This window comes from Quercus lobata, chromosome 10 (assembly GCF_001633185.2).
Source record: "Quercus lobata isolate SW786 chromosome 10, ValleyOak3.0 Primary Assembly, whole genome shotgun sequence".
NCBI lineage: Eukaryota > Viridiplantae > Streptophyta > Magnoliopsida > Fagales > Fagaceae > Quercus > Quercus lobata.
The window spans coordinates 44,960,882-45,105,060 of record NC_044913.1 but is presented as its reverse complement, the minus strand read 5'-3'; the positions used below and the strand labels follow the sequence as shown (position 1 = coordinate 45,105,060).

The 144,179-nt window shown below is 36.3% G+C and overlaps 2 protein-coding genes, 3 long non-coding RNA genes and 3 pseudogenes across 10 annotated transcripts in view; 1 reads left to right on the top strand and 7 right to left on the bottom strand.

Annotated features, from left to right (window-relative positions):
* The window catches only part of LOC115963649 (putative receptor-like protein kinase At4g00960), a 3,951-nt gene extending 553 nt beyond the window's left edge, over positions 1–3,398 (bottom strand). Inside the window, exons 1-6 of one of the 2 annotated variants that reach the window (XM_031082740.1) lie at positions 2,576–3,398; positions 2,195–2,320; positions 1,598–1,725; positions 1,199–1,409; positions 835–1,072; positions 290–440 (exon numbers count right to left, since the gene is read on the bottom strand). In XM_031082740.1, the coding sequence (XP_030938600.1) occupies positions 290–440; positions 835–1,072; positions 1,199–1,409; positions 1,598–1,725; positions 2,195–2,320; positions 2,576–3,398 (1,677 nt within the window). Of the gene's footprint in view, positions 1–289; positions 441–834; positions 1,073–1,198; positions 1,410–1,597; positions 1,726–2,194; positions 2,326–2,575 lie in introns of both variants that reach the window. The other variant, XM_031082741.1, reaches the window with a different exon arrangement.
* Positions 3,399–8,847: 5,449 nt separating this feature from the next.
* LOC115964827 lies at positions 8,848–9,624 on the top strand. The gene is made up of 2 exons (XM_031084069.1): positions 8,848–9,162; positions 9,364–9,624. Exons 1-2 carry the CDS (start codon positions 8,848–8,850, stop codon positions 9,622–9,624), a joined length of 576 nt encoding a protein of 191 aa, XP_030939929.1.
* Positions 9,625–25,967: 16,343 nt separating this feature from the next.
* LOC115963651 lies at positions 25,968–50,097 on the bottom strand (annotated as a pseudogene).
* Positions 50,098–55,662: 5,565 nt separating this feature from the next.
* On the bottom strand, positions 55,663–56,828 carry LOC115963657. The gene is made up of 3 exons (XR_004085868.1): positions 56,725–56,828; positions 56,627–56,635; positions 55,663–56,489 (listed from the first exon to the last, which is right to left on the bottom strand). It is a non-coding gene; the product is annotated as an uncharacterized LOC115963657 (long non-coding RNA).
* Positions 56,829–67,747: 10,919 nt separating this feature from the next.
* LOC115963655 lies at positions 67,748–73,898 on the bottom strand. 5 transcript variants are annotated; one of them, XR_004085866.1, is made up of 7 exons: positions 73,491–73,898; positions 72,925–72,963; positions 71,905–72,003; positions 70,803–70,916; positions 68,408–68,759; positions 67,926–68,298; positions 67,748–67,787 (listed from the first exon to the last, which is right to left on the bottom strand). It is a non-coding gene; the product is annotated as an uncharacterized LOC115963655 (long non-coding RNA). The 5 variants fall into 5 exon arrangements; XR_004085865.1 differs by having other exon boundaries at positions 72,925–72,959; XR_004085862.1 differs by lacking the exon at positions 72,925–72,963.
* A 3,387-nt stretch (positions 73,899–77,285) lies between these two features.
* On the bottom strand, positions 77,286–87,707 carry LOC115964826 (annotated as a pseudogene).
* A 20,176-nt stretch (positions 87,708–107,883) lies between these two features.
* Positions 107,884–117,176, bottom strand: LOC115963650 (annotated as a pseudogene).
* Positions 117,177–128,180: 11,004 nt separating this feature from the next.
* On the bottom strand, positions 128,181–130,080 carry LOC115963656. The gene is made up of 3 exons (XR_004085867.1): positions 129,966–130,080; positions 129,015–129,159; positions 128,181–128,498 (listed from the first exon to the last, which is right to left on the bottom strand). It is a non-coding gene; the product is annotated as an uncharacterized LOC115963656 (long non-coding RNA).
* Positions 130,081–144,179: the final 14,099 nt, after the last annotated feature.

Below are 144,179 nucleotides of genomic sequence, written 5' to 3'. Positions count from 1 at the left end.
TATGCATTTGGTATAAACCCAAATAGCTATACAAGCTACATCAATAATTTGTAACTTTATGGACAATATTAGTGACATACTAATAGGTACAAGCCAACGGGTAGAATATTTGATACTCCACATCCTAAAGATAAAAGGGTATTGTTTCAAATTTTTTCCACTCCTGTTGAGTCATTTAATCCCCTCACCCCCACCCCACCACATGGTGGGATTTGAACATGTAGTCCGACCTACCACTCCATACTTATGGGGTGTATGTGCCATTAGACCCAAAAATAAAAATACTTACATAGCTTAGAAGGTCTTCAATATTCTCTCCATTTCGGAAGGAGCTATTCTTTCGTCCACTTATTATCTCTAACAATAGCACACCAAAACTAAAGACATCAGACTTTACTGAAAATTGTCCATGCATTACGTACTCTGGAGACATATATCCACTGCACATTCACAATTATTTTCAACAATACTATTAGCCTTTCATATTGTTTCTTTTGGTACAATGTAAACATAAAGTATACCTTTGTAAGATACTTATTCTCTCCGTCCTACTTTGTTTGTCCTGTTTGAAAAATCAAACTTTTTAAGGGAACATAATTTATTGTCTTATCTACCTTTTAAAAATGTATAAGTTTCCAAAATTACCTTTAAATAAATTTATCAAAAATTTGAATTATTAATAAAATAGGGGTATAATAGGAACATTAGTAAATTAATGATTTTTATTTTTAGAAACAGGACAATATTTTGGGACATCCCAAAATGAAATAGAGAACAAACAAAGTGGGACGGAGGGAGTACTAGATTGTCAAAAAAAAAAAGTTTGATACTTACTAGGTCCCCACAATTCTACTTGTATTGCCTTCACTTTGATCAAGTTCAAACAATCTTGCCATACCAAAATCTGAAATTTTTGGATTCATTTCTGAATCTAATAGGATATTGCTTGCTTTAAGATCCCGATGAATAATACGAAGTCGAGAATCTTCATGAAGGTAGAGAAGACCTCGTGCAATGCCTCCTATGATTTTGTAGCGTCTTTCCCAATCCAGTTGTACACACTTGATTGGATCTACATAGTCAATCAAATATATTTTATTGGACCAAAATGTGAAGGAAATCTATCCACAAAAGACATGTAACCAAAATAAATTACAATGAATATAATTTTGAAATAAAGGTAGAAGTAAAATCATACCAAAAATGAAGTTATCAAGACTTCCATTGGGTACAAACTCATAAATTAGAAGCCTTTCAATTCCTTCCAAGCAAAATCCTAGGAGTCTAACTAAATTTCGGTGTTGAAGCTTGGCCACTAACAAAACTTCATTCTTAAATTCAAGATCTCCTTGACTAGAATTTTTTGAAAGCCTTTTCACAGCAATAACTTGTCCATCGGAGAGTTTACCCTGAAACCGTAATAGATTAGAACATATTAAACCCTTTGGACTTAACATGTGCATCCTGACTACAAACTTTTCCAATTTGGGGTGGGGGTGGAAGGGAAAGTGTTTGAATCAATACCCTACTTCAATCATGAGGCTGGTCCTTTCCATTAAATTATCCTTTTTAAGGCTATTGATAATGTTAGGTTTACCTTGTAAACAACACCAAATCCACCTTTTCCAAGCATATTTGCATCAGAAAAGTCGTCTGTTGCAACTTTAATATTGCCAAAGCCTAACTGCAAAGATTCCACACTTCTGATCTCATCCGTAGATTCGCCTAAACAAGACATTAGTGCATTATTTAAAACCAACACAATTTAAAATACATTCATGCAACAGCAATGACCTCTAAAAACTAATTATTTATCAAAATCTTCTAGATAGGACACTCATATCTATTTAGTATATAATAACTTTTTGTTTGCTTTAGTGCAAGTCAATTTATTGACGGAAAACATTGATTATTATTAATTTCTAGTATAGTATCATTTTATGAAAAACTAAAAAAAGAAATCCCCAAATTATGTCGTATTTTACGTTAATAGTTGTTGGGAAATTTGTCCTCATAGGCTCAAAATATAAGTGGGATTTTTTACTCCCACAAATATCACCCATACCTGAGAACTTTAGGAAGCACATCTATGTAAACAAGCACATAATTTCTAACTTTGTTTGTTATTATCTTTGCAATAATTCAAATTTTTGGATAAGAAAAAAGAAATTAATTAACGAATTATTTTACTTACCTTGTGGTTTCTCCCTTGGTTTCCTGACTCTTAAGTAGATGTAGAAGGAGATTATTATTAGTACCACAAAAGAAATAATGGATACAACTATGATCATGACAGTTCGAGATTTGTTACTCTCCTTTCCTGCAAAAACCAGAAATATGTTTACATAAAAAATTCTGACAGATGTATGTTAAAATTTTCAAGTGGATACATAAGAAAGTAACAAGGACCCCTTTATAATTCACCCCCCCAAAAAAAAAGAAAAAAAAAGGACACATTTATAAAGAGTTGTAAGCTTTTGACCTTATTTGATTCTATACAAATTTCTAATGTCATTTTTTTAAGATATAACTATACTTCAATCAACATTCAGCAAAGCAAGTAATTCATTGGTACCTTTTGCAGCTGCGGTTTTGTTCAATGGTGGAGGAGATACGGATGGTACTAGTGGTGGTGATGGTGAAGATGCATTATCAGCTTTGGCGACATAGAAGAGGTAGACCTCAAACCTAAAATAACAGCTGGGTGTAATATATCTCCCTCCTTGCTTGCCTCCACAACATTGCGGAATATTTCCAAAAGCCCAAGCCAAACAATCACTGCAGTCTTGCTCGGACAAATCAGGTGTGCATTGCACAAGTGAATATAGTGTTTGATTGTTTGGTGCTGTTGCATTTCCCGCCGCAAACTTACGAAGAGAACCACCTGCTGCAGCTTGAACTCTTTTACTATCCAACAAGGTCCTCAGGTCCTGATTGAACTGATCCAAATTGGCTGATACATTCTTTTTGTTCCACATATAGAAAGAAGGACCAGTTTCCTTGATGTTAAATATGTCGCGGAATGAGTAGCGTAACATGCAATAGTCATACCATCCTATTGCTTCCTTCTGATTGGGACAAAGCAGAGGGAGAAGATTTGTAGCATTATTGAGGCAACTACGGCAAATATCTGGCTGAACATCTCCTCTGCAAAGTCCAAGTGAATATACTTTGTCAGGGTTTTGGCCATAAGAAAAATTGTAGAACCCATAGTCTATTTCAGTGTTGGAAGAGAGGGAGGAGAGTGCGTTATTGAGGTTTGCATTGTAGGTACTTTTGCTTGTGTAGTTACCATTGTCTAAACAGAAATGGTATAGGAAGTTTGGCTGAGCAAAGGCTTGAGCAATGAATATGCAAATGGCAGACAGGAAGAGAAGTATTGAAGAAACCATTGCCATGCGTTTAAGGCAAGACTTGGGTGAAGAAACTTATATATCGTTTAGGCTTTTAGAGAGAGGGATGAGCTAGTGAGCCGCGTAAAGACTTTTGAGGAACAGGAAGTCCATGATTTTGAAACATTCAACCAGGGCGGCGCCACCTTAAGGTTAGGGTGGTGACCTGAAATTTTATTTCTTTTTATATATAATAATTTAAAAAAAATTATATGTCTATTCTTCAAAAAAAAAAAAAAATATATATATATATATATATATATGGGAACACTCTCAGTTTTTTTTATGTCAACAAAATTAAATTTTGCTCCATAATTTATTCTACATTCAGTGGATGAATGATTGCTTAGTTATGTACATTAACAGAGATGTAACTTGTAGCATTGATATGAGACTATCATACAATTATTTCAAAATAGTAAAACTCGTAGAAGGTAATTGTAAACTTGATGTATTTGCATTTTTTTTTTATTGTTGTTGTTGTCAATATATAAATTTCTCTTTTTATTAGATTATATAATTTATGTTTTTTAAAAAACAACATGAAAAAAATTCTTAGAACCGTCACCGCATTCAATCATTTGTTTCTCAATTGCTTTTCTTCCAAACTAACGTGTCCAATCTTTATATGCAAGAATATACTTCCTGTTTGGTGAGTGCAAACTGTAAGGGCATAAGCGGAATTGGCCTACCACGTAAGTCCTTCTGGGAGAGTTAATAATGAACAATATTCCACAGCTAGATAGGTACTAAAAGAAAACTATTTTTTTTCCCTTGATATATATCCTAAGCAAAACCTTTTCTTCAACAAAATGATGATGTTGTATTATATTATACTTATGGTCCCCCTATTACCATATGATCCGGGGGAAAATAGCTGTATAGTCAAAAATGACGATGTTGTATTATTTTATACTTATGGTCCCCCTATTACCATATGATCTGGGGAAAAATAGCTGTATAGTCTTATTTATATATAAACAAACTAATGCCTCAAGTGGAGCGTAAGTGATGCACAAAACTTCTACTATTTTGCGTTATAGGAAAGGTGATTGATAGGCAGCCACCCTTACCCTAATTTTTTTTTTTTTTAATATATATTTTTTATTGTGAAGCTGATTCCTAAATCTGAACTCTTGACCTATCGCTTCTAATGAAAGGCACTTGTGATCGCACTAAGGCCTAACCTCTATGACAATATATGACAAGATGAAAGCAAGAATTTTTTCATGTAAAGCAATGTGGAAAGAGGTGTGCAATTAATAGTACTCAATAAAATAGAATGAATACACAATCATATAATATATTTATATAGTTATAGTAAAAAAATATTAAGGGTAAATTACACATACCCTATGGTATACCCTTAAAATATGGAATTGTTATGTAGTTTTTTTTATGATACTTAATTCCATTTGTGGTTTGTTTAATGAGACATTTACCTCCCTTGTAATTTGCTTTATGAGGCCTTTGTGTTAATTTTAACGGGATTGATAATGTAGCAAGTACCAACATCACACATAAAAATTATTTTAAAAAATTGAAGAAAAAAAAATATTATCTATCATCACATTTTTGGTTATCTCTCTAGCTTTCTCATTCAACCCTCATTTGAGTTTGTACTAAGTGTCACTGAAAAGTTCACAATCCATGGTCCTACTCAATAGCCCATCCACCCACCCGCTAATGGGCAGCTGAGCTTGATGCTATTGAGTCTTATGGGTAGGCCACTAGTTTGGTGGGACAAGTTGTGGACATATTATTCTGCCTATCGGCACCCGTTGGGCTGGCCTGCTAGCTCAACCCATCAACCTGTAATTTATTAGAAAACTTTTTAGGATGGGTTGAACCTGTGATATGAGGGAGGAGAACCCACTAAAGGCCTAATGGGCATACCATGGGTTAGGCCAAGGGCTTGGATTTTTCTCTTGAGTTGGGATCATCACTAATCGACATCCTGCCATGCTTAGCACATCTAACCCATGGGCATAGTAAAAATGGGCTGGTCCAACTTATTACCGACCCTTAGGGTACGTTTGGTACACTAAATGGAGATTACGACATGAATTGTAATCTTTATTACTAGGAATAAAATATGTTGTAATGTAATAACTAAACTTATTCATTAGTTTGGTTGTGAGTTATAACATTAGAATGAAACTTAACATTTATTTTAGGAAATTTATTATTCATACAATTATATCTCCTTAAAAATTGTTATTTTTAAATTTAAGAGAGATATGTGTTATTTTTTATGATTTTTTATTTTTATAATTGTTAGATGTATATGGAAAGTTTGTTTATTTAGAAATATATTAAGTTAAGAAATTATTGCACTTATTAAGGAATAGCTAATACAACCTTTTAAAGAGGAATAGTTATTCTTCATTTTGAAGAATGACTATTCATAAGGAATGATTATTCCTTGTAATAAAAACATAACCAAACTAAAGAATAACTAAACCATAGGAATAATTATTACATTACAGTACCTATTACAGTCTACCAAATATATACCCTTAGTTTTTGTGAGTTTACAAGACATTAGATTTAAAGTAGAACAATATTTTACTTTAATTCTTTCCAAGGGGTATTGTTCGCACTTGCCACACCATCAAATTCTATAAATTAACAGAAATGTCTTATAAAGCAAATTAGCAAATTACAAGGGAGATAAATGCTTCAAAAAAAATTACAAGAGAGGTAAGTGTCTTAAAATAGAACATATCATAGTTCCATATTTTAAGGGTAAACCACAAATATAGTGGTATTTGTAATTTACCCAAATATTAACTATCTAATCTTTTAACAATAGTGACGGCCTAGAATATTGGGAAAAAAAATTTTAAGTAAAAATTTTTTGAATTTCAATTTATATTTGCATTGTAGCAAGAAAATTATTCTTCAATTTCTTTCTCAATTTAAAAAAAGTGAATAACTTGCAGGGGCCAATAATACGGGAGGCCAATGTTTGATTTGGTATTGTAGGGCACTTGGGCTCAAGAATTCATTATCTACCTATATATTGGGCCTGTGGCCTAAGCCGAGAATAAGGATCTACCCGAGGAGGAGAAGTCATCGTCAGAGGAGACTGTGTTAATGAATAAAAATGTGAGATTTGGTCATAATAGCTCAAGAGAGTGTGCCGAGGATGAAGGAGTCCTTGGCTAAACAAAGCCGAGGTCCTAAGAGATGGTTTATCAGCAAAAGTGACGATCCCAGAAATTCAGTTGGAGCGGACAAGCATTGCAGAAACATCAGATAAGGAGGAGTCCCAAAATATCTTAGGTGAAAGTTGTTGCCTCCGCATTAAATGCACTGCAGCTAACTCTCTGGCCGCATTAATGTGGAGGTGATGCATGAACAGTGGGTTTCAGCCTTACAGCTACTACATAAGGACTTATGGGGAGTGCTGATAGGACAAGTATCCAAACCAACCATCTAGAATGCACGTGGAAGGTAGAAATGAAAGGGAAAGACAGTATAAAATGAGGAGTGAGTGAGAAAGGGGATCGAGGAAAAAGGAGGAAAGAAACACTGTAGCAATTGAGAATCAAACTTGTAACATTACCTAAGAGCATTATATAAAAACCAGTGTCCTCGGACTTCACCGAGGACGATTTTTCTTCAGCATACACTCGTGTATTTTTATTCTTTTGACATCAAACCTACCTAACTTGTTGTTCGGCTAACTAAAGCCTAATTTTTCTAACCCATTCTCTACAAATTCATTGTTTTGGGCTTTTTGGGCCTAAGTCCATTCATACTTTGGGCTTGGATCTAGAATTTGGTCCCTACAATTGGCGCTGTCTATGGGGATTACTGGTGCGATAGTGATTTTGATGTTCAATGATGGTAGGATCAAGTCCAAACCAAGCAGAATCCGCGGGGTCTCAACATCAAGATCATTTCCGTGAACTTGAACGAAAGAGAGACCAGGAAGGAAGTGTACACACTACCCACTCTAGTAAAAGTCAATCTCAAGGTAAAAGCCATGTCTTTCATGAAGAGAATTCTAGAAACATGCAGAAGGAGATTGATCACCTAAAGAGAAGCTTACGCCATGAATGCAGAAAGCAAGCTCCTTCAAACTCTGATTACTCTTCCAGTGATGAGAAGGACAAAGACTATAAACAGAGGTCAAGGACTCCCCCCAGCGAGTCCTTCTCGTACGATGAAGACTACCGCCATGAACGCCGAAATAGAAATTCATCTTTGGGAGGCCTGGGAAATGACGCCATGAGTAAAGTACTTAACCAAATTTCCAAGTCGCCTTCACCCATTGGATTGAGGTAGGGAGATTTCCTCAGTGGTTCACTCAACCCACATTCACCTTGTATAACAGCAAAACAAACCTTATAGAGCATGTTAGCCACTTTAATCAAAGGATGGCTGTACATTCCAAGAATGAAGCCTTAATGTGCAAGATATTCCTATCCAGCCTGGGGCCTGTGATGATGAGGTGGTTTGACGGTCTGAAGGCAGGTTCCATTGATTCCTTTAAGGAACTCATCCAAGCGTTTGGGTCTCACTTTATTATGTGCAGTAGGGTTCCTCAACTTTTGGCTTCCTTGTTATCTTTGTCCATAAGAGAAGGAGAAACCCTAAAAACATATTCGAACAAATATTGGGAAATGTTTAATGTGATAGATGGTGATTTTGAGGATGTAGCCATCAGTACTTTCAAGCTCGGTCAACCTGCCGAGCATGGTTTAAGGAAATCTTTGACTGGGAAACCTGTCACCAGTATATGCCAATTCATGGATCGGATTGACAATTACAAGAGGGTTGAAGAGGACCAGCAGTAGGATAAGGGGAAGGGTAAGATTATCCCTTAGGAAATGAGGGATTTCAGGTTAGACTGTTACATTAATATCAGAGCTCAAAGGGATTTTGCTGGATAGTCTGAACCTGCAACTTCTCAAATGGTGAGCACTGTATTCAGAGAACCAGTGCATTAAGTTCTAGAGAAGATCAAGAATGAGCCATACTTCAGATGGTCGAACAAGATGAGTGGAGACCCTTTGAGGCGCAACCAAAGCCTTCATTGCCTGTATCACCAAGAGTAGGGGCATACCACCGAGAACTGCTGAACGTTGTGGAACCATCTAGAGTAACTGGTAAAAGAGGGGAGATTATAACAATTTCTTTATCGACCCAATGGACAAGGAGATCAATCAAAGGTAGGGGCTCAGGGAAGTGCTCCTTCAAGGCCCCCTTTAGGTACAATCAATGTCATTTTTGCTGCGCCAAGGAGAACGGGTTCTCGCCCTTCCAGGGTGATGTCTGTAGCTAGATTACCAGCTGAGGGCTCCAACTCTGAGCCAAAAAGGGTTAGACTGGAAATCTGACCTTCGTTGAGTTTCTCAGACGAAGACAAGATTGGAATTATCCAACCACATGATGACGCTTTGGTGGTCACCCTCAAGATAGGGGGTATAATGTAAAGAGAGTAATGGTAGACCAAGGCAGTTGTGTAGAAGTCATGTATCTTGACTTATACAGAAGACTGAATTTGAAGCCTGGAGACCTGACAATGTACGATTCACCTTTGGTAAGCTTTGATGGGAATCTTGTTGCCCCGAAAGGCCAGATTAGGTTGCCCGTACAGGCCGGCTCAGAGGTGGTGGAAGTGGACTTCATAGTGGTGGATGCATACTCCTTCTACACGGCAATTGTCGCCAGACCCTGGCTTCATACCTTGGGTGCTATTTCTTCAACTCTACATCAGAAGGTTAAGTATCCGTCCGATGACCGGATTGAGGAGCTAGTAGGGAACCAATCCATGGCTAGGTAGTGCCTCGTGTCTGCAATTTTGCATCAACTAACAGTTGAGTCCTTGGCTATGATTAAGAAAGGTTTATAGCAATCAAAGTCTCCAGAATTATCTGCAAAGGGACTGGCCGAGGAGGCCAAATGTGAAGATTTAGAGAAATTCACTATAGATGATGATCTGAAAAAGTTTTTTCAGGTTGGAACTCAGCTACCACCTCAAGAGAAGGAGGAGTTGGTGATATTTCTTAAGAAGAACGTTGATATTTCCGCTTGGAATGCTTATGAAGCTCCGGGGGTGGATCCGAGCTTCATTTGCCATCATCTAAATGTCAATCCAGTGGTCACCCCCAAGAAGCAACCACCTTGGTGTTCGTCCAAGGAATACTTAGATGCTGTTAAAGACGAGATGACGAAACTTAAGCAAGCTGGGGCTATTAAAGAAGTTTTTTTACCCTGAATGGTTAGCTAACACTGTAGTGGTAAAGAAAAAGATTGGGAAGTGGCGCGTATGTGTAGATTTCACAGACTTGAACAAAGCTTGCCCAAAGGACCCTTTCCCTATGCCTCGGATTGACCAATTGGTGGACGCGACGGTAGGCCATCCTCGAATGAGTTTTTTGAACGCCTTTCAGGCGTACCATCAAATACCTTTAGCCCTGGACGATCAAGAGAGAACAACTTTTGTTACTCCTATTGGAAACTACCATTACAAGGTCACACACCACGGGATTGAGGTCAACCCTGACCAAATTAAGGCGATCAACAATCTACAACCACCTTGGAATCCCAAAGAAGTCCAGAGGTTAACTGGGATGACTGTTACTTTAAACCGATTCATCTCTTGGTCAGCAGACAGGTGTAGGCCTTTCTTTCAACTATTGAACAAATGGAAGGGTTTTGAATGAACAGAGGAGTGTGCCCTGACTTTCCAGCAGTTGAAAGAGTACTTTTCTCGGCCGCCCATTATGTCAAGGCTCGAGGTGGACGAGGTTTTGTTTGCTTACATCGTCATGGCCTCCCACATAGTAAGTTTAGTTTTGATCTATGTTGACAGTGGCGTGCAGAGGCCAATTTATTACGTAAGCAAGTCACTACATGAAGTCGAGGTCCGGTACTTACCACTTAAGAAGGCCATTTTGGCAGTAATGCATGGCACGCATAAGCTCCCTCATTATTTCCAATCACACACGATGGTTGTCTTAACTCAACTCCCGCTCAGATCTCTACTTCGAAGTGCCAACTACACAGGGAGAATTGCAAAATGGAGCACGATCTTAGGGGCTTTTGATATCAAATATATGCCTCGCACCTCTGTCAAAAGTCAAGTCCTTGCCGATCTGGTGGCTAAGTTTGTCAAGACCCCATCAAAAGATAAATTAGAAGAGCAAAACATGGAAGGAAAATCGGTTGGCGTAATCTCCTCGCAAGAGCCTTTGTCCTAGAAGGTCTACACTGATGGTGCAGCTAATCACAAAGGATCTGGAGTGGGGCTAGTTCTAGTATCCCCAGAAAAGATCACAATTGAGAAATCCTTAAGATTAGGATTCTTGGCTACAAACAATGAGGACAAATACGAAGCTCTCTTGGTAGGGATGACCATGGTTTAGAAAATAGGTGGAAAAGCAGTGGAGATATTCTCTGATTCAAGGATAGTTGTAGCCCAAGTCCAAGGGAAGTTGGAGGCAAGAGATCCCAGAATGCAGGAATATTTGAGCCAGGTTAGACACTTACAATCTGGATTTAAGTCTTTTGTTTTATCACAAGTTCCTAGAAGTAGGAATGCACATGCAGACTCTCTTGCCACACTAGCAACCTCCTTGGCACAAGGCTTGCCTCGAGTAATCCTTGTGGAGGACTTATGCAAACCTTCTGAAATGGGAAGGAATGTGGTTCATGTTCACCAAATAAGGGTGGGGCCTAGCTGGATGGACCCTATTGTGCTATTCCTTAAGGAAGATGTTTTGCCCGAGAATAAATCCGAGGCTGACAAGGTGCGAAGAAAAGCTCCTCAGTTTTGGTTGTTTGAGGACCAAAAACTGTATAAGAGATCTTTTACAGGCCTGTATTTGCTATGCGTGCACTTTGAAGCAATTGAGCTGCTCTTGGAAGAATTACACGAAGGAATTTGTGGAAGCCACATGGGGGGTAGATCTCTGTCTCACAAGGCCCTTACACAAGGCTACTGGTGGCCCAACATGCAAAAAGAAGCACAAGACTATGTGAAGAAGTGTGACCAATGCCAAATATTTGCATCAAACATTCACCAACCTGGAGGAGTCCTTAATCCCATGACCAGTCCTTGGCCTTTTGCCCAGTGGGGCTTGGATATTGTAGGGCCTTTCCCTAAGGCAACAGGGAATAAGAGGTATCTCTTGGTCGGCACGGGTTACTTCACCAAATGGGTCGAAACTGAACCACTGGCAAATATTAGGGACGTGGACGCCAAAAAATTTGTTTAGAAGAATATTATCACTCGGTTTGGAATTCCTCATACCCTCATCTCGGACAATGGACTTCAATTTGATAGTAAAACCTTTAGGAGGTACTACTGCGATATGGGAATAAAGAATAGGTATTCCACTCTGGCCTATCCACAAAAAAATGGGCAAGTTGAGGCTGTTAACAAGGTTATAGTGAGTGGACTCAAAAAAAGACAAGACGACGCAAAGGGGAAGTGGGTGAAAGAACTGCCATACGTCCTTTGGACATACCGAACTACACCTTATAGATCTACTGGGGAAATGCCTTTCTGAATGACCTATGGTGCCGAGGCTGTCATTCCTTTGGAAACTGGGTTTCCCACACTAAGAACAAGTTCTTTCGCTCCGAGCGGCAACAATGGGCTATTGGAAAAAAGCCTAGATTTAATTGACGAACGAAGAGAAAATGCCATGGTCCAATTGACTTACTATCAACACAAGCTCAAACAAGCATATGATGCTAACGTGAAGCTAAGGCCACTGGCACTTGGAGACTTGGTTCTAAGAAAGGTTATGGGGACTGCCAAGAATCTAGCATGGGGGAAGTTAGGACCCAACTGGGAGGGGCCCTATCGTATCACATCAAAGGACGGGATTGGAGCATATTATCTTGAAGATCTAGAGGAAAAGACTGTACCACGCCCTTGGAATGTATATAACCTTAGGACATATTATTATTAACGGAGATTTTCTTCACCCTATTTAGGTTTGTTATATTGTTTTTCATGTGTCCTTGACATCTACTTAAGTATCAAACAGAACCTTGGTCATGCCTGGTTCCTCGAACCACATGCCTTGGGAAAATTGATAATTTTTAATCATTGTTTTAAGTATTAAACAAAACCTTAGCTATGCCTGGTTTCTCGGACCACCTGCTTTGGAAAAATTAATACTCCTTAACATCTACCTAAGTATCAAACAAAACCTTGGTCATGCTTGGCTCCTCGAACCACATGCCTTGGGAAAATTGATAACTTTTTATCATTGTTTTAAGTATTAAACAGAACCTTATCTATGCCTACTTCCTCGGACCACCTGCTTTGGGAAAATTAATACTCCTTGACATTTACCTAAGAATCAAACATAACATTGGTCATGCCTGGATCCTCGGACCACATGTCTTGGGAAAATTGATAACTTTCATTCATTGTTCTAAGTATTGAACTAGATCTCGCCCTTGCCTGGCTCCTCGGACCACACACTTTGGTTAAACCAACGCTTTCTATTAAATCGCTAAGGGTCAAGGCAAAGCCTTAGTTATTAAAGACTTCTTGGATTACAAATTTAAGGTGAGTTAGTATCCCTTATTGATGACTTCAATGTCAGGTAAAACCACTTCAAACGGCAATGATTTTCACTACAATAAGAGTCACAATGACATGCTCATGAGCATCACTTAAAGCATTTACAGGATTACTTATATTTGTTCAAGAGATGATTATCCTTTTGCTCCTTTAAAATTACCAATAAGTAAGGAACAAAGCACATTTGAACCTATATGCAAGTGATGTTATAAAGTATGTTCTTGAAATTGGAATTATCCCTTGCCAAGATGGTGGACTAAGTAAATTTCACTTATTATTGCTGCTGATCATGTGAAATGGGAGAAATTTTCTGTCACTCGAGTAGATTAGTGAGAGAAATTCTATTTTATCACTACTTTCGTTAAATGTTAGATAAAACAAAAATCATATTGACTTCAATATGTAAGTCACAACAAAGAAGAAAGAAAACGCCCATAATTTTCATTAATAAACAGCCTTAAAACAAGGCAGATCAGATGCAAAGAGGCAAGTTGATTACAATTTGTGAAGACAAAAAAAAAAAAAAAAAAAAAAAAAAAAAAAAAAAAAAAAAAGGGAAGAAGACAACCTATTACTTCATCTTTATTACAAGTTTTTCTTTTGAGTCCATGGGAGGTTATGTACTTGCTACCATGGAGGACACTTTGGCCTTATCCTTAGGATCCTCTTTTGGGGGTACGGTGAGAGTTGCCAATACCAACTCCATGTTTTGTGAAGTCTCTTTTTCCTTTGAGGGGTCCTTTGGAGCAATTGGAGGTAAGCCAGAGCCTTGGACTACATCCTTATTAACCTCCCCTGTCTTTGAAGTGTCCTCAGCTTGCTTTGCCCCCTTTGAAGGAGTGTTGGCTGCAGGAGGAACTTTGGGTAGGCTGCCTTGAATGTCACCTGCCTCCGAGGACGCTGGGTCGGCTTTAGAGTCCGAAGAGCTTGAAGGGCGTATAGCTAGGGGGTAGTAGACGCTTTCTGCTTTCCTAAGCACAGAAGAAGCCTCAACCCCGGCTTGGTTGAGAGCTTCATCCCATACCAGGGCACATTAAGTCCTACATACAGCAAGGACCTCAGCCCTAAGGGCATCCTCGGTCTCGGCCACCCCAACATCATACCTATACTGCTCAGCTTCATCCTTGGCCTTCTCGGCTAGAGCCTTGGCTTTCTGAACCTCTTCCAATTTCTTTTTCAATGCGGCAATTTGGGTCTTAGAGGAGGCCAGCTGGTCCTCAACACTATGCAATAGCAACCTTTGGCTCTCAGCTTACTTTTCAATGTTTTCAAGAGCGGCTGCTGCGTATTTTCTTTCTTTTTCCTCCTCTTGCAGCCTCTTCTTAAGCTCTTGGAGGCTCTTATCGGCTACCTAAAAGGCCTCCACAACGGCAATACACCTTCCTTCCTCTTCCTTCATCTGCCAATGGCAATAGTTGGTCATCTCTTCTGCCTAGAAGGAGGCTTGAACAGCCTGCCAAAGAAAGAAACGAGAATTGGAAAAAGAAAGTTAAGGAAGAAAATTAAGAAGGAAAAGAAAAGAAGAAATCATACCATGGCCAAATATCTCTTGTGGCTGAGGAAGACCTCATGCCTTCTCATGGGCCGCAACTCGGCCATGTCCCGAAGAAGTAGTAGGACCTGCTCCACTGCATCGGCCTCATAGCCGGCTTTTCCTACTTGGAAGTCCCTAATGAAGACATCGGCTAATAGAGCAAACCCATCTAGCATTGGCGCGAGGAGCCAAGCTGAAGGCTCGGCCTAAATGTCACCTTTCCTCTCGGCACCCCTTTACCCCACTTTGGCCTGCTTAGCCACCCTCTAAGCCTTGTCCTCTTGAGAGGGGTGAAATTTACTAGCATCCACCACCTCCTTGCCTTTGCTCTCCCTCTTCCTCTTCAGGTCAGCAGGTCCAGGTGGGAGGGGCAAAGCAGGTGGAGGAGTGGGAGGCTTAGTCTGGGCAGTTTTCATCGGTGCATCCCTTCCTAGCTAGGACTCTATCAAATCCATCAAACTGGATTTTGTTTTGCGTTGTATCCCTATTTCGTCAATTATTGGTGAGAATGGTGGGCCGGGATCAGGAGTTGAAGTTTCTGGGAATAAAGCTCGGTTGAAGGCTTCAAATACGTCCTTAGACTCTAGTACTTCAACTACTTCTTCTTCTTCTTTATCGATAAGTTAAGAAGAGCCAGATGCACCAGCTGGGTGTTGGAAGGGAAGATCTACTCTAGGAACACCCTCCGGGATCAATTGAGTGAAAAATTACTTTCTTAGATAGGTTGGGTGGAGAAGGTGCCTTCTAGAACAGAAGCACCTTCGAGAAGGAGAAAGTCAGGGACAGCTACAGTTATGTGATGAAGACAGGGGTCTTTGTCTTTGATCATGCACTTCGGTGCTTGAAAGCTGGACGAGATCAACTTGTACCCTAAGATTATGTGAGCCGTTCGCAGTTGGTCGTCGTCGTGTACAAAGACCTCGATGCAAAGTATTTTATCTAAACTTTCCTTGTTGACCATGCTAAGATTCTGCTCAGCAGCACATTTGTCTGCAAATTCATCAAGAAAATAGAATTTTATCTGATATGAAAATACAACGAACCAAAAGAAAGGACTTATAAATAAGTACCCTAGACCTAATACCCCACCTAGTCTCCCTCTCTCATCGAGAAGGGAAGACCATTACTCCATTCCCCTGACAAGATCAGGAAATCTTTGTTTAGCCCCTTGTTGGATTCGGGAAGGCATTAGATGAGCCTAACCTCGAGATACCTTGATTTCAAGTAGTACCCCTGCCCCTTTAGACGGTAAAGATTATAGACCCAATTGACATCGTGGTGGGTTAGACCTAAATCCATCTTTTCGTTCAGGGCATCTACGGAGCCTAAGATCATAAACATATTAGGGGCACACTAAGTGGGAGCCAATCTATGAGCTCTAAGGTAGTCTCTAGTGACTCCACCCATAGGGATTTTCATCCCTCCCTTTATGAAGGCAATCATCGGGATTACTACCTCCTCGACTTGCCTATCCTCAAGCCATTAACCCTTACTATAGTACCTAATGCCTACTCCATGGGGGATCCTATAACGAGCCCTAAAGTTTTCTATCCCCTCCTTGGAGTCTACCAGACACTAAAATGTACCCATTTCTATAAGGGTTTGGAGGGAACTTGAAAGGTTGGAAGGAGAAAAGAGGGCCAAGAAGAGGAAACGTATGAAAAACATAAAAAATATGTGGAAAAATAGAGTGTAGAGATTTGTGAAGACTTACAGAAATAAGAAGGGCCTCCTCGAACAAACTTTAGATATTTGTAGAGATCACGAATAAAATGGGAAGGTTGGCAGGTTCAGTGTATGTGTGTTAAAGCTAAGTGAATGCTAAAAGTAAAAAGAAGGTTTGATTTGAGCAATATTCCCGCTCGATTCCTAGCGAACCCCTCAACTGTAGTATTCGCATCACACCGTAGAACGTGGGGGACAAAGAGCCGCAAGAATTTAATGAGGACGTGTCTCAAATGCTATAGCACTAGGAGCGTGTCTTGGGCAGTCAAAAAGGCGTCTTTATGAGCAGAGGAAGGGCAAAATAGGCACGGAGCTAATATAGAGACATCGAAATCCTCATTTCTTCTTAAGGAGCCAAAAAGAAGAATCTCGAGGGGCTATTGTAGGGCCCTTGGGCTCAGGAGTTCATTATCTACTCATATATTGGGCCTATGGCCCAAGCTGAGAATAAGGATCTGCCCAACAAGGAGAAGTCTTCGTCAGATGAGACTTTGTTGATAAATAAAAAGGTGGGATTTGGTCATAATAGCTCAAGAGAGTGTGCCGAGGATGAAGGAGTCCTTGGCTAGACAAAGCCGAGGTCTTAAGAGATGGTTTATCAGCAAAAGTGACGATCCCGAAAATGCAGTTGCAGTGGACAAGCATTGTAGAGACATCAGATAAGGAGGAGTCCTAAAATATCTTGGGTGAAAGCTGCTACCTCCACATTAAATGCACTGTAGCTAACTCTCTGGCCACATTAATGTGAAGGTGATGCCTAAACAGTGGGTTTCAGCCTTACAGCAACTACATAAGGACTTATGAGGAGTGCTGATGGGACAAGTATCCAAACCAACCATCTAGAATGCATGTGGAAGGTGGAGATGAAAGGGAAAGACAGTATAAAATAAGAAGGAGTGAGTGAGAAAGGAGATCGAGGAAAAATAAGGAAAGAAACACTATAGCAATTAAGAATCAAACTTGTAACGTTACCTAAGAGCATTATATAAAAACTAGCGTCCTCGGATTTTGACGAGGACGATTTTTCTTTAGCATACACTCGTGTATTTTCATTCTTTTGACATCAAACCTACCTAACTTGTTGTTCGGCTAACTAAAGCCCAGTTTTTCTAACTCATTCTCTACAAATTCATTGTTTTGGGCTTTTTGGGCCTAAGTCCATTCCTACTTTGGGCTTGGATCTCAAATGTGGTCCCTACAAGTATAGGGGTTAATTACTAATAAAACTTTACATGTTTTCTTTACATGATGATTACAAAATTTTTAAGGTAAGATTTTTCCCTCATTGCTCGTTCATGGAAGCAAAAGAATTGACAATCGGTTCGTGGGCTTGGAAAAACATCTTGAAAGGGAGAGAGGTAATACAAATGGGTTCAAGATTCTGTGTGGACAATGGAAAAGGCATCAAAATATGGCAGCACCACTAGTTGCCCATAAAGCACCCTCCATTAGTCACCTCACCAATCATAGAGTCTATGGAGAATGCTACTGTGGACTGCCTCATCGATGAGAACACAGGAAAATGGGATGCTGAAATGCTTGAAGGAGTTCTTATACCAGCTGAAGCGGAAATTGCAAAAAAGATACCTCTTCCACGAAGCCAAATGAAGGATATCTTGTACTGCCCTTTCACTGCAAGTGGACAGTACAATTGCGAGTCTGGGTATAAATATCTCAAGGATTTGGAGATGGATTCTGAGGTGAGTATTCAACCAGAGGTGGACAAGAAGTTTTGGAAGAGTGTTTGGTCCTTAGAATTTCCTAACAAGTTCAAGAATTTGGTGTGGCGTGCATGTAGGAACTCCCTTCCAACAAAACAAAATCTAACCCGAAGAACATTAATAGACAACCCCATCTATGACCGATGCTCTCTACAGGCAGAGGATTCATTGCATGCACTTTGGAGTTGTTTGGGTTTGGATGAGGTATGGGAAGGTGACAGATGGAACTTTAGGCAAAGGGAAGTATTTGCTGATTTTAAGGAATTATGCAGATGGATGGTTGAGAATGGGAAGTCAATGGATCTTTTTGCTATCCTTGTATGAAGTATATGGCATCAGAGAAATAAAACTAGGATGAACCAAGCTTGTTGCCTTACCAAGGACCTACAACAGAGTGCAAAAGAACACTGGAATGAGATCAAAAGATGTAAACTCACACCGGAACAAGTCAGATCAAAGCCTCAAGCAAGATGGAAAGCACAGCCACCCAACAAATACAAGATTAACTATGATGGAGGAATCTCAAACACAGACAACACAGCTGGGATTGGTGTGGTTGTTCGGGACTACCATGGGGAGGTAATTGCATCACTAGTTCAACAGCTGGATCAAGCATACCAACTCGTGGAAGTGGAGGCAATGGCAGCGTGTAGAGTAGTGGAGCTGGGCAGTGAGTTAGAAATTGACTGCGCTATCATAGAGGTTGATTCGGAATTGGTTGTGAAGGCCTTGAGGTGTAAGGACAATGGGTTAACTCATTTTGCCCATTTGACAAATGATGTTTCCTTATTTTTCGGTTTGTTTCAAAATTGTCATACTCTCGTATAGAGAAAAATAGTAATAAAGTTGCTCATAGTTTAACTATGCTAACTTTGATATCACCGAATTGTACTGTATAGATGAAAGATGCCCCATTCCACACCTTACCTTTTGTTCAGGTTGATTTGACCACTCTTTAAATAGTCAATCTTTAATAAAATAAAAATTATGAATTTATTACAACTTTGCTTGCACCACTTGGCAGTTGGCACCTGCATTGCCACTTGACTTGGCGGGGACTGGAAAGAGAAAATGAAGTTGACTTCCTTGTTATGATTTTTGCGCGCATGTTCTGAAATTAATATTGGAGAGATTTTTACGCAAACTGTGAAAGGGATCCATCAGACACTCGCTGGGTTCCTCCTTCAAATCTGTGGTTCAAGGTGAACACCAACGCAGCCGTCTTCAAGAATCTTGGCACAGTGGGCATCGGTACAGTGATTCGGGACCATGCAGGAACGGTCATCGCAGCACTCAGTCAACATCTGCACTTGCCATTGGGTCCCTTGGAGGCTGAAGCAAAGGTGATGGACATAGTGGTTTCGTTTGCATGGGATGTTGGCGTACAAGAAGTTATCTTTGAAACTAATTCCCACGTGATTTTCACTGCTCTGTCGGGCTCCACCATTCCACCAGCTATAGTGATTGATGTCCTTGAGAGCATCCAGCAAAAGTTGCATGAGTTTAGACGCGTCAAAGTCCAACATGTGAGGCGGCAAGGAAATAAATCCGCACATGCCTTGGCACAACATGCAAAGGGTATCCATGGTTTTGTAACTTGGTTGGTGAAAAGTCCACCAATAATTGAATCTCTAGTACTCCAAGATGCTATGTACTTATCCTTTACCTAATAAAAGTTTCAGTCTTCCTATCAAAAAAAAAAAACAAATGCCTTCTTGGATTTTTTATATATATTTTATTGCACATAAAAAAATCTATTGGGCACAATTCTAACATTTGTATCACAATAATAACATTTACTTTAAAAATTACGAGTGAATATGTAAATTAATAACTACCTCATTTATAAAAATATAATAAAAATAAAACTACCTATAGAGTAATATAGAAGGAACAAATTTGCATGCTATACCAAATAATTTTCTCATTAAGAAATTTATCAAGAGTTAGCAAAAAATTTTAAAAGCTAATTGATAGTATTAAACCTAAATACCTAAACGTTATATATGTAACTAATTTTGGACATTTAAAAAAGGGAAAAAAAGTATATATATATATATATATATAGAGAGAGAGAGAGAGAGAGAGAGAGAGAGAGAGAAATAGTAATATCTATATCTTGACAGATGCAATTAATAAAACTTTTATATATATATATATATATATATATATATATCTTGGTGCGATGGTCACTCTACAAGTATAAATGCTTGTAGGGAGCAAGGGCCGGGGTTCAAGTCTCCAAAAGGGAGCTTCACACACATATACACTTAAATTAGGTTAAAGTAAAAATTTTATCTTGTATCAAAAAAAATAAATAAAACTAAACTTTTTTATGGAAAATAATAAAACTAAACTATTTATTATATTTTCAATTAAAACCATTAAACTTTCCAAGCCCAACATCTTTATCCTATTAAAATAATATAAAATCCCTCATTACAAATATGATATGGTTATTTAATTATAATATTTATAATTATAATATTTATAATTATACTAAGATTACAAGTTAGTTTTTAATGAAGAAAAAACCTTGGTATCAGATTTGATAGCTTCTGATGTGAAATTCTTGTAACAAATAGAGTTGGGCAGGTTGGAGTTTGACCTAGACAAGAATGGGTCAGGTTTAGGTCAGACTAAAATATACTACTTTTCCTATCATCCTTGTTAGGGATGGCTATACGCCCATACCCATTGGGTAATACCCAATTCTTAATGGCTAGAAGGTAATTGGGTAGAGTTTGGATATTACCCAAATATTTTGGGTAGGGTTTGGATATTACCCATATACCCATTGTTATCCATTTAACTAATTAAATCTAATTCAAACCCAACTCAACCAAATTATTATGGGTAAACCTCAACTCACCCAATTAGCTAATAATCAAAATTACCAAATTGCCCCTAAAACTTGAAAATGACCAAAGTATTCCTAAAATCCTCTAAAATTGCCGAAATGCACCATAAACCTAAAAAATGACCAAAATACCCCCCGAAATCTTAAAATTACCAAAAAATACCCCCAAAACCTAAAAAATGACCGAAATACTCTTGAAACCTAAAAAATGAGCAAAACACCCCCTTAAAACTAAAAATTACCAAAATATCCCTTAAACCTAAAAAATGGGCAAAAGACTACCGAAACCTAAAAAATGACCAAAACACCCCCAAAACCAAAAATGACAAAAATGCCCCCCAAAAAAAAAACATAAAATTACCAAAATGCCCTCTAAACATAAAAAATGAATGAAATACCCCTAAAACCTAAAAGTTACCAAAATACCCCCTAAACATATAAAATGAAAAAAAAAAAAAACCCTAACACCTATAAAATAACTAAAATACCCCCTAAAGTTAAAAAAAATGACCGAAATACTCACGAAACCTATAAAATTACCGAAAGACCCCGAAACCTATAAAATGAAAAAAAAAATGCCCCTAAAATTGATAAGATGATAAAAATACACCTAAACCTAAAAAATGACTGAAATAACCTCGAAACCTAAAAAATGACAACACAAAAAAAAAAAAAAACCCAAAACCCAAAACCCAAAAAATGACCAAAATAACCCCCAAAGCTTAAAAAATACCCGAAATACCCCCAAAACCTAAAAAATTACCAAAATAAAAATAACCGAAATAGACCCAAAATATAAAAATTACTGGAATACCTCTACAACAAAAAAATGCCCCCATAATCTAAAAAATGACCGAAATACCCTTATAATCTAAAAAAATGACTAAAATAACCCCAAAACCTAAAAAATTACCAAAATTCCCTCAAAACCTACAAAATGACTGAAATATTCTTAAAACCTTTAATTTGATGAAAATACACTCAAAACGTCCAAAATACCCCAAACCTCTATTTTGGAAATTTAAGAGGTTACAGATGTATTTTGGTCATCTTACAAGTTTAGGGTTATTTTGGTCACTTTAAGGGTTTCAAGGGTATTTTGGTCAATTTAGTTATTTTCAGGGGGTATTTGTTTGTTTTAGAGGTTAGGGCTATTTTGGTCAATTTATAGGTTTCGGGGTATTTTTGGTAATTTTAGAGTTTTGGGGTTATTTTTTATCATTTTAGAGGTTTTGGGCGTATTTGGTCATTTCAAAGGTTTAGGGCTATTTTGGTCATTTTATAGGTTTGAGGGTATTCTAGACATTTTCTAGGTTTAGGGTGTATTTTTATCATCATATAGGTTTTAGGGGCATTTTGTCATTTTATAGATTTCAAGGGTATTTTGGTAATTTTATATGTTTTGGGGGTATTTTGGTTATTTTTTTAGGTTTATGGGGTATTTTGGTCAATTTTTAGGTTTCGGGGGTATTTTTAGTAAGTTTTTAGGTTTCGGGGTTATTTTAGTCATTTTCTAGGTTTAGGGGGTATTTCGGTCATTTTTTAGTTTTCGAGGGTATTTTGGTAATTTTGATGTTTCGGAGGTATTTCAATTAGTTTTTAGGTTTTGGAGGTATTTTTTTCATTTTTTAGGTTTAGGGGATATTTTGGTAATTTTATGTTTCGGGGTATTTTAGTCAAATTTTAGGTTTGGAGGGTATTCCGATCATTTTTTAGGTTTAGGGCGTATTTTGGTAATTTTTGGATTTCATGGGTACTTTGGTCATTTTTTAGGTTTTGGGAATATTTTGGTCATTTTAAGTGGTTTTTTAGCATATTTGGTGACTTTGGGGTGGTCATTTTAGTGGTTTTTGAACATAATTGGTGATTTTAGAGATATCAAGGGTATTTTGGTCATTTTAAAGGGTTTATGGGTATTTTGCTCATTTTAGAAAATTTGAGGATATTTTGGTCTTTTTAGTGACTTTTGAGCATGTTTGATGATTTTATAGAAATTGGGTTTGGGTGGGATATGGATATCCATGGGTAAACAAACTAGGTGACGATTGGATATAGATATTAATTGGGTAAGTTAATTGGGTATCCTTGGATAAATTAAATGGGTTGGGTATGGGTAGGGTAGGGTATACCCTACCCATACTCTACCCATGGCCATCCCTATGTGATGATCTAAACATTTCTATTTCAGTTTGAATAAAAGTTAACTCATAAGCTTCTCATCAAATAAAATAAATAAAAAATCTAGACTTTGATTGCTAACGAAGTGTTTGGATTCGTTGTTTCCATCACCCATAACTTTGTTTCCATCACCCATAGCTTAAAACTTGTAGGTACCATGGCTGAGTAGTTTGTTTGGATGTTTTTTCAATTTTCGTTTCCACCACTCAATTTTCTGATTTTGGAGTGATGAGTTATAAAAACTGAAAACACATTTTAAGTGTTTTCAAGTTATCAAAACTGAGTTTCCATGGCATTTTGGTAAATAAGCACTCATGCATGAGACCCACGATCAGAGCAAAGTCACACCAGGTGCTACTTTTGATGGCTCTCTTCACATTGGTAAAGCAAATCACCATATACCATCTTCATACCAATACCACCACAAGTCCTTAGAAGCCTCTACCTGCCTTCACCTCCTCACGCATACAGTGACTGATCGGAGCTTGGCCAACCTGTGTCGCTGGGTCACGATCACGCAGTTCTTCACGCACCAAAGGCACCGATCTCCCCCCAACCTCTTTCTCAGTTTTGCATAGAAATCCGAATGTATTTTATACATTTGCGCTATTTTATTCATCTGATTTGTTGGTAATAGGGTGGTATTTCGCATCATTTACATCTATTTCAACTCGTGGTGATGAAGTTTGCTTCTCTATTTTTTTTTTCTTTTTTTCTTTTTTTGATGTTTGGGTTTTCGTTTCTTCAATTTAAGGGTTTTGAGAAGTTCTTAAGGGAGAGTGATTGTGCAAATGTGTGAATGGATTGGTGTTTTTCTTCTCCATCCTTCCTGGCTAGCACTTCATCGTCGGCACAATCATCTTAGTCTCAAACCCATTTTAATCTCCAAAATCAAGCAACCAACTTCTCAAACAGAACAATACCACAAAAAGGTCTTCAAATTTTTCCAATAAACGATATAATATTATCCAACCAGGAACAAATAATCTAATTGAAGCAATCGAGGAATGGGTAAGCATAATAATATCATATAAACCAAAAACAAACCAAAATCTTCTTGTTTATTATTTTCTCACCAACCAAACAACAAGGAAAAACAATGGCAAAGCAGAGTTCAAGCTAAAATCTAACAGTTTTCTAAAAACCCAAATGCCAAAAACATAAATCAGATAAAGAAACAAGCTAAGAGAGTACAAAAAGGGATGAGGTAGCACCGTGTTGCGTTAGAGGAGATTGTCCATGACAAATCAAGGAAATGGGTCACATTTCTTCACACTTCGTCAATGACACTAGGTCTACTCACGATGGAGGAGATCACGTCGCCGGTACACGTCAGAGAGATAGGTCAAGCGGCCCTGGTGACAGTGGAGATTGGCATCCAAGCTTCTTCTATTTTAGCTGGGTTCGGGTTTGTGTTTTGGGCGAGTAACAGGGCTGAAAGGGTGAAAGGGAAATAAGAAGTGAAGAAAATGGTAGGGAATGAGGGTGAGGCAGGTAAGCTAACAGAAATCAAGTATGGGTCAAGGTGTCTCTAACCAAGTGCTCAGGTATGGGTCCTACAAAAAGTAAAAATATTTAAGAGATGAGCAATTGAAAACAGTGTGCCAAACGTGCAGGGTTTAGGAAATTGGGGTATTTTAAGTGATAAGTGATGAGTAGTGAGTGATGAGTGATGAGTGACAAAAATTGAGTGAGGAGTGATGAGCAATGGTTTTTTTAAAACCAAATAGCCCCTAATTCTCTATAATGATTCAAATTTAACTTTTAGGATAACAATAAACTAATTATGTGACTTTTTGGGTTCTCCCTTGACTTCCTGACTCTTTAGCACCAGGAGAGCAATATTATTAGTAATTAGTAAGTTATCTATGTGATGCACGGATAATGTTGTAATATTTTATGTAAGATAGTTTTGGAGAATGTTGTATATATTATATAGCATAATTGTTATAAAACTTTATTAGTAATGAGTTGATCATAAAAAGAAACAATTCTAAATTGCACACACATATTCATTATAATTATTCAATTGAAGTAATGAGAAAAAAAAAAAATCAACTTTGGAGGAATATTATAGAATAAAAGTTGATATAAAATGTGTAATTCCAAAACAAAATACACATCCCCAACATCCACAATCAATTACTTCATTTACAAAACCTACAATTCACAACATCTGACCTCAACATCAAAATCATAATTGTCATTGTCACTCAATATAAAATATAGGCCTCACTTTCTTGGTTGTAGCCAACTTATACGGGTTAGAATTAGATGAGACACAATGTTAGAGCAAGGTAGATGTCATTGAAAGATTGAAAGTAAATGACATCGTTTTTTGTCTATATGTATTTGATATGGGATGACATGAAATGTTGTGTGAAGGTATATATAAAGGGGTAGAAGTGCAAGAGGTGAAAATGATGATTTAAAATGCAATGAGTTTTATGTGTATGTGTGAAGGATAAAAGTCTTGAAACATTAAACCAAAGGATACAAAGAATATTTATTGTTCAATTAGAGTAGTCTTGAAACATTGAACCAAATGAAATAAAAAGTGAATATTTAATTTGTTCTTATCTATGATGTGACATTTGAGAATATTATTTCAATTCTCTTCGCATAGAATATGCCACTTGGAAGAATCTCATGCTCCCACATGAGGTCTTTGCTTTTATATATATATATATTGATACTAATTGATGGGCTAAAAAAACCCTATGTTAAGACCTATGTTTTTGCCTTAGAAGCTTCCATTGGATGCGAAACACATGAGGAAAAGCGAATCAAGCATAGTGTTTAAGGACTTTGGCCATCACACACCATAATACAATAAACAAATCCTTTTTTCTTTTTCTTTTTTTGGGTCACTAAATAATACAAGTTTTGAAAAGAATGCTAAGTTGTTAATGTATTAATAACTCATATATTGTGTATTCTTCAATTAAAAAAAATAAATACGAAAAATAGTAGTATTAAATTTCAAATTCATTAAACACTAGCGAGAAGATAGCTCAGTGATTGACACCTCATTTATCGAAGCTTGGACAGAGCTACTTTTAGATTGATTTGACTCCGTCACCCTTGAATCATTCTCCCATTGCAAGTGAATGGTTGATTTAGTACCATTGTTCATAAAAAATGCTGGTTCTAATGGTATTGGTAGAGTAATAAAGTAGCTATTGAGCATGAGAACAACATATCCTATAGTTGGTCTATTAGCTACATTTTCTTGAACACATAGTAATCCAATGTGAATACATCTCATTATTTCAGTTGTTGAACCTGCCTTTAATGTGGGATCTATAAGATTTGAAATTATATCTTATTTCCAATTTTTTCATACCTGCTAGATAATTTAAAATGACAAATTAAGTATTTGAGAAAACATTATTTCATTTTGTTTTAAAAAGAAACATATTTGGGATGCATTTCTTCATTTCCTTTAATCTCCTGATCCTTCAATTTTGCTAGATTCCTATGTATTTGGTATAAAGCCAACTAGCCATACAAGCCACATCAATAATTTGTCACTTTATGGACATTATTAGTGCCATACTAATAGGTACAGCCCAACGGGTAGCATGCTTGATACTTCACATCATAAACATAAAGATAAGGGGTATTCTTTCAAATTTCTCCACTCCCATCGAACCACATGGTGGGATTTGAATAATCAGTCCTACCATTCCATACTTACAGGGTATATGTGCCATTAGACCCTGATGATGCCGAAAATCATCAGTAAGCTGCACAGTCCTCACGTGCTCTAGACAAAATTTTGCAAAACACAAAAAAAGAAGAAGACCTTATAGAGAGTACCGATGTGGTACCGGCCAAATACCCTCCGAATGTTAAGTTAGAGAATTCTTCACAACTCTAGGGTGCCAGAGCTGGGGTAAATTATGTGTATGTTGTTTTTGAGGGCTTAGGGTTTTATAATAGTATAGAACCAACTCTTGTTTCTTGGGAAGAAAGAACTTTCCTTCTAGAAAAGATCCTCATTAATGTACGTATTTTGTGGAATTCTTCCCATATAAGGACTCCATTGACCAAGGGCTATTGTAGGGCACAAGATATTTCCATTTAGGATTCCTTGGAATTTACTTAAGCCATATGGGTGCCACATGGCCTCGGTATCTGTCGGCCTTGGGCCCATGTACCTAGAACCCGTCCATATAGGAGGACCATCCATCATGTGATCTCTCCGTCTAGTACCTCAGTTCATCATCTTATTTTGATAACTCGTTAATTTAGTACCGTCAAGTTCATTTGAACGGTTCCGTCAACCTTAATTTTTACCCTCTTCAGTTACCTCCTCATTACATGGGTCCGTCACCCCTATACATGGATGGACCTGTGGAGTGACAGTCTAACTTAGCCCCTGGGAAGCGGGCTATGATTGACAGGCTAGCCTAGAGCCATAAATGTCGTAGGGGCATATGTCATACTTCTTGTGGCTGATTACTCTGACCAAAGCATCCCTTTATCTTCCGTGCCGTTTCCTCTATATATATGCTACCTCTTCCCTTCATTTTTCACTTTTTATAACAAATCTCCAGTCAAAGCGCTACCGTCTTCTACCAGAACTAAACATACTGTCTACTTTTCAATCAGATCGTTACCATCGTCTATTTTCTCCGTCGATTACTTGCATCGGTTACCTGTAAGTATTCCTTGCCTAAGTTGAACTTTATTATATATAATTTTTGCTTTTTCTTTAATATTGCATGTCCGCCCACTATGTAGAACTGTAGAGTCTTAGGGTTTTATCCATCATGTATAGGTGACAAATGTCTAGTGAGGCGTCGAGTGATTAATCGTGTGTTCGTGACGGGGCGTCCATTAGGTCATGATGACCCCGACACCTCCTATGATGAACGAGTTTCATCCTCCAACTTATCTTCTTTGAAGGGGGCTGAGGATGTGGATGTGGATGTGGACGGGTTAGAGGGTGGCTCAAATGACGACTTAGTTGTTAAGACATATGTGATTCACTTGTTAAAAACATATGTCACTATTTTATGTAATTAGCTTATCCTTTGACAAAACGTACTTTACTTGTATTTGGGTAGATTTAGGATGTGTTTAAATACTTCAAGAAACCATATTTCAAGATCAAGTGTTGAAGCCTTCAAGTCTATCCAAGAAAACAAGCCGAAAGTGGAAAGTTACTAAAGCTCGACAACTAGCTCGATAGTTAGCATGTGTCAAGGTTTAAGAAGCTGTTTCAGCCCCGTGGCTCGATAGCTAGCTCGACAAATTCTCGACAGCTTCTATCTGTCAAGGTTTACAAAAACAGAATTTCTAATCTGTTTTTCTTGGGATCCGTAGATGTGTCTTTGGGCCTTCTTTTCTCACAACCCTAGATATATATAAGGCTTGTTTTAGAGGCCGTCATATAAGAGAATACAAGGAGAACATATGCAAAAGGTGACCGATGCCTTATTCTCTCTAAAAGAAGTTATTGCGTCTTTGAGCCTTAGGGTTTTGTGACCAAGTGCTTCTTGATCTTCATTGTTGATGAAGTGAAGAACTTTGTAGCCAACATTCTTCTTCCTCAAGTTGGTGAGTGAGTCACGTACTGGGATTCATGCAACAAAAAGAGTGGCGTTCATATATTGAAGAGTTCAGAGGTTCTGAAGCGGTAAAAGGTTTTTGCTGTAAGTTCATCTACGAGGATTATAGAGTCTAGAGTAAAGGTTTTGTACTAAATCCGAAACTTCTCTTTTCTATAGTGGATTGCTTTTCGGGAAGGTTTCCCCCCAGGTTTTTTACTATGAAACTAGTTTGTTTCATTGGTTTTCCTAGGTCATCATATCTTGTCTTATTTATTTTTCCGCTGCATGATTTTGACATGATATTGATGTTTGTTTTTTTTTTTAAAGTTTTATTCATAATAAATCTAATTAACAACTTGGGTTTAAAACTTGTTAATTCTTTCAACAGAAGTCGAAATTTCCCAACATTAGTCAGTGCTGAACCCCCTCCCCAATCTATCATAGGACCTGATGGCCTTAGGCAGTTCATTCTTCGTCCATTGTGGACGATGAATGACTTCAAGTCTACCATCAAACAAAAACACTTTGACACCCTTAGGGAAAAATACCAGATTCCCTTTAACATACCAATCTGTTTACCATACAAATCTGAAAAATTCTACTACCGAGGTGTCGATGACGTCGGAGTGTATGAGCAAATGTTTAAAACGGGACTTAGTTTCCCACTAAGTGCCCTTCCCCGTCGCCTTCACCAATATCTTGGGCTGGCCATCACCCAAGTCTCCCCCAACGTCTGGAGGGTTTTTCTTGGCGCAAAAGTCTTGTATAGAGTTCTTTCAAAGGGGGCATGAAGGATGACGATGGAGGAATTCTTCCATTGCTACCATCCATCCGAGATCATCTAATCAAGGGGAATGTACAGCTTCCTACCAAGGAAGCCGTCTCTTAGGTTAGTGTGTGAGATCCCCGACTCAAACAAGAGCTGGAAGAGTCGGTACTTCTTCCTTGAGGGGGACAATTGGATGTGCCACCCTGATGACCAGGAGTACATGCTAGTGGACAAGACTTGGGGCATAATGCCCCTGTCCGGTAGGTGTCCGTCAGTCTGATGTTTTATTTGTTATTACTCATTTCATATAATGTACTGACCGTCTCTTATTGTAGCTTGAGACCGTCCAAAGGTTACTCTAGAGCAGTGGAGTTTCCTAGAGCGAATCTTTAAGATCAAGTTATCGGAGAGAACTTGGGTGAAGCTTATTACCTTGGATACTATCCATTGGTATTGCGAGGGTCCTGAACCCACAGAAGCTGCTTGTCGCCTTGACCATTTAGTGCGTAAATGTAAGTCCGTCGCATATTTCCCTTTTTATTTCATAGTCATTTTATCTAACTCCTTTTTTGGTCCGTCTTATACAAAAATGGAAGACTGAAGGAGAAGGGCTTACATCAAGTAGTAGGTAGCTGCGAGGAAAAAGGAAGGAGCAGGTCCGTCCCACCCATCCATAAAGAGGAACCTAGTGGACAAGACCGACCATCCACCTAAGAAACCCAAGGTGACGATAGGGTCAATTGGGGCTACTACTACAAAGACAAAGCTGCCTCCCAAACTTGTTCATGGGAAAGATAAGGGCTTGATGATGAGTTAAGTTCCTGTTGATGAAAAATGCCTCGTCCTTCTTTGTGAGGACCCTCAGTATGCTCTTAAGCAACTCTCATCCATCCTCACAAGTGAAGACTACGAGGACTTGGGAAACCATTCTATTGAGGCCATGCGGGAGACAAGTCTCTTTAGCTTGGCTTAGGAGTGTTTCCGTCTGCCGTTTCTTTCTGTCATGTTGTTTATTTATTCTTTGTAACCCTAGTTTTGGATGCTTGCAAGGGGTGCTCATGATGAAGGGCCTAATGGACCATTGCATGTCCTAGGTGACGATGATAGACTGTGTGAGGGCGAAGGCAGAGACGTCGGAGGCTGAGCTTGGGGAGCTAAAGGCTTGGAAGGTCATCCAGGAGAAGAAGTTTGACTTGACAAAGAGGCTCTTAAAAGAGGCAAAGAAATAGACTGAGGCACTAAATAAAGAGCTCAAGGACAAGGAGGATGAAATCACCAAGTCCAAGAAGCAGCTCCATCGAGCTAAGGAGGATGCCATAAAGGAATACCGTGACTCCATAGCTCTTCTAGCCGAGCTAGGAGGTCCTTTTGCCGATGGCTTCGATGACTGCCTCCGTTAGGTCAAAACTTCCTTCCTAGACCTAGACCTATCCCATATTAACATCGACGCCGAAGGCCAAACCCCAACCCGTCCGGTTGAATCTGAAGGAACCGATGAGCTTTTTGCCAATGATGTCAATCCTGACCCTCAAGTTGATGGGGAGGCCATTCATGCTAACCAAAAAAAAATCTGTTAGGGACGGTGTTCGTCAACTTGAAGTGGACTAGACGGCTAAGGAGAAGGAGGAAGAGACCCCCGTTGTGCAACAGTAGTCTTTCATTATTATCTTTTGTCTTTTTACGTTGTATATTATAAATTTTTGTTCATTTGAGAGAACAATATTGATTCTTTCTGTCACCCTCGTTTTTGGGCTTCTATAAACATTTGCCTTTCATAGGCTTTTTATTTATCGTTTCTTGCTTTGTCCATTTATTTGAATATATATTTTGCACACCAATTTAGTTATCTTGATGTTTCCTTCTATTCCATGGGATGAAGTCCTTAGTTGGACCCGTCCATTTTTGGACTTTAATGCACCTATGGAATTTGATTTATTAATCTTGAATTACCCCTTGGGGTTCATCTGCCCGTGTACGAACTAAATATGAAACCATTCACTTAACAATTTTCGGCTCACCCGTCCATGTGTGGACTTAATATGAACCCGTTCACTTAATAATTTTCAGCTCACCCTCTTAAGATGAACCCGTCCACGTATGGACTTAATAATTTTTAGCTCACCCCTTGAGATGAACCCGTCCATGCATGACTTAATAATTTTCAATTCACCCCTTGAGATGAACTCGTCCACGTATGGACTTAATAATTTCCAGCTCACTCCTTAAGATGAACCCATCCATGTATAGACTTAATAATTTTCAGCTCACCCTTTGGGATGAACCCGTCCACATATGGACTTAATAATTTTCTGCAGAAATGTAGATAGCATATACATGGTATTTTGAATAACTCCTCTTATTATGATAGATGTGCATATAGAAATTGTTTTTGGAAAACAAAAAACTGCCATTCGGGCTTAAAAAAAAAAAAAAAAAAAAAAAAAAAACTATAGATGATAAAAGTTTAACTAAAAAGCAATAAACTGGAAATAAGGAGTCTTGTTGTCCATGCTTTTGCCTATTGGTAGTACTTCTTCAGGTGCTCTATGTTCTAGGGGTGGTGCAATCTTTGCCTGTCCAATATCTCCAAATGGTAAGTTCCCTTCCTATGCCACAACGCGATCCTATATAGTCCTTCCCAATTAGGTCCTAGCTTCCCTTGGAAGGAGTCTTTTGTTGCACCCATCACATTTCTCAAGACCAAATCTCCAACTTGGAAGTCCCTGTGTCTAACTTTGGAGTTGTAGTGCTTAGCCATGAGGTCCTGGTATCGTGCTAACCTTTGCTCAGCTGTTGCTCTGACCTTGTCTACTAGATCGAGTTGTAGATGCATGGCTTCACCATTCCTACTCTTGTCGTAGTTTCCCACTCTATAGCTTGTGAGTCCTACTTCAACCAAGATGGCTGCCTCGCTTCCATATGCTAGTCGGAACGGTGTTTCTCTTGTAGAATTTCTTACCTTTGTCTTATATGCCCATAAAACACTTGGTAATTCTTCCGGCCACATACCCTTTGCCCCCTCAAGCTAAGTCTTGATGATCTTTAGTAAGGATCGGTTCGTGACCTCAACTTGTCCATTGGCCTAAGGGTGGGCTAACGATGAGTAGTGATTCTTGATCCCTAGTTATAAGCAAAAGTCTCTAAATGTGTCATTGTCAAACTGCTTCCCATTGTCTGAGACCAGTACTCTAGGTATACCATACCTACAAATGACATTCCTCCATAAAAAGTTTCACACATTCTTCTCTGTGATGGTAGCCAGGGTTTCGGCTTCTACCTACTTGGTGAAGTAGTCTATACCGACCACCAGGAATTTTAGTTGTCGATTTGCTACTAGGAACGGACCCATGATGTCTAATCCCCATTGAGCAAAAGGCCACGGGGACGTCATAGGTGTGAGCTCCTCTGTTGGCTGCCGAATGAGATTGCCAATCCTCTGACACTTGTCGCAAGCTTTAACATATGCAATGACATCCTTCTACATGGTTGGCCAATAGTATCCTACCCAGATTAGTTTGTGCACTAAAGACTGTGATCCAAAATGATTTCTATAGTGGACCTCTCGCATGACATAGCCTGCCTTCACGAGGACAAGACACCTCAGGTATGGGCGTGAGAAGCCCCTTTTGTATAAAACGTCTTTAATTAGCACGAACCATATTGCTTGAACCTTCAACCTCCTTGTAGCCTCTTTGCCATTAGGCAGTACACCTCCCTTCAGGTAGGAGGTAATTAGCGTTGTTTAATTGTTCTTGGAACCTATCTCCTGTACATTAATACTTTCTATCAATGGTGAAGTTTGAACGAAGGATAGTACCTAACTAGGGATAATCATATGCCCCGCCAATGCAACTTTGGTGAGATGATCGGCGTGCTCGTTCTCCTCCCTTGGGATTTAAACAAATGTTGCTTGGAGGTCATTTACTCGAATCTTCACTTGCTCGAGGTATTTCTTCATTCATTCGCCCTTGCATTCATAGTCACGGTTAATCTGACTGATGACTACTTAAGAGTCGTAGTATAGGACCACATTTGTGGTTCCTGCCGCTTTAGCGAGATCTAGTCCTACTATTAAGGCCTTGTACTCTGCCTCATTGTTGATCGTAGGGAAATCAAGTCAAATCATGCATTCAACCTCGTCCCCTTCTAGAATATGGAGTACCATACCAGCTCTGCCTGCTAGTCTGTTGGATGATCCGTCAGTGTAGACACTCCATTATGGATTCACTCCTGCCCCCTAATCTTCCATGTTGGTGAATTCTATGATGAAGGCAGCAATAACTTGTCCCTTTATGGCCATACGTGGATGATAATGTACGTTGAATTCACTCAACTCAATTGCCCATAGCACTATCCATCTAGTAGCTCCGAGGTTGTTCATTGCTCTCCGTAAGGGCTTGTTGATTAGAACAATCACTGTGTGCACCTAAAAGTAAGGTTTGAGCTTGTGGGCTGTGGTTACTAGGGTGAAGGCTAGCTTTTCCATCGGAGGGTACCTTTCTTCTACACCTCGGAGTGCTCGGCTCGTGAAGTATACAGGTCTTTACACCCCGTCTTCCTCTCTGACTAAAGCTACGCTGACAGTGGCTATGAAGACGGCTAGGTAGAGAAACAACTCTTTTCTAGGCTTGGACGGGCTCAGCAACAATGGGGAAGAAAGATATGCCTTAAGGCCCTCAAATGCTTGATGACACTCGGTCGTCCACTCAAAGGATTTTTTCAATGCACGAAAGAAAAGTAGGCATTTATTCGTTGCTCTTGAGACGAACCTGTTCAGTGTAGCTATCTTATCGTTCAAGCTCTGTACCTCCTTGGTGCTTTTCGGTGAAGTTAGCATCATTATAGCTTGTATCTTATCTGGGTTGACCTCCATACCTCTCTAGGACACCATGAACCCCAAGAATTTTCCTGGTGTCACCCCGAACACACACTTGTTTGGATTCAGTTTCGTGTTATAGGAATGAATGGTATTGAAGGTTTCCTTGAGGTCATTCAGATGGTCCTCTTCCCAGACACTTTTCACTAACATGCTATCTATGTAAACTTGAATGTTCCTCCCAATCTGATGTGCAAACATCTTATTCATCAGCCTTTAATACATGGCGTCCGCGTTCTTGAGTCTGAACAGCATTACTTTGTAACAAAAAAGACCCTGGCTAGTGACAAATGAGGTCTTCTCTTGATCAGCCTCATCCAGCTTGATCTGATTGTAACCAAAAAATGCATCCTTGAAACTCAGCAACTAGTGTCTTGCTGTCGAATCTACCAAGAAGTCGATTCGTGAAAGTAGGTAGCTATCTTTAGGGCATGCCTTGTTCAAGTTCGTGATGTCCACGCACATTCTCCACTTCTCGTTGGCCTTTTTTACCATCATTATGTTGGTCAACCAATCGGGGTAGTACACTTCTCTTATGAATTCTGCTTCTTGTAGCTTGTGAACTTCCTCCACTATGGTCTTGTCTCGCTCCTACTCAAATACACGCTTCTTCTGACGAATGGTGGAAAAAGAGGACGATACATTCAACTTGTGGACAATAACCGAAGGATTAATTTCAGGCATGTCTTTATGGCTCCAGGCGAAGACATCTTGGTTCTCCCTTAGGAATGCAATGAGCGCCTATCTTACTAGTGGGCTGGCAAGAGCGTTGATTTAGGTCGTTCACTCAAGCCTAGAATCATCAAAGAGTACCTCTTTCAATCCTTTCATGGGTTTTGCCATTGTCTGCTGCTCCTATATACACATTGTTTGTAAATAATCATTCATCTCCAACATGGCAATGTAGCACTCGCGAGCCACTACTTGATCTCCATGTACCTTTCTCAATCCGTATTTGGTGGCAAATTTGATCATCAAGTGATAAATTGATGTTACGGCCTTCCACGAGTTAAGGGTAGGTTGACCTAGAATGGCGTTGTAGGCAGACGAGCAGTTGACAACTAAGAAGGTGACATCCTTGGTAATCTATTGAGGGTAACCACCGATCGTCACGGGCAAGGTGACTGAACTCGAGGGGTATACTTTTGTTCCTCTGAATTCGACGAGCGGTGCGTTCGTTGGAACTAATCGTTATCTTTCTATCTTCATTTGCTGGAACGTTGGGTAGTAGAAGATATTGGCAAATCTCACGTTGTCCACAAGGACCTAGTGGGTGTTGTAGTCCTTTAACCGTATGCTAACTATGAGTGCATCGTCATATGGGTGGTGGAGACGCCGGACATCTTCTTCTGTGAACCCAATTACAGAGTTGTCGATCCGTGGAATCTTTGGGACGAAGCTCATCAGTTGGACACTCTACACTATCTGTAGGTAGGTTTTGCACCCCTTCTTGGATGAACCGACAATTGTGGTTCCCCCTACAATCATCCTTATGTCTCCTAGGGGGGCCTAGGACGCTTGTTTTCATTTCGGGCAACTTGCTCCTGTGGTGGGCCCATCCTCTCCTCACTAACAAACCTTTGCAATTTTCCTTATCTAATCAGACTTATCATGACCGTGATCACGGTGGAAATAGCAGTACTTTTCCCTAGACCTCTTACTAGGATCTTCCTTCAACTTTCCTAGGAATGTTAAGGCTCCTTCGTCCTTGATCTGCATTAGGACTTAATCGATCAGGGCAGTTAGTGGGGTGAAACTAGTGAACCTTCCAGTTGGGGGTTTGGAGCGCCTTTCCTCTCGTTGTTCTCCAGTCCTAGCCATCTTCCAGCCCTTATCTTGCCATGCATCCTCTAGTCTCACCCTTTTCTTGGGCTTCTCTTCTCGGGCCAATAATGCATCTTCCGCATTCATGTACTTGGTGGCCCTATAAAGCACATCCAACATGGTTTTTAGGTCGTTTTGTATAATGAAAATAGGAACTTACCCTTCCGTAACCCATTGGTAAATGCAGCAACTAGTATCTTATCATCAGCCTCATCAATCGAGAAGGCCTCCTTGTTAAAACGTGTTATGTAGGATCTCAGTGTTTCTTCCTCTCGCTGCTTGATGTTCATTAGGCATACATTGGACTTCTTATACCTGTGCCCCCTATAAAATGCAAAGCAAACTGTGTGCTCAGTTCCTTAAAGGTACTGATAGAGTTGGGCGTCAGCCTGCTGAACCATACCCTCGCAAGACCATACAGTGTAGTTGGAAAAACTCGGCACATGATTTTTTCTGCCACGCCTTGCAAGTGCATTAGGTTTTTGAAGGATTCTAGATGATCCAAAGGATCCTTTGACCCGTCTAGGTTTCTACCTGTGGCATGTGGAACTTCAGTGGGAGGGGGAATGAAGTGATGGGTGCAGTAAAAGGCGAGTCCGTCTGATGGACTAGCTCGTCAAGGTCACTTAATACCCATCCTCTGAAGGCGTTCATCATGAAATCCATCCTATCTTTCATCATCTGCACCTCTGTGAACATCTGCCTTTCGGCCCCTCCTAGTTCCTCCTCTCAACGCTGGTACCTTCCTGGTCTTCCTCTTAGGTGTTAAGTGCTACGTTCTTTTGGCATAGTTGCTCTTCTAGGTCATGATTTTGCTTGGTGAGGCATTCTATAGCTGCAGCAAGAGTTTGAACCTGTCTCTTAAGGGCGGTGGTGCGCAGTTCATCCCCTTAATGGTTATTGGTGGTTGCCATCAAACAAGTAAGTACCATGTAACATTTTGTCCGGTAAGCAGTAGTATGGTTTACTTCCAATCAACCATTCCCATAGACGGCGCCAACTGATGAAGCCGAAAATTGTCAGTAAGCTGCACAGTCCTCATGTGCTCTAGACAAAATCCTGCACAACATAGAAAAAGAAGAAGACCTTACAAAAAGTACCAGTGTGGTACTGACCAAATACCCTTCGAAAGTTAAGTTAGAGAATTCTTCACAACTCTAGGGTACTAGAACTGGGGTAAATTATGCGTACCTTGTTTTTGAAGGCTTAGGGTTTTATAGTAGTATAGAACTGACTCCTGTTTCTTAGACAGAAAGAACTTTTCTTCTAGAAAAGATCATCTTTAATGTACGTATTTTGCAGGATTCTTCCTATATAGGGACTCTGTTATCAGGGGCTATCGTAGGGCGCAAGATATTTCCATTTAAGATTCTTTGGAGTTTACTTAAACCATATGGGTGCCACATGGCCTCGATATCAATCGGCCTAGGGCCCATGTACCTAGAACCCGTCCATATAGGAGGACCATCTGTCATGTGATCTCTTCGTCCAATACCTCAGTTTGTCGTCTTATTTTGATAACTCGTTAATTTAGTATCGTTAGGTTCATTTGAACTGGTCCATCAACCTTAAATTTTACCCTCTTTAGACCCAAAAATAAAAATACTTACATAGCATAGAAGGTCCTCAATATTCTCTCCATTTCATAAGGAACTATTCTTTCGTCCACTTATTAACTCTAACACTAGCACACCAAAACTAAAAACATCAGACTTTATTGAGAATTGCCCATGCATTGCATACTCCAAAGACATAAATCCACTGCACATTCACAATTACTTCCAACAATATTTATTAGCACTTTCATATTGTTTCTTTTGGTACAATGTAATCATCAAGTATACCTATGTAAGATAGATACTAGATTGTCAAAAAAAAAGTACAATACTTTCTAGGTCCCCACAATTCTACTTGTATTGCCTATGCTTTGATCAAGTTCAAACAATCTTGCCATGCCAAAATCTGAAATCTTTGGATTCATTTCAGAATCTAATAGAATATTGCTTGCTTTGAGATCTCAATGAATAATACGAAGTCGAGAATCTTCATGAAGGTAGAGAAGACCTCGAGCAATGCCTCCAATTATTTTGTAGTGTCTTGCCCAATCTAGCTGTGCACGCTTGATTGGATCTACACAAAGTCAATTAAATATATTATATTGGACTAAAATGTGAAGGAAATCTATCCACAAAAGACATGTGATCAAAATAAATTACAATGAATATAATTTGAAATAAAGGTAGAAATTAAATCATACCAAAAATGAAGTGGTCAAGACTTCCATTGGGCACAAACTCGTAAATTAAAAGCCTTTCAATTCCTTCCAAGCAAAGTCCTAAGAGTCTAACTAAATTTCGGTGTTGAAGCTTAGCCACTAACAAAACATTATTCTTAAATTCAAGATCTCCTTGTCCTAAATTTTTTGAAAGCCTTTTCACAGCAATAACTTGTCCATCAGAGAGTTTACCTTGAAAATGTATTAGAATAAAACATATTTAACCCTTTGGACTTAAGATGTACATCCTGACTACAAACTTTTACAATTTGGGGTTGGGATGGGAGGGGGAGGGAAACTGCTTGAATCAATAGTCATCTGTTGCATCACAATAATTTTAGGTTTACCTTGTAAACAACACCAAATCCACCCTGCCCAAGCTTATTTGCATTAGAAAAGTCATCTGTTGCTACTTTAGTAGGGCCAAAGCCTAACTGCAAAGATTCCAACCCTTCTAATCTCATCCACAGATTCGCCTGAACAAGACGTTAGTGCATTATTTAAAAAGCAACACAATTTATAATATGTGCATGCAACAGCAATGACCTTTCAAAAACTAATCATTTATTAAAATCTTCTAGATAGGAAAGTCATGTTTATTAGTATATAACAAATTTTTGTTTGTTTTAATGCAAGTCAATTTATTGACGGACCACACTGACTATTGTTAATTTGTAGTAGCTAAGTATCATTTTATGAAAAACAAAATAGTAAAAAATAATCCCCAAATTATGTCGTGGGGGGAAATAGTATAAAAGCACACTAACTAGTGGTGGTGGTAGGACTGACCCTAGGCCTAGGCCTAGGCCACCGCCTAGAGCCCCCTACTAAAGGAAGACCCCAAATTTTGGGGGAAAAATTGATATATTATTTTTTTAAAATGGAGATGTAGAAAAATAATAATAAATAAAGTAATGCTACAATTACAAACTATTTTACAACATTTTTACAATTTGTTATTATAGCCAACTTCTTACTGGTTCTCATCTAGGCCCACCGATAACATCGTTTTTTTATTTATCTATAATCATTTACCACATCATTAGTTTGTAAAAGTTTTTGTAAAAGAATTTGTATCTCTAACATTTTTCCCTTACAAATATATGTTTCACTAATCACAAGAAATAATTCAGATAAGAAAATGTTAGAAATATTATTAATTTTAGTTGAAAACTTTGCAAATTGATGTGACAATTAATATGATATGTGGACATCAATAACCTATTAAATGCATTTTTGAATTATTTTTTGTGATCAGTGATACATCTTTGAAAATCTCATGTTATAAAATTTATAATATCCCTAACATCATTCATTCAAATGCTTGTTTATTATCATCTTGAGGTGTCATTAATCACATTTATTTCTACATCATTTGAAATTTTTTTAGTAAAATTTATTATAACTTTAGCATTTTTCCCAAAAAAAAAACATATTACAAAATGAAAGGAATAGATTTTTGTTATGAAAAAAAAATATTTGATATTAAATACTAGTTAAATATTATTTAAGTGATAACAAAAAGGTCCTATTTAATTATATTGTCTTAGGCCTCCAAATTTGTTGGGCCGCCCCTGGTTGGTGGAGACAGTGATAGTGATGATGCATTATCAGCTTTGGCATCATTAGGGGTGTCCATGGAAATCGGCAACCCGCCCAACCCGTCTGACCCGCCACCACTTGATCTGACAACTCTAGCGATCAGACGCGAGTTTTGACCTCACTAACCCAACCCCAGCGGGTCGGTTGTCAGTTTTTAATTTCAAAATCCGTGAAACTCAACCCAAACCGAAGTCCATTCAAAATCCGGCCATTTTTCCAGATTCCGACCATTTTTTCAGATTCTGGCCACTTTTTCACTTAAATCCGTCAATTTTTGTCACACTAAACACCGGATCTGGCCGAACCAGTGATTTCTCATCACGATTTGCCAGAAATCTCGCCAGATCCGATGGGATCTCACCGGATCTGGGATGGATTTGGCAAGATCTCACCACATTTCGAAGCATTCTGGTGATAATCGGGTTCACCCGAAATCAACCACCACCTGCCAGCAACCCGAACCGACGAACCTATTACTATTACAGGTCGGTTGCAAGTTGAAAAACCACCCACCCGATCTTGTATGGGTGGTTGCAAGTTGGGCAAAAACCTGACCCGCCCGACCCATGGACAGCACTAGGCATCATAGAAGAGGTAGACCTCGAACCTAAAATAACAGCTGGCTGTAATAACTCTCCCTCCTTGCTTGCCTCCACAACATTGCAAAATATTTCCCAAAGCTCCAGCCAAACAATCATTGCAATCTTGATCGAACAAATCAAGTGTGCATTGCACAAGTGAATATAGTGTTTGATTGTTTGGTGCTGTTGCATTTCCCATCGCAAACTTACGAAGAGAACCACCTGCTGCGGCTTGAACTCTTTTGCTGTCCAACAAGGTCCTCAGGTCCTGATTGAAATAAACTAAATTAGCTGATACATTATTTGTGTTCTATATATAAAAAGGACTATATTCCATGATGTTAAATATGTCGCAGAATGAGTAGCGTAACATGCAATAGTCATACCATCCTATTGCTTCCTTCTGATTGGAACAAAGCAGAGGGAGAAGATTTGTAGCGTTATTGAGGCAACTATGACAAATATCTAGCTTGGCATCTCCTCTACAAAGTCCAAGTGAATATACTTTGTCAGGGCTTTTGCCATAAGAAAAATTGTAGAACACATAGTTAATTTTTGTGTTGGAGGAAAGGGAGGAAAGGACTTGATTGAGGTTTGTATTGTAGGTACTGTTGCTTGTGTGGTTACCCTTGTCTAAGCAGAAATAGTATAGGAAGTTCAGCTGAGCAATGGCTTGAGAAATCAGTATGCAAATGGAAAAGAGGAAGATAAGTCTTGAAGAAACCATTGCCATGTGTTTAAGGTAAGACTTGGGTTAAGAAACTTATCATTTAGGCTTTTAGAGAGAGGGGTGATCTAGTGTGCTGAGTAAAGACTTTGAAGAACAGGAAGTCCCATGATTTTTTTGAAACACTTAACCATTTGTCCAATTTTTCTATGTAAATATGAGTGCAAGACTGTAAGGGCATAAGAAGATATAAAAGATTTTATTTTTCATTATTAGTGTTTGATTGGGGATAGAAAAGTAGAAGGATGATTAAAATCAACTCACCTTGTTTAGTTGAGAAGAAAAATAAGAAGATAAAAAAAGTTGATTTGTAAGAATTTACACTTCTACCATGTGTAAAAGAGAAAGAAGAAAATTAAGTGAGGAGAGAGAGAATGGACATAAATTTCGTGCTATGTTCATTCGCTATCGACAAACAAATCTTTGGTCTTCAATTTCAAGTTAGTATTTTCATTCTAATTAAGTTGTTCAAAATTTTAATTCTTTTAATTATTTTTTTCAAAAATATTATATCATCTCTCTCTCTCTCTCTCTCTCTCTCTCTCTCTCTCTTACATTGAGATACACTCATGTTGGCTAATGCACTCAGGTTGATATCCAAGAAACATTATGGAGGTAGAATGGATAAATGGAGTTAGCAATTATCCTCGAATAGCCTGTTCTTTTTTTCTTCTATTTTTTGTTTCTTTGTTTGGATAATCCACTTATTTAAAATACTGTAGATAAATGTAAAAGTTAGCTAAAATAGTATAATGAGACTCATGAATAGTACCAAAAAGTGTAATAGAACCTAGAAATAATAGTAAAAATAAACTGAATAACGAAATATGTTAACTTTTTAATTTGGAATCAAACTCGCAGTCAACTTTTTCCGAAGATGCCAAAGGACCATCAACCATTAGGAAGGTACGTTGGTGCCTCTAGCTCTTAGGCCTAAGCTCTCTGACTATGTCTAATCAATATGTCAATACCCAATTTCCAAGTGACCCTTACCCACTTACTTAGCCCTGCCAATTTTGTTTTTTTTTTTTTTTGGCCTAAGATTAGGTCACTTCTTGGAAATAGGGCTTGGCAGTTAGCACCAAGTGTGGACAACTTGAACCCGCTCCATCCTTTAACATGTGAAATTCAATTTGTTAAGTAGGTTTTAATTGGTGGATAAAAATATTATGGGAAAGGTCATGACTTCCTCGTTACCAAATTATGATATATGGCAATAAAACTTGATAGGAGCAAGACCTACAATAAGGTGGAGTGGCATTATTTGGAATCAATTATGGTGAAGATGGGTTTTGTAAGGTTGAATTTAATCAACCATCTTATTGGCTTTATTCCGTGTCAAATTTGCTTGTATTTCAGCATTTAGTAACCCTGTATTTAGGTGGGTTTGTTGTAAGGGTAGTAAGTGAGATAGAGTGTGCAAGAAAACAGAGACTCGCGGCTGCAAGCCGCCAGATGCAGCACATGTGCCAAGCATGCCAGAAGGTGAACAGTCATGCTAGCTAGAACACTACAGGACAAAACAGGACAACTGGTCATACGGTTATCTCGCGACTAGATCTCGCGACTTAGTCAAGTCGCGAGACCAAGCCGCGAGCCACCCCTGTTTTGTAAAACCTGACGTTTCACATTCCTCTCACTCTAGTATAAATACCCCTTATACCCACAAATGAAAGAGTGCTTCTAGAGAGAATTTTGAGAGAAAAACCCTAAAGAAAAACAAGATTGATTCACCTACAATCTATACATTAGAGTCTCTTCAAATTCCTCAACTCTCTTCCTCTCCATTGTAAAACCCTTGAGAGACATTTTACCAAAACCTTGTTCTCACCATATTCATCACTGTGAGAGAGCTGTTTGGTGTTTTGGGAAGCAGTTAGGAAGGAACCAATCTACATTGGTTGATGCTACGGTCTAGTAGCGGAATCCAGGAAGCTAGAAAAGAAAAAGGTTCGGCGCAACCTCGTTGGAGCAAGAAGCTTGGAGGGCTTAGGTGCACTAGGTAGATTAGGCTTGGAGGGTCTATTGCTATCCATGTATCCCAATTACATTTTCTAGTGGATTGTTTACCGCTTGAAGGACGGCGAAGAGGTTTTACGCCGAGGACTTCGGTTTCCTCTTCGATAACACATCGCGTGTTGTCTTTATATTTGCATCTTCCTTCCCTTTTATCTTTTCCTTTTATTATCTGCTGTGGGCTGTGATTTTAATTTGGCTTAGATAATTTTTCCAATTCTATATTATAACTTATGTTCATTTTCCGCACACTAGTTGTTTGACATAAAGCTTGAATTGGTTAATTTGTAAATTGGGGGTCCAAACGTTCAAGGGTGTTTTTACACATATTTGAACTTTCAGGTTTCTCGAAGCATTGGATTAAATTGCTCATGCTTTGTGTGACAACAGTATCCTACTCGATCCTAGCAAATGGAGAACCTAAAGGCATGATCACACCATCTAAAGGCATCCTTCAAAGAGACCCCCTCTCACCCTTCCTATTCCTACTATGCACAGAAGGTCTTCATGGGCTCATAAGCCAAGCTGCAAATTAGGGAAAAATTAAGGGTTATTCACTTTGCAAATATAGTCCAAGATTAACTCACCTTTTATTTGCAGACGATAGCCTTTTGTTTTGTAGGGCTATTGTTCAAGAGTGCCAAAAAGTCCTGGACATTTTGGAGGTTTATGGAAAATGCTCAAGCCAACTAATTAACCGCAGTAAGACAACAATCTTCTTCAGCAAAGCAACTTGTGAAGACACTAGAAATCATATAAAGACAGCCTTGGGAGTGCCAAAAATTATACTATATGAGAAGTATCTAGGTCTACCTGCCCTTGTGGAGAGATATAAAAAGGCTGACTTCAATTACATCAAGGAGAGAGTGTGGAAGAAAATGCAAGTTTGGAATGAAAAGCTCTTGTCACAAGCAGGGAGAGAGGTTTTGATAAAGGCAGTGGTCCAAGCAATTCCCACATATACTATGAGTTGTTTCAAACTCCCACTAGGCCGTTTGAAAATTGAAAGTCTTACTAGAAGATTTTGGTGGTGCCAAAATGGAGATCGAAGGAAAATTCATTGGGTCAAGTGGTCCACACTTTGCCAATCTAAGAATGAGGGTGGGATGGGCTTCAAAGACCTTACAAATTTTAATGATGCACTCTTGGCAAAGCAAGCTTGGAGATTGCTACATAATAAAAACTCTCTATTCTATAGGGTTTTTAAACCAAGGTTTTTTCCGGACTGCTCTGTTTTGGAAGCCACAGATTCTACTTCAGGATCACATGCTTAGCGAAGTATTTTAAAAGGAAGGGATGTTCTTCTCCAAGGTGCTAGATGGAGGGTTGGGAGTGGAGAATCTATTAGTGTATGGAATGATGCCTAGCTGCCTTCCATTGATCATCCAAAAATACTCTCACAGGTTGTACCAGGGTTCGAAGATGCTAAGGTTTCAGACCTCAAACCCGATTCAAAGAAGGTGGGAGTCTGATCTAATCCGTGGGCTTTTTCTACTAGAAGAAGCGGAGCTAATTTTAAGCATTCCACTCAATCATCACCCCACGGAAGACAAGGTTATTTGGCCTTATAACTCTTCAGTTGCCTATTCAGTGAAATCGGGCAAAAAGTTTTTAGCTAAAGAGAACAATATTTCAACCCCATGGATTGATCACGAGCATGATGAAGACATTTGGAAGCGGATCTGGCGCCTCTCTATTTCCAATAAAGTCAGGAATTTTCTTTGGCGAGCATGTCACAATGCAATCCCTGTTAAGCAAAATCTTTGGAAACGGAAAATCCTAACAGAGGACTTATGCGAGCACTGTCATTTAACCTCTGAAACAGTATGCCATGCCCTTTGGGAATGCTCAAAGATTGATGAAGTTTAGGAGGGTTTGCAGGGCTTCGAATTCCGACAGCTTCAAAACTTCCAATCCTTTAAAGACCTGATTGCTTTCGTGCATGCGGAAGAGGAGAATTTAGAGTTAATGGCAATGGTAATGTAGACAATTTGGCACAGAAGAAATCAAATCAAAGTGAGTTCACGTGATTTTCCTATCTCACAAGTGCTTCCCTAAGCCACGCAAGCCCTCACAGATTTCAAGCACATAAACGTTTCACTTCCACCACAACGACTTGCTGCCGAGAACTCAAAAGCTCGCTCTCATTGGTCTCCCCCTCCAAGAGATTGTTTTAAGATAAATTTTGATGGGGCTACATTCCCTAAACTAGGCAAGGCAGGACTGGGTGTAGTGGTCAAAGATTGCAATGGTAGTGTGGTGGCATCCCTATCAGAACAAGCCCCCCTTCTGTTCTCACCTGAAATTGTGGAAGCCATGGCTACAACCAGAGCAATCCAGTTTGCCCAGGAGCTCGGTATCAGTCCCTATATCCTTGAGGGGGATGCAGAGGTTGTGATCAACACCCTCAAATCTGATGAATCCCTCTCTTCCTTTGGGCAAATTATTTCTTTGGCCAAATCCTCCTTAGTTGCCAACAGTTGTATTTCTTTCTCTTATGTACATAGGGTTGGAAATAAAATTACTAATAACCTAGCTCGACATGCTAGACACGTTAGAGGTTTGCCGGTGTGGTGGGAAAATGTTCCTTCATATCTTTATTCTATTCTCTTCACTAATTCTGGCTGATAGTACTGTTTTAATTAGTCAATACTTTCCATTATTACTTTTGAGTTAGTAGATTTTTTTTTTTTTTTTTTTTTTTTTTAAATTGGTGGGGAAATGGCCAGGATTTGTGTTGTGACTCTAAACTTATTATTTTTTTGGGTGGAGAGGGGATTTAATATTAAACACTTCCAATTAAATATTAAGTAGAGTTAATTGAATTACAAGATTATTGATGCAGCTTTAAACTTATTGGCGCAATTAGTTGAGAACCACAACTAATTGGAGTCATCGACTGTTAGGAACAGCCCTGTTTTGTATATACAATAAACTTAACAAAATAATAATAATAAAGTATATACAATAATTTCCTTAGATGAAACTCCCATTCAAGTAGGAGAAACTTATTGGAAACATTGAATTTGGTAAATGGTAGTCAACTACATGGTTATTTGGACTCCCTTCCTTGACCCGAATTTGTGTTAAAAATATTAATATAAAATCTCTACCACTACGATTGATGGCATAAAATTTTCCCTTGTGGTCCAAGTATTGTCACTCGCTCTAAACGTCTATACCTCCCAATAATGATCAATATTGTAATGTGATCGGACATCCAAGTAGGACTTGATGATGAAGACACCTTACTAATGAGAGTTTAACCTGTATTTTGAAGATTTTTTTTTTTTTTTTTTTTTTTTTTTGAGGAAACAGCAAGACAGACTTATAATACATTACATAACTAAAGTACCACTACAAAACAGCATAATTCAATTAAAACTAGAAGATCTTAATCATACATTTACGCTACTAACCTGACTAATCTCTGAAACAAGCTGATTCAATATCTTCAAACCAATGGCACAATGATATGGTGCCTGATGAAAGAAAATAATTTGTAACTTGTAAGCAAGAATATCTTAATCGTATATTAATCAAGATTGACCACATGTATTCTTCTTCACCATTCTATACACCATATATATATGAATAAGTCTTGTGCCACATAAAGTGGCACAACAAATGCCACAACTCACCCATGTGGCGAGTTGTGGTTGGTGGAGGGGTATCTCCACATGGACCCACCAACCACAACTCGCCACATGGGCGAGTTGTGACATTTGTTGTGCCACTATATGTGGCACAAGACTAAGGGTGTCAAATAGGTGGGTTTAAAGTGGACATAATTGGGTTAGATATATAAAACTCATTTACCCATTAAAACCCATTTAACTAATTGCTTCTAACCCAAACCCAACTCACCCAATTACTCAATTACCAAAATGCCATTAAAGTGAAAACCTTAAACACTTTCTTGGATTCCCTTTTCCACTCTCTCTAGTCTCCACTTTATTTTCCCAAAAAATCAAATTAAACAAAAGATACAAGCTTGAAAAGAAAATCGCTTCAAATTGGATCATCCTTCTTTTATTTTCCCACACTTTCTTGGCATGCAAACAGCACTATCTAAACAACAATTTTTTTTTTTTTTTAAAAAAAAAAAAAAACAAAAAGGGGTCTAATTTATTAAGCATTTAGCTTCCATTTCCTGCACTTTCTCAGCAACCAAACAAACAAACAAACAAAAAAGCACTGTAAGAAGCAGATATGGTTCCTAAGAAGCGAGACTCGGTGGTCTGAGACCAAAAAAAAAACGTAGATCGAAACTAGATCAGAAAAACCAGAAAAACAAACATATCGGAAATATGAGCTGAAAACAAGATTAAAAAAAATAAAAAGAGCAGAAATATGAGCAACCCAGATCGAAACCAAGAGATTGAGAACAACCAGCCCGAAACGCAGAAAGGCCGAAACCCACGCCCGAAACACAAACCTGAAACGCAAACAAAACCCGAAACCCAACCCGAAATCATGCCGAAACAGAAACACAAACACCGAAACCCATACCGAAACAGAAACACAACCCAAAACCCAGCTCAAAATCTGCTCTAAAACACAAACACAAACGCTGAAACCCCCACACTGCCACATCGAGAAATCCACTAGTCTCTGTGTTGTGTTTGTTGTGCCTCATTGTTCTTTGAGAGAGAGAGAGAGAGAGAGAGAGGTGTTTGGAGGCCAAGAAAATGAAGGAAAATGAAAACCCTAAAACACTGAAATGTCTAAGGGCTTTTTTTTTATTTTTTTATTTTTTTATGGGAAGGGATGGGTTGAATTTGGGTATATTGTTTTTGGGTTAAATGAGAGTCAATGGGTTTTTAGTTCAAACCCAATAATCACTAGGTCTAATTTGATTGATGCCCATTTAACCTAACTAATAATTGGGTGGGTTTGAGTTCAATTAGAGTGGGCAAATGGGTTTGGGCTTACCTTGCCACCCCTACACAAGACTTACTCTATATATGCATGAGGAGGTCCCTATGTTTTAATATGATTTTATTACTTATCATAAAAGGGCTATAGGCAATTGTCCAAAACTGGAATTTGGGTTTGCCTTTTAGCCTAAGTCAGCCCTAGTAGTTTCGACCAACAGACAATGTGATTACCAATTACCTAGATAATTGGTATAAACCCAAAAAACATAAATAAATCAATGCATACAATTATTTATGACGATGTTGATGATGACAAAATACCACTATAATAATGTAACCAAAATGTTATTATATAAAAAGTCCTATTCTAACAACCTAACTGAATGAGAAAACAAATGTGCCACATGAGAAGATAATGGTATATATTTCCTCAAAGCAATCATTTTAAAATATAAAGAGGAAAGAAAAAAAAAATAACAAAATTAAATAAACAAAAATCAAGAAAGAAAAAACAATCATCACCTGGCTTAAAAAGTTCATCACCTCTTTGAATCTATTTTCATCAAGCCACCCAAACAATGTAACACGACAAAGCAGTTGGATTAGGGATCCAACCACAAAAGGCTCCAAGTTAGGTCCTCTAGTTGCCAGATAGTTTATAAGATAGTTTCCTTCAGACAAAGTGCAATTCGGCCAAGTTTGGAAATAATCAAGAGATGTGGTTGAAGGAAACAATTTATGAAAATGGTTTCTGTCAATGTTAGCTAAAAGACATCCACTCTCACAAATATTAAAGGTGAAACCCAAAAACTTCCCAAATTTCTACTTTTGCCCCCATTTATTACTATTTTTGGTAATATTAACCTTTAATGAGGTTTTGAATCAATAAAATACAGCAGTTAATATTGTGAATTGTTAAATTAACCGACATCTCTTGCAGTCAACTATCATGACTTGTTTAGATTTTGCAGGAATAAGAAGGCTAGTGTGGCTGAGCTTATGAAGTCCACCAACGGTGTCCTCTTTTGGAATGTAAGTAATAAAACTAACCTAGATGTCAAGAAAAGTCACTTCTAGAGGATAACTCAAAATATATATGTACCATAATTTCATGGTCATAGCCAACACTGAAGTAATCTCACCATCTATTTTCTGATTTTTTTTTCCCAACCTTATAAAGAAACTATCAAAGTAATGTTTTACTATCCAAAAGTACCACAAAAAGAGAAAAGTAACTATATTACCAGTTATAGAGCCAGAAAATCTAATCACATTCCGCTAGATGAAATCCATACAGATAACTACCCTTATATAGTCTTCATCCACTTTCTTCTTCTTTTTTTTCCTCATTACCTAAATTTATAAAACTTGTAAACTTTTTTCATAACAGTAAATGTTCATTTCATTTATGATGAGATACGGGATATTATTCAAGTTAAAATCTCCACATCAATAGCCAAACACTCCAGGAAGAAAACTAATCTCACCAGCAAATTCTATAAACATCTAAACAGTCTCTTTACTCTACAAACCCGCTCAATAAAAATAAAAATCAACCACATAATAAAACAACAAAAACACTGCTATTCATACAGAAATTTATACATACACATGGTGTACAAGATATAAATGGGGAAAATAAAGAAATACCAAGCAGAGAATCAGAACCATCGGGAATATTATCATTGTCTTTGTTGATAATCAATGGCTTCGCTTCTCCTAATTCAATACAGTAAAGTACTCAACATTTCCTCTAAAACATTTCAAAAATATTGATGGAAAAAAGAAGTGAGGAAAGAGAAAGAGAGAAGTACCAAGTGGAGGAGAATCAAAATCAGTGATCCCTGAGAATTGGGGAATACCATCATCGTCTACAGGAGACACAATATTCAATAATCAGTGTAAATTTTGAATAAATTCTGAGAGAGAGAGAGAGCGAGATGGAGTGAGTACCGAAAGAGTGCTTGGAGGAGCGGAGAGGTCTTGGAGAAGACAGTAACGGTTGAGGCTCAGTGGTGTCTTCCTGCTACCCCTTATGTCCGCCATTTTGAAGCAAAGAAGAGAGGGAAGGAATATAAAAGCAAATTCTGTGTGTCTTTTGAAAATGGATTTTGTACCTTGAAAAAAATTGAAAAAGTGAAAAAAGCGAGAAAAAGTGAAGTTTCAAAAAAACTCTACATAAAAACTAAAAGTTGAGAAGCTCTTCTATTTTCTATACTTCACCAAAAAAGCTAAAACCAAAATGATGTATTCTTTTTCTATACTTTACCAAAAAACTAAAAAAAGATAGCGCGTGCTCAAAAGAGCCTGCTACGTTTTCCAATCACAAAAATATCCACCTAGCCCTTCCTTTGTTTTTGTTGCATAAGAAATTATGACCAACAACTTCCTTTGATGGATGTAAATCAGCACCAACTTCATAATTACCTCTGGCAACAAAGAATGCAGACCGTAATGAATGTGTATAAGCGAAGAATAAATTTGTAATATTGTTACTCACCTCTAAAAAATATGTATTTGCACAAGTGACCTTTAGGTCAGATAGCATTTCTTAGTGTTTTACAAAAATATTCAGGGTTCAAATATCCCCTTCCCACTTAAAATGTATCCAAAAAATTAATACATATGTATGTTTGGGTAAATTAATTAAACCTAAACACATTTCCCAAAGCACAACATTGTATCAGAGAACTAAAGCCCCCTTTCACAGCCACTGCCATAACTTCTCTGCAACTTCGGTGTTAACCAACTCCAGCGACGACATCATTCCTCTTCCTAGGCTTCAGTGACCACACTCACACACAGACCAAGATATTTATACCCTCTCTAACGTCAACATCACAGCCACCACTCACATGACCCAAGCAGAGTCGAATTTCATCAAGATTGGTACAAAGACTAAATTGTGACTATCCCTACACCTCAGATCACTGTCAACAGTGTGAAAAAACCACCAAAACAGGCACCAACTTCCACCAACTGGCCAAAAGGGCATTGAAGTTTTAGGAACATCATTTCAATTTTTTTATTTTTAAGAAACACATACACACCCCATGAGTCTTAAATCCACACTCATTTTTCCTTCTACAATTAACATTGTTATAAAATTTTATTACAACTAACATTGTTCCACTGATTTTCATTCAAGAAAGCTTGAAAACAAGAATTAGGTTCTACAACCACGCTTTAAATTGAAAAGGTTACTACAATGCTGGGTCTAGAATTGTCTTAGGGAAAATTTTAGAAAGGAAACTAGGTCAATTGTAGAGACTGGAAATAGGCAACATGGTTCTAATAAAGTCCATCCAATAGACATAACAATAAGCCCCACCACAATATAGGCTGTCCATCAAGAAAATTTATAATAACTCACATAACACTGTCCGTCCTGCTAGGCATTTTGAGCAAAACATTTAGGAAATCTATATACATTTTTTTTTTTTGATAAGTGTAATCTATATACTTGCATTTCATCTTAAAAAGAAAATTTTGCACCAAAATGAAGATAGATACGCATTGCCATAAGTTCCTTTTCATGATTACACTTCCCTTATACTTCATCCTAACAATTTTCAAAAAATAGCATAAATATACGCCCACGAAATACAACATCTAGAATAAAAAAATGTTCTTCTCCTACAAGAGAACAAACTCTTGATGTGAAAAAGCATTGCTTTTCAATTTTTTTTCAGCCGAATAATTAAAATGGATATTATAAACAACGGCATCTTATAATTATATATTATTTTGAGATTAAGCAAATAACCAATCAACAGGATGCAATTAAGCCAAACAGACGACATAAGGCGCAACAGAAGCAGTTGAATGCATATATTGAGTGAGCATATAGTCAAAGTCACCTGATAATTCACTTTAAAACAGCCAAGCAGATGACAAAATGCATGATAATTATCATCATTAGCAAGACCTGCCTCCAAACCAAAAAGAAATAAATTTCAATGAGAATAAAATGATCCATAGATAAATATAATCAATATACTATTATTTTAGTATATAGACAGGCAATAAACGTTAAATATTTAAGCAAATTTTAAAATGACCAAGAACAGCCTAAGTTTTAAAGTAATCAACACATTCCACTTATGTAAATGAATTATTCCAACTCCCCATCATGATTGGTTTACAATGTGCAAAAAAATTACAATTTTCAAGATGATAAGTATTGAGAGTTACAGAAAACAAATAATTTTTCTTTAAATTTTTATGAGTTAGCTTTCCCAGGGCTCCTGTTGCTTTGCTGGATAAAATTTCCAGAAATATTTTTTTGGGAAAAGATCACTGGTTCAATAATCTTGACTTATGTTTATGAATCTTTAAGTAAATTCATCACATATTTTCCATTATCTACAAAAAGGAAAATAACCAAGGAATTTATTCTTAAGAAAGAAATTTCCATCAAATAAATAGCAAGGAAATAAAACATATCCTAAAAGAAACAACAATCAAAACATCATGGTGATTGTCGGAATGGTTTGTTTCGCAAGCATACCAAAAGAAAGACTTCTCTAATGAAATCAATAAGCATCTCCTCACAAGAGACAAGCCGACATCCCCCTCCCCCTACTACCTGTCCATCTCATCCCATGACTTTACAGTTTGGTCTTAACTCACCACAAGTCTAAACCATATAATTTTTATGCTAACTAGTTTTTTTTTTTTTTTTTTTTTTAAATAACACATGGAATCTTTCAAAGGAAGAACCCCTTGGACTTGCCCATCAACATGAAAAGAAAGACAAGGAAACAGCACCAGTGTGCTGGAGGTGCATCTAAATTATGTAAAAGTGTTCAATCAAGAAGATCCAACAAACTAGAGAAGGATTTACCAACCCATAGTAGCCATCCAATTGTACAAAGTGCACAGAAAAATCAACTTCACTACCACCATAGGTTGTTCAGTGCCTTTGAATGTCCGGTAATTCCTTTCCTTCCAAAAGAACCATTTGACACAAAGATGGAAAAGTTGGAAATGCACTTTCGTCAAAAAGCCAACTTGTCAAGCGATCAGCAAAATTAAAAGGATTCAAAAATTGTGACAAGCCAATAGTATGATTAAAAACATTGTGGTCAATTCAACATGGGATTTAAATTGTAACATAAATCATCTATGAATACTTTATTCAAGCATACCACTATATAATAGTAAATGGGATTTAAAATGTCTAGAAGATTAGTCCCAACAAATTAACAACCAAAGTTTAATTGCATATCAAAAAAAGTATTATAACGAAAGTAAATTTAGATACTGCAACAGGATACAACGTAAAGAACATCTCTCTCCAGGACAGCTTTAAAATAATTAATAAGAAAAAGGTTAATTTACAAAAGGGATATAATAAATACAAACCTCTTTCAAAAAATGGCTTTAAGTGATTGCATAACAATCAAAAAATATTTGAAGTGTCCAAGGATCCTAAATAATTGGCCTCCAAGAAATTGAAATCAATACACCACAAGGCAACAATAGTTTTAACTAAAAAGTACCAAAATAGAACAAACATAAAAGGCTAATGAGTTATACTTATACCAAGGTTGTTTACCTCAAAAAAAAAAAGTTAAATGTACCTGTACCATACCAATCTCATCTGACTTTCATCAAACAGTGTTTGCCATCATTTTTAAGTTTGTGTAGTGAAGTTAGGATATCTGGAAAACTTAAAAAACTAACTAATCCTTGAAATAAATTGCTATCTTATGTTGAAGCGTAGAAGGCAATCCATAATTGGGCTGACAATTGATGAACCAAGATGACATATTTGTAATAAAAACAGGAAAAAAGAAGAAAAATTTAACTGAAAGAGTTTATATTAAAAACCTGATCGGCAATTACAACCGTGACCCCTAATTAAATAGAAACACAAGCTGCCTGTGGTGGGTGCTGTAAATTGATAGCTAGCATAAAACTTAGTCACAGCTCACAATGCATGAATGAGAATCCTAGCACAAATGAGAGAGTGATTCAACTTAGGTTAACAAGAGAATATAACCTTTGATACGATATAATGATAGGGAAAGATACATATAGTCAACCATGAATTAGTTGGGATTCAGACTTCGTCAAGTTGAGCTGAACTGAAATTACAATAAAACGATCTGTCAAGTGGTATAAGCAGAATATCAAGACTACAAGCAAGTAAGCAACCAAAATTTATCTTCATTATTATTGTCAGTAATATTAAGAACAAACTTGTTGAAGCACAACCTAGCTATCACCGCAACACATTCATTTTACAAACTGGCTACAATTGAAAATAGAGGATATTAAGTTCCCAATTCTAGACGAAAAATTATCACATAACAAAAGATAGAACAGAATTAGTTCTTTGGAAATTCAAACATTTCTCCACTCCCAATCAGTCAAGAACGGCCAACCAGCCAAAAAGACAAGGACCCAATAAATATCAAACAAGACGCAGTCAGGATTGTTGAAAAAGAATCGGCCAAAAGAGGATCTGACATAAAACCAACTCCTTTCAATAAATTTGCATTGATCAAACCAACCGGCTTCCTCAATTAAAAGATCACAAGCATACTATCCATAAAGGTTGTAAAACAAGAAATAAAGACTTTACATTCTATCCTAGAAAAATAACCTTCACTAAAAAATGCAGGACACAGGAAAAAAAAAAAAATATATATATATATATATATATACACACATATGACATCATGAGATGTCAGGAAGAACTTCTCGATGTTTCAGAATTTGTGCTCTTTTAGTATAGCATCCACTAGAAGATCTTAATCAGAAATTTAAGCTACTAACCTAATTCATCTCAGAAACAATGGCACAACGATATGGTGCCTGATGAAAGCATATAATTTGTAAGCAAGCATATCTTAATCATATATTAATCGAGATTGACCACATGTATTCTTCTTCACCATTCTATACACCATATATATACATGCGGAGGTTCCTATGCTTTAATATAATTTTATTACTTATCATAAAAGGGCTGTAGGCAATTGTCCAAAACTTGAATTTGGGTTCGAATAGGCCTTTTAGCCCAAGTCGGCCCTAGTAGTTTAGACCAAGAGACAACGTGATTACCAATTACCTAGATAATTGGTATCAACCCAAAAGAAAAACAAATCAGTGCATACAATTAATGACAAAATACCACTATAATAACGTAACCAAAATGTTATTATATACTCAGTCCTATACTAACAACCTAACACAACAATAAGACAAATATGACACAGGAGAAAACAATTGTATATATTTCCTAGAAGCAATCATTAAAAAATAAGGAGGATAGCTCAAAATATCCATGTTCCATAACTCCATAGGCAAAGCTAACACTGAAGTAATCTCATCATCTATTTTCTGACTTTTTTTTTAATCCCACCCTTATAAAGAAACTATTTAAAAGCACAAAAAAAAAAAAAAAAAAAAAAAAAAAAAAAAAAAAAAAAAAAACAATGTCTTATCTAAAAGTACCACTAAAAGAGAAAAATAACTATATTACCAGTTATAGAGCCAGAAAATCTAAGCACATTCCACTGGATGAAATCCAAATAGATAACTCACCTTATATAGTCTGCATCCACTTTCGTTTTTTTTTTTTTTTTTTTTTTTCTTCATTATCTAAATTTATCAAACTTGTAAACTTTTTTTTTAACAGTAAATGTTCATTTCATTTGTGACGAGATACAAGATATAATATTAAGTTAAAATCTCCACATCAATAGCCAAACACTCAAAGATGAAAACTAATATCACCAGCAGATTCTATAAACATCTAAACAGTCCCTTTACTAGGGGAAATCTCATACAAGCATCTACTCCTGCTAATAAAAAAAGCCCCTGCAAAAAAAACATTATCGAGAAACAAATTCAACGCAGAGAAAAAATATTCCAAACATTCCATTAATCCAGTTTGCAGCATAAACTATTTATGCAGGCATAAAATTCAAAATAGGTATTAACTTCTGCACAAAAAAACCAATGAATCTTAAATCAACTATAGATCTTTAACCGACTAATCGAGATTCACCACATGTATTCTTCACCATTATATCCTATATAATTGGGTCAATCCACTGTAATGTCGATTTTCATTAACCAACAACGAAAATCGACAATACGGTCGATAAACCCAACCATATAATGAAATTGAAATGGAAGAGTGTATAAAATTTTTTATCAGCTCTATCATTATCTCGAGTCGAAACTGAACATAGACGCCGCATACCTTCACCGGCTTCTCTTTCTCTACAAACCCACTCAAAATGAACCGCATAATAAAACAACAAAAACACAGAAATTTATACGTGCACATGGCGTACAAGATATAAAAGGGGAAAATAAATAAAGAAATACCGAGCAAAGAATCAGAATCATCGTCTTCGTTGACAATCGATGGCTTCGCTTCTCCTACTTCTACACAGTAAAGTAATCAACATTTACTCTTAAGGCATTTCAAAAATATTTATGGAAAAAGAAGTGAGGAGAGAGAAAAAGAGGAGTATCGAGTGAAGGAGAATCGAAATCGGCGATCACTGAGAATTGGGGAATACCATCGTCGTCTACGAGAGACACAATATGCAATAATTAGGGTAAATTTTGAATAATTTCTTAGAGAGAGAGAGGGAGAGAGATATGAGGGAGTGAGTACCGAAAGAGTGCTTGGAGGAGCGGAGAGGACTTGGAGAAGACGGTAATGGCGATCGTTGAGGCTCTGTGGGGTCTGCCCCTTCTGTCCGCCATTACTCTTATACTAATAAAGCTTGCTCGCTTTCAAAAAAAAAAAAAAAAAGCTTGCTCCTTTCAAAATAAATAAATAAATAAGATTGCTAAGAATACTTGTACCTTAAAACTTTTTGATGCTAAGAATACTTGTACCTTTATTATACTAGAACTTTGATAAAATTTGAAAAAGTGAAAAAAGCGGGAGAAAAATAAGTTTTAAAAAACTGTACGTTAAAGCTAAAAACTAATAAGCCTTTCTAGTTTCTATACTTTACCAAAAAAAACTAAAAGCTAAGGCCTTGTTTGGTTTAAAAAAATAGTCACTCATCACTCAGTTTTCATCACCCATCACTCATCACCCAGTTTTCATCACTCATCACTTAAAACACTCCATCTTGTTTGGCACCATCACTCACTTATCATCACTCAATATTTTTCAATTATTTGTGGGCTCCATACTTCTACCTTGTGTAGCTTTTACTTTTTTTTTTTTTTCCTTCAACCCGCAGTAGCTAAATTCATTGAACCCAGTGAGAAAAAAAAATAATTAAAAAAAAAAAAAACCAAACTCACTGAACCCAGAAAAAAAAAAAAAAAAAAAAAAAAAAAAAAAAAAAAAGAAGAAGAGAGAGACGAAGAACTGAAGAAAGAATCAGTGAAGAAATAAATAAATAAATAACGGAAGACCAACCAGTGAAAAAAAAAAGAAGAAGAAGAGAGAGATAAATCAGTGAAGAAAGAATCAGTGAAGAAAAAAAATAACGGAAGACCAACCAGTGAAAAAAAAAAAAAAAAAAAAGAAGAGAGACAAATCAGTGAAGAAAGAATCAGTGAAGAAAAAAAAATAATAACGGAAGACCAACCAGTGAAAAAAAAGGAGCCAAGACCGAACAGTGAAAAAAAAAAAAAGAAGAAGAGAGAGACGAATCAGTGAAGAAAAAAAAAATAACGGAAGACCAACCAATGAAAAAAAAAAAAAGGAGTCAAAGGTCAAAAGTTGCGGCTGTGAGTCCCTTCATGTGTGTATAATTACAAAAATGCCATTTAGTTATGAGTTATGAGTTATGAAAACAGCTAAAATGTGTTTTCAGTTTCCATAACTCATAACTCAAAAATCAGAGAATTGAGTGATGGAAACTGAGTCATGGATCATGAGTGATGGTGTCCAAACAAAAAAAATTTCCGTGGGTCCCACAAATTTTGGATGATGAGTGATGAAAACAAAATCATATCACTCAAAACTCACTCATCCAAACAACACCTAAATGATGTATTTTTTCTTATACTTCACAGAAAAACAAAAAAAAGATAGTGCGTACTCAAAAGAGTCTGCTACATTTTTCAATCACAAAAATATCTAGAGGTGTGGTGATATTTATATTAAAAAAAATATTTCACCCATAAATACATAAATCTCATCATACTCCTAGATATTTTTGTAATTGGAAAATGTAGCAATTTCAAATAATGATGAATGAAAATTATTAAACTTTACAAAATTAAAATTAAAACAGTTGCTAAGCATGCACTATCTTTTTTGTTTTTTTGTTTTTTTTTTTTTTTTTTTTTTTGGTAAAGCGTAGAAAAATAATAAATTATTTAAAATGATTCATGTGTCCAAATTTTTATTTGCACCTCTTTCCTTTATTAGTTATTAATTTTTTAAAAAAGCTAATTATAATTTATTTATGAGAGTTGTGGGGCCTGGCCCAAAATAATGGGCTAGTCTAAACTACAAGCCCTTCCGAGAAGCATCCTGTCCGAGGAGAAGTCACAAATAAAGCATTATTCAAACCCAGTTGCGGTAAAAGAAACCTGTCCGAGGAGTAACTCCTCCTCGGACATTACGAAGTCCAGTCAAAGATCTCGCCCCAACCATTGCAGTTCATCCTCCCAACATATAAAAAGAATAAAACCCAAAATATCTCATGGAAAGCTGCCACCATCACATTAAATGTGCCACAACTACCCTCTTGACCGCATTAATGAGGAAAAGACCCATGAACAGTACTACCTTGGCCACTACAACTCACAAGGGAGTGATAGGGGTGTCTGATGGGACAGGTGCTCAAGTGGAGGCTTAGATGATCAACAAGTGTAAGGTTCAGATAAGAATGAGAGAGCTATATAATGTAGTGAAGTCCCTCAAAGAAGGGGGACGGAGAAATGTATTCGGAACTGAAGAAATAGAATCTTCTGTTAAATATCCATCCTTGTGTTCTTGTTCCTGCAATAATATTGTCCATGCATCATACCGAGCAAGCTCACTGAGGCCAAGTTCTTTGACCCATCCTCTACAAATATTTATTGTGGGTTGCACCTTGGGCCAAGGCCTGATCAATAGGGTTTGGGCCAGGAAAATCGTGCAACTACAAGAGTTATCAACTTACTTCTAATCCTAAAATTTAGCCACTTACTACACATTTATTAAAATAAAAAAATAAATAAAAAAGCTTAAATTTTTTAGATTTAGCAACTACCTTAAAAATAAATAAATAAAAAGTGTACGTAACATTTTTGATGTAGTAATAAATTAGTAATTATCAACAAATAGTAAATTGATGTGGTAGTAAATTAGTAATTATCAAAAAATAGTAAATTGAATCCTACATAGAATTACACAAATGATAAATATAGTTTATTTTACAAAATAAATTTTTAATAACAATTTCTTAGATAACAATCACTTCATGTGAGGCTTAAATCATACAATAATTTTTGTAAAGTCTCTTACCTGGACTAATCCAATATTCCAATGCCCCCTTCTTTCTAGGGGTGGTTTCTAAAAAAAAATCCAATATTCCAATGTGCCCTAGCCTCTATGCAATCCAAAAAAAAAAAAATGTGGATATGTCAACCTAAAAAAAAAGTTTAAGAGTTAAAAATAAGGTTCTCGTTATTTAAAATATTTATAAAAATAAATAAATAAAAAAAAAAGAAAAAGGAAAAGAGCAAACTTAAATGGAAACATGTTGATAATTGCAAACTTTGTGTTTGAATGAAATGTTAAGACTATATATATATATATATATATATATAATTTTTGTAATATATGTGTATATATAATTTTTTTGGATATATATATAATTTTTGTTTGAATGAAAAATTTGTACTTTTATTTTTCTAAAAAATCTCCCAAAAGAAAAAAAAAAAGGAAAAGAGCAAACTTTTGGAAACACATTGGTGCAAAATTTGTGTTTGAATGAAAAGTTTGTGTTTGATTGTAGGTATAAGATTATTGTTATTTTTTTTTTTAAATGTAAAAGATGGAAACAGGTTGGTGAGAGTTTGTGTTTGAATTCCTATTAAAAAAAAAAAAAAAAAACACAGTTTATGTTTGAATGAAAAGTTTGAAAATATATATATAAAAAAAGAATTGCAGCAAGGTTAAATAAGTGGATATATATGAAATTTAATACTAAATCAAACAAAAGTCAATGATGAAAAAAAGAGAAGAAAAAGAAAAAGAAAAACTTGTAATTTAGATTAGAGAAGTAAAAGATAGCACTTGAAAAGTCATTGGAATTGTGTAAAAGAAAGAATAGGATATAGAGCTGAAACTAAATCTATACATTTTGAAAAAGAACGAGAGATAGACGTTATTAGGTTGTAAACTGGCAAAACATACGTGGGTTATGGGTTGCTAAAGTATAGGAGTTTTATTTCATGTGTTTATCCTCATTAGTTGAAAACTTGTTAGTTAATAGGATGGAGGTATTTTATAACCACAGAAATGAGAAACTTAAATAGGGGAAGTCATTTATATAGTAGTATAGATAAAAATCCTATTCACCCACAGATAAGTACTCCTCAAACTCTGAATCCTTGGAAGCCATGGCAAGTAAGAACTCATACAAAAGTCAATGATAAAAAAAATAAATAAATAAAAAACAAAAGAGAAGAAAAAAAAAAAAAGCAAAAACTTGCAATTTAGATTAGAGATGCAGAAGATAGAACCTGAAAAACCCATAGAATTGTGTAAATTATTTTGTTGAATTGTTAAAGATGAAAGAATAGGACACAGAGCTGAAACTGAATCTATCCAATTTGAAAAAGAATGAGAGATAGACCTTATTAAGTTGTAAATTGGCAAAATGTACATGGGTTTATGGCTGCTAAAGTACAAGGGTTTTGAATTTTATATCGTGGGCAGAAGTGTACTTTGAGTGTAGTGGTGGCCTTTATTGCTAATTTTCTACTACTGCTGTGTTTGGATGCAGATGAAGGAAGTGAAAATAAATGAAATGAAAAAAAAAAAAGAAGTCTCTTATCATTTATATTTTGGAAATAAGGAGGGAAAGAGAAAATAAAATAAAAAATTATTTTCTTCTTTCTTATGTTTGTGTTGCTAAGAGAAATGAAATGGAAAGAATAATGTATTTTTTTACTTAAATGCCCCCATGAAATTGAAAGAGTGATTAAAAAATAATGGACAAAAATGTAATTTTAAACAAATGAAAAGATAATTATGCTAGACTTAATTTTTGTGCTGGACTGTTTCTCTCTATTTTTGGCCCAAAATGGGCGATTTGTAAAATGAGGGCCCAGGTAATTGGCTTTCTCCCCTTTTCTTCTCTATCGCATAAATCAAATAAAGGAAATTGTTATTCAATAGTTCCCTTCCCTGATAAAAACCTCTAATAGATTTTTGATCTCAGGAAAAAAAGCCCAAGATCGGGTCTCACTCCTCAGATCGATAGATTGTTAAACGAACAAAAAAATTAATAAAAATTGACTTTCTGAAAATGTCTAGTTCTCTCTCTAATTTTTTTTCCCTGAATAAATCATCTCTATTTATTTTCATCATGTCTATAAACTATAACTAGTCGCTAACCCGTGCGATGCACGGGATGGTTAAACAAAATTTATACACATTCACTTTTATTGGTACAATCATTTGAAAACAATTCTAACTAATATCCAAATGTAAGAGACACATTGACTTACTATTTAAAGTAACCTTCTAAAGAATTTACACATATTGTGCAACTGAGCCTTAATTTCTCATCAACGGTTAGAAATATAAACTGCAAATATATAAATAAAGACTATGACTTGAGAAGGACGCATTAAACTTCAAATTAAATTAGTAATGTTACTTTCTCAATCTTTGCTTAGTTGTAATAATAATATAGAGGAAATTCAAAACATGGAAAGAAAATAAAAATTACAACAATTAATTCCATTATCTTTCATGCTATACTTTGTAATTGTACGGAATTAAGTCAACTCAATTTTAGTAGTTGTAATAAAATTGGCTTCTACTATCTCTATTCTATAGAGATATGAACATATTGGATTTCTCAAACAATTACCGGTATTGCAATAAAATGATTTATTATTGAAAATAAGAAACAATTAAGCTCATCCCTTAAAGATTTACCTCTTGTACTTGGTAATTTCCATTCAAACTTTAAAATAGATTATTTGCCTTACCTAGATGTTCCTTGTGGTGAGGACAAATAAAATGAGACAGGTGCTGCATGACCTTCAAAGCAAAAAAGCTTTCTTCTAGTCAAAAACAAAACTCTTCAAGAGGACTAAAAGAGAAAGAAATTACTCAATGAAAAACCATGGTGAATGGAGAAAAGATTTTTGAACTTCCAAAGATCCACACAAATTTTAGCCATAGGTGCAAAATGCCAAGTTAAGAAATATAAATATTGATCTACAGGTGCAATTTTTAAATAGAAAATAGCAATTTCATGAACAAAAACCCTAGCAACCAAATAGAAAAACTATAACCTTGATTTGATTTCTCATCTATCAATGATGGTGACTGAAGAATAAGTTGATTTAGTCCATAAGAGTGGACAAAATATAATAGATAATAAAATTAAAGAGAGAAAATTTTAAGAGGACAAAATATTATAGATAATTTAAAAGAATTCTGGTTTAATTCCTGAACACGCAACTCCATAAAATTCATACTGATAATAATATTTTATGATTGCACAGACTATTTTTTTAGAGTGGTTGATCTCAACATTGGCGTGCATTTAATGTTTCACTAAAAGCAAAGGGAAGTAGATCATGTGCATACATCTTTATGAGCAATTTTTGCAAGTCGGGCGTAACAAATGTGTAACCATTTTGTCCTATTCCTACTAGGAATGGCAACGGGTTGGGTTCGGGCCGGGTTTCTTAATGCCCGAACCCGACCCGCGGGTCTATCCCAAAAACCCGAACCCGCCCCGTTTAATAAACGGGTTTTTTTTCTGTGCCTCAGACCCGCCCCGTCGGGCCCCGCGGGTCCCGTGGGCCCCGTCCAAGATCAGAAATCCCCAAAAAAAAAACCCCAAATCACGTTCATCAATCTACATCAGTCTGATCAGAAAACCAAAAAAAAAAACCCCCAAGACGCCGAGAACATGTTCATTAACCTAGATTAGAAACCCAAAGACAAAAACCCCAGATCATATTCTTCAATCGAAACAGAGTAGCAACTAAAAACCCAAAAAAACAATCACAAAGATTTCAGATTTTTTATTTTTACTTTCAAAATCACAAACACAAACACAAATCCTAACACAGAAATCACAAACCCAAACTTGATTCTCAAAAAAAAAAAAAAAAAAAAGAACCCAAACTCCCTAACAATCCCAAAGGTCCCAAACCGTAATGAACCCAAACAGAACGAACTAAGACCGGCGGTGAACGGTGACACTGACAGAGCTTGGGACGGTGGCGAAAGCTTGGGACGGCGGCGAGAGTTGGACCGACGGTGAGAGGTTGGGTAGTTGGCCGAAGGTGAGATTGAGAGTGAGTGAGTGAGTTGTGATTTGTGAGTGAGAGAGTGAGATTGTGTGAGTGAGAGTATTGAAATGAAATGAAGAAGAGATGAGAGGCGGGCTGCAAGTGAGCTGAAGAAGAAAATGTTAGGGTTTATAACAATATATATATAGGAGGGTATTTTAGTATTTATATATATAAGCGGGTCGGGTCGGGTCGGGTCCGGGCCGGATTTTCATAAAAACCCGGACCCGACCCGGACCCGGTTCGAGTTTTTTTTTAAAGACCCAAATCCGACCCTATTCCTTATCGGACCAGGTAAAATCCGGCCCATTAGGGTCGGGCCGGACCGGGTACCCACGGATCAGGCAGAAATTGCCATCCCTAATTCCTACCATCTAAGAACATATCCTCTCTTATAAGTTGATGATGCCAAGTTTTAACATATCCTCTCTTTTTTTTTTTCTTTTTTTTTTCCCCAAAGAAATAAAAGGACTTTAAAGACATGTCCAATTTGTTAAAATGCAAGTGCTTCAAGCCATAGAACGATTTAATGAAAATTGCAACTCCATGAATTGAATTTGCAAATGGTATTAACTATTGGCTATTAATGCGATTAATAGCCAAAATTGAACATGTTTCTCTATCAAAATATATAAACAAACTAACCTTGCAAAAGCTAAACTTTATAAGCTAAAATCTATACCGTGCGTTGTAGATCTTGAATGCTATACCGTGCGTTTAGGGCTTCCTACATCTGGAGAGAGAGAGTTTGAAGAAACCAAAGAAAATCTTTCTATAGCTTAAGAAACACAATATACTAAAATTAAAGAGAGAAAATTTTTGGAGGACAAAATATTTTAGATAATTTAAAAGAATTTTGGTTTAATTCCTGAACACCGCAACTCCATAAAATTCATACTAATAATAATATTTTATGATATCGCAGTTAGAATTTTGGTTCTTGAACACTGAATTGGAAATTGATTATATGAGTATTCAATGGTGAACAAAGTACTATGTATTAATTAATATATAAACAAAACTAACCTTGAATGCTATACCGTGCGTTTAGGGCTTCCTGTGTCTGGAGAGAGAGAGTTTGCAGAAACCGTGACTTTATATTTCTTAATTTGAGAGAGGGGTAAGGTTGCTAGGGTTTTGAGAAGTTATAATGTTTTTATTTTTATTTTTTATTTTTTATTTTTTAAATATTGTGCTGACGTGGAAAATTGTGCTAGAGAGAGAGAGTTTACAGAAACCGTGGCTTTATATTTCTTAACTTGAGAGAGGGGTAAGGTTGCTAAGGTTTTGAGGAGTTATAATGTTTTTATTTATTTATTTATTTTTTAAATATTATGCTAACGCGGAAAATTGTGGTGCCTGCAGAGGTTTCGGTTTTATATATATATATATATAGATAGATAAATACATATATAAAATTTTTTATTAAATATATTTTCTGAATGAAATTTATTAAAACATTAAAAGTTGAATAAAAAGGTTAAACATATCAAACTAATATAAATTGCTAATTTCTTGTTCTTTTGACATTTATTCAGTCTTTAATGGGGTTTTCACATGCAAACAAAAAAAAAAAAAACATTTTTCTATTTTTTTTTTGGTGTTCTTTTTCATACAAAAATAAAAAGAAAACACTCAAAAATAAAATTTGAATTATACATAAATCTACTAGCCATATAATTCTACAAAATAAGAAAAGAAAACAAAATTTATACATGAAAATAAAAAATAAAATTATTTTATTACTCTCTCTCTTTTCTATTAATGATAAAAAAGAATTAACAATATTAAAGAATTAATGTATAAATAAAGTGATAAAATTATGTAAGATGTGATGTATGATGTATTGTAATAGTGTACTTAGTGTACTTAAAACTTAAATAAAATAAAATAACTTTTTGATATGTCTAAATAACATTTTTTAGCACAACCAATATTAATGCTCTTTTTCCTATCATGCGTATCCTCCTTCTTCTTCTTCTTCTTCTTTTTTTTTTTTTTTTTTTTTTTTTTTTAATGCAAGTACATATCCATGTCGAATTTATTCAATATTAAGGGGTAAAATCTTCTCCATTATCACAATCGTGAGTGGTGATGCATGTGGTTATATTTGGTAGAGGTGTTTGACACGTTTGATTATGTACATCCAACATTACATTTTAAAAATTGTTATATTTTTATAGTTAATATTTATGCTGAAAATAATATTTTATTGAATTAAATATAATTGGAATATATTTAAATCAATAAAATTTTCAAAAATATGTAATCAATTAGAAAAATATAATATTGAATTAAAAATAGTTATTTGTCTTTAATGACAATGAAATAAAATAAAATATTGATTTTATGTATTTTATTTACCGAAATTTATGCTATATTATGCTTTGTGTGATTTTTATATGAATAAATAGTGCATAATTACTCTAAATTAGATGCACAAAAATAATTTTACCAATATCAAGAAAAATGGAGAATTTTTTTATTTTATTAAATTAATTTTAAATTTAAAATATTTAATTCCATAATTCTTTCTTAGTCAAATATAAAATTTACAAATTAATACATGATATTAAATTTTGCATTTAGAAAAATAAAAATTATTTCTTTGAGAAATACAATTTATTTTTTTGATGAGGCTAAGAAATATGGCGCATGTGCCCTAAGAATTAATTCTTGACATGTAAAAATTGTTTTAACAAACCATATTTCCATGACATACTTAGAACTGAGAAGTTGGTGTGCTGTCACAGGTAACCAAAAATAAAACCTATACTCCTAAAAATATATGTAGTAGTGCGAGTAAGGATCGTTCTCACGGAGAATATCTAGCCTAGTTTTATGCTACGTGAACAAGGAAGGGGGGTTTGAGTATAATGAAAACAATTTTAAGAAAAAACAATTAAGGAACAATTCAAATTAAAATATCGAAATCAATCAAGAGAACAAACCTTGGTCCAAGTCAACATCCACCATCGGAATATTACAACTGATCATTGACGCAAGTATATATCAATTCATACTTTGAATATTCACCATTGGAACTATTTTCCTATCTCTCCTTAGTCGTAGTTAATTAGAAAACAAACGATCTAATAAGCCCTAACTACTAAACAACCTAAGACAAGCGCTAAAGGTTTAATCTAGTAGTAGCCTTAAGAATTTGAGAGATTGATGAAACTAAACAACACAAACACAAGCGGTTGCATTTAATTTAGTCGAGCATTCTTCCTAAGATCTAATAATTTCTGACGCAACAAATCATTAAATCTTGATTGTTTCATAAGTTAGAAAGATCAAACAATTACAGATTTGATATCTAACCTAGCAATAGATTGCAACGAATAATAAACTAGTAGGTCTCCTAGTAATTAAACGAGACAATCATGAAAATAAGTACAGAAGAACATCCGATATTCAAAGCATAAATTGAACAATAAAAACAAATTAAATCTCACAGTTTTATTAATTCCGAGGCTTCAGTTTCAACTACAACAAAATGTATTTTCAGTGACGAAAAAATTTGTCACTAAAAGTTCAGTTTTTCGTCACTAAGGACCTTTAGTGACAAAACTTATTTCGTCACTGTAGCCTCGTCACTAAAAGTCCAATTTGATTTTTTTTTTTTAAAAACTTTTAGTGACGAAAACGTTTCGTCACTAAATGTTTTCCTCACTAAAAACACTATTCAGTGACGAAAATATTTCGTCACTAAAACTATGTTCAAGTACATATAGTGACGAAAAAATTCGTCACTAAAACTATTTTTAAGAAAATCTAGGCACATATAGTGACGAAAATTTTCGTCACTAAAACCATTTCTTACAAAATTTTGCTATATTTATTTCGTCACTAAAACAATTTTTTGTTGCTATATTTGTGACGAAAAAATTTGTTGTTAAAACTTATTGTTTGTTTTTATTTTTTTCATGGCTTTGATGTTAAGTTGTAACCTATCATTACATTATTAAAATATCACATTTGAATAACACATTTATTTCATCAACACATTTATAAAAAGAGATCTATACATTCCACAAGTAAAAAATAAAACAAGTATTTAATTCAAACTCCTTCCATACAATAATTGTTTGCAACATATACAATAACTCAAGATGTTTTATAATAATACAAAAAGTGTAATATAATATAACTAGAACTAACGAAAGATGTCCTCATATGTCTTCAAAGTAATGCCAAAAGTAAATCTCCTAAAAACCACCAATAAGAAATCTGCACAAATATAAAAATAATACTATATTAAAATCGTAAAGTAAAAACATTAACCATGTTATAAGAAACATTTCTAACAATACATTAAGAGTAGTCACACCATGTAGTGTAGGTCAATTGCTGAAATAAAGTACTAACCAAAAGGTGTTTTAACTTGAAGTTGAATCACCCCCATAGGTAAGAGCGTCATCATAACCCTTACTCCTCAAAAAGTTAAGAATATTCATTTGAACCTCTTCTTGCTTAGCTCGTACCTCTTGGTCCCTAACTCGCTCCTTTTGGTCCCTAGCTCTTGCCTCTTTGAGTTCAATTATCTCATTTTCTAGCCATTGAATATTCTCCACTGAGGAATTAGATAAGACGGTGGTTACTAGAGAAGAGGAAGGTCTCATGCCAAGTTCTTTTACAATACCGGATTTCTTCTTAAAAACCAAGTTTGAGATCTTCTCTTGTGTAAGGGGAATTGCATTAAGATCTTGACAATGTTCCTCTTGCACTTTGAGAATATTTTCTTATCATTTAAAAGAGAGAAAGAAACAGTCACAACATTAATACTACATATGTTATAGCTATACAAACATGATAGGAATAAAATGATAGGGATGAAATGATACACATACATATGTCGCTTTATCTTTATGGTGAATCCACATATTTGTATTTGGATTGAAATGAACATCTTTAAAGATTTTTTCCAAGATCCTAAGTATTAATCTAATCAGTTGACAACATAATATAGTAAACATTGAATAATAATAATATACGTATAAATAATTTGAAGCGAAGACAAAATGTAAAGAAACTTAAGGAAATAGCAACTCTCCAACCATCTTAGTAAACAATTTGAAGCGAAGACAGCCACTAAATGGATTAGCCAAGCATTGGCCCTTCAAAACCAAAAGGTTTTGAGCAACCCCACCAATGCACACAATAACCTATACCCCAGAAGCCTTTGCAACTTGGAATTGAAACCTGAAACCCAAATAGTGATAAATGTGAGTAATGGGAGTCAAAGTCAAGACTTGTCAAAAGTGTTAGAAATTTCAAAATATTCACTTAATAGAGAGAAATCAAAAGTGGTAGACTGATTCCTTAACCAAGCAAAGCAACTAAAAACAACAAATTTCTCAAAAGCTATCAAAAATATTTTAGGAAAAAAAATACTCTAATATACTTTCACCCCATAATCATAAAAATACTTTCAATCCATGTGCTTCTTTTTCCCTATTACTTTTTTATTTAATACTTCTACACCATTATCATACAAAAGCCATGTAATTAAAAGTATATGTGATAACAATCACAACAAATATATGTGCTGGAGAACCTGAACAAATAAAATTAATGAAAGAAAAAGCAAAAAAAAATAAAAAATTCCCTCTGGTGTGTTAGAAACCATGAACAATCACTGCCTACCTAGTGCTGAATGAAATATATTCTTGAATTTCTTATTGAGACAAGTACCTAGAGCCACACGTGACTAAATGTCTAAGTGTGTGTATACTGTGTAGAGTATAATACACTGACTTATTCACTTACTGTTTGTACTGTGTACACATAAATAATTGTTTTTTTTAAAGACAATGTTTTCATGTCTGACCAAAGAGGCCCAAAAAGCAAAATAAATAAATAAATAAATAAAATTAAGCCCATAATTATTGAATTTCAATCCATAAAGCACGGCATTTTTGGGCCTAGCAGCATTAAATCCATTCAACCACTCTCTTTTTTTTCTCCTTTTTATTTATTTTATTTCACTTTAGGGCCCAGAAAACAGCAACATAATATACTTTCGCCATAATTGGCGTGTGGGCAGTTCACATTTAGTTGAGGCGTGTGGGCCCTATATTCATTGTATTTTCATATAGGGCCTATAAAATGGCTACCCAACCCATGCAAATAAATTAAAGGTGGCGAAGCCCAAGGCTGATTGGGCCTGTTAATTTTTTTTTTTTTGGACTGAAATGATAGAACTAGGCCTGTTAAATTTATCACCCCGTAAATGGGATCAAATCCACAGCTCTTCCAAGTCCATGGTGTTACTTGTTTTCTTGTATAGAATATGTATGAGTACATAGCTAGTCTTCATGATTTCCATTAGTTAGTGAACCAGTTAGGTACTCAAAAAAAAAAAAAAAGTTAGGCACATGAAACTTTTATTTGCCCTTTGTGTAATGGTGTTCAAAAAAAAAAACAGCAACACAAATTTCTATACATAATCTACTTCTTTACACAAAGCAGGTGAGTCCAAGTAGTACAGTTAGTTTACATTAAACCATAAATGCCAATTACTTCAAATTTTCTTCACATCAAGCAAAATGAGCGTGTCCATTTAGAATGTATAAGACCAACCTTTCCAAATCTAAGAATTTATGCCAACACAGAAGTCAAAACTCTTAATTAGCTTTGCTATGTACATGAAATCATTTTCACATGATACCACAGAATTCATGTTAGAGTATATAGAAACTATAATGGCCAATCACCATAAAACATTTATCAAATAAGCTGAGTCTCAAGAAGCAAAGCAAAGTGAATTCACATTGTAATATCACCAAATGAGTGTATGGTCAGGATCAAGTATATGATGAAATCTACAACACATGCATTTTCTGGTCTATTGCCATTTCTAAAGTCTCTCCAAAATAGAGGATAAGGTTGCCTGTTTATTGTCTTGTTGAAGCAACTATAAGTAAACAGGTTCCACAAATTATTCTTAAAATCCAAAATGCTAATTAAAAAATATTTTCAAAAGAAAAAGAAAAGGCTCCTTGAACGGCCATTAAGTAGACAAGAGTGTAAGTAACATCTACTCAGTAGCATCGTGAAATATTTTTTTTATTTAAAACGTATTACTTAGCTTTGTTTCACTACATTTTTCACAATGAGCTTTAGTTCAAATGGCACCTCTTTCCCTTCTACAAGCAACATGCAGGGTGAGGCCATGGATTCAAGATCTACCAGGTGCAAATGTAATTACCAATTGTGTCACTACAAATTTGGCAATGTACTAACCCTCAGGCACTAACGACTTCAGCTTCACCCGTTGCTCCAAAAGTTAAGCGTCCACCAGCGCCACGTACTCTAACAAGTCTTGGTTTTCTTATACATTAGAGCTACTAATTCAGCCTGTAAAGATCCAAAAAAAAAAAAAAAAAAAGATCTTTGAAGCAGTTACTGAAAACTGAGTTAGACAATTTGTAGTCATACTGAAAACTGACCCATCTTGGCATCCACATTAAATAGCTTAGAACCCTAATTATACTGAAAAGGCATCCTTTAAACAAAACTAAATGTTGCAAAAAAAGTTCCAATTATTAGATGTCAGCCAATAGAAACCAAAAGGTAGTGTCTACTCTCTTTTTTGATGACGAAAAGGTTGTATCTCTCTCTCTCTCTCTCTCTCTCAATACACCTATATGCTAAACCAACAGGGCTATTAAAAGACAAAATGAGCTCAAATCCCATTATAACACGCTAATCAGAGTCATTCACCTCCAACAAATTGAATTCAAAAAAATATAATAAAATGTGTTCAACAAAATAAATTTTTAATAAGATTTAATTTTAAAGACCTTCACAGCTTCTACCATCCTTTGCCAAGCAGAAACAGTCACTTGCAATAAGTAAATAATATTTATTTACTCCAAAAAATAACAATGTCTTGTAAGAGGAAGAAACTCAAATAATTACAACAATTAATTTTAATTAATATAAAAGGTACAATATCATCAGTATCTTGTTGGCAGACAGCAATCTCTAACGCAAAAAAGGGATCTTTAAATTGTGATGATTCCTCAAGAGTTGTATCCAACATTAATATATATAAAATCAATCACATAAACTTTTTTTTTTAATAAGAAATCAATCACATAAATTTTTTTTTTAAAAATATTCCTCTTCTTTTTTACTATAGTCTAACTTTGGTGACACCAAGCAGCAGGGCTAACTACAACAATCTCCTGAAGGGGCAAAATTTGCTCAAACCCTTAAAGAGTTTGTGAGAGTATCTAGGAAATAAAATCATAAATGAAGGAAAGATTCAGCTCCTAAGGAAATTTACTACCTCCTAAGGAAAGATTCAGCTCCTAAATGAAGGAAATAAAATCATAAATACCTGTTTCTGAGAGTATCCAGGATATAATCAAACCAGCATCCGTCAAGTTCTTTACGAAGGCGCTCACGAGACTGCTCATATGAAGTCTGTTAATGAAAACTAAAAAATATAGAACTTTAGATAGTTTGGGACATTAAAATCATGTGATTTGCATGAAAAATATCAATGCAAAAGAATGTGGCAATGATCTCTATTTATTTCAGCATGTGACAAACTCCCATGATTGATAACCAAATGCAAGATGAGTCCTGAGTCCTGAGTACTGAGTCCTAAATGTGAACATTATACAATAATAACAAACAGAGCCTTAGTCCCAAAATTTTGGAAAAAACAACTATGGATCCTCAACCAAGCTCAAAAAAAGATTACACATGCAAATTCCCAATACATAACAAGATGGCAAAATTAGTGATAATCCAAAATCCAGACCAATTAATTTTTCCCTTTAAAAAGGTAATTCTTCAATTGAATCAACCAATCTACCAACTGCAATGGACTCCCCCACCAAAAAAAGGTCTGACCCAAACAGCACCCTTACACTTACTACATTAATTACCCATCAATCAAACTCAAAAGACAAGCCAATCAAAAGTATCCCAATACATACAAATCATTGCAAGCACACCCAGAAACGTTAATTGAATCAGATCCAGCAATAAAACAAGAATTTAACAAAAACCCAGAAACACAAAAGCGAAAAAACACAAATAGAAATAATAATTAAAAAAAAAAAAAAAACGAAGTGGGTCTGATTTTGGTACCTAAAAAATTGTCCTAGATTTGTACGGGGGAGATCTGAGTGAAGGGAGGGTGAGATTAATGTCTATAAGAGGAAATAAATGGTGGAGAGAGCAAGAGAAACACTGTCTTCACTTCCTAATATTCCAGATTTTTTTTTTCAACTTCACACAACTATGACTAAGCTTGTTCCTTGGACAAAGTTTAATAGCCAACCAACCAGGTTGATATTGGAACTGAAAACCAAAACCATTATTAAAACTTTGAATATTAAGTACATACCTTCAAGATAAAACAGCATGAGGTTCAAGACGGCGCTGCCTTCCAAGAATAGGCACCAATACACATGTATACATAAAACATAAAAACAATATGCATAACTGCGATCACTTCAAGCCCAAATTTCTATTTATTTCCTTTTACCCAATTTCCCAGTAACCCAAAAAAAAAAAAGAAACCCAACAACTTTAAATTGGGATGATTCCTCAAGAGCTATATCCAACATTAACATATATAAAATCAATCACATAAACTTTTATTTTTTAAAAGAATTTTCTTACCTTATTATTGATGTGAAATAATATGAACACAGTTAATATGAAATAATTAGAACGCATTAAAAAATAATAATAAAGATCAAAATTTCAAAGTTTAAAAATTCCATTTTTTTTTCTTTTGTAGGAGTTAAGAGTTCGACTTGTTCTCTCATACATCAAAACCACTTATAACAAGCATCAATTATCAACTCACTATTGCCAAATTAGGACAAAACTCATCTTTCGTTTCTTTTCTCCTTTTTTTTTTTAATTCAAAATTATGAATCTGAAATTAAAAAAACCACTAAGTACCTGATTTGCCGACTTGGCCTCCAAAAAGTGTCGCCGATGATAGGCCCGGTCTTGGCTTTGTTTAGATCGGAGCTCGTTGGTGGGTTTTGGTTATGGCGGCTGGGATCGACAACTTAGAGGAGAATTGGTGCGAGGAAGGCGAACGGTCGCTGGCGCGAAGAAAGGCGAAGCGTCATCGGCGCGAAGGAAGACGAAACGTCGCCGGTGCAAAGAAAGACGAAGGTCGCTGGCGCGAAGGAAGGCGAAGCGTTGCCGGCGCGAAGGAAGACGAAACGTCGCTGGTGCGAAGGAAGACGAAGCCTCGCCGAGAAAGGCGAAGCGTCGCCGGTGGTATGGAAGGCGAAGCGTCACCGGTGCTATGGAAGGTGAAGCGTCGCCGGCGATTTGGAGTGTGAGGGAGAGTGGGTATTGCCGAATGAGTGAGGGAAAAAAAAGGAGCCGAGGATATATATATATATATAGGACATCTATAGTGACGACTTGGGTTTCGTCACTATTTCTTTCCTTTAGCGACGAATCTGAGTTCGTCACAAATACTTACCTTTAATTTTTGTATTTCTTTTTAGCGACGACATATTTTCGTCGCTAATTGTCTCCTTCAGCGACGAAAAGGGATTTTGTCACTAATAGCTTGACTAGCAGCACCTTTAGCGACGAAAGTGTTTCTTTGCAAAAAACTAGAACTTTTAGCGACGAAAAAATCCATCACTGTAGATCCGTTTGGTTTCCCGCCTACACTTTTGTTTGGCGCCCTAAATTTAGCACACCCTATAGTGATGAAATCTAAATTTCGTCACTAAATGTTACTATTTTTTTTTTTTATATATAGTGACGAAATATAAATTTCGTCACTATATGGTACTTTTTTGTTACGAAAAAATTTTCCTCACTAAAATTCGTCACTATAGTTACATTTTGTTGTAGTCCTTCGACCAAGTATAAACGTTTAGCCAAGTAGGACCATGATGAAAACTCAAAGGAAAAAAAATCAGAGAAGAGGGGAGAGAGAGGCGTGTGTGCGTGTGTAATTCTGATTTCTCCTCCCCCTTTTACACGTTAATTCTCCATTTCCCAACCTACAAAATCTCCTAAAAATATTCTCAATAATAATATCCAAATCTAACTAATTAAGGAAAAATATTAAAAATAAAACAAAGTCCTAATATAACTAGGAAAGTGGTGTTTTTTCAGCTGGAAATTTCGTGCACTAGATCTGGAGGCTTCCAAAAATAAACTACATCAGATACGCATATTAGAATTTCAGGCAAAGGAACATTCTAGAACGTCAGCAATACAGGTGCAGCAACTTCAAGCCCGATTTCCGACCTTGATGCAGACCGTATCTCTCAAAACTCAAAACATGAAAGTTGTAGAGCTTTGTCTTGGCGTTCCATAGCATCTTGAATCATCTCAATAGGAGCTTGGATGAGAGAGTTATGCCCAGATTATGAAGCGATGTCAAAGCTGTCCAGAATCACCCAATTAGCTACATTTTGCACTTAATGCCTCCATTTGCATCTTAAATCAAAATATAAGAATAATAAGTACATTTAGGCACCAAATAAATATAAAAGACTAAATATTAAGGGAGAAAAATAAGACAATTTTCATTCTCATCAGAAGTACATAGAATTAATTTAGATAGTGGGAGTATGTTTAAGGTAGATTTTCACTCTTGTGATGTGTGCTAATTATTTTAAGTTTAATTTAGATCAAAAACCAAAAAAAAAAAAAAAAAAATCTTTGAAATGTGTATGTCAAAATCTAATGTCTTAAATGAAAGAGGTCTTGGACACTTTCATTAATTCACTTAAGGGTCCGTTTAGGATCCGCTTAGTTTGCTGAAACTGAAAAACTTTTTACTAAAAGTACTGTAAATCAAGGTAATCAATACTGTACCGATATATATACCGGTATTGAAACATCAACGTTTCGTATCGGTTTAAAAACCGGCCGTACCAGTCATGTACCGGCTAGTATCGGGCATCCCAACTGATACTAAAAAAGTTTTTTTTTAAGTTTTGTAATTTTTGAATTTTTGTTAGGGCAGAATGGTAACTTATTTGCATTAACTTATTAGTATTATTTGTTTTCTTAGTATACAATGGTAACTTTTAAGCTTTTTTATTTTTTTATTTTTTTATTTTTTTTTATTTTTTTATATTGTGTTTTTTTTTTTTCTTTTAATTGATACTAAAGTTTAAAACCATGAATAATTAATTCTGAATTGAGAAAATGTTTTATGATAAACTTTTATATTTATTATAATACACACACACACACATACATACATTTATATATATATATATATATATATATATATATTTATTTATTTATAAATATAAAAAATAGCGGTAAACCCGAAACGGTACACTGGTATTGACCGGTATCCGAAATATATCGTACCGTTGGCCAAACCGGTACAGCCTCTGGTATGGTATTGACTCCATTGCTGTAGATAAATGTAAAAGTTAGCTGAATAGTACAGTGAGACTCATGAATAGTACCAAAAAGTGCAGTGAGACCCATGAATAATAGCAAAAATAAGCTGAATAATAAAATAAGTTGGTAAAAATAATTTTCACCAAAGAGATTAATGCAATATCTGTTAATTTGGATGAATAGTTAACAGATTAGTTTCAGTTCAAATTTTACAGGTGTAAATGTAACAAATGAAACTTTATATGCTAAATAATGACAAGGTCAAACCACATGAATAAATTGTAATCTGTCATTTGATTTTTATTTGGTAAACTGAGTTTTTTAAAAAAAAAAAAAACCGTATGTTCAACTTGGAGACACTATTGAGCTTAACGTGATTCAAGAATTTTTATAGAAGGTTGCTAAGATGGTATTGAAGTGCGACAATGAAGAGGAAAAGAGATTGGGGCCATTGGGCTAAAAGCATTTTTTTTTATAAAAAAATTTGATTGAGTGTTGGTAATGTGATTGAGTGATTATTTTGAGACCTAGGTTTTTGCATTAAGCCTATTTGGATTAAGGGGGGAAGGAGGGAGAGTGGAGGGGAATAGAGTAAAGTTGATTGAAAATAGGCTAATTTTGGGCCAATTCTTATTACTCTACTCTACTCCCCCTCCCTCTCCCTCAATCCAAACGGACCATAAGAGTTTTCTTGAGATGCAAAAAATATGAGGAACAAGAATCAAGTTTAGTATCAAGGACTTTGCCAATTTGACACCACATAACAATTACCCAAAAAAAAAAAAAAATTCCAAACCATAAACCAAAACATAGATCATAGAAATATCCATTTTTTAAATATACAATATTAGTTCAAAGCAATTAATACTAAATAATAGCGGTGTCAAGCTGAAGTCATGGATCAATCATTGTTGAATAATGATTTTAACCTAGGGTATTGCACCTAATGCAATAGCATTGGATGACTGAGATTAAAATTTGAATTTTCAACTTTCAATCTCAACCATTAAATTAAAAAAAGTTAAACAAAAGTGTTAAAGAGTTAAAAAGTTAGAGTTAAAAAATAGTATGGTAAAAATTGATGTGAGATGAATTAGTGTAACTGCACCCGGTTAATGATTTTAATCGAGATATGTTTTTTTGGGTCAAAAAATGGTTAAGGTTTAGGAAAGATTGTTAAGGTGATAATGTATTATTAATAACTCTATATAGTGTATGCTTTTATTAAAAAAAGAAAGGAAAATTATTAGTATTACATTTCAAATTCATACCTTCTCCACACACAAAAAAAATCATTAAACACTAGTAAGGAAATAGCTTGGACAAAGCTGCTATTAGATTGATTTAACTCTATCACCCTTGAATCATCCTTCCACATTGTGAGGAAATGTTTGATTTAGTATTGCTATGCATAAAAAATGCAAGTTCTAAAGGTATTGGTAGAGTAATAAAGAAGATGGTAAGCATAAGAATAACAAAGGCCATAGTTGGTCTATCAACGACATTTTCTTGAACGCACAATAATCCAATGTGAATACATCTCATTATTTCAGTTGTCAAACATGCCTTCAATGTGGGATCAACAAGATTTGAAACTGTACCTTGTTTCCAATTTTTCCATGCCTGCAAGATAATTTAAACAAAAAAACACAATATTTATGAGAACATTATTTTGTTTTGTGTTTTAAAAAGATAGAAAGAAAGAAAAATTCTATTCAATAGGAGATAGTTCTTCCCTTCCTTTAAACTCCCCATCCTTCATGTTGATCCCAACTAACTACACAAGTTACCTAGATATTATATAAACTCCCCATTCTTCATGTTCATCCGAACTAACTATACAAGCTACCTAGATATCATATTAATTTATGGATGTTGTTAGTGTCATACTAGTAGGCACAAGGGACATGTACCCAAAAAACAGATTAGCATACTCCACATCAAAAAGCTAAGGGTGTTGGTTGAAATTTCCCTTCTTTCTCCTTTAATCAACACACACACACACACACACACACACACACACACACACACACACACACACACACACACACACACACACACACACACACACACACACAACACACACACACACACACACACACACACACACACACACACACACACACACACACACACACACACACACACACACACACACACACACACACACACACACACACACACAAGAGAGAGAGAGAGAGAGAGAGAGAGAGAGAGAGAGAGAGAGAGAGAGAGAGAGAGAGAGAGAGAGAGAGAGAGAGAGAGAGAGAGAGAGAGAGAGAGAGAGAGATTCTATCAAAATATGTAATACACAGATTTGAACCTACAATCTTACCTACCACTCCATACTTACGAGGTGTATATAACATTAGTAAAAAATAATCATACTTATAGCTTAGAAGGTCCTCAACATTCTCTCCATTCTGGAAGCAACTATTCTTTTGCCCACTTATTATCTCTAAAACTAACACACCAAAACTAAAAACATCAGACTTCATTGAGAATTGTCCATACATTGCATACTCTGGAGACATATATCCACTGCAAATTCAACAATACTTGTTAGGACTTTCATGTTGTTTCTTTGGTACAAAGTAAACATCAAGTATACCTAAAAGGATACTTACTAGGTCCCAACAATTCTCTTTGTATTGTCTTCACTTTGATCAAGTGCAAACAATTTTGCCATACCAAAATCTAAAAATTTTGAATTCATTTTAGACTCTAATAATATATTGCTTGCTTTGAGATCACGATAAATAATACGAAGCTAAGAATATTCATGAAGGTAAAGAAGCCCTCGAGCAATGCCTTCTATGATTTTGTAGAGTCTTATTCAATCTAGATGTGCACGCTTGATTGGATCTACATATTTAATAAAATATATTATATGGTACTAAAAATTTTTAGGGAGTCTATGCACAAGATATGTAAACCAAAATAAAATTACAATGAATATATTTTGAAATGAAGGTAGATGTAAACTCATACCAAAAATGAAGTGATCAAGGCTTGCATTAGGCATAAACTCATAGATTAAAAGTCTTTCATTTCCTTCCAAGCAAAATCCTAAAAGTCTAACTAAATCTCAGTGTTGAAACTTGGCCACTAACAACACTTCATTCTTAAATTCAAGATCTCCTTGTCCAGAATTTTTTGAAAGCCTTTTCATAGCAACATCTTGTCCATTATGAAGCTTACCCTGAAAAATGTATTAGATTAAAATATATTTAACCCTTATGCAGATATCCATTTTGGAAGTAACATGCTGTGCATCGTGATGACAAACTTTTTCATATAATAGTCACTTATTTTTTCCCCTATTTAACATGCTATGCATCGTGATGACAAACTTTTTCATATAACACGCTGTGCATCGTTGACTCCATATAGAAGAGGGAGAGTTTGAATCAACTGTCTCTACATGGTGAGACTGATTCCATTTTATGCTTCAAATTAAAATATTATAAGTTTAATTGTGTATTGAAGCACTCTGATGCTATTAGATCCAGGGGGAAAAAATTTACTGGTTAAATTAATTTTCTTCATTCCAAGTAAAATGGAGTGGATAATAGCCTTTAAGGTTAATGATAATGTCACATTACCTTATAGACAACACCAAATCCACCTTGTCCAAGCTTATTTGCATCAGAAAAGTCATCTGTTGCAACTTAAACAGTGTCAAAGTCAAACTGCAAGGATTTCAAACTTTCAATCTCATCCACAGCTTCGCCTGAACAAGATGTTATTAGTACCTTATTAAGAGAGCAGCCCAATTTAAAATAAGTGCATGCAACAGCAAGAGCTTCTAAAAAACTAATTATATATCAAAGTCTAGATGCCAAATATATTAGTATATATAAAAAAATTGTTTGTTATAATGGAAATCATTTCTTGACCGAACACGTTGAATGTTAATTGGTGGAAGATAAAAGTATCATTTTATAATAAAAATTCTCCAAATTATTTCATGGTTTAAATTATAATTGCTAGGAAAAGTCTTCCTCTTAATAAAATAAATAACAAATAACAATAGAGTGATGCTAGGAAGTTGGAATATTATAAATTTTATTATATGAGTTTCACAAACTAATATATCATTGATTACAAAAAAAATAATTCAACATTTATTTATTATATTATTATCGCATGATGTCATCTTATAAAAAAATTTATAATAAAATCTGCAGTAATTTCATAACAATAAACCAATTAATTAACTTACTTTCTGGTTTCTTTCTTGGCTTCCTAACTCTTAGGTAAATGCAGGAGATTATTATTAGCATCACAAAGGCAATAATGGGCACAACTATGATGACTGTTTGAGATTTGTTGTTGGTGTGGGTGTGTGTTCCAAACACTTTTATTCTTATTTATTTTCTAGCCGTTGGAAATTTATGAGTAAAATAGCCGTTGGGCAAACTTCACAAATAGTTTCTCTGACCTAGGAAATGCTCTCCTAATCCTAGTAGTCAGTAGAATAGAGTGTCGCCTTCAGTTGTGTGGGTGCTAGTATTGGGATCAGTCTAGTAAGTGTAGTTCCATTTCTTGGTTTCCTATTACGAGAGATATCAATGGAGGCTATGTCGGCTTTATGGGAGAAGCTATCGCTCACGGAGTCAGAAGGAAGTAAGTATGCTGTGAAGGATGAACCCATTTTGGGTGAATACATTTTGGCTGCGAAGTTCTTTACCAGGCGAGTTCTTAGTCCGGCGGCAATTGCTAAAACTTTTAAAGTGGTCTGGAGGACTAAAAAAGGATTTGAGGTGAGAGACATGGGTAACCATCTAGTGTTCTCCTCCTTTTTCGATTCCTCGGATGTGGCGAGAGTTATGCAGGGAGAATCTTGGTCTTTTGACAAGCATTTAGTAGCCATCAAACCGATGGAAAGGCACGAGGATATTACCTCCCTAGATTTTAGCAAAACATGCTTCTGGGTTCAACTTCATGGGCCTTCTATTGGAAGTATGTCTCATAAGACAGCAATGGAGATATGTTCGGTAGTGGGAGAGGTGGATGATAGTGCGAGCGGTGAAGGGGAGAGAAGGGGTTCAACTTCCTTCGAGTGCGGGTGAATGTCAATAACTCACAACCCCTATGCCGAGGATGACGGTTATCTTTGGCAAATGGGAAAGAAAGCTGGGTTTGTTTTATGTACGAACGACTCCCGAACATCTGCTATTGGTGCGGAAGGCTCACTCATAGCGATAGGGAATGTTCTTTGTGGGTACGTAGCAATGGGACAATTAAGGAAGATGACAGGAAATTTGGCGCATGGTTACGTGCGATGACCCTGAATCCATCACGCAGTAAGGTGATACGTGTGGCGGGTTTCGAGGAGGAGTTCCTTCGTAATGGGCACACTAGCGGTACGGATGACGTTTTAGAATTTGCAGAGTTGACTGGTAGGAGTTTGGGTAACGTTCCGGCACCATCTGTTCCGGCGATGGTCACGGCTAGTGCTCTTCCTAGGGCTGAGGTGGAGTCCAACGTTGGAGTTGACTCTGAAATTCCTGGTTTGGAAAGGGCATGTTTTCAGGGGACAACTGGTGATACTCAATCAATTCTGAGTAATGAGTATCTCTTAAGTGGTGGTTCAAATTTAGAAAAGGGGAAGAATGCCGTTATTTTCCAAAAACAGTTGGCGGATATTGATTCTGAGTTGGCAAAATTTGAAGTGGAAATGGGCCCAAGTACCTTGGATACAAATGGGCCAAGTGCTAGATTAATTGATGGCCCTCCTTTGACTAATGGCCCAGCCCTTACTCATGGGCTTACTAAAACTCCAAGTCGGCAACAAGTGAAGGTTATGAATCAGATCGTGTTTTTTGACCGAATCCAGTAGGATATTTCTAGTGATGACCCTGCCATTTGTCAAAGGGTATACACGGCAAGGAAAAGAAACACCCAGAGAGTTTGATAGAAGAATCAGAGGATGGGAGGCGACAAAAGAAGGAAGTTGTGGAATCATCGGAACCAACGGTGGAGGCTGGCCACCAGCCCCGCAGATCTCAATGATTGCTTTGGCGTGGAACTGCAGGGGTTTAGGGACCCGCCGTGCAGTCCGAGAGCTTGTCGAGATGGTACAAGCGCAAGGTCCCAAGATTGTGTTTCTCTCGAAAACGTGGTCTAATAAGGAGTATATGAAAAAGGTATGTTATGATTTGGAATTTGATGGTTTATTTACTGTTCCTAACAATGGGAGAGGTGGAGGTTTGGCTATGATGTGGAAATCTGAGGTAGTTGTGTGGGTGGATAGTTTCTCGAACTATCATATTGATGCAATAGTGAATGGTGGTAGAGAAGATGCTTGGAGAGACTAACAGGGTTTTATGGGGAGCCTGAAACTAGTAGAAGGAGTGAGGGATGGAATATGTTACGGATGCTAAGCTCGAAGCCGAAGTTGCCGTGGTGTTGCTTTAGAGATTTTAATGAGCTTCTAAGGGTTGAAGATAAGAAAGGAGGTGTACCACGGTCTCATTATTTGATGCAAATGTTTCGGGAGGCATTGGATCATTGTGATTTTGTGGATTTGGGTTTCTCTGGTCCGGCGTTCACTTGGCATGGCAGACGGAAGGGAGAGCTGATTTGGGAATGATTGGATCGTGGGGTTGCCAATTATGAGTGGCTTGCATGGTTTCCGATAGGGAGGCTGCGGCATTTGTCCTGTTTTACTTCGGACCATAGACTGATTCTCTTGACATTGGATGCTGAAGGGGAAAAACAGAGATGGAGAAGTAAACCTTTTAGATTCAAAGCAATGTGGATGACTGATCCGGGCTGTCATAATATTGTGGTTCGTGCGTGGGAATCCAACCTGGATGGCTTACCAATGTACAGAACAACAAAAAAGCTAAAAAAGTGTAAGAAGATGCTTAAGAAATGGAGTACAGCCCACTTTGGCAATGTTACAAGGCAGATTAAGAAGGTAAAGGAGCTTTTGTGGAAGGCAGAGGAGGAATCAGTTAGAACTGGGGATATCCAAGAGGTAGTGAGATTGAAGTCTGAATTAAATTTGTTGATTGATAGGGAGGAACAGATGTGGCATCAGCGGTCTCATGTGAAATGGGTTCAAAGTGGGGATTAGAATACAAAATTCTTTCACAGTACAACCACTTAGAGGAAAAGAAGAAATTTTATAAGGGGTATTCGAGATGAAGGAGAGGTATGGCAGAATGATGAGGGGGTATTCTCGAATCTGTTTATTGATTATTATACTAGTTTGTTTACTTCATCTGGTTCACAGGAGCTGGACCGAGTGCTGGAGGGTGTTCAGGAAGTGGTAACAAAGGAAATTAATGCTAGTCTTGCAATGGAGTACAAACCAGAGGAAGTGGTTGCTGCTATTAAGGAGATGGCTCCCTTAAAGGCGTCGGGTCTAGACGGAATGCCACCACTGTTTTATCAGTCATATTGGCCTGATGTTGGTATGGAGGTAACTCAAGCCGTTTTGTCCTGTTTGAATTCTGGTTCTATTTTAAGATCAATTAACCATACCTTCATTTCTTTGATCCCGAAAGTTAAAAATCCAGAGAGAGTAATTGAGTTCAGACCGATAAGTCTCTGCAACATCATCTACAAGATTGTTAGTAAAGTGATAGCCAATAGGCTAAAGCCTTGGCTTAATTCCCTTATTTCGGAGACGCAGAGTGCCTTCACAGCTGGCAGATTAATTACCGACAATATATTAATCGCCTTTGAGTCTTTACACCACATGAAGACGAGCTGTTTTGGCAAGAAAAGCTTCATGGCTCTCAAATTGGATATTAGCAAAGCATACGATAGGGTGGAGTGGTTGTTTTTGGAGAAGATTCTTTTGAAGATGGGTTTTCAGGCTTCTTGGGTTTCTCTTATTATGGAGTGCATTACAACGGTATCGTATTCTATTTTAGTAAATGGTGAGCCGAAAGGTATGATTAAGCCATCAAGGGGTCTCAGGCAAGGTGATCCCCTCTCTCCCTATCTATTTCTGTTCTATCCGGAGGGGCTTAATGCTATTTTAAGACAGGCTACTGAAGCTGGGGACATTTAGGGGTTTTCGATTTGTAGAAGAGGACCCAAGTTAACCCACCTCTTTTTTGCAGACGATTGCTTGCTCTTTTGCAGGTCGACGCAGGATGAGTGTGAAAAAATTCAGGAATTATTAGCATTATATGAGAGTGCATCAGGACAGATGGTAAACAAGGATAAGACTACCTTGTTCTTTAGCAGAAACACTGACGAAGATATTAAAGAGACGATAAAACTCTTTCTGGGGGTTCCGGCCATCCAACACTATAAGAAGTATCTGGGGTTACCTTCCTTTGTGGGAAGAAATAAGAAGGCATGTTTCACTCAGATAAAGGAGCGGATTTGGTCTCGTATGCAAGGCTGGAAGGAGAAACTCCTCTCTCAAGCCGGTAAGGAAGTCATGATAAAAGCTGTCATCCAGTCTATTCTGACATACTCTATGAGTGTGTTCAAACTTCCTATTGGGCTTTGCCAGGATATTGAAGTAATGATCAGAAGATTCTGGTGGGGGCAAGGGGATAAAAAGAAAATACATTGGGTGAAATGGAGTACTCTATGTACTTCAAAGTCTGTCGGTGGTATGGGTTTCCGGGATCTACAGCAGTTTAATCAAGCCTTATTGGCGAAGCAGGTCTAGAGGTTAGCCCATCAAAAAGATTCTTTACTATTCAAGGTCTTTAAGGCAAAATTCTTCCTTGGTGGAACCATATTTGATGTTGGGGTGCCGATCAACTGCTCATATGCGTGGAGAAGTGTCCTTCAAGCTAGGGAGGTCATTCTAAAAGGTGCTATCTGGAGGGTAGGTGATGGTGCCTCAATTAAAATTTGGGAGCATAGGTGGCTGCCAACTACTTCTAGCGGATTTGTCTTATCACCGAAAGGAGATTCTGGTGCAGTTTGGGTAAAAGAGCTTCTGGTACCTAACTCTAGAATTTGGAATTCAGATTTGTTGGATAGGATTTTTATGCCATGGGAAGCTAAAGAAATTAAAAGAATACATGTTTGTGCTCTTGGACAGAATGATGCTTATATCTGGTCTCTCACTCCGGATGGGAATTATTCAGTTCGTAGTGCTTATCGAATGCTGGCAATGGCAAAATCCAGTGGTGAACCAGCCTTCTCAAGTCCGGAAGCCACGAATCAAGTCTGGATGGGTGTGTGGAAGATTCAAGCTTCAAATAAAGTTAGACACTTCATATGGAGGGCAGTAAAGGACTCTTTACCCACGAAGGAAAATCTGAAGAAACGGCAGATTCAGCTGGATGTCACTTGCTCTCTCTGTGATGAATCCAAGGAAGACACGATGCACGCATTGTGGTTATGTGATTAGGCTCAATCGGTGTGGAAGTCTAAAGCTAGCTTTGTCTACTTGTATCAAAGGAAGTTCAGAACCTTTATGGATTTGTTTGAGGCTGTGCTTGACAGGGGTTCGGTGTTTAAGGTGGCTTGGTTCTCCACAATTGCATGGAGTTTGTGGCAGAGACGAAATAGGATTAGAGAGAGGCAGCAGACGTGGCCTCTCCATGAGGTGAGTAGGCGGGCAAAAGAGATGGTTCTGGAGTTCTTTGAGATTAATCGGAAGCCTACTCAGCCAGTGCGACGATCTGCTCCTACCTATTGGCATCCCCCACAAGAAGGTACGTACAAAGCTAACTTTGATGCTGCCCTCTTTGATGGTCTTGGGATGGCTGGTCTGGGTGTTGTGGTGAGGGATTCAACGGGGAATATCATTGCTGCCCTCATTCAGAAGGTCCGCTACCCTCACTCTGTGGAGATGGTTGAAGCTTTGGCTTGCAATCGGGCTTTAGTTTTTGCTTAGGAATTATGTCTTTCACAGGTGGTATTTGAAGGTGATAGTCTTCGTATTGTTCAGGCAGTCAACAGTTAGGAGGCATGCTTAACCTTATTTGGTCATGTAGTTGGGGAGATTAAGAACTTACGGAGAGGCCTTAGATTTTCTTGTTTTCAGCATGTAAAGAGGGATGGCAACAAGCTTGATCACTCTCTCGCCCGTAGAGCAGTTTCATCTGCTGACACTGATGTATGGGTAGAAGAACTACCTAGTGATTTGGAAGATGTCTTCCAATTTGATTTTGATCACCAATAAAATTCACTTACCTCTTTCTCAAAAAAAAAAAAAGCCGTTGGGCAATTATGAGAAAAATAGCCGTTAGACAATAATTGATAATATAGCCATTGGGCTTTTAAGGGTTATTAGTAACCAATAACTATTAACTATTATCTTCATAAGTAGCCTATATAATACTCATCATAACACATTTTCTAAAGAGTCTTTTTACTACTTTATATTTTAGATATACATAACTCTACTATTTTTCTCTCCCACATATTTTTCTACAAGAATATATATATATATATATATATATATATATATATCTATATATATATATATATTTTAAGGAAAGGTAATAGAAGGTTGTTCTTAAACCTTTTGTGAGTGAAAGTATGTACATCACAAAGGTCGATACTATAGTCTAATATTCCTGGGGGGTTGTTTGGCCCAGAAAACCAATCGTACCAAGTTTTACTTTGGGTGGCATGAATCAACTTTTAAGGATAATGTATTTTGCGTGATTCTATAGCAATATGAGATTGTTCCTAAATTTACTTAAATTTATATTATTATTGCTTATTTACATTCTTGCTAATTATTTGGGATATTGTTTGTTGTATCAAACTTGTTTATTCACTACTATTTTTCCAACATTTGTCACCATCATTTCCTGCAAAAATCAGAAATTTGTTCACACAAGTTTATTCTGACGGATGAATCATAAAATCTGAATTAGTTTTGAAAAATGAGAAATTGTGCTGGGAAAGTAATAAGGACCCCCCTCGCCCTCCATATATTTCTTTTTTCAAAAGGTAAATTTCAAATTTGTTATGCATTAAGGTTAAAGAGACATGTACCTTTGTCACCAGAGGTATTGGTGGATTGTGGAGGAGAAGATGTTGATGATGCAAATGATGGCAATAGAGACGGTGGTGGTGATGGTGGTGGTGCTACAGGGTCATAGAAGCGATAGACCTCATATTGAAAATTACAGCTGGGTCTAACAACTCTCCCACCTTGCTTGCCGTCACAACAACTCGGAATATCACCAAAAGCCCCAGTCAAGCAATCATTGCAATCTTGCTGACACAAATCAGGCGTGCATTGTACTAGTGCATTTAGTGTTTGAAAGTTTGGTGCTGGCATTTGCCACTGCAAACTTACGAAGAGAATTTACCACCTGCTACAGCTTGAACTCTTAGTCCATCCAACAAGGTCCTAAGGTCCTGATTGAACTTATCCAAATTGGCAGATACGTTATAGTAATTCGACATATAAAAAGGACTGTTTTCCATGATGCCAAATATGTTGTGTAATGAGTAGCGTAACATGCAATAGTCATACCATACTATTGCTTCCTTCTGATTAGGACAAAGCTGTGTGAGAAGCTTTGTAGCGTTATTGAGGCAACTATGGCATACATCTGGCTTAACATCTCCTCTACAAAGCCCAATTGCATATACTTTGTTAGGGTTTTGGCCATAAGAAGAATTGTAGAAGCCATAGTCAATTTCAGTGTTGGAGGAGAGGGAGGAGAGTAGGCGATTGAGGTTTGCTTTGTAGGTACTGTTGCTTGTGTAGTTACCATTGTTTAAACAAAAGTGGTATAGGAAGTTAGGCTGAGCAATGGCTCCAGCAATGAACATGCAAATGGAAGACAAGAAGAGAAGTCTAGAACAAACTTTTGCCATGTTTTACATGAAATTATGGCAAGATTTAGGTCAAGAAAGTTATCATATAGGCTTTTATATGGAGAAGGATGAACTGGTGGGGTGACTATAAACATTGGATTAGAGCTGACTCTTGACGCACAGAAGAAAGTCCATGATGTAGAATTGAAACATTCAACCTATTGTTATTCAAATTCTTTTAGGCGAAGAAAAACTATTCAATTTTCTATGCAAATATGCTCCATGTCTGGTCAGTGTACGTGCAAGGGCATAAGAAACATATATATATATATATATATATAAAGAGATGAGTTCAAGTTACACTTGGTGTAACTCTAAAGTGTTACATCTTTTTAAAATTATTGGATTTAAGTAGATCCAACGGTAAAAAAAATGCACTTATTAATGCTGATATTTTGATAAGGATCTCATTTATTATCCTTATTTATAACATTCCATATTTGTCTCTAATACCAAAAGCAGGTATATTTTTCTCTCTGCTCTCTCTTTCTCATCCACTACACGTTTCTCTCTCCTCCATTGCTTTTCCACCTCCATTTTTATAAGGTTCCACCTCCACCGCTACATAGAATCTGATACAAAAAATCTATGTATCACTGAATAGATAAATTTCTTAATTAATCTCACCATTGCCACCTTGTCAAGAAACTCAGTCTCATATAATATTGACCGTTGGATCTACCTACGATTATAATATTGAAGACTCCAAGTCGGTCAAATATTCCTATTATTCCGTCTTCGAAAAGATGAACTGAACAAAATATATATAGTGATTACTATCGGAGATAATGCTGCACTTTTGTACATTGTATACAATACTCACTTTATAAGCTTCACCGTTTCTTGCGGAGTACATGTTATTTAATAAGAATGAAGTCAAAATTAACTCAAAAGTAGAAATTAAGAATTAGATCCAGGTGGTGGTTGTGGTTCTAAAGAATCTACGCCCTGTCAATTTAAATGTAATCGTTCAAACAGCAACAGTTCACCCAAAACCATCAAAATTTTTATTTTAATGAATAAATTCAACCATTACAAATATTATATTCAATAGAAAAATACATATCCAAGGCTTTATGCCTAGCACGAAATATATAAAATTGATATATAATTCATTTAATTGAGGCAGAAATTTTTAATCCTTCTCGCCGAATTTTGTGTATTCCTTTGGATTCTAATTCTAAGAAAATTCTTGGCTCTTGCCTGTGATCAATCATCACTTTTCATATGAAGTGAATTGATCTTCATTATAAAATGTGTCTGAAAATGAAAAGTACCCTTAAGAAACAGTAAATAGACACTTAAATAATTGTTCTCATGAAGATAAAATGTGTGTCTATAGTTGTTCTCAGATTTTGAAGTTTTTTTTAAAGTTCCATTATTTATTTATTTTAAGGAGCAAATTGAAAGTCATTTAACTCTTGTTATGGGTAGTTTTGTGAAATCAATGAAAATGAGATTATTTTTCAATTTTTTTGTTAGATTTTGTTGAAGAAAATATTATATGGTGGAAAGCAATAAATAAGGAGAGAGAGAGAGAGAAAGAGAGAGAGAGAATGCTAGTATTAATTAGGTAATAAGATGGAAAGTAATAGCATATAATAGTGTTTTTTTAACCGTTAGATCTCTTATAAATCTATGGAGTAAAAAAGGTGTAAATTTATAAATCTATGTGCTGTTTCTTAAATTCTTTTCTTAAGATTCAGCCATGTGGGTACTTAACTAAAAAATACACTTCCATCATATGAACAAAAATCCATATGACAGAATCTTATAAGAGGAGCCTAAGAAATAACACCTAAGTACGGTACTTAAGTCTTGCCTATATATATATATATATATATATATATAGGATAAAGTTTAGCTACAAAATTGGTTGTAGCTTAAGACTACAATCTTACTTAATATCTTTTTATTGAAGGTGAATTTTGAAAAATCTACCATTAAATTACACTTTCTTCTTATATACTTCATACTTATCAAATTTTTTAAAAATTGAAGATTAATAGCTATGTTATCAATAAAATGCTTAAATTGCAAGATTTTGTAGTATAAATTTATGCATAAAATGTAAGCTTATAGATCATGTAGTAAATAATATCCGATTGAAACAAAATTTGATATGTGTATTAAGAATGTAAAGAATATGCAATTTAATGATTAGATTTTCAAAATATATAACAATGTTTATTTTATTGAGTAAGGTTGTAACCTTAGACTACAACTAATTTTGTAGTTAAACTTTGTCTATATATATATATGTATATATGTATGTATATCGTGTGAGTTGTATGGATCTTTGGTCAACCATGGAAGCCAATGATTATGATCTAGACAAGAGAGAGAAAAAGGTAGTTGGAATATATTGAAAATTTTCTTGTGATTACTTTTATCATCCATCAATTTAATTTTCACTAGTTAAGTAAATATTTGCAAGATTCTATATTACTTGTGTTTTCTTTTATTTCTTTTTTGGTATGACATCCACTAAATATCCAAAGATGTAATTTGTAATTAATTTTAACCAAAAAAAAAAAAAAAATCCTCTCCCCTCGGCTTTAAGATAATAATATATAAAGAGAAAGAAAGAAAACCACTATTTTTTCTTTACTTAAACAAGACCTTAGTTTCATCCATTTTCTATATACCATTTCGATTTTATCGCATATTTCCGAAAGACCTCTTTTCACCTCTTTTCTCTATATTTTATTTTAATTGTATTGCATTTTTCCGGAAGGCTGTTTTCGATTCTTTTTTATTTTTATTTCAATAAAGTACTAATGTAGAACGAGAGATATATGTTAAATACTAGTTATTAACTATTAGTAGAATATTGGAGAGGCTTTTTGCCCCACTTGCGGAACACTCTTAATTAGACTAATATGTGGTCTTTTCCTCAAAAAAAAAAAAAAAAAAAAAAAAAGACTAATATGTGGTCTGTTACTTCTTTTTCTGTTTCTTTTTCTATTTCAAAATAATATTATATTACTTCTTTTCTTTTATTTATTCTTCTCTAATAACGTTTTTGTTTTAAGCTTCAAGCTTGTACAGATGCGATGTGGATAATCAGGTCAACCACACGGGAACTGTAGCCCCAATCGTTGTCATACCAGGAGACAAGTTTCACAAAATTGTCATTCGATGCAATTCCAAACTTGGCGTCAAATATGCTAGACCTGCTGTCATTGAATTAATAACGTTTTATTAAATTCAATGAAGCAGCGTCTAGTGATTTGAGTATTGAATCCTATTCTAATCTCCCTATTAAAATAAAATTGTTGACCATTTTTCAAAAGAAATTTTTTTTTTGATGGAAACAGAAGTGGAAGGAGACAAACGACGGAAAATGAAAGGTTACGACTTCCTCATTACCAAATTACGGTATATTTTTGCTGAACGTGTATCTAATATACATAACGCTTTAGTCATAATAATTTTCATATTATAATTTTTTCATAACATGTACGTTGGCAATTTTTTTTTTTTTTTGTTATGTTGTGTCTTTACACTTATTATTTATTTTGATAATTTGATGGTTACAACGAGAGAGAGCGGAACTAATATTAAAGACCTGCAAAACTCGTAACGTGACTCTAAACTTATTTATGTTATTTATATTATTTATACACACACATTATTATATGATTTATGCCAGGTTTGTGAAAGGGCTTTCAGGGAAAAAATTGGTTTTTGTCCCTTTCAAAAAAACAATCCAGTATTTTGCCATTTTTCTCAAATTAATTAGGAAAATGTCCCTCTTTTGAAACTCAATTTTCTCATAATCGAGTTAAGCCCTATAGTGACGTTTTTAAGGATCCTATAGTGACGTTTTAAGGACCTATAGTGGCGTTTTGTAATCCAATTTCCATGAAGTCGAGTTATAAGTAAAAAAAAGAAAAAAAATTGCATGTAACTCGACTTCAGGAGATCGGATTACAAAACGCCACTATAAGTCCTTAAAACGTTATTATAGGCTTCTTAAAATGCCACTATAGGGCTCCATAATTTTTTTTTTTTTTTTTTTATAACTTGATTTTGAGAAAATCGAGTTTAAAAAAAAGGGTATTTCCCTAATTAGTTTGGGAAAGGGGACAAAATGCTAGATTTTTTTTTCAAAGGGGCATTTGCCCATTTTCTCCGGGCTTTCAGTTGAGAGCTACAACTAATTGGAGTTCTCGACTGTTAGGTACGGCACTTTTGTATATAGAATAAGCTTAACAAAAAACTAGAGTATATACCATAATTTTCCTTTGATGAAACTTCCACCCAAAGTTGGAGAAACTTACTGGCAAGGGGCAACATTGAATCGGTAGTCACTCTAGCGAAAGCTAAACGTCCATAGCATACAAGTTCCACACCCAAAAACTCCAGCTACGTACACAAGGTAAAAGACTCTAGCTCAATTCACATCATTATATATGTTCGATAAAAGGAATGGGGGAAGCTCCAACAAAAAAGTATATTGAAAGGTAAAAAACTTTGAAGATGTACCTGGAAAGTACAAAGATACTTCAAAGCATTCCATAATAACTAAGGGCAGTGGCGGCGCCACGTACAGGTCAGGGTGTTCCCAGGAACACCCTGACCTGAAAAAAATTTAAAAAAAAAAAAAATTTATATTTAATCTATGCTAGGAACACCCTCATCCCAAAATTAGGAACACCCTGAATCAAAAAATTAGGAATACCGTCAAATTAAATAATTAAAAAAAAAATTTATCTGTCCTACTTTCAAGCCAAAAAAAAAAAAAAAACCCAAAAAAATTTTGAACTAAAATCTGAAAAAAAAAAAAAATTTGTTAACAGAACCAAGCCCACTGCCCACGGCAAACCCAGAAAGCCCAACATAATACGGAGGTAGCAAAACCCATGAATTCTCACCAAAAAAAAAAAAAAATAAATAACAGAGCAAATCAGAAATCAAACCACGGTCACGTCGTTGGCAGAGATCAAGACAGTCTATACTCTATACAAAGCAAAAACAAATCAAACCCCATTACCCAACACTGCAATACAGAGGCGTTTATCAAAAAAAAAAAAAAAACCAAATACAGAGCAAAAGAGAAACAAAATACAGAGCAAAAAAGAAACCCCAAACCTAGAGCAAACCAAACCCACGGTGGTGCCGCCACTGCTCGCAGGCGCAGCTTGCTCCGTGACCTCTGTCGCTCCTCGTCTAGTCGTCGTCCCTCACTCGCCCGTCGTCGTCGCTCGTCACCCGCCGTCGTCACTCGTCGCTGGCCCGTCGTCGCTTGCCCGTCGTCGCAGATCAGAACGGTCTCACCGTCTCAGCTGTTCCGATGCTCGGCCAGTCGGCCTCAAGGTATTTCTCCCCCTTTTTCTCTCTGACTCTCTCTCTCTCTCACACACACACTGAAATGAAAACCATGAAATGATGAAATGCAAAAGTCTGATGCCTCTCTCTCTTTTTATTCTAGTCTTTAAGTCATTAACTCTCTCTCTCTCTCTCTCTTTTGAAATTTGAACTAGAATAATCTGATTGGCTGGCTATGCCGAATCTTTACTCTTTCTTTTTTTTTTTTTTTTTTTTTTGGGAACCAATCTTTACTTTTAACTTTATTTTGTTTTTTGTCTGTTTTTTTGGCTTTATCTTATAGCTTTATTCGTTGCTTTTGTCTGTTGGGCAGTGACTCAGTGTGTGTTGCTGATTAGTAATATGTATTGTGATTGTGAAATTTTCTGATTGGCAGGTTGTGATTGGGGGATGATTTGTGCTTGTCTGTTGAGTGGGGTAGGGATAAATGGGCTGATGGGCAGTGGGCACATGGGGCCGGGCAGTAAATGATAATTAAAGCAGTGTAATGTGTTGCACATTACACTGCTTTTATTATGCTGCACATGAGATGTATAATGTTTAGCTCTTTTAGTGTAATGTGCACAAAGAATTAAACAATATAACAAATTAAAGTAATATAATTAATAACAAATAAATTAAAGTAATATAGTTTATTGTTACGCTAAACAATAATAATTAAAACAGTATAATTAATCAATGCATTATAAAAGACAAATAAATTAAATTATGTTAGGCTAAATAATAATTAATAATTTTATAATTAATGAAACAATAATGTAACAAATTATAGTTTATAAAAAACAAACAAATTAATAAAACAACTAAACAACAATAATTAATAATTTTATTAATATTTCAAATAAACTTATAGTTTTTTGTTTATTCTTTTGCTAGAATTATGGATGAATGATTGCTTGATTGTGTATATTGAAAAAGATGTAGCTTGTAGCATTGATAATGAGACTATTATGCAACGATTTCAAAATATAAAAACTCGTAGAAGGCAATTGTAAATTCTATGTATTTGTGTATTTTTTGATTGTTGTTGTTGTCAATATATAAAATTTTCTTTTTATTAGATTGTGTAATTTATGCTTATTGAGGAACACCTTGAAAAAATTTCCTGGAGTCGCCACTGACTAAGGGACAAGTCTTTATGACTCCACAAATATTTGGTTTTATCAAATCTTTCTCTTAGGTCTAAATCTAAACCTAAAAAATATTGAAATGGGTGAGATCGACAATTCACTAACAGATGCGTACTGCTCAATAGGGGTGGGTCAAGGTAACATGGTCAAGGTAACATAGAAAGAGTTTTTTTTTTTTTTTTTTTCATCATAGAATTGAACAAATAATTAAAGATAATTTTGTTGGATATACATGTGTGAGTGAAGTTTTACATTAAGGGTCCGTTTGGATACAACTTATTTTTGTTGAAACTGAAAACTGAAAACACTGTAACAAAATAATTTTTAAACGTGTGAATAGTACCGTGGGACCCATTTAAATTTTTTTTTCTGAATAAAGTGACTGTGAGCCCCATGAACAGTGCATAAACAGTACCAGAACAATACGTGAACAGTGTTAAACAGTATGTGAACAGTGAATTTTGTCCCCTTTGAAACACGTGCTGAAAAAAAAAAAAAAAAACGCAAACGCAAAACTCAAATGCGGATCCAAACCCACACTAAATAATGATAAGAAGAAGTGTAAATTACAAAGTTGGTCCCTATCTTTTACCGTATATCTCAATTTGGTCCTTAATCTTTTAATTGTATCAATTTGGTCTCTAACATTTTTAGTGCTATGTCAATTTAGTCTCTACCGTGCCATTATCTCTTTGATGGAAAAAAAAAAAATGACGTGTCAAACAAAATAATAAAAAATTATTTTCCTTGCCACATCAATTGTTAACTGTATCGCCACATTAGATTATTTTATAATAAAAAAGAGTAATGCTACAGATACAAACTATTTAACAACATTTTTACAAACTGCTGATGTGAATTAGCATTTACGAAATAATTATTGGAATATGATATTAATGATGGCCCACTTAGAACTAGTAAGAATTTGCTACATCAATAATTTGTAAAAATATTATAAAATAGTTTGTGCATGTAGCATTACTCATAAAAAAAATCCAAATTAAAATATGCACACAATATCATCTCACCAGAATATATTTCTCTCTCATTAGTCATAGTCAATATCATCTGCATCTCTTTACCCAAAAAAAATCAACTTGCAATATATATATTTTCTTTCAGTTTCATGGCTGCCAAACACATCTAAAACTATTTATAATTGCTAGCCACCATGATCTACTTAAAAAACTACACATCTAAAACCCAAATCAAAGCAGAAAGTACTTCTTAATTTTTTTGTTTGTGTTTCTAGGTTTGTTTCATGTATAGCTCGCTAGGATAAGAGCCTTTGCGTTGGAAAAAAATCAACAAGAAAAGAGCAAGAGAAAAAGGAGAATAGAGGCAAAAAAACCGTAAAAGGTTGATATAATTGGTAATCCCATGGCTCTTTTTATAAAATTTCATCTGGTTTTTTTTCCCAGAAGAGCCTCTAAATTGAAAATAGCTAGAAAAGAGCAAGTGAAAAAGGACAACAGGAGCAAAAACCTCAAAAGTTTGAATTTCCTGCTCAAAGAAACCGAACACAATAAAATTTCCACACCTCATGGCTCCTCTAAATTTCAGATGTGTTTTTGTACAGAATTAGGGAAGAGCCTTTAATTTGAAAAATAATGAATAAGAAATAGGCATTAGAACAAAGAGAACGGAAAGCCAAAATAGAACCATGAAAAGGCCGTGATTTCTTCACCAATAACGATTGGATCTTTGCAAATTAATTTCTTTCATAAATAGAAACTCGGTTGCTCTCAATTCTAATTCTACAAGAAAAAACATTGAATTGGGAAAGAACCTTAACAAATCTGAAAAACCTTCAGATCTATCAAACCCAAAACCAACCCAAAGGACTTCTTAATGAGAGAGATTGAGAGAGAGTGTGTGTTAGGGATTTTAGTGAGATGATACTTGTAAGGGCGGATTTTGGGGCCCAGGCCCAGTGAGCAGGCGATTCTGGCCCAAAAGACCCTCAACAATGAATTTGTAGAGAGTGGGTTGAAGAACTAGGTCAAGACAGAGTGCACGTAATTGTTAGTAAGCCATGCAACCATTTAAACGTGGGAACGTTTTATTAAGCCTCCTGGGATAACAGTTCATGGAACAACAACTTAGGCTTTTCTTACAGAACTTCTCTCTTTTTCTCTCTCTTTTCCTTACTTTTTGCTCTTTGGCTTTCCCTCCTAAATTTACTAAACAATGATTTGGAAAAATTTTGAAATTGTTTCTTTGAGTTAGCAATCACTTGCTGAGAGCTGCGTATAGGAGCTTGTAGGTGGCCAATTTGTTACGATCCTAAGACAGTATTGGGCTCGTACGAAAAGAGGCCCTCACAATATCATTTGTAGAGAGTGGGCTTCAATGGTATGGCCTTGGGCATAGATGATTTGCTTAGTAGTAGTTCCTACGGGAAATACTGCATGGGCGGGTTTGGTTTCCCTAACTAAACCCCTTTTCTTTTTTAGACAGAGTTCTCCCCCCTCAAGAGCTTTATTTTCTTCTCCTTTTATACTGGTGTTCCATCCCCCTTTTTTGTGTCCACGTGTTGATTTTACTTTTAGGGTGCAGGCCTGTCCAGTCGACCCATACCTAGAGTGGTTGGGAGTTGCTGGAAAGGCGCATGGGCATGGGCCTGTCAGACGCCGAATTCCGTATTACTGTGTTGGCTGCTTTTTTCCCTTGCCCTACCCGCTACACTTAGTTTGCTCCTTTCTTTGGGCATTTAATGAAGTGCCGAGGAGGAGGTCATCCTCGGCAATGGCTCTCCTCGGCTTGGGCTGCGGACCTTAAGATAAACTGGGCCTGGGCCGGGGCTACACTTTCTTTGGCCCCACAATACTGATTTCAAGTGTTTAAATTTTAATTTGGGTTTTATTTTTAATAATTTGATGTGGTGAATGGTGATACAATTAGCAGTGGATGTGGCATGATAAATATTAATTTTTTATTATTCCATTTGATACATAAGATTTTTTCATCCAATAATAATAGTAGAGACTAAATTGGCACAGTATTGAAAAAGTTAGGGGCCAAATTGACACAATTGAAATGTTAGGAACTAAATTGAAGTATAATATAAATGATATGGACCAACTTTGTAATTTACCCTAAGAAGAATGAGTAATTGTTTTTGAGAAATAGAAGAATGAGTAATTAATATAATATAGTTGAGCTTATTCCCATTAGGCTTAGACATTTTTGGATTAAGTGTGTCTCTATAATATATATTAACTACTCAAGAGTCCCCTTAACAAATTTGATATTCTAATAATTAGAAGAGATTAATTTTTTTAAATGCAAGACTTGGACTAAAAATCAACAAATTAAATTTTTTTGCTGAATAAATCAACAAATTAAATTAATATTTGATAACGAAATCCAAACATAATGAGTAAGATAAAACAATGTGGAATAAGGGTAAACAAAATAATCTTGTTCAATAACAAAGATCTAAATACTCGCTTATATTTTATCAAAAAAAAAAAAGAAAAAAGAATACTCGCTTATATATATATATATTATAAGAAACTTGTAACTTTTATTAAACGAAGATAACATTGCTACATCATGAGCCACAACAGACTCAACGATAAGAGGTGTTTTCTCTCGAAAAATTATTAGGTACTCCCGGAGTATTATAAATGCGTAGTCCCTCCTTTCATATAAATGGTGGGTCCCACCATGAATTTAATTAGTGAGACCTATCATTTATGTGAGAGGAGAGAGTATGTATTTATAGTACTCTGGGAGTACACAATAATTTCCCGTTTCCTCTATCCAAGTTACATAATCAATGATATGCCTAGCATATTGTGCTAATAAATGGGCAGGGTGATTACCTTGTCAATAAACATGTGATACTTGTGCCTGTTGAAAATCTTGCAATTTGTATCGAATACCTTTAGTTATGTTGCTTATTACCGAAGGAGGATCACTGCATCTAGTCACAGCATCATAGACAATCTTGGAGTTGCATTCAAATAGAATATCCCAAACTCCCACACCCCAAGCAAATTGTAAGCTCTCCTCCAATGCCTTAGCTTCAGCCTCCAATGGCCCCAACCGTAATGGAAGTAATTTACTAAGAGCTGCTTCAACACGCTCACCATGGTCTCGGATAACACTCGCTTATATAATTCTCTTTCAACTATTAAGGCTAGATTGTCAAATAAACCATGGTCAGGCATGTGTCACATAAATTGCACTAACAGTCCTGTGAGTGGGCATTCCAACATTTCTAAACCCCTTTTTGGGGAGGGCCAGATGGTACCCATGACTAATATATATATATTATTACTCAAATTAAAATAATCAATACTATACAGAGGTCATTTTTGGCTTCGTAGGTACAAAATATATCGATACTGATTAGTATTAAGAATCAAAATCTAGTGCAATCCTATATGACATGTGAGAATAAATCATAAACCCAAGATGTGATCCTAGATGGATTTTAAATAAACTACAAAAATTAAAACAAAATTTGTGTGTGGTTATTTTATGATTTAAAGAATGAATTCAACATGTTGAATGAATTAAACATGTTGAGATTGAGAATGAACATGTAATATGAACACATGATTGTATGAAACCCAGGGCTTAAAACGTAAGATCATGATGAAACCCTGAACTTACATATTGGAATTGAAACACTAATCCATATACCTGGATGAGTGGATCTTAACATCGCAAATCTAGATGCTCGAATTCAAAATTATAGATTTAAGTGGTTAAACCTATATGAACATATGAATGAATAAACCAAACTAAGCTAATGATGATTGTAGGTGGCCAATTTGTTACGATCCCAAGACAGTATTGGGCTCGTACGAAAAGAGGCCCTCACAATATCATTTGTAGAGAGTGGGTTTCAAAGGTATGGCCTTGGGCATAGATGATTTGCTTAGTAGTAGTTCCTACGGGAAATACTGCATGGGCGGGTTTGGTTTCCCTAGCTAAACCCCTTTTCTTTTTTAGCTAGAGTTCTCCCCCCTCAAGAGCTTTATTTTCTTCTCCTTTTATACTGGTATTCCATCCCCCTTTTTTGTGTCCACGTGTTGATTTTACTTTTGGGGTGCAGGCCTGTCCAGTCGATCCATACCTAGAGTGGTTGGGAGTTGCTGGAAAGGCGCATGGGCATGGGCCTGTCAGACGCTGAATTCCGTATTACTGTGTTGGCTGCTTTTTTCCCTGGCCCTGTCCGCTACACTCAGTTTGCTCCTTTCTTTGGGCATTTAATGAAGTGCTGAGGAGGAGGTCGTCCTCGGCAATGGCTCTCCTCGGCTTGGGCTGCAGACCTTAAGATAAACTGGGCCTAGGCCGGGGCTACACTTTCTTTGGCCCCACAATAGCCCCTCAAAAGCCTGCTGCCCGACTTTTAGTTGGGGATGAGGGTTTTGATAATGTTGGGCCTACATCATAGCCTGCTCTGATTCTGCACTCCATTAATATTTGCATTTTTCCATTTACACGGGGGGACGTGTCAAATTAAGAGGCATTCCTTCACCTACTCACGCGGGGTCCTTTGACACCCGTACGCTCGAGGTGCTCCTTCACGAGGATCTTCAGATCCCACGGTCACGAATGGCGTTGGAACTTGAGCCCACTATTCATTATCTGTAGCATTCTTTGGAACTCTGCGTAAATTAAATATCTCCTCCTTTCCCTTTAAATAAGTAGGACAGTAGGTCACTCCTCTTACATACAAACCCATCAATCTTCTTCACAACCGTAACCCTTCAGCCATAATCACAGTCTCCATACTTAGCGCTCCCCACCCTTGGTGCAATATGCTTAAGGCACGTGTAGGGGTGAAGAAACTACACCCTCCGCAGAGGCGCCGGATTCCTCCGAGGCTCAAGGTGATGTGGTCTAGACAAGGTAGACACAGACTCAAGGTGATCTTCCATTTTGGTAAGATGGGGATGATATCTCCCCCTCTTTTAGCCAAAATTCGAAGCAGGTACTGGCCGCGTCAGATTCTTGACGCGTCAGAAGTAAGGTTTTCCGCCATCAGCGCCGTCTGCTTTATCGCAGACGTGGTTATACGGAGGCTCCTCCACCTCCGGCTCTCTGCACCGTTTCTTCAAATGGTGTTAGCCTGAGGTCAGGTTCCCTGCACCTTTTCTTCAACGGTGCAGGCCCCAAGTTGGGTTCTTTGGCTGCCTGAGTTATGGGCATGTAAAAGTGTCGAGGAATAGTTTCCTTAGACAATATCTTGGAACAGCAGCCAACCCCTCCTCTATGCTTCTTCCTCGGCTTTCTCTTTATTCTCTTGTATCTTTTCTTTTCGCTTACGTAGTTAGCTTTAGTATAAGCTTATTCCAACTTTTCATTGTACACTGTACTGTTCCTTTGTCTTAATAAAAGATGAGTTTATTTCTTTCTAAATATTTTTCCTTTCGGCAACAGTTACTTTGTGAATGAATATTAAATATACGCTTGCCTTTGATGATACTTGGAGCAGAAAAATGCCTTAAAACAAACTCCTACTAGCTTAAACTTACGGACATTATCAAGTATAACAATGGTAATCCTCAATAAATTAAACTCTTGGAACTAACCGGGATAACAGCTGAGCACTGCGCGATGCATGCTAGACCAATGTTCGAGAACGATAAACTCTAAATAATTCATTCGAGAGGGTAGCTGAGCAGTGAGGGACCTCAATTGTGTTTTTGGTAGCATATTGCTCTATATTGCATCAATCCCTTTGGTACTGAGGGTCCGAGGGTAGACTGGGGAATCCATTCAGTGTAAGGATTAACCCAACTGTTAATGGGGAATTCTCCTCGGATAGATTCTAAGGCTCATGTAACGTAGTTTTTCTTTTAAGTACTTGGTTTCCCCATAGGCTTGAGTCCAAGGACCATGCAAGGCCTTGGTTCTGTCCAAAACTTGTACTTTTGCTTCTAAGTAGTTGGTTTCCCCAGAGGCTTGGGTCCGAGGACCATGCAAGACCCTGGTTCTGTCCAAAACTTGTACTTTTGCGTCTAAGTAGTTGGTTTCCCCAGAGGCTTGGGTCCGAGGACCATACAAGGCCTTGGTTCTGTCCAAAACTTGTACTTTTGCGTCTAAATAGTTGGTTTCCCCAGAGGCTTGGGTTGGAGGACCATACAAGGCCTTGGTTCTGTCCAAAACTTGTACTTTTGCGTCTAATTAGTTGGTTTCCCCAGAGGCTTGGGTCCGAGGACCATACAAGGCCTCGATTCTGTCCAAAACTTGTACTTTTGCGTCTAAGTAGTTGGTTTCCCTAGAGGCTTGGGTCGGAGGACCATACAAGGCCTTGGTTCTGTCCAAAACTTGTACTTTTGCGTCTAAATAGTTGGTTTCCCAGAGGCTTGGGTCCGAGGACCATACAAGGCCTTGGTTCTGTCCAAAACTTGTACTTTTGCTTCTAAGTAGTTGGTTTCCCCAGAGGCTTGGGTCCGAGGACCATACAAGGCCTTGGTTCTGTCCAAAACTTGTACTTTTGCGTCTAAGTAGTTGGTTTCCCCAGAGGCTTGGGTCCGAGGACCATACAAGGCCTTGGTTCTGTCCAAAACTTGTACTTTTGCGTCTAAGTAGTTGGTTTCCCCAGAGGCTTGGGTTCGAGGACCATACAAGGCCTTGGTTCTGTCCAAAACTTGTACTTTTGCTTCTAAGTAGTTGGTTTCCCCAGAGGCTTGGGTCGGAGGACCATACAAGGCCTTGGTTCTGTCCAAAACTTGTACTTTTACGTCTAAGTAGTTGGTTTCCCCAAAGGCTTGGGTTCGAGGACCATACAAGGCCTTGGTTTTGTCCAAAACTTGTACTTTTGCGTCTAAGTAGTTGGTTTCCCCAGAGGCTTGGGTCCGAGGACCATACAAGGCCTTGGTTCTGTCCAAAACTTGTACTTTTGCTTTTCTCATCTATGGGGCCTTGGCTTTAAGGGAATGAAATCCTCGGCCGAGCCCCTTGAACCATCTACGTGGCTGGTGCTATAAGTGTAGCCCCTAGTCAAGAGTCATAGTCCCTATCGAAGCTTTACGCTAGAGCACTGTAAGTGGCTGGTAGAAACGATACAGGTACTGTCTCATACCGTCATCTATGCCAAGACACAAACCTCCCCACAGACGGCGCCAATTGCAGGTGGCCAATTTGTTACGATCCCAAGACAGTATTGGACTCGTACGAAAAGAGGCCCTCACAATATCATTTGTAGAGAGTGGGCTTCAAAGGTATGGCCTTGGGCATAGATGATTTGCTTAGTAGTAGTTCCTATGGGAAATACTGCATGGGCGGGTTTGGTTTCCCTAGCTAAACCCCTTTTCTTTTTTAGCCAGAGTTCTCCCCCCTCAAGAGCTTTATTTTCTTCTCCTTTTATACTGGTGTTCCATCTCCCTTTTTTGTGTCCACGTGTTGATTTTACTTTTGGGGTGCAGGCCTGTCCAGTCGACCCATATCTAGAGTAGTTGGGAGTTGTTGGAAAGGCGCATGGGCATGGGCCTGTCAGACGCCGAATTCCGTATTACTGTGTTGGCTGCTTTTTTCCCTGGCCCTGCCAGCTACACTCAGTTTGCTCCTTTCTTTGGGCATTTAATGAAGTGCCGAGGAGGAGGTCATCCTCGGCAATGGCTCTCCTCGGCTTGGGCTGCGGACCTTAAGATAAACTGGGCCGGGCCGGGGCTACACTTTCTTTGGCCACACACTAGGCATTCCAAATTTTGTAAACATTGAATCTCAAGTTTGGAAATAAAACAATTGAAATAGTTTCAAAAATGTAAATTTGCATCAAAGAATTTGTGGCTACTATTCTCTATATTTATATTTATTAAAATATAATTATCCTCTAATTCAATCTCCTTGAACAGTCTTTGATTTAAGAATTGTCTCTATTCGAACACAAATTGTCCTCCACTTTGATTGGAAGATGGATTGATGCAACGAAATTGAAATGAAATTGGTTGTGCGAACGATAATTGCTTAAAAGTAAACTATTATCTTAGTCTTGGTAGAAAATATCAAATCAATTAAATATTTAATTACATAGAAATATGTGAGTTTGAAAGCTTTCTGTGAAATATACTCATTATGTGGAATTTTGTCTTGTAGAAGATTATAACTAATCAACTAATCATGCAGACATGCAACTAAAAGAATCCAAGGGTCAAGATCAATTGGGGCATGGTTTTTGATTTACTAAACAAGTTAAAAATGTGTGAAAATAAAAAATGAAAGAAAGAAATTCATTCAAGCAAAAATTGGAAAATTCCTAATATGGAAATATCCTGCTTTGAAACCCATAACGCTTTGCACAAATGTTTGATTGACTTGATTCATGTGGCCACGGGAAAGAAGACTCAAAGATTTACAACTTTGTAGTTTACCACAAATTTGGAAAAAAAATCTTTCTAGAAGTCAAACGTGGGCTGGAAGCTAACAGTGAAAAAACGAAACTATGAAAATTAAAGGATTCACATTTTAAATTTGAGGAATTTCCTCTTTTTCTTAGGTGGATGTTGAGGTTATAGAGGCACAAAAATCCTAGAACGTTTTTCATTTTATTGATTATTTCTTTTAGACATTTAACGATTTATTTTGTATGACTATGTGTGGCTAAATCTCTAACTAGGTTATAAGTTAAACCTAATATTTTTAGGGTTATGTTAGCAGATGCCTTTTGGGCAATTATTAATATTTTTAGGAAACTTTTGACACCACTTTCATAGAAAATACAAAAAGTTGTCAATAACATTTATTGTTTTATTATTTTCCCAATAAAATATTTCTAAAAAAAGCTCTTAAATCAATGTCCTAACTACTAAGGGTATTGGTTTACATTTCTCATATTTTTATCACAAAAAAACTATGATTTTTTGTTAACTTCCTTATTTTGTGCCACATAAGTTTTGGAGCTTTCACAATCATTTCTTTTTATGTTTACAAATTTTGATTTTTTGATTTTTTTTTCTCTTTTCTCCGCATATCTCTCTTTTTCTCTAGTCTTAAGAGCATTCACATCAGTGGAGCTAAAAAGCTATATAGCTATTTTAGCTCCACAAAAACACAAAAAAACCCATGCAACTGTAGAGCTAAATCTATTTTTTTTAGCTTCATTGCTACAGTGCACATCTATTGGAGCTAAAAAAAAAAAAAAAATTATTCCCTACCCGATTAAAATAATAAATGTTGGTACTTTTTTTTTTTTTTTTTTTTTCATTCTTTTATTCTCTACCGGTGCGTCTCTCAGTCACTCTCATCTCTCATCTGAAGCTCTCGTAGTCACTTTCATCTCTCTAATTTCTCTCAAGCTCATTTTCTCAAACTTTCACCTCTCTGTTTCACTTTCACCGCCGCTGACCTGACTCATCCTTAACGTCACTGTCATCGAAGCTCGACGTCATCGACCCACTAGCCGTTCCAAGCCGCCGATAAGACCCACTTCTCTTCTGTCGATCAGACCCATCTGCCGATCAGACCAAGCCAACCCAAGCCCCAAGTCGCCGATCCATGCCTCCAACCCACGCCTCTGCCCAGTCCTCCATCTCAATGCTCACCCAACGTCGATAAGCCTGGGTTTCTTTGGATTTCATGGGTTTCATCGTCGATCCAAGCTCTGGGTTTCATCGTCGAAGCCGCTGCTACCTTCCTCCGCCCATTGCTTTGGTTTTCCCTCAATCCAAGCTTTTTTTTTTTTTTTTTTTTTTTTTTTTTTTTTTTTTTGCATTGCATGAATTTGATTGCCGTGGTGTGGGTGTTGCCTAGTGGGTTGGATGGGTGTGGGCTTGGTTGATTTTTTTTTCTTTGTTATGGGCTGTGGTGGTGGTTGTGGTTGTGGTTGTGGTTGTGTGTGGTTGTGATTGTTGTTTATTGTAAAAGATATATTATTTTATTGTAGTTGATATATTATTTTACTGTGATGTTTATATTATTTTATTGTGTTGAAATCTAAAATAGATCCACTGCTGCAGCATTTTTGTAGGCAAAATAGATAAAGTAACTTTTGGTGGAGCTAAATAGCTAAATTTTTAGCTCCACTGCGGTGAATGCTCGTAACTCCTCTATCTTCTCTCAGTTTTCACTCTGGAACTTACCAATTTAGACTCTCTCTCCAGCAATGATCGGCGACCACTACCCATTAACCTACCACCTCCTTAGATGGAATCATAAATATATACCCAAATGCCAAACAACCTTTGTGGAGCCCAATCTCCCACCATCACGTTCAATCACCACCTTCTCCTTTGTCTCCACTCTCTAGTCCACTATCTTCTTCGATCGGCAATGGTTTCAGCCACTTGAACGGTGTTTACTACAAGTCTATGCCTACGGCCCCTTAGTCCCATCGCTAAGCAGATCCTACCACCTCTTCTTCTAATTTTCTTAAGACTCTCTCTATTCTGTAACTTTGGTTGGTAACTTATCTACTTTTTGTCTTTCTTGAAAGTATCCGCGTGTGAGAAATTAGCAATGTGGGTTTGAAGGTTTTGTCTATATTTATTGTTATTGTCATCTTTGTGTTTGTTTAATTTTCCCAGTGAATAATTTGATTTATATTAACTTTATTCTCTTTTCTATGAATCCAGGGTTTTTTTTTGTATTTTTTTTTTTTTTTGGGATTTGGGATTCGCTTGGTTTTGTTTTGTACAGAAATGGGCTAGCAAAATTTGGTGAATAGTACTTTCTAAGGAAAATTTTAGGAGAATAGCATGTAATTGAAGTTATTTATTTATGTAGACTCTTTTTGTAACTCAAGTTTGTCAAACTTAAGTTTCAACCCAAAATTTAGCAAACTCGAGTTCCAATTTATTATATAACGCCAAACTGCCACGTAACTTAAACTAATTAAAACTCAAGTTTGATAAACTCGATTTTGGGTTGGAACTCGAGTTCTAGAAAGAGTCTACATAACTAAATAACTTCATCCTCGTACTAACCACCTAAAATATTCCTTAAAAAGTACTATTTAGCAAATTTTTCCAAAATTGGCCTTTTTTTTTTCTTTTTCTTTTAACCTAGTCATAATTAGATATGCATCTATTACATTTGATGGAGGTCTTTATGATGAGAGGGCACGTTGGGTTTGGAGAGAATTGGGGCAACGCGAATCATTTTGATGTTGTTCTTAACTATCTTAAGAATTCTATCATTTTTGTTGTTTGATTTGGAGTAAATTGAAGAGTCTGAATGTTTAGGATGATTATAATTGCTTTGTATTGATTTTGATGTTGGGTTTCTCATAGGATCCCAATTATGAATATTCATTGGTTGGAAAAGTAAGTGGGCATGATGGCATATATCACTATATTAGTAATATCAGTTTTGCAAATGGAGGATCTCAATCCTATTGTTAAGTTTGTGTATTTAATAGTTTAAATTTGTTTCTATTTATCTGAAAAATGTAACTTTGTTTCATCAGTAATTAGAAATCTGATTGTCCTAATAACCAATAGAGCAAGAAAGTATGAACACATTGGTATAGAATCAATCGCCTAATGGGGGAAAGGGGTGTATAGTTCACAAGACCTTCACCCATTGTTATTCATTTTTATATTTGTCTGCATATTGGTAAGCCCAAGCTGGAACAGCCAAGCAAAGCGGTGGCTTTTTTTTTTTTTACAAACCTTTTCTTTGCGGAATGACAAAGTTTTTGGCATTGAATATTCTATGGTTTGAATTAACGTCAATAGAACTAAAACCTTTTTAGATTAATAGTTTGTTTATCTATTGTTATGTTGCTATATAATAGAAGAGAATAAGCAGTTGAGCTAAAAATCACGTAAAAAAGATTACCACAATCCTGATATAAATGTTGATTAGAGAATGGGGATCCTTGTCTATTTTTTATCACGTGATTTTGATACTTTTGGGATGCAAGAAAAAGCAACCAAAGAAGCTTCAAATGGTTCACAAAATGAATGGCCAATCGGCTATTCTCTGGACAATTATATAAACATATAAGTTAGTCTTGAAACAGATTTTGTGATTTTTAGTTGCAAGTATTCTAAATGTGGTTAAGGCCATTATAAAACAACATGATTTGTAGCAAATACTTTTTTTCCTAGCTTTCAATGGAACTTGAATTTCATTTCAAGAGTCATCACAGTAGTAGTTTACATAGTTATGTTAAGGGTAAATTATTTTTTAATTTATGTTTTATTGAGATTTTATGGTTTTTTGGACATTTTGACGCAGAGTTCTTAAAGTTCATAATAATGAAAAATATGACAAAAAGTTGACCTTTTGTTATAACGTTATAACATTTAGTGTTTGGTGTGTGCTCAATATATTCTCTTTCTTAAAGGATGTGTCAATTCTTTATGTGATGATTTTCAAGCCATATAATCATATCTTTAGATTTTCAATATGAGAAAGATTATGTGACTTCTTACTAAATTCAGCTGTGGATTAATCGGACACTTTTATGGGAAGGTCTTTTGGGAGTATCTAAGGCACCAAGGAAAAGAAATAACACTCCAGGAGCTTGAAACCAACTTTCTGTTGCTCTTTGGGACCATGATTAAAAAATGAGACTACATACAATTCCTCTACAGAATGTGCAACCACAAGCTGTATACAATAATGAACATTATCAAAATAAAATTGCTGAACTTTCTCATGTATAGCATGGGTGAACATATATATATATATATATATCGATAACTAATCTATTGGGAAAGAATGCCAAAATGATAAATGTATCATCATTGCTAAAATATATATAGTGTATTCTTAAATTTGAAGAAAATACAAAAGAAACATGGAAAATATAAGTAACACTTTCAAATTCATTAAACACTAGCGAGGATACAGTTCAGTATTTGAAGCCTCATTTATCGATACTTGGACAAATATTCTTTTAGATTGATCTACTCTGCCACACTTGATTCAATATTGCTATGCATAAAAATTGCAGGTTCTAAAGGTATTGGTAGAGTGATAGAGAAGCTATTGAGCATAAGAACAACTGAGGCCATAGTTGGTCTATCAGCTACATTTTCTTGAACACACAATAATCCAATGTGAATACATCTCATTATTTCAGTTGTCGAACCTGCCTTCAATGTAGAATCAATAAGATTTGAAGTATTACCCTGTTTCCAATTTTTCCAGGCCTGCAAAATTTGTAAACAACAAACTCAATTTTTAAGTAAGTAATCCTTTATTTTGTGTTTTTTACATAACTTCTATCCTTTATGCTTGCGAGATTTTAACCTAAGTAGTTGATACAAAGCCAATCGGCTATATAAACTACCTAAATACTTTGTCAATATATAGATATTGTCGATATCATCCTAGTAGGTACAACTTACAAGGGATATGTACAGATGAACCCAAAAATAATCTCAACAGGAAGCATATTCTATATCATAAAATGAAGGATAGTGGTTTCAAACTTTAGCCTCTCTCTCCTTTTGATACTATTTCATCATTCCCATCCAAACACAGGGAGAGAGGGAGGTACTGGGAGAGAGAGAGAGAGAGAGAGAGAGAGAGAGATGTACCAACAGATAATACATTTTATTTTTTAAATGTATAATTGATTCACAAATCTAGTGGGATTTGAACCTACAACCTTACCTACTACTCCATACTTATGTGGTGTATGTATCATTAGCCCCAAAATAAATCATACTTACATAGCTTAGAAGGTTCTCAATGTTCTCTCCATTTTGGAAGCAACTATTCTTCTGTCCACTCATAATCTCTAAAACTAGCACACCAAAACTATAGACATCAGACTTCACTGAGAATTGTCCGTACAATGCATACTCTGGAGACATATATCCACTGCACATTCACAATTATTTTCAACAATACTTATTAGGACTTTCATGCTGTTTTTGGTACAAAGTAAACATCAAGTATACCAAACTAGGATACTTACTAGGTCCCCGCAATTTTACTTGTATTGCCTTCACTTTCATCAAGTGCAAACAATCTAGCCATACCAAAATCTGAAATTTTTGGATTCAATTCTGAATCCAATAGGATATTGCCAGCTTTAAGATCACGATGAATAATACGAAGCCGAGAATCTTCATGAAGGTAAAGAAGCCCTCGAGCAATGCCTTCTATAATTTTGTAGCGTCTTGCCCAATCCAAATGTGCACGCTTGATTGGATCTATATATTCAATTATATTGTATTGTAATAAAATGCGAGGGAGTACAAAAGACATGCAAACCAAAATAAAATTACAATGGATATAATTTGGAATAAAGGTAAATGTAAACTCATACCAAAAATGAAATTATCAAGGCTTGTATTAGGCACAAGCTCATAAATTAGAAGTCTTTCATTTCCATGCAAGCAAAATCCTAGAAGTCTAACTAAATTTCGGTGTTGAAGCTTTGCCACCAATAGAACTTCGTTCTTAAATTCCAGATCTCCTTGATCAGAATTTTTTGAAAGCCTTTTTAACAGCAACATCTTGTCCATTATAGAGCTTACCCTGAAAAATATGTTAGATTAAAATATATTTAACCCGTTGGCAAATATACTTTTTGGATTTAACATGTTGTGCATCGTGACTACAAACTTTTCCAAATAATAGTCATGAATTTTTATTATTATATATTTTTGGACTGTAGAGCTTGATTCCATTTAATTGAAGAGGAAAATTTTGAATCGTCTCTACTTGGTGAGATTGGTTCCATTTCAAACTTCATATTAAAATATTATAAATTTAATGGTGTATTTATATGGTGTATTTATGCACTTTAATGCTATTAGATCTAGGGAAAAAATTGTAACCTTTTAAAATAAATTTTCTTCGTTCCAAGTGAAATGTTGTGTCTAATTTTCTTTAAGGTTATTAATAATGTAGCAGTACCTTGTAAACAACACCAAATCCACCTCGTCCAAGCTTATTTGCATCAGAAAAGTCATCTGTTGCTATTTTAATGGTTTCAAAGTCGAACTGTAAGGATTCCGCACTTCTAATCTGCTCCACCGCTTGGCCTGAATAACACTTTATTAGTGCCCTATTTGGAGAGCAACATAATTTGAAATGCAACATCAATAACCTATCAAGCAATGTTACATTCACACAAGATTTCTCAATATTTTTCATAATAGTTGAATTGGCAAGTTTATACATATTTTTTATCTAGACCCATGATCAACATTAGTTTTACCTATTACTAACAATCTGTCACATTAATTGGGTGTGAAATATTTTGTCTAACCTCTCATAACCTAATTATTTATGAAAGTCTAGATGCCAAAATAGATTGGTATATGTAAGGTTAAATTTATTCAACCATGTATTGGTTTTATTCCGTACCAAATTTGCTTGTAATTTCATCAATTAGATACCTTGTATATAGGTGGGAATAATGTAAGGGACCTCTCATAACCTAATTATTTATGAAAGTCTAGATGCCAAAATAGATTGGTATATGTAAGGTTAAATTTATTCAACCATGTGTTGGTTTTATTCTGTACCAAATTTGCTTGTAATTTCATCAATTAGATACCTTGTATATAGGTGGGAATAATGTAAGGGTTGTGTGTGAGAGAGTGTGAAGAAATTCAATAGTGTGTGCAATTAGAGGTTTCTCGCGACTGGATTTGAGAGTGACTCACGACTGGCAACTCGCTAACATGTCACATGTGTGAAGCATGCAGGAAGCTGAAGGGTCATGACAACTGGAACACTACAGGACAAAAAATATAGTCTGGCCTGGTAGTTAACTCGCGACTCGTTCCAGTTGCGAGAGTGAGTTGCTAGAATGCCCTGTTTTGTAGAAAAATGACTTTTCACATTCCTCACGTACCCTACTATAAATACCCTTATATCCATGAAATGTAGAGGGCTTCCAGAGAGAATTTTGAGAGAGAAACCCTAGAGAAAATCAAGATTGACTCATTCACAATCTTAGACTTTTGATTCTCCAAATTTCTTTACTCTCACTCTCTCCATTAACATACCCTTGAGAGGTTTATTAGCCAAATCTTTATCTCACTATATCCATATTAGTGAGGAGATATTTTGGTACTTGGGAAGCAGTTTAGAGATGACCAATTCACTTGGTTGATGCAATGAGCTTATTGCGGGATCTGGAAAGTTAAAGAAGACACGGTTAGGCTTAACCTTGTTGAAGCAAGAAACTTGGAGGGCTTAAGTGCATTGGGTAAATTAGGCTTAGAGGGTTTATTGCTATTTGTGTATCCCAACTTTATTCTTTAGTGGATCATTTCACCGCTTGGAGGGCAGCGAAGAGGTTTTTCGCCGAGTTCTTCAGTTTCCTCTTTAATAACACGTGCCGGTATTATCTTTGTGTTTGCATCTCTCTAACCCTTATTCTCTACCTTTAATTATTGCTATGTTGTGATCAATTATGGTGTAGAGTTGTTTATTTGTTTGGGTTTTTGCTTGTACCTATTATCCCACACATCTATTGTTTAGGTATAAGTTGTGTTGGATAATTTTGAAATTGAGAGTCTAAACATTCATTAGTGTTTTACACACTATTTGAACTTTTAGTATATAATAATTTTCAAGTTATTTTAATGGTAGTCATTTCTTGACCAAACATATTGAATGTTAACCGGTGGAAGCTAAGTATCATTTTATAAGAAATAAGAAATATTCTCCAAATTATGTAGTGGTTTAACATTAAGGCTAATTATTGTTCTTACACACAGCTTTTGAAATTATGTTATTTTGAAAACATGATTTTAGTTATAATTATGAAATTGAAAAAAAAAAAAACACAATTTTAATTGAAATCGTATTTTCAACTTATTTGTGCAAACACACTGTGTGGTAATCATTAATCTTAATTGTGGGGGCCAATTAATCAATAATTATTAAAACCGTGTTAATTGGGCCTATGGCCCATCCGAGGACGTAAAACTGTCCGAGAAGGCTCATATCAGGATATAAGGGTAACCAAATGAAAAGAAGAGTAGATATCACGTGAGGTGAGTTCAGTATTCGTCCGAGGACAAAATCCTTCTCGACAATATGTGTACGAGGACGACCTGAACGCCATATTGTTACAAACACACTTCAGAACTACATTACCACTAAAGGTGGGACATGGGACCAAGGGTAAGAAAGAAAAGGTAAACAAATATCTTTAACAATAGCTGCCTCCGCATTAATTGCCTCTCAACCAACTCTCTGGCTGCATTAATGTGGAGATGATGCTTGAATAGTGATGAAGCAGCCTTACAGCTGTTGGTTGGAGGTTCCAGAAGGTGTTGGATGGGACAGAAAGGGATCCCCCGAACCCAATCTATACGTGTGCAGTGAAGATGACACTAAGAGGGCAGTATATAACATGGAAGAATGCATTGAGAAAGAGGGATTAGAACTTCTAAACGAGTAGTACTTAGAAGAAAACCTTATGAAATAAAGAACTTAATTTGTTTTAAGGAGAAATTGATCGTTATATTGGTGTTAATCCATCTATAAACGTTAAGTTTAATCGTTTTTCTTTTGGAGTTAATCTAGTTCTTTGACATCCACGTTCTACAAATTTATTGTTTGGGTCTTTAACGTTTGAACTCAATACGAATTTGGGATCGTTACAAATTGAGTCCTTACATTAATAAATTAATAATTTCCAAGAAAAGTCTTTTAATAAACTAAAAAACAAATAACAACAATAGAGTGTTTTTTTTTTTTTTTTGGATGAGAACAATAGAGTGGTGTTTAGAATGCTATAAATTTTTATATATAAGTTTTACAAGGTGACATATCATTAATTACCAAATAAATAATTTAACATTTATTTATGGAATGGATGCCCTAAGTGCATCCTAGGGCATTCGTTAAGCTATAGGAATTGACTAACATATCCCTGCTTTTTATGGTGAATATAGGAAACAACAACAAATTTGGGTGAATGTCAGGAAAGTATAAAAAAGGAAAATACTCCGGTGAAGACTAAAATACCTTTAAACTATTTTTTTTTTCCATCCTCCTTTTTGCCTTTTTCACCCTTTTTACATTTTAAAACTTTTCTCTCATTTCCTTTCAAGGAGATAGGCCAAGCTCCAACTCCAGGAGCACTGTTTTTAAAATATTTTTTTATTAAAAAAATATAATCAAAATTTTGCTTCTTATACTTTGGTCCCAAAAATTATGAGCTCTCCTTACGGAAATAAAAATTGAATCTCCTAAATTAAAATATTTATGAGATTATAACTTTCAAAGATAAAATAACATTATCTCACAAATGATAATCTATATATATATATAAAACCGAAATTTCTAAAACTTTCACAATTTTCCACGTCAGCACAATATTTAAATAAAATTATTTTTTTTAGTTCAAACTTAGCCAGGAGTGAAACTCTATCTCTCTAATAAATTCAATTTAAATTCAAACTCATCATTATCATTTTTTTTAAAAATAAAATTATTTTTGTTTAATCAAAACTTAACAAGGAGTGAAACTCTATCTCTCTAACAAGTCCAACTTAAACTTAAACTCAAACGTTGATAATCTATATAAAGACAAAAATTATGATAAGACTCAAAAAAAGAAAAAGAAAAAAAAAAGGACTAACATTGAAAAAAAAAAGAGACTCACGTTGATAATCGTGGGTTTGGTTTTTGGGTTGAAATTTTTACTAATTGTTTTTTTATATTGTATATGGCAAATAAAACATTTCTATTTTTTTGGAGAAAAATCAAACATGCAACATATGTCTTCCCGCCTAGGGAACGATAAATTTTTATTTGGTATATATATAAATTTGTTGAATTTGGTTTGGAGATTCTATAAATTTTGAAGTTTCAAGTCTTGGGGTTTTTGGTATTTGTATCTCAGTAGATTGATCTTAATTCTTCACTTTAAATGCTTTTTATTTAGGTTTATGTGATTTTTTTGTTTTCTTATTAAAAGCTATATTTTTGGTTGATTAATTATTTGTTTTGATTAATTTCAATTAATTATTTGCTTGGATTCAACATAAAAGATAATGGAATTAGATATAATAATATTGATATTGTTCCATGTTTTGAATTGTCTATATTATTATTACTACGAGAAAGTCATATTGCTATTCAAATTTGAAACTTGGTGTGTTTTCCTCATATTATGGTCTTTATTTATATATTTGCAGTTTATATTAGTTTTGTGTGTGTGTGTGTGTGTGTGTGTAACTATTGCGAGTTTTGCTTTATTAATTTAAGAATTGTAAATTATTTTTAGATTCCGGTAACTATGCACTTGCAACTCAATAACGTTCAATGTTAAAGAACACTTCTAAATTATGGAAAAACATAGAAGTTAAATATTTCTTCATTTTTTTTTTTAACACTAACTAGAAAATTGTCTATTTACTCATTGTTGGATTTTTTTTTTTCCAGATTCAATAGTTTTTCCATGCATCACACAGGTTAGCGACTAGTAAATATATAAGCTTGTTACAAAGACCCCGTAGACTTTTTTTTTTCTTTTTAAGTGGGCAAAGCTAACATATTGATTTTAAAATTTACACACACACACATATATATTAATATATATATATATATATATATATTACACTTTATTATTACATGTTACATTATCTAATAACTTTTTATTAATTTAATAATATGAAAATCCCACCAATAACATGTTATTTGTGAACCTAGCACTCATGCCAAATTTTATGCTAATAAAATGTTATTAACTATTCGATTCATAAATCCATCTTTTAGGCACAATTTTAAAATACAACAAAAAAATATTTTAACCATTTATAAATAAGATAGTTTATTGATTTCCGATCATTTTGAAATTTTGTAAACATAAAGGATATAAAAAGCCAAGATCAAGTTACACTTAGTGTAAGTTTTAACAATATTATACCACCAAATTTTTTTAATGGATGTAAATTTTGAAAAATTTATTGTTTAATTATATTTTTTTTTCTTATAACTTTCTTGCTTGAGAAATTTTAAGACGAATAGAGATCTACAACTATCTCATCCATAAATTGGTTAAATTTTAAATTATGTATAAAAAATTAGTCTGTGAATAGAAGAATACATAACATCCAATTAACACAAAATTTAACATATATATTAAAAACACAAAAAATATGCAATCCAATGGTGAAAAATTCAAAATATTACCTCAATAACATAACTTAAAAACTTTTTATCGAGTTATATTTTGAAAATCTCACCGTAGAATTGCATGTTAAGAAAATAGATGGAGTTTTTTTTTTTTTTTTTTTTTGAGAGAGAGAGAGAGAGAGGAAAATAGATGGAGTTAATTAGGCAAGATGATAAAAAAAAAAAAAATTTAACATTGACTGCGTATAGCGTTCTAGTTCATTATTTTAATTTTTTTTCCTCTCACTTCTTGCTTGCATCAAATTCTCTCTCTCTATTTATGAAGATAATAATAAATAAAGAATGAAAAATGAGTATTTAAATAAAATAAAGTGTAGAATAAATAATTTAATAGGTGTGTTTTTAAAAATTAATGGTGTAAAATAGAAAAAACTAAAGTCTTATGCTAAAGTCAGTTTATAAGTTTTTATAATAAAATTTTGCAATAGTTTCATACTTTCATAACAATAAACCAATTAATTAACTTACTTTCGGGTTTCTCCCTTGGCTTCCGAGTTCTTAGGTAGATGCAGGAGATTATTATTAGTACCGCTACTACCACAAAAGCAATAATGGACCCAACTATGATTACCGTTTGTGTTGAAGACAGAAGCATTACAAACGACAGAAGCAGCAACACTGAAAACGACAGAAGAAAAACAAGGCTGAAGAACAGAACGACAGAAGCAAGAGGAGACTTGAAACGGAACGTTTTGATTAATGAAGTCACACAGGACACACGTGCGAAAGGAACACAGAGCTTAGTTAGAGAGGAAGCCAGCTGTTAAATTGTAATTAGTTGATTAGTTGAAAAACGGTTAATTAGTTAGCACAGCACCTGGAGTAATGCTCTGTTTTTGAGTTGTATATAAATAGCTCAGTTAGTAATTATATTTTGATCAATTCATTTGTATCATTCATTTCAGCTAATAAGAATTTCAGTTTCTCTCTACTCTCTGTTATTTTACAGTTTGAGATTTGTTACCATCATTTCCTGCAAAAATCATAAAAATTAATGTTCACACAAAAATTTTCAAGTGCTATATAATATTCTAGTTAGTTTCCAAACTTGAGAAATTATTCAGGAAAAGTACCTTTTGCAGCAGAGGTATTGGTCGATGGTGGTGCAATATCAGCTACGGGGCCAGAGGTATTGGTCGATGGTGGTGCAATATCAGCTACGGGGCCAAAGAAGGTGTACTCCTCATACCGAAAATTACAGCTGGGTGTAAAAATTACCGCACCTATCTTGCCATCACAACAAGAAGGAATCTTTCCAAATGCCGAAAGCAAGCAATCACTGCAATCTGTTTGAGACAAATCAGGTGTGCATTGCACAAGTGCATATTGTGGTTTGAAGTTTATTCCCGTAGATTTTGCTTCTGCGAACTTTCGAAGAGAACCACCTGCTGCAGCTTGATTTCTTAGGCCATCCAACAGGGTCCTGAGGTCCTGATTATAAGTATCCAAATTGCCAGATTGCTCATGTCTATTTTGTTGATAGAAAAAAGGATCATCTTCCATGATCCCAAATATGTTGCGGAAGGAGTACCGTAATACGCAATACTCATCCTGTCTCATTGCTTCCTTCTGATTGGGGCACTGCAGTGTGAGAAGATTTGTAGTGTTATAGAGGCAACTACGGCACTCATCTGGCTTAACATCTCCTCGGCAAAGTCCAATTGCATATACTTTGTCAGGGTCTCGGCCATAAGAAGAGTTGTAGAACCCATAGTCAATTTCAGTGTTGGAAGTGAGGGTGGAGAGGAGATGATTGAGGTTTGCTTTGTAGGTACTATTACTGGTGTAGTTACCCTTACTGTCTAAACACACAAAACTATATTTGAAGTCTGGCTTATCAGCAATAATGGCTTGAGCAAACAACAGGCAAATGGCTGACAGGAAGATAAGTCTTGAACAAACTTTTGCCATGTTTTCCATAAAATTACCGCAACATTTCAGGTGAAGAAAGTTATCATATTGATAAAGGCATTTTGTAGGGTGCACATACCCTCTATGGTCCAGCCCACGCTTGATAAAAAACACCTCACTAATGCGTAATTGGAAAAGACTCAAAAGCCAGCATCACTTTCCTGGAGACTGACTTTTTAGGCGGGTGGAACATGCTGAAGAGACAGCATCACTCAAAAGACTCAAAAGCCAGCATCACTCAAAAGCAGAATGGCCTTGCTTTTTTTCAGCGAATTTTCTTTTTCACGTTCAGCGTGGCCCCCGCGCTTGCCTTTTATTTGGTATCCCTTTATTTTATTAAAATTAAAAATTTATTTTTAAAAGTTTTATAAATAAAGGTAGGATTTTACTAAAGATACAATAGTAAACCAATTTTGAAAAAAATTTATCAAAAATTAAAAAAGTTTTGATAATTTTTTCAATTTTTAATAAAAATTTTTCAATAATAAATTTGTTAATGTGTGTCCTAAGGACACATATTAACCGGATCCTAGTTTTCGTTGTTTAAACAACACAACACATATTTCCATAATATTTTTTCACTTACATGAATTTCCAAAAAACTTAAACAATATTACTAAAATAATATTATCAAAAGCGCCCTTAATGTCAAGTGTATTAAGAGAGATAGTTGGCTTGAAGACCTTAGAGACAAGCTCAAATGAGCAATTTTGTCAAGTGTGGGCTAGAATCCACGAGTGCCACACACCAAAATGAGCAAAGACTTTGAAGCTAGCATTGCAAGTCCATAATCTTGAAACTCGAATGTGGGTATTTGAAACATTCTTTCAGAAATTCTTTTTGCCATACTAATGAAAACTAGCCAAATTCGATGCAAATATACTCCCTATTTGGTTTGTGGGAGAAATCTTCATATTCCACTTTTAGTGTTTTTTTGAAAAAAAAATGTAACAATTTTAATTGATGGAGTATAAAATAACCAAAATGAGACAATTTTATTTGAAAAATGATATTTTCACGACAATTTTATAATACTTTTATAATTAATCCTAAGTGGTAGGTTTGTTACAAGTTTTTATTGGTGAACAAAAAAGTAATTTTAATAATAGGTTCAAATTAAAATCAATAACAATTTACCACTTATAATTTGTTGTGAAAATATTATAGACATTTCATTTTCCATTTTATTTAGATTGTAAGAGCATTAGCATTGGAGAATGCTAATACCAAATCTAAGGACAATTTGGCATTTTAAGCCTTAAAATGCTTTGCATCAGAGAATGGTAAACCCAACTATTGCAAATTTTTTTGCAATAGTGCTACAGTACAATTCTAACTTTAGAATTGTATTGTAGCAGTATTCTAAAAAAAAAATATATATATATATATATATATATTTTTTTTTTTTATTCACTTTTCCCCCTGAAATTTCTCTCTCCTTTATCTCATTATTTCAGTTCTCTTCTCTTTCTTTCTTTTCTGTTTCTCCATCTGCTCTTTCCTCTCTTCAAGCCCAAACACCATTCTCCATCTGCTTTTATCACAGTGGCTCATTTTTTCTGGTGGGTTACGATCCGGCGGTTCTGTGGTTGCTTTTTTTTTTTTTTTTTGGGCGTGGGTGATGACGTGGGTCATTGTGGTGGTTGTGGTTTTTTTTTTTTTTTTTTTTTTTTTTTTTTTTGTGACCGATGCTTAAAGGGGTTGTGGGTCATGGCTGGGTCTGGTGTTTGGGTCGTGGTTGGGTTGTGGCTGAAGTGGGTTGTTGGTTGTTGGAGATCGCCAGTGTTTGGGTTCGGCGAGGTTGGGTCCGGTGTTTCACACGGCTTCTCTCTCATCTCTCATCGTGGATCGACGAGCTGGGTTTGGGTCGGAGGGCTAGGATCGGTTGATGGTGGGTTTGAAACAGTGGATCTATTGATCGGTGGGTGGATCGGTTGGGTTGATCATCGGTAGCTCCGATGGTGGCTCCAGTGATGATTTTTTTTTGAATGGGTTTGCTCCGGTGGGTTTCAAATCGGCGGCATGGGTTTTTGATTGATGGCTTGGGTTTGCTGATCGATGGCTTGGGTGGTGGGTGTGGTGGCCGTTGTTGGCTCCAACTGGTCTGATGGTTTGTGTGTGTGCGGCTTTGTTGATGGTTTGATGGTTTGTGTTTGTGTGTGTGTGTGTGTGTGGCTCTGTGTGTGTGGTGATGGGTATTGATAGGTTGATCGGTGTATCATGGGTCTGCGTGTGTGGCTCTGTGTGTTGAATCGGTGCTATAGGTTGAGGGAGACTGAGGAAAAAAAAATGTTGTTGGAAAGCCCAAGAAAATCGATTCATGCCAAAGTCTGAAAAAAAAATGAAGGTTGGAAATAAATAATAAAGAAAGATTAAAAAATAATATTTTAATAAAAATAGAGTTTTGGGATGTTGAAGGTATTGTAAAATGGTATAGTATAAGTAATGAAGTGACTTTTTGAGATGGTAAAATAGAATAGGATAGAATTCTCTAACGCTGATGCTCTAAGGGCATAAGTGCGCATTTGGTTTGGCTTTTTGAGCTTGAGCCTAAAATGTGGATAGTGAACCTAAATATAAAAACGTGTTTGTAGTAAAAAATTTTAGGCGAAAATGCACTTTTGGTCGCTACATTTTGGGTCATTTCTCAATTTGGTCCCTAAATTGATTTTGCTCCTAGGTCAGTCCTTGATTTTTTTAAATCATTTTTAAATTGGTCCCTACTGTTATCCAAGTAACGAAACCCTATTACGTGGCAGACAAAGTGCCCTAGTTGCTGACATGGTGTTGATGTGGCACTAACATGGCATTAAAATATTATTAAAAGAAATTATTTGGCATTTTTCAATGCCAGGTCAGCATTTTAAATTTTTACTTTCATATTATTATTATTATTATTGTAGGTGGCCAATTTGTTACGATCCCAAGACAGTATTGGACTCGTACGAAAAGAGGCCCTCACAAAATCATTTGTAGAGAGTGGGCTTCAAAGGTATGGCCTTGGGCATAGATGATCTGCTTAGTAGTAGTTCCTACGGGAAATACTACATGGGTGGGTTTGGTTTCCCTAGCTAAACCCCTTTTCTTTTTTAGCCAGAGTTCTCCTCCTAAGAGCTTTATTTTCTTCTCCTTTTATACTGGTGTTCCATCCCCCTTTTTTGTGTCCACGTGTTGATTTTACTTTTGGGGTGTAGGCCTGTCCAGTTGACCCATACCTAGAGTGGTTGGGAGTTGCTGGAACGGCGCATGGGCATGGGCATGGGCCTGTCAGACACCGAATTCCGTATTACTGTGTTGACTGCTTTTTCCCTGGCCCTGCCCGCTACACTCAGTTTGCTCCTTTCTTTGGGCATTTAATGAAGTGCCGAGGAGGAGGTCGTCCTCGGCAATGGCTCTCCTCGGCTTGGGCTGCGGACCTTAAGATAAACTGGGCCTGGGCCGGGGCTACACTTTTTTTGGCCCTACAATAGCCCCTCAAAAGCCTGCTGCCCGACTTTTAGTTGGGGAGGAGGGTTTTGATAATGTTGGGCCTACATCATAGTCTGCTCTGATTCTGCACTCCATTAATATTTGCATTTTTCCATTTACACGGGGGGACGTGTCAAATTAAGAGGCATTCCTTCACCTACTCACGCGGGGTCCTTTGACACCCCTACGCTCGAGGTGCTCCTTCACGAGGATCTTCAGATCCCACGGTCACGAATGGCGTTGGAACTTGAGCCCACTATTCCTTGTCTGTAGCATTCTTTGGAACTCTGCGTAAATTAAATATCTCCTCCTGTCCCTTTAAATAAGTAGGACAGTAGGTCACTCCTCTTACATACAAACCCATCAATCTTCTTCACAACCGTAACCCTTCAGCCATAATCACAGTCTCCATACTTAGCGCTCCCCACCCTTGGTGCAATATGCTTAAGGCACGTGTAGGGGTGAAGAAACTACACCTTCCGCAGAGGCGCCGGATCCCTCCGAGGCTCAAGGTGATGTGGTCTGGACAAGGTAGACACAGACTCAAGGTGATCTTCCATTTTGGTAAGATGGGGATGATATCTCCCCCTCTTTTAGCCAAAATTCGAAGCAGGTACTGGCCGCGTCAGATTCTTGACGCGTTAGAAGTAAGGTTTTCCGCCATCAGCGCCGTCTGCTTTATCGCAGACGTGGTTATACGGAGGCTCCTCCACCTCCAGCTCTCTGCACCGTTTCTTCAAATGGTGTTAGCCTGAGGTCAGGTTCCCTGCACCTTTTCTTCAACGGTGCAGGCCCTAAGTTGGATTCTTTGGCTGCCTGAGTTATGGGCATGTAAAAGTGTCGATGAATAGTTTCCTTAGACAACATCTTGGAATAGCAGCCAACCCCTCCTCTGTGCTTCTTCCTCGGCTTTCTCTTTATTCTCTTGTATCTTTTCTTTTCGCTTACGTAGTTAGCTTTAGTATAAGCTTATTCCAGTTTTTCATTGTACACTGTACTGTTCCTTTGTCTTAATAAAAGATGAGTTTATTTCTTTCTAAATATTTTTCCTTTCGGCAACAGTTACTTTGTGAATGAATATTAAATATACGCTTGCCTTTGATGATACTTGGAGTAGAAAAATGCCTTAAAACAAACTCCTACTAGCTTAAACTTACGGATATTATCAAGTATAACAATGGTAATTCTCAATAAATTAAACTCTTGGAACTAACCGGGATAACGGCTGAGCGCTGTGCGATGCATGCTAGACCAATGTCCGAGAACGATAAACTCTAAATAATTCATCCGAGAGGGTAGCCGAGCAGTGAGGGACCTCAATTGTGTTTTTGGTAGCATATTGCTCTATATTGCATCAATCCCTTTGGTACTGAGGGTCCGAGGGTAGATTGGGGAATCCATTCAGTGTAAGGATTAACCCAACTGTTAATGGGGAATTCTCCTCAGATAGATTCTAAGGCCCATGTAACGTAGCTTTTCTTTTAAGTAGTTGGTTTCCCCATAGGCTTGAGTCCAAGGACCATGCAAGGCCTTGGTTCTGTCCAAAACTTGTACTTTTGCGTCTAAGTAGTTGGTTTCCCCAGAGGCTTGGGTCCGAGGACCATGCAAGGCCCTGGTTCTGTCCAAAACTTGTATTTTTGCGTCTAAGTAGTTGGTTTCCCCAGAGGCTTGGGTTCGAGGACCATACAAGGCCTTGGTTCTGTCCAAAACTTGTACTTTTGCGTCTAAGTAGTTGGTTTCCCCAGAGGCTTGGGTTCGAGGACCATACAAGACCTTGGTTCTGTCCAAAACTTGTACTTTTGCATCTAAGTAGTTGGTTTCCCCAGAGGCTTGGGTCCGAGGACCCTACAAGGCCTTGGTTCTGTCAAAAACTTGTACTTTTGCGTCTAAGTAGTTGGTTTCCACAGAGGCTTGGGTTCGGGGACCATACAAGACCTTGGTTCTGTCCAAAACTTGTACTTTTGCGTCTAAGTAGTTGGTTTCCCCAGAGGCTTGGGTTCGAGGACCATACAAGGCCTTGGTTCTGTCCAAAACTTGTACTTTTGCGTCTAAGTAGTTGGTTTCCCCAGAGGCTTGGGTTCGAGGACCATACAAGGCCTTGGTTCTGTCCAAAACTTGTACTTTTGCGTCTAAGTAGTTGGTTTCCCCAGAGGCTTGGGTCGGAGGACCATACAAGGCCTTGGTTCTGTCCAAAACTTGTACTTTTGCGTCTAAGTAGTTGGTTTCCCCAGAGGTTTGGATCCGAGGACCATACAAGGCCTTGGTTCTGTCCAAAACTTGTACTTTTGCTTCTAAGTAGTTGGTTTCCCCAGAGGCTTGGGTCCGAGAACCATACAAGGCCTTGGTTCTGTCCAAAACTTGTACTTTTGCGTCTAAGTAGTTGGTTTCCCCAGAGGCTTGGGTCCGAGGACCATACAAGGCCTTGGTTCTGTCCAAAACTTGTACTTTTGCTTTTCTCATCTATGGGGCCTTGGCTTTAAGGGAATGAAATCTTCGGCCGAGCCTCTTGAACCATCTACATGGCTGGCGCTATAAGTGTAGCCCCTAGTCAAGAGTCATAGTCCCTATCGAAGCTTTACGCTAGAGCACTGTAAGTGGCTGGTAGAAACGATACAGGTACTGTCTCATACCGTCATCTATGCCAAGACACAAACCTCCCCACAGACGGCGCCAATTGTAGGAGGCCAATTTGTTACGATCTCAAGACAGTATTGGGCTCGTACGAAAAGAGGCCCTCACAATATCATTTGTAGAGAATGGACTTCAAAGGTATGGCCTTGGGCATAGATGATCTGCTTAGTAGTAGTTCCTACGGGAAATACTGCATGGGCGGGTTTGGTTTCCCTAGCTAAACCCCTTTTCTTTTTTGGCCAGAGTTCTCCTCCTAAGAGCTTTATTTTCTTCTCCTTTTATACTGGTGTTCCATTCCCCTTTTTTGTGTCCACGTGTTGATTTTACTTTTGGGGTGCAGGCCTGTCTAGTCGACCCATACCTAGAGTGGTTGGGAGTTGCTGGAAAGGCGCATGGGCATGGGCATGGGCCTGTCAGACGCCGAATTCCGTATTACTGTGTTGGCTGCTTTTTCCCTGGCCCTGCCCGCTACATTCAGTTTGCTCCTTTCTTTGGGCATTTAATGAAGTGCCGAGGAGGAGGTCGTCCTCGGCAATGGCTCTCCTCGGCTTGGGCTGCGGACCTTAAGATAAACTGGGCCTGGGCCGGGGCTACACTTTCTTTGGCCCCACAATTATTATTATTATTATTATTATTATTTTTGGCCTTAAATCTATTAAAATTATTATTATTATTTTTACTTTCATTATTTTTTTCCGTAAGAACATACCATCCTGTTCTTCATGTTCTTCCTAAATTCAAGAAATAAACCCGGCAACCAATCCAATCTCTGGCAAACCCAAATCCAAATCCGGCAACCAAATCTAATCTCTATCAAATCCAGAAAAACAAGAAATAAAACCCAAAATCAAGAACAAACCCAAAACAAGAGCAAACCCAAAACAAATGCAAACCCAGAATAATGCAGGTGAACCCAGAACTGTTCTTCATGTTCTACAGAAAAGAAGATGAAAACTTGCCCAGAAAATTAAAATAATCAATATTTTCTTTTCTTTTATTGATTTTCTTAGCAAATAATCAAACCCATGAACCCATGAATCAAAAGTCGAGAGATTGCATGAACCCATGAACCCATGAATCAAACCCATGAAAAATCAAACCCATGAATCGAACCCATGAACCCATGAATCAAACCCATGAAAAATCAAACCCATGAATCAAAACCCATGAATCTAAAGAGAGAGGAAGAGGGATTCGGGTTTAGAGAGTGAAAAAAAGTCGGAGATTGACAAAGAAAGAAGGAAAAGAACGATACAAACACAAACAACGCAAACAAGCAAAAGTCGGAGATAGCATGTCGTGCCCATGTTGCTGATCTCCTCTGCCTCTTCTTCTTCTTTTTTCTTAGGCCGATCTCATCTTCTAATTCTTTTGGGCTGATCTTCTTCCCTCTTCTTTTTCTCAGTCGTGGTTTGGGATATTTTTCAACCAACCCAATTTGAGAGCAAATCGTCTCAAATCGAGAAAGATAGAGACTAAGAGAGACAAATGCCACACAAACACAAACTAATTTGGGTTTTTTAGCATGATAAATACGCATCTCTGGCTGATGTTGTTTGGGATATTTATTAATTTATTTTTGTTTTGATTTTACTTTTTTGGTTTATCTTAAAAGAAAGAAGAAAATGAAATAGATACAAATGCAAACACAAATACAAACACAAAAACGCCAACATAGAGCGTGAATAGTGTTAATTGCTCTAAAAAAATTTTCCTCGATCTTTAAAACTGAAAAGTTTTTTTTTTTTTTGAATTTTTTTTTCAGTTTAAATTGAAATTTTTTTTGGAAATTAAAAAAAAATTGAAATGCTGACTTGGCTTTGAAAAATGGCAAATAATTTCTTTTAATAATATTTTAATGTCATGTCAGTGCCACGTCAGCACCATGTCAGCAACCAGGGCACTCCGTCTGCCACGTAATAGGGTTCCGTTACTTGGATGACAGTAGGGAGTAGTTTAAAAATGATTTAAAAAAAAATCAGAGATTGATCTAAGAGCAAAATCAATTTAGAAATCAAATTAAAAAATAACCTAAAATATAGGTACCAAAAAGTGCATCTTCGCCAAATTTTTATGGGAGCATTATCGAATCCGAACCGTGTTTTCCCACGCTTAGAACAAGCTGAAGAGACAGCATTACCCAAAAGCCTCAAAAGACTCAAAAGCCAGCATCACTCCAAAGCAGAATGGCCTCGCTCTTTTTAGCCAATTTTCTTCTTCATGCCAGCGTGTCCCACACGCCTGGCTTTTGTCGAAGATTCGTTTATTTTATTGAAATTTAAAAAAAAAATTTGTTAAAAATACTATAAATAAAAATAAAAATTAATTAAAATAATACATACTTATAAACAGTATAAAAAATATAATAAAATTATAAATTATAAAATAAGATAAATAATAAAATAAATGTGCCATTTTAGCATATACTTTTCTTGCGTAAAGGTCTGCGCACTGATTACCTTTTCACATTTTGTGAACCACACTTGCTCTGCTTGGATTTCCACGGACTGAGCCTAGTCATTTTAACAGGTGGGACATGAGTTAGACCTCTTTTTGCAGAGCCAAAAAACCACAACACGTACCTACTTTTACCCTTGGGTTAATTGTACTTTATTTTTACTAGGTAACAATCAATGCCATTGGGGAATTTCCCATAGATGTTGGCCGAAAAATTTGATAGATGCTGATCCTTCCCTTAGTTATTGTATCCTTCAATTGGACACGCTTGTGATCTGTGAATTTTAGCTGAAAAGGTTGTCTGAGTACTGTCTTGGCACTCTCTCAAATAGCATGAAAATTACCTGTTTCACCTTTTCAAGATTGCATTTGGGGTCGAGGATTTAGAATAAATGCATTCAAAAGTATTTTAATATAAATCCCTTGATATAAATTTTATCAGCACATGAAGATTTTCTTCTCAGAAAAAAAAAAAAAAAAAAAAAAAAAACACAACACAACACAATATAACATGAATATTTTGTGCTGTAAGAGAGAAAAAAAAGAAAGGAAAAAAGGTGAGGTTACTTTAACAAATCACTTATGATACTAAATAACATATATATATATATTTAATCATTTCGAATTCGTAATATTCATAACCAAAAATTGTACCTTTTATGATGGGAAAATTTGTATAGTATTTTTTAATGATTCCTTTCAAATTCCTGGTCAAATGTGCTATGGCCACAGGGCAGTCCTAAATCTCACCGACCATAAGAGTATTCCCATAAAAAATTCTAAAAAATTTAGCATTATAATCTCAAAAACCAATTTTATAACATTGGTAATTCTAGCGTACTCCCTTTTGTTTGGGGGTACGATACCCACTAGTAGGCAACCTGCTATATTAGGTTATCAAAACATCACATTTGATGATACTTTCTTCATATTGTGTAGTACTAACATCATATGTAACTGTACTTTTGTCACATTCGGTGGTTCTTTTTTTTTTTTCTCACATTTGATAGTACCATCCTCACATTGCGCAGTACCAACATCACATATGATTGTACTTTTGTTACATTTGGTGGTTCCTTTATTTTTTTCTCACATTTAATGGCACCATCCTCATATTGTGCAGTACTAACATCACATGTGATCATATTTTTGTCACATTCAGTGGTTCCCTTATTTTTTTTTCTCACATTTTATGGTACCATCTTCACATTACGTAGTACTAAGATCACATGTGACTGTATTTTTGTCACATTCGGTGGTTCTTTTATTTTTTTCTCACATTTGATGGTACCATCTTCACATTGTACAGTACCAATATCACATGTGACTGTACTTTTGTCATATTCGATGGTTCTCTTATTTTTTTTTCACATTTTATGGTACTATCTTATATTACGCAGTACCAATATCACATGTAACAGTTCTTTTCTCACATTTGATGGTTCCATCCTCATATTGTACAGTTCTAACATCGCATTTAACAATTCTTTTGTCACATTTGGTGGTTCCCTTATTTTTTTTTCTTCACATTTAACAGTTCCATTATCGCATTGTGCAGTTCTAATATCACATTTGACAATTTTTTTTGTCACATATAGTGGTTCTTTTATTTGTTTTTCTCAAATTTGATAGTTCCATTTTCATATTAAGCAGTACCAACATCGCATCTACTCTATTTTTGTCATATGTAACAGTTCTTTTGTTACATTGGGTGGTTCTCTTACTTTTTTTTTTTTTTTTTTTTTTTTTTTTTTTTTTTCACATTTGACGGTTCCATCCTCACATTGTATAGCAATGAAATGTTTTCGTTGTTGAAAACTTATCAGTGCCACAAAGTAGTTATCTCTCTCTCTCTCTCTCTCTCTCTCAAGGTTTCGCAAAATTTATACAAATTCTTCATTCTAAAGCCGTTTGGTATCTGTTCCTATAAAATATTGAAACGTGTAATTTGAACATAATTGGCTGTTAAAAGGTCAATTTTCTGAAAGTAGTGTGTGAATGTACAAAATTCTATAATAATCTTTATTTCTTGATATGTTGTAGATGGAAGAGCCACTTTTATTTGGATAAGTTTGTCTTGTCAATGGAATTCTCCTCTCTTGAACTTATGGAACATTAGGAAATGTGTTCTAAAATACTATTGGTCTTTATAGAATTTCTTAGGCATACTTATCCTGATTTGTGATATACTTGGAATGGAGTGGATTCTTTTTATTTGTTATCACCATTCATTCATTAGTATGGCATTGTTACCAAGAAATAATCCATCACCACTAGCATTGCAAGAAATAATGCATAAATTATTTTAGGTATCTAAAAAGCCCAAACCTTCTCTTTCCTCCTGTCCACCCCTTCCCTATAGCATCATAATTAGTGGAAGATGCCATTGGAATCCATTGTGGGCAAGTTATGATTCATTTTAAGGTTACAAAACTTTGAACTTGCACATAATTGTACTCCTAAGTTAAATTTGCTGCTATACCAGCTAATAGTTTTAAGCTAATAGTTAAATTTGAAGTTAATAGTTTCAACAAAAAATGTCATAGTTTTAACTTTTAACATACAAATGAAGTCCAAGCATGAATGAATTAAGTTTCGCCATAGAATCAAGTTTTGCTAATAACTTTGTTTTGGCTAAAAACTCTATAATATCACATTAGAATCCATACAATGTAGCTACATTTTCTCAACAACTAAAACTAATTTGCTCTTTCAAAAGTTGTATATACTTAACAACCAAGTTTGCAAATATCTTGTCGATGGATGGCGTCCACCTTGTCCTTAAACCTTCTAGCTTTGGTTGATGATTGGCTTCATTGTCCATCTACATATATAGAAAATGTAAAGTGCATATTTCCTCCTCCTTAAATTACCGATTGAACAATTTCAGCCTTATGAGAGAAGAGATCATAGCTAACAGTTAAACACATTTGAATATTTAATACTTGTCTCAAATTCATTACTACATACCAAAAAAATGAAAGAACATAATAAAAAATATATTCAACCAAAAAAAAAAAAAAACAAAAAATATTGAGAATCAGAAACAATTAGCAAAACCCAAAAAATGCACGCTAGTTAGTGTAAAAAGAGCAATCAAGTTCTCAAAGCCAACAAATACTTTTTCTTCTAAAATCTCACAACATATCCATAATTGCTTCTAGTGTTCAAACCAATCTGTAGAATCTTATTTAATAATTTATAACGCCAACTTTAATTAAGATACACACAAATGAAAGAAATAATAACAGCCCACATAACGATATAAGTCCGGCTTGAACTAGGATGTGAAATTTAAAACACTCACAAACCAGGACTTTTAATATAGAAATAAGCAAACCTTTTGGAAGAAGTAGATCATAGGCTATGTATCCCAGTAGAACATGGATCTCTTACTTTTTGCAATCTCAATCTTCTAGCGCCATGTGCGTTTAACTACATAAATAACACCCAAAGTTGCAAGGCTCCTTACCTCCTTTTTCTCACTAAGAAATTACAAAAGCAAGTGAGAGATGAAGCTAATACAAATAAGGGAAGATATTCCCTAACTCAGCAAGCATAATAGAGAGCCAATGCGAATAAAAGGAATATCACATTAATGTCATGAGTCACCATACTAACAAGGGACCTTAAAGAATTGCTTAAAGAAAGAACCAAATTTTTTTTACAAATAATCTTTTTGCTTAAAAGAGTCAAGGACTTATTACATCTCTGAAGGAGATCCAATTGCTATGTGTGTCAATTTATCATTGAATGACATATACTGGGATCCTCCACCTCTACGCACCATACTAACTAATTTACGCATTTTAGAACTTCAAAGCCATTGAACAAAAAGAAAGATACACTAGCAATCATAAATGAAAAACCAGAATGAGTGCAAAGATTTATGTCATGAAATCAAATTTTCTATATATTAAATAAATACGTAAAAATTAAAATTTCACATTACAAACTTGCTGAGGGATTCTTCAATGGGAAATTTTCACATGGGGTTTCCATTGGGGGAAAAATCGAAGCAAGTGGCTTGATATGCAATTTGAATTTGCCTATTACAAAATTTCAATTTAGATTTCACAACATTACTGCTCTAAAATTATTAAAGAGAAAAAAAAAAAACCAATTAAATAGACCCAAATCTTGATGATAAGTTCAGGGAAAAGGGAGAAGGGATGAAGAAAAAACCTATCATACTCACACATTCAATTGAAATAAATCATTAATTAAATCCATCATTCAAAAACCCAAATCTTGATGATAAATTCAAGGAAAATGTATGAAGAATGGTTACCTGAGATTTGTATGAAGATGAGGTGAAGATCGGACAAGAATGATGAGGAGGAGCAAAATTAAAAGAACGTAGTAGAGAAGTAGAGAGAGCACGCGAGATGGTGAGGTGAGAGAGAAAAAAGAAAAAAAGAAACGTTTGTTTTTTTTCCCGTGTTTGATTTCATATGTTACTTGCTTGACTGGTAACTGGTAATTCATTAAAATCACATAAATGGCTAGGATGAAAACAAGTGAAATAAATGGTTAGATCAATGGGTGGGTACCGTACCCATACAAAAAAAAAAAAGGTGGGAATGATAGAACCACCCTTATAACATATATCACATCACTTTATAATATCCCAAATCAAAACTTCTATTTTTTTTAACTATTCATTTAAATATTCTTTCTTTATCATTTTTTATTATTATTTATTCTTCCTTTCTCTGTCTCTGTCTCTCTCTTTCTCAACCCAGCGCCGCCGGCCACCATATCCACCCACCCATATCACAACCACCACATCCACCCACCATTGCCGCAACCATAAACAATAGCAGGAAAAAAAAAAAAAAAAAACCTTCCACATCCAAAGCTACCGAATCAAAGAATCACCCCGATCAAAGAATCACAAAATCACAACAAAGACCCAAAACCACCCCGATCAACCCACACCCAGCACCAAAAGCCATCCTGATCAACCCACGAACCCAGCCACTGAAATCAAGAACCTGCCAAAATCAATCAAAACCATTGAAATTAAAACTCACTGATATCAAATCGCAAAACCTACTCACCAAACCACTACAAAGACCCACCACGAACCACCGTAAAGATCCACGATCCACGAAAAACCACCGCAGCCAAACCACACCCAGCATCGCATCCCGGCCACACCCAAGACCCACGAACTCGAGATGCAGAGAGAAAGGGAAACAGAGAGGCAGTGAGAAAATTAAAGAAAGAGTAAGAAGGAGTGGACGAAGAGCACGAGAGAGACAGTGAAAAGGAAAAAAGGAGTGGACAGAGAGCACGAGAGAGACAGTGAAAAGGAAAGAAGGAGTGGACGGAGAGCACGAGATTGGTGGCGACATGTGGGTATGGAGATAGCGCAGAGATTGGCGGCAGCATATGGGTATGGAGATAGTGCAGAGATCGGAGGGTAATCGGATGGTGGAGGAACCGTATTTGGATCGGACAGTGGGGATGGAGATAATGGCGATGATGATGACGAGGAAAGAGCATGTGGGTTTGGAGAATAACATCGGCGACATGTTTTGGCGAGCTATGGAGGGCTCGCTTGAGAGAGAGAGACACCAGAAGGAGAGAGGGACGAAAAGCACAAGAGAGAGTGAAAAGGAAAGTGAAAAGGAAGAAAGAAATAATAGGCCAAAATGGCCAAATGGCCATAAAATCGTAAGTATATAGTTAGTAGACTCAGTTTGCAAACATTATAATTTACTAGCATCTCGAGCCTCAAAGACTCGATTTTGGGCCTCAAAATCGAGTCTTTGAGGCTCGGCTTTTGTATTCTGATGTGGTCAAATCCCACGTGGCGTGTCCACGTGGAAATTGAGTCTCTAAGACTCGAGTTCCGTGTGGACATGCTACGTGGGATTTGGCCACATGGATCTCGAGCCTCAGAGACTTGGTTTGCTAAAACCGAGTCTCAGAAACTCGGTTTCATATTGTGGTCACGTGCCAGACATGGAAACCGAGTCTCTAAGACTCGGTTTCAAATAGGCTATTTTTTTTTAAAATAACGCTTCTCTCACACAGATCACTCTCCACTCTCACTCACCCTTTCTCACAAAGAGCAGACACAGTCTCACTCACTGTCTCTCTCACCGCCTCACGCTCTCACTCACCGGCTCACTCACCGTCTCACACTCTCTCACTCATCGTCTCGCTCTCACAATGAACTCTGTCACTCACTCTCTCCACTATCAGTCAGTCACCTTCTTCTCTCACTCACTGTTCTCTCACCCAGTCTCCACTCTGAGTCTCCACTATTTCACATTCATCTCCTTTGCCAAAAGAATTGATCAAGCCACAGCAAGCTTTGAGTTCCTTCAGTCTACGCGGTCTCTGAAAACTAAAAAAAAAGGTGAGTTGCTTTGTACCAAGTTAACTGTTTGGTTGCCGAGAAACAGTGGGAAAATCAAAGAAACTTTGGTTTGACGAAGTTCTTTTGTATTTTGGTTTCTGTATTGAATTTCTAATAAAACTGTTAAAAAAGATCAAAACTTTATTGTTTTTTGAGATTGAATTGGTTTGTGGGTTTGATTTTTTTGTTTTTTTGTTTTTTTTTTGTGCGTTGTTCTGTTCGTGGGTTGAATTGTTGATATCAGGCAAATTTCAAATTTATATCTTGAACTATGCATTGTTCTGTAGTGATGATGTTAGGGTTTGTTAAGTGGGTCTTTGTGAAATTAAATTGTTGATGTTAGGGTTTGATAATGTCTTAAACCCCTTTTTATTTTCCTAATTTTGTGAATTCTGTATCTGTGCTCCTTTAAATTTTATTTACATTTAAATATTTCAATTGGGTTTTCATTTTTTTTTTTCCCGATTTAGTAATTGAAAATTTTCTTATTGCTGATTGTTTTGTTAAAAAGGCCTCTGCTTTTTTGTTGTGTTTGCAGCAAAATATTTGGCTAGTAGTTAAGTTTTGTCATATTCATGTTATATCTGTTTAGTGATAATGGATGAGAAAATTTAGCAGCATGTCACCTTGTAGGATTAGGCTGTTCCAGCACCCTAAGCTTTCTGTTTGATTCCTTTCCTTGTAATTAACCAAATGAATCTTCATGGTCCTGTTAAACTAAACCTTATAAAATCTGTGTGTTTAGGATTATAGTATTATGTTTATGTAACATACAATATCAATATACTATATGTCAATGGGAATTACCATTTTTTTCTCCTAATCATTCATTTGGTCTCATATCCTAATATACTCAGGTGTCTCATCTATAAAATGTTGAAAATTATAGTCTTATTCAATTTCTTTGGAGAGAGAGAGAGGGGTTAAGTTTATGGAGTAGATGTATCAGTATGAAATTTAGAATGAAAGACAATCACAGGAAATGGTGAAGGCATGTAATCCAATTTATTGGCATGACCAAGTCTCAAACTTGTAAGTGAATAGTTCTAGATAGTGTCATGTAAGAGTGCATGAAGGTCTGGGGTGCAATGGAGTTGGAATGTAAGATTTATTAAAAGGTTTTCATTTTTAGAAATTGGTGTCAATGAAATTTCTTTCAGATCTGCTGTACTCAAATATCCCCAAGAGGTTAGCAACCAATAGGATGAAATGAAAATTCAAGGGGAGTGGTCATTTTGATGTTTGTTCTTAGTATGAGATTATTTGGGGTAAAATAGAAGAGTCTTTAGTGTGTTAAAGCCTGAAAAATGGCTCATTTTTCATTTGGAAAGTAGCATGGGATGTGTTATGTGCATGCACCTATATAAATGGTGAGACTATAGACCATTTCTTGATCTATTTAATATGTTTTATAGAAGGTAGTCTTTAAAGCCTCTTGAGATCCAATGGCTATTATTAGGGAAGGTATATTGGAGGAATTAGTTCGAAAAGCATCCCTCAAATTTTCGGAATTTTGACTCGTTAAGTTTGAATATATATATATCTTATGTTAAGTTGGAATCATTGATGATTTGAACTAAGTTTAATTGGTCTCATGTGTGGGGTCCTACTAGTTGCATTTCCATTTAGATTTTATAGAATCGCTTCATGAGTGTGCAATTCTTTTGGGTTCTTTGTTTATCATCTTGAACACGAAGTAATCTTGTCTTCTAATAAAATATCTTAGTTTATAAAAAAAAATTTAAAATTATTCTAAATAGAAAGTGTACTTTACATTTTTGTCTAAAATTTAAAATGATCCTTTCCAAACAAAGAAGGCTTGACAAAGAGCCATAGGCCCAAAAACAAAAAAAAAGAAAAAAATTCTAGGCAAAAAGAAAAAACTACTGCCACATTACGCGACTGCATCCTTCAGTCCTTCTATGTATTGTTGTTATCTACAACACAAATGACAATCATAAAAAATATTAATCTTCAATTTATAAAATCATTAGGTAAAATAAATGTTTATCCTATTAGCAACCATACTCTAAAATCACCTACTAATAACAATCACATTACAATACAATAATAATAGACACAAGAATTGTGTCACATTACAAAACATATAAACTAAACTACAATGAACTATTAACCAAGTGCTGTCCAAGGACTGTCAATTCTGCGGTACAAAGAATCCAACCAACTATGAATTCCAATATTTGTATTTACAGTCTTTGGTTTTTTTTATTAGGTAGTAATAATAAAGATAATCAACAAATAAAGATATATAAAGCACCAAAATCAAATCAATAATCAATAAACAGTAAAGGAAAATTTCCTTGAATTATCAACCATATAGAAAATAATCCTGAAATTCATTTCTTTCCCTTGATTATCCATGAAACAAACATAGCAAAGTACAATGATTATACACACACACACACATATATATATATAACAAAAACAAAAGAAAGATCTACAGTGAAGTCCAAAACACCAAACCAGCAGCAAACGAATTGCAAACCCCATTTTGAAAACTAAGCAAAACCACCTCCCCCAAACTAATAAATTACACCAAGAAAGGGGTGCATACAAACTCTCCAGCAAATATATTACACTCCACCTAGAGGATTAGTCAAATAACCTACTAGCAGTAAATAGCATCTAGCTAGCACAGAAGCTGCAACAATTTGAAACTAGCAAGCAAGGGATACGTGATTCACCAGGCCCACTTTCTATTTTCAAATTATTCTTGTTTTTTTTAGCATAAGCACATGACTACTAGCTCAACCATCACCAAACCAGTCACAATCATGCTACAAAAAAATTGTCTAACACCTAATCTTCGACATATACTTACTGTCAATTGCAGTGATCCTTTTAGGCACAAAGGCCCCTAATCTCTATTTTATTTCCAAAAAAAATTCTTTTAACCATTTGTTCTTCAGTAAACATAATTTTTGAAATTTTACATGTGTTCTTCGGCCTCCAGATATGATATACAACAATTGCTATGGCCACTTTCCCCACTCTTGATTGTATACTTCTACCTGTTAAATTTTCCCCCCAATCAATTACTGCTCCACAGTGATCAGGCACCTGCTGCCATAAACATTCCCACACTACTTGCTGCCACATCTTGCTTGAAAAGGAACATTCAAAGAAAACATGATCCCTGGATTCACACTTGTTTCTGTAGAATCAACACAACAAATTTTCTTGCCAGCCCCACTTCTAATCTATCAAAAGTGAAAAGCCTATCCTGAATAGCCAACCAAAAAATAAATGCATGTTTTTGGCATGATGGCAGCATCCCAACCCACTTTATCCCAATCAACTTCATTGCTTCTATTTCTAAGGGCTTCCCAAGTAGATTTACAAGAAAATATAAAAATTTTAGTTAGAGTCCATACTAAAGTGTCTTCTCCATGAATAGGAACCAACATTCCTGTTGTAAAGGACTTTGATCCATAGATCGAGGAGGCCTCCACTGCCAATGACCATTAACAATAATACTAGACACCCTAGCTGAAGGATAGTTGCCTGCTGAAATATGGCTTTAGTATAAAATTTGTGACTAAGGACCCATTGAGGATGCCAATTATCATGCCAGAAACCCTACTCCCATCTCCAATTTTCCATTTAAAAAACAGAATAGTTCTTGGGGGGGGGGGGGTTTACCTTCCAAAAACTTTGCCCTTTCTAAAGGTATCTGTGTATCCATGCCACCCACAAGGAGCCAGCTTGCATAAGCAAAATCCAAATGTGCTTCGTTATTGCAGCCCTATTCCACTCCCTCCCTAACCTTTTTCAGCCCCAAGTCGCCCTCCTTTGTTGGCAAACAAACTTGAGTCCAAGCTACTTTAGCTATATGAACAGCCTGATCAGATTGAAAAGCTTCTCAATGTCCTTAATGAGCTTAGCTGGAAAAATGAAATAGCTTGTCCAATAAACTTGAGTCCCAAACAAAACATATTGAATTAGTTGGCCTGAAAACAGGGATTCATGTATTCCAGAATAGTAAAATGAGTGATCATTAGAGTTTTGTTTTGATATAGACATATTATATGAAAATATTAATAAAGTTTGACTTCTTTACGTTATATGACTTTGGATAGTAAGTTTTATTGTGAACTTAGAGTTTTGTTATAAACTTGGATAGTAAGTTTTGAAAATAATGTAATGGCCAGATATAAGTTGATTTTTGAGTATTTTTCTTAGATTGTTTTTGGTTTTTTTTTTTTTTTGAATCTTGTCTATTACGTGCTAATTGCTTATCATTCTTGTGCAGTATGGCTGCTGCAAATGCTGGACGGATTGACCATACGCAGCCTGGCCCTATTGACACGTCGGTGTTAAAGTTGCAGCCCACCCATCAGTCAGAAGCTATTTGGAATGGGCAGGTACAACACAGCAGTAAATATTTATGTCAAATGTACACGCATTTAATTCATACAATGTACATGCAGACGTTTGTCATATGTTAATCCAAGGATCTGTTTTGTGCAGGATCCAGGGGCCCTTACCTGCCGTGGCCGTACTGAAGAGTTCTCCAACCGAGAGCCAATGGTGGACGACCAAGTCGTTGACATCATTAAGGCATTGGGCTTGGAGGGACTGCTGAGGCAATCGGGTAGAGAGCTTGACCATGGCCTAATAACAGCCTTAGTGGAGTGATGGCGGCCCGAGACTCACACCTTCCACATGCCACATGGTGAGATCACCATCACATTGTAGGATGTGGAGGTGATTCTCGGACTTCCTGTTGATGGTGATGCTATAACAGGGAGCACACAGAAAAATTGGATGAATGTGTGTGAGGAGTTCCTTGGCTTTCAACCTATAAATCAAGAGCATAAGGAACTTAATGGCCAAAGGATTCTCATCAAATGGCTTTTGGAGCAAGTTGCTAATCCATTGCCACCTGATGTCGAAGAGGATGAGTTGCATAAGTACGCACGATGCTATATCCTAGTGCTACTGGGGGACACAATATTCATGGACAAATCCGGCGATAGGGTGCATCTAATGTAGGTGCAGTAGTTGGAAGACCTTCGCAACCCACAAAGGTACAGTTGGGGAAGTACTTGCCTTGCATGGTTGTACCGAGAGCTATGCAGGGCAAGCCATAAGGACACCAGTCAAATCGGTGGGTGCTTACTGTTGGTCCAGCATTGGGTATGGGCCAAGTTCCCCTATTTGTGCCCGGCAGTTGAGCGTGGCCTGCCAGTGGGCGCTTATGGTCCTCCAGCGCGTGGTCCTCTGTACCTGAAGTAAGTCTCTACCTTATAAGGATTGTTTCTTATTCTAGTGATATTATCAATTGAGTAAATATCTATAACATTATCTTAGTAGTTATATGTGATAACATTATAGTTTTAGTCATGACATTATCTTAGTAGGAAAGTTCTAGATATTGATCCTTTGTTCTTGATTGTTGTAGGTGGTTGCGGGTCCCAAACAAGAAAAACAGGCCTGCCCACATCTTCAGGGACAGGTATCGCCAGCAAATAGCTTCAATGTTGCCAAGCCAGGTATGAAAATGCCTTGTTTAACATGTTAACATGTTTAGGAACAAGATATATGTTTAGTGAACTTTGAAATATAAACATAGTTGCCTAATGTGTTGCGTACTTGTTTTTGGGCTACTGTAGGTGGTGTGGCAGCCGTATGAAGCCGATTTCAAGGACCTTCCGCCATGGTGCGTTGCAGGGAGGGCTGTGTGGACGGCAACGGTGCCGCTTGTATGTTTCCACCTAGTAGAGATACATACACCGGATCGTGTCGTTCATCAATTTGGGATGATCCAAGAAATTCCCGGCGATGTTGACACTGACACCGTGCTTCATGCCATTGATTTGAGGGGGAAGGTGGGCGTTGATTGAATGCGGAAACATGCTCTGCATATCATGCATTGGGGTAACCGCCTTCAACGGTGTTGTCAAGCAGTGCTTGGTGATATGCCTCCACAGCATCAGTACTTCGAATGGTTCAAAAGGGTGACTCGGAGGTTCATCGATGTTCTTGGTGCTACATTGATTCTAATGGTAACTTCTCCACATCTTCTACATATTACCGTACTTCTTAGCATGAAACCACTATTTATAAAACATGATATATGTGGTCCAATGTATGCTTAGCATCAAAGAAGTAGCATAAAGCTATTGTCTACTTAAGATTCCTTATAGAGAACTTTGTTCATTTACCTTATTGTAAGGTTGAATTTATTCAACCATCTAATTGGCTTTATTCCGTGCCAAATTTGCTTGTAATTCAGCATTTAGTAATCCTGTATTTAGGTGGGTTTGATGTAAGGATAGTGAGTGAGATAGAGTGAAGATTGCTCAAGAGTGTGCAAGAAAACAGAGACTCGCGGCTGGGCCTCGTGGGTGACTCGCGGCTGCAAGCCGCCAGACGCAGCACACGTGCCAAGCATGCTGGAAGGTGAACAGTCATGCAAGCTGGAGCACTACAGGACAAAACAGGACAACTGGCCATATGGTTATCTCGCGACTGGATCTCGCGACTTAGTCAAGCCGCGAGGTCAAGCCGCGAGCCACCCCTGTTTTGTAAAACCTGACGTTTCACATTCCTCTCCCACTCCAGTATAAATACCCCTTTTACCCACGATTGTAAGAGAGCTTCTAGAACGAATTTTGAGAGAGAAACCCTAAAGAAAAACAAGATTGATTCACCCACAATCTATACATTAGAGTCTCTTCAAATTCCTCAACTCTCTTCCTCTCCATTGTCAAATCCTTGAGAGGCATTATACCAAACCTTATTCTCACCATTATCATTACTGTGAGAGAGCTGTTTGGATTTCTGGGAAGCAGTTAGGAAGGAACCAATCTTCATTGGTTGATACTACGGTCTAGTAGCGGAATCCGGGAAGTTAGAAAAGAAAAAGGTTCGGCATAACCTCGTTGGAGCAAGAAGCTTGGAGGGCTTAGGTGCACTGGGTAGATTAGGCTTGGAGGGTCTATTGCTGTCTATGTATCCCAACTGTATTTTCTAGTGGATTGTATTTTCTAGTATATTTTCGGCGTAACCTCGTTGGAGCAAGAAGCTTGGAGGGCTTAGGTGCACTGGGTAGATTAGGCTTGGAGGGTCTATTGCTGTCCATGTATCCCAACTGTATTTTCTAGTGGATTGTTTACCGCTTGGAGGGCGGCGGAGAGGTTTTACGCCGAGGGCTTCGGTTTCCTCTTCGATAACACATCGCGTGTTGTCTTTGTGTTTGCATCTTCCTTCCTCTCTATCTTTGCCTTTTTATTATCTGCTGTGGATTGTGTTTTGTTTTGGCTTAGATAGTTTTTAACCAATTCCATATTATAACTTATGTTAAGTTTCCGCACACTTGTTGTTTGACATATTGCTTGAATTGGTTAAGTTGTAATTTAGGGGTCTAAACGTTCAATGGTGTTTATTCACGTTTTTGAACTTTCAATTGGTATCAGAGTGGGTACACTGTTGTTGGTTTCATTACCATTGTGTGATCCTTGACTCCCTTTTGAGATGGATCGGTCTCAATCCTTAAATGCACCTCCATATTTTAATGGTAGTAATTATGCTTTTTGGAAGGTTCGCATGAGAGCTTTTCTGTGTTCTATTGATGAATCCGTTTGGGATGCTGTTGAGATTGGTTGGACCAGACCTGAGGCAGCCAAATCCACTTGGGATAAGGCAGCACTTGCTGCATCTAATGCTAACAGTAAAGCACTCAATGCTATTTTCTGTGGTGTGTCTCCAGATGAATTTCACAGGATTTCTCATATTACCATTGCCAAAGAAGCATGGGAGATTTTGGAAACTACCTATGAAGGCACGAAGAAAGTGAAAGACACCAAGTTGCAAATGCTGACCACTCGGTTTGAGGAGCTTAAAATGAGTGAGGATGAGTCTTTTGACTCTTTCTATGGGAAGCTAAATGAGGTGGTTGTCAGCAAGTTCAACTTGGGGGAGAAAACGGAGGATTCAAAAATTGTAAGGAAGATCCTTCGATCATTGCCGGAAAATTTTCGTGCTAAAGTGACAGCGATTGAAGAGAGCAAGGACCTTGATGACATCAAAGTACAGGAGCTGGTTGGTTCTCTGCAGACTTATGGGATGTCGCTACCCAATCAACGGAAGAGTAAATCTCTTGCTCTAAAGACCATTAATAAGAAGGTGGAAGATCAAGACTTATCGGGAGAAGATGTGGTTGACAAAAATGTTGCATACCTTGTCAAAAATTTCAGAAAATTCTTGAAATTCAAAAATAATGGCAAATTTGATGATAAAAGAAAATTCCAAAGTTCTGGAAGGGAGAAAAGGAAATTCAAAAAGAAAGATGGAAAAGAATCCCAACCCACACAAGGTGTCACTTGCTTCGAATGTAACGGGCATGGACACTTTAAGAAGGAATGTCCGAATTATTTGAAATCGAAAGGTAAAGTGTATGCCACGACTTTGAGTGACTCGGATTCGTCTGACTCAGAATCTGAAGAGAGCTGTGATGGAGAGGGGAACTATTCGGCTTTTATGACTATTACTCATGTTGAGTCTTCAGATGAGTTGAATCTGCTTGTACGAGACCTTGCAGAATATAGTGATGATGAATCACTAGGAATTGTTGAAGAATCAGATGCTGAAGAAGATGAAAGCACAACAAATCTTCAAGAGAATTATAACTCACTCTTGGAGAAGTCGGGTGAGTACACAAGGGTGGCCAAGGCTGCTGTGAGAAAAATGAAGAAGGCTGAGGAGGACTACAAAAGTTTCCTAATCCGATATAGGGAGGCCAAATGTGAGATAGAAACACTGAATGGTGAGCTGTCCGAAACTTACACAAAAGTGAGATTTCTTGAGCATGAGGTTGTGCAAGCAAATGCTAAAATAGAGAGGGTCACCACCAAGAAGCTAGATGATGTTATCTCATCTCAAAAGAGCTTTTCAGACAAATCCGGATTGGGATATACCGGAGGAAGTAGTTCATCTGGAAATGTCACTAAAGAAGTGAAGTTTGTAAAGGCCAAAGATCCAGTTGTAGCTGACCTTACTGATGAGAAGCTCAAGATGGAGGAGAAGAAGAATGTGGTGAACCAACGGATGTTGAATCCCCGTAATCAATCTGTGGGCAGGTCTGAATCTCGTGCCAAGTCACGCCCACGACCATAAAGAGGTCCTAGAGTAACTTATGTGTGTCATTATTGCGGACTTCAAGGGCATACTCGACCAAATTGCCAAAAGCTGAGAGCAAAGAATAGTGCAACTCCTCAAAGGTCAGGAGGACCTAGAAATGATAGAAGAAATTGGGCAGGTGATCAATCTAGAGATCAGAATGATGATCCTGGAATGATGAACGTGATGAAGATGATTGGTGCATTCACCAACTGCTTGGAAAGCTTCTCACGAAGGTTTGAAAGTCCTAACTCCCGTACCCAATCCTATAAGGAAATCACCCCAAACGCAAGTGACGTGTGGGTGAAAAAGGGTACTCATGCATAAGCATTACAACATGTCCATGCATTAATATTTCCTATGCTTTGTGACAATGTTTGTTTGTTTGCTTGTTGTTTTTGCTGTTGGTTGTTTGCTTGTCTACTTGTGCATATTTTTTTAATTTTGTTTTATCAATCTTTTTGCTTTTAGTGTCAAAAATCCAAAAATCACATAAAAATTAGAAAATCAAAAAGCTTGTTTGACTTTGTTGAGTTTTTGTTTCAAAACTTGTTTTGCCTTGTACCTTTGTGCTAATGGTTTTGTGCATTTTCGAGCATTGCTTGTTTTCATGCACTCATATCACTGTGGGAAAAATCTTGAAATCTATGTGATTGTTGTAAATAGATCTTCAAACTTGTCATGAATGATTAGTGAATGGTTATGTTGATCTTGAGACATGCATAGACTTGTGTCTATATATCTTTCCACTATTTATTTTTGTTTTTGCTAAAAAGAGCTCACCAAATGTAAATCTCCAAATGAAAAGAGATATTGAGCTGCAAAAGCCTGTCGCACATTCTAGTATTCGACTAGGAAAAAGGGTAAGCGACTTTATATTAAAGAAAATGTTTATTCAAAAAGCCAAAGGCTTGTTCATTAAAGTGAAATATCAAATATCACTCTCACAATGAGAGGTGATTGCCTCAAAAGATCAAAAAGATCAAATATTATGATTAAAAGTGGAGTTAAATGTAAAGCTTCAAAATTATGTTATCAAGTTTTGTGGGAGGTCATATATACATACTTCTATAATTGAGATGGGTCACATGATCTAGTGCTAATTGTGTATGTCTTGGTTGAATTGATCATTGAAGCTTCACATTAGACTAAGGACTATCTCATTGTTGATATCCACACACAACACACAAGTTTATGTTCAATAAATGCCACATTCATTTGTGTGATTGTACTTGATGAAATGTGTTTTCACATGCTCAATCTTTGTTAAATCAAGCACAAAAATATTTTTGAGTATTTTAGGTGTTTTTGGAAAGTATTTTGTTTGAAAAATCTGAAAATTTCAAAAATCCAGTTTTGCTCTGTTTTGGCGGCTCAGTCCCGGGTATGACAAGTCGCGAGCCTCAGTCACGTCTTCGCGGGTCATTTTTGGCGACTTGTTCGCGAGTGGAAGGTCCAGTCGCGAGGTTTACTCAAAGATTTTCGCGGCTCAGCTCGCGACTCACTCGTGGGTAGACCTTCCAGTCGCGAAAAACACTTAGAAATTTTTTTCAAATTTTTGTCCTTGAGTGTTTTGGCGGCTTGAACTGGCGACTTTGTGGTGACTTAATCAAGTCGCGAAAAACGCGTGTTTGGCAGAAATAGGGGCAGTTTTTAAATCTTTTTCAGTTTTCCCTCAAACATTTATGACTGTTCATCTTCTCTCTAAACTATCTCCTTCCCAAACACTCCGTGCTCTCATTTCCAATCTCCATTGTTGCATATTTTCTGCTCAAATTCTTCAAGTCATAGGTATGGGTTTTCAGTTTTGAACTCTTTTCGACTTGATTTTGTGTTTTTCTCTTTGTTTTTTTTCGCATATGTTTATGTTTTAGAGATAGGTTTGTGATTCGGCTTTTGCTCTATGTTCTTGCTTAGCTTGCGGATGCTGTTGCTAAAGTTTGTTTTGATCTTGGATGTTTCCTTTTTGGTCTTCATCCTGTGCTTAGCTAAGTGTGTCTTTTATTTTATCTGATCTTGAGCTGTTGAGTTGTTTCAAAATGTTCCGTTTGAGGATGTGAGTTTTACTGTGCTGAATGTGTATGTTCTATTGTGTTAATCTGTTGGGAGCATCTGTTAGTTTCAAAATGCTGATTGTGAGTCATATCATTTTTCCATCATATGTCTCAATGACATATATCTGCCTTTAGGATAGTTTCTATATCTGCTGATTTTATTCTCCCTTGCATTCTCCATGTTGTTCTTGTGTTTCCTATTTTAGGCTTGTTTATCTATGTGGTTGATCTAAGTAGCTTATTGTTTAAGTGTTCAAGTTCATCTGTGTGGCTGAAATCTCTTTGTTAATTACATGGTACTGACTAGGTCTACACATATATTGTTCTATGCTGTTGTGGCCTCTTCTGATTGTTCACAGATGACTCCCTCACCTCCGAAACTCCTGCAAAGAAGGCTGACAAAAGATTGAAAATGGATTCTGAACTGTTTAGGTCAGTTCAACACTTTGAGAGATACAAGGATATCTTCTTGAAAGCAGGAATTATTCAAGAAAGATTTGTAGATTTGGAGGACTTAAGACAAACCTTTATCCCCAGCTGTTTTGAAGGAAGAGGATGGGAAAAGCTTCTGAGTGATCTCCCTGTAGTGTGTAAACCCCTGATTAGGGAGTTTTATTCAAATGCTGTGATAAGGGAGAATGAGTTAAGTTGCTGGGTTAGAGGTAAAGAATTCATTTTGGATGCACATGTCATTGATGATGTGCTAGGGCTTGATGGATTAGAAGATCAGGAATTTATCAATTACAAGGATAAGAGTGTTTCTATTGAAACAGTTCAACAAAGGATAGGTGGGCAGAGAGAAGGAAAATGTTTGAATACCACTACCTTTCCAGTGGACATGAGGTGTCTAACAATAATCATGATGTTTAACCTCTATCCCATAAAGAAGTTGACTACAATCAACTGTGCTAGAGCAATTTTTCTGATGGATCTC

Excerpts from the sequence above, each read along its gene's own strand:
- LOC115964827 (XM_031084069.1), top strand. The coding sequence starts at position 8,848 with ATGGTAGACCAAGGCAGTTGTGTAGAAGTCATGTATCTTGACTTATAC. Across the intron at positions 9,163-9,363 it reads ATGACCGGATTGAGGAGCTA|GTTGGAACTCAGCTACCACC; the intron begins GTAGGGAACCAA and ends AAGTTTTTTCAG.